The sequence below is a fragment of the Motacilla alba genome, chromosome Z (assembly GCF_015832195.1).
Source record: "Motacilla alba alba isolate MOTALB_02 chromosome Z, Motacilla_alba_V1.0_pri, whole genome shotgun sequence".
Taxonomy (NCBI): domain Eukaryota; kingdom Metazoa; phylum Chordata; class Aves; order Passeriformes; family Motacillidae; genus Motacilla; species Motacilla alba.
Genome location: NC_052046.1, coordinates 36146896 through 36291074, shown reverse-complemented (window position 1 = coordinate 36291074; position 144179 = coordinate 36146896). Strand labels below are relative to the sequence as shown.

Genomic DNA, 144179 nt, shown 5'->3' with positions numbered 1-144179 from the left:
ATCTTCCATGGCATTTCACAGAAACACCAACTTCTAGCTGCTTCTACAGAGTACCAACCCTTTTCAGAGCTGCTTTCTGTATGAACACAAAACATATGGGAATGCTTAAAACTTATCTTAAAGAAGTAGCTAAAATAAAAATATCTGCCCAGCTGACCTGAAATAGCAATGTTTGCTGACATAACATCAGAGCATGCAGCACTTGCATGCCTGGCAATTTCACAGTGTTAACTATGTTGAACTTGAGATCCACTGTTTGTGCTCACATGTTTATTGATGCTGGAGAAAAGAAACATGGGAAGCCACTTACCCCTCTTCCTCCTCTGCTACCAGCAGTGTTTTTAGGGGTGAGCTGGCACACAATCAATTAATGTGCATGAAAAAATGAACCTCTCCCAGCCTATATTTTTCAGAAAAGACAAAATAGGCATGGCTGCATTCCACTGGCAAATTATGATTTCAAAAAGGATTTCAGTGAATGTGTGTTCAGAATCATGTAAAAAAATGCAAAGCTGAGGTGCTGATGAAAAACAAGCAAGAGCTTGTCCTCTGCACCAGTTCTGCTGCTGTCTGTCTGTTTTGGGATAGCATGTATGAGATGAATGGGCAGATCTCAAGAGGGAAAGCTCAATCATCTTCTCCTTGAGAGTGTCCCTGAAAGATCAAAGCTTTCAGGGCGAGAGAGGAAGGATAATCCTTCCCATCTGGCTCAAAGCCACCTGACATTGACCTGACTAGTCCAGGATGAAAATGGAACTGATCCCTGGGGAGCATGGTGAAATCATCATCCTGGCTTGATGGTGGCAGCAATCATAGGGTTACTTACACAGACATGTATTCACAGCTCTCCAGCATCATCTGCTTCACCTGGTCCTCTCCTGAGGCTGCCACCAACCTGGGGACTTCACACTTCACACCAAAGAGCACAGCCTTGGGCCCTGCCACTCCAGATTTGCCATGTGCACTGGGCACATCAGTGACATTCACCATTTCTAGGTACAGAATTCCTAGGGTGCCTCAACTGTGTGCATCAGCTTTTCAAAATGATGCATGGGACTTATCTGGCAGATGGCTGCTGAAAAACTGTTTCTAACACCATTTGTCTGGCACATAGGTTGTTTGTGGGGTACTAAGTTGTCCATGTCTTTGCTGAAAAACATCCAAAGAGGGGGAGTTGGGGTGGGAAATAGGCAATAATTATTGGTAATCAATTCTATATAAATGTAAAATGGGAAATCTTATTAAATTAAACTATCTGATTTTCAAACACAGAAGGAGGCTTGCTCAAACAACTCTGATGTGGTATGTAGACACCACCTCAGGGCAGTAAATTAGGAAATTAGAAAATTAGATGTGTTCCCATAAGTGGAGATCCCTGTGGGTTGAACCTCCATGGGGTGGTTGTTAGGCTGCTTTGCCAAACAGCAAAATAGAAGTTTCACAAATGCACAGGAGCAATGCCACATCCCCACAAGGTTTTTGCATGACACAGTCTTCCAGACACATATTTGGGCTGTAGAGGGACCGTGGCTGGTGTTTTGAAAACCAAGCTGCAGAAGGATATAATTTTGGGGTTGAGAGCCAGCAAGCAGTGAGTTCTGGGTGAACTGTCAGGGCGCACCCATGGTGCCACTGGTTGTGTCTGCCAACCCTCAGCCCACTGTGCACTCTGTGTGGCAGGCACAGCCACATGAACAGTGATTTCTTGCAGAGAGGTCAAAGAGTTCTGGTGTATCCACAAGGATTTTAAAGGCCTCTGCTAGATTGCCTTCAGAAGAACAAACAATTTTCCATTACAAACCTGGTGGATGTGCTCTGTCGGTAATTCTTCTTCTTGGTTATTTATTTTTATTGCTGTGATTTACAAGGAGGTAGATGCTTCATGTGAGTTGAGGGCATGACTCAAAGGAAAGAGAAAAGGTGACAAAAAGATGGAGAGGCTTACAGGCTTAGCAACAGTGCCATTTTCCTGACTTATTCAGTCAGAGGTTAGCTTGCACCAGGTTTCTGATTGCAGCAGAAAATCTTTGGAGTAGCTAATGTCGTCTCATCTTTTAAGGCACACATGCTTTACAGCAACTAGTCTAAACAGGCCTAAATATTTAGAAGTCAATAACCCAGATTTTTGGCAATAACTCAGACAAGCAAATGGTTCTGCATGCAATATTTCTGGTTTTCCTATCTATATGGTTTTTCTGAGGATTGTTATGTGCCAGATTTTAACTTCCTATTTATAAGGCATGCAGTACAAGGCCAAATGTTTCAGATTATAAGGCCAAAAGTTTGAGATTTTGCTAGCCCAATAAATGTGAATTATTTTGTCGGCAGAAAAGACCTGGTCTATCTAAAATGGTTTTCTGGTTTGTACAAGGCCCCTTTTCTTGACTGAGCCCCAATTCATTATTGTGAAGAGATTTTTGAAATTGTAAGGAAATAAAAAGAAAAAAGGAAAGGACTGTGAGTGAACCAAGAGGATACACCACAGAGTTTAGCACACATTTTTCTGTCTCCTCCTCTTTCTCTTTTTGTACTTAGTTGCTTTGCTTGCTTCCCACACACACCTCCTTTCACAAACATGAGTCTCAGGATAAGTACAAGAGATTTTTTTTCATTATGTTGTGCTTGAAAACTGTGTTGGGAGGGAAATATCAGGCTTTTTCTTCATAAATACAAGCATGAAACACCTGATTTATCCTGGTGATTAGGGAAGTTGAAAGAACAAGAAGGCTTAGGAGAAAATGGGTAATAACCCTTTAGGATTACTCAACATATTTAATGTAACTATTTCTGTGCTTTCTGGAGGTCCCCGGCTTCTTCCCCATCACTTCTGTGTGTACTGCCTCCTGGATGGACACAACAGGGAGCAGAGTCTGGGTATCGTGGAAGGCTGAAATTGCTAACCTGGGAAGAAGGAAAAAGGGGAAGGTGTGGTAGAAGCAATGCCAGGTCCCTCCATCCCTTTGTACTGCCACTGGGAAGACAGCACTCCCTGGCACCCCTGCCTTGCCCCTCAGTGATGCTCCTGGGACCAAGGCAATAAAGAGGACAGTTTACAGGTGATGGAGGTGGAACACTGGATGCAGCATCTCAGAGCACACAGGTAATCTCATCATCAGTGAGGTGGGATACCCTCTCTGCCCTAGGGCATGGACTAGCCCACATATCTTAATTTTCCTTCTGAGGACACCAGTCCAGACTCTGTTGCGTGAAACAGAGGTGGTAAGTCTTGAGTGCAGCAGTTATCCGTACCAAATGTTTAGTGGCTACCAGAACAGGAGACCAAATATGACACAGGCAAAACTATGCCAGTCTGACCCCAGAGGTTCCCTACAACCAGAGCCCCCAAGGCTACCAGGAGAGAGCAGTCCTCTGTCTCTCCAGCATCTGTTCAGCTCAAGCATTTATGCAGCACAGCTGCTTTCTCAGGCAGAGATGTGGTAAACATCCTTATTGCTCTTTCTTGCCTGTAAGCAAAGTGTTGTAGGGAATTAAAAGAGCAAATACAGCTGAAAACCTTGTCCCATAGCTGTGTTCTTGAGGAGGTGCCCAGCAAGCATGGATACATGTGGTGGGGGAACATGTACCTGCCTGTTTCGGTCCCTGGACATGCTTGCTCCAAACGGCCGCTTTACCTACCTGACACATCCCTGGTGGCCATGCCTACTCACAGCAAAGCAGCTGTCCTTCCTCTGCCTTCTCTGAACACCTCTGCCTTCTCTGAACGCAGAGCACACATTTTCCCTGTCCCTGCAAGCCATCAGGTATCCTCCTGCAATGTAGGAGTCAGTCAAAGACCAAGGTCTGTCAAGGGCAATGACTTTGCAATTGGTTAGACCCATGTCAGGAAGGTCAGTTTCAGGTGGACCCCAGATCTGTGAAAAAAGCCCCACAGATTTCCACACAGCTCACCTTTTGCCAGAGATAGTACTGTACCTTTCGTGTCACTGTCAGAACAGCTTTAGCTGTATAAATCCAGACTCTGTAAACAGTAGACAACAATTTTCATCATCAGTGCTGAAAGACAACAACAAAAAAAATTAATCTGTCCCTCCTGAACCATTTTAATCAACAGGTTTTCAGCATTACTCACTTCTTCTTCTGTCTGTTGCACGCAAATTCAGGGAAACTCCAGATCTTGCCCCTTCTAAACTTTGCCTATGTAAGCAGGTTACCTTACACAGTTTTTAAAATACTTTATGCCAAATTATGTTAAGCTGAGGAAAGTAGGAGGGTGACTGAGAATTTTTGGTCCTTGCATTATTTTGAGTGGTCTTTCATACTTACAGCTGCTAATGCATGTTACATCTGTGTTGTTGCATTTGCAGCTGCTGGCCCAGCAGAAAGAAGGAATCCACTTTAGCTACAAAATTAATATGTATCACAGGAAGGGACCAAACAGTCATCTCCAAATTGGCTATGCTGCTGTGGCTGAGACCTCATTAGGAGAAACAACAATCTCTGTGCAGAGAGGTTAGGACTATTCTCTGTTTAGCAAAACAGCTAACCACAGGCTCAACATTGTTCCCATAAATTGCTCTGCTAAGCCAGCTGCCATTACCATGAGCACTCCTTCATTTAAATGTGCCAATAAACACATCTTTCACTTTGCTGTTGAAAGCCAACATTTGGAACCAACGCACTAGCCTTGCCTAGGACATTGTGAACACCAGCATGTGCTGGCCACAGTTTTCCAGTCACTGCTTTACTTCTCTGGTTTCCTCCCTAATAACTTTTCTCACTTGACTGCTTCTTTTAGTTGCTTTGTTACTGCTTTTCTGTTTCTCCAAAGGCTTTCTGCCGAGTGATCACAACAGGGAGATGTCCTGCCTGCTTCCTCTACCAGCCTACTAATACCTGGGGACACAGACACATTACACTCAGATGCTTGCAGCTAGAGCATCTACCTTCCACTAGCAGAGAAAAGTGGTTCAGCATCCAGGGGTTTGCTTGCAATCTTTTTCCACCCAATTACCCTGCACAGATGCTGCTTCTAGGATCACGTGCTTGTAATTTTGAAGTTTGGGGTGATGCATAATGACAGTGACCCACCAAATACAGCAAGTGCTTGTGAAAATATCCAGAATGCAAACTGTGGGCTCAATTCCTCTTGCCAACTAGCAAGCCTGAACAGTTTGAACAGAGGACACTCTGACCCTCAGACCTTAGTTGCAGTTATTTTTCTTTTTCTTACAACACTAAATATTTCAGGTTTTGAAGCCTACAAAGGACAATAGAGTTTATGAGAGCTGCATTACTACGCAAGTAACTTAGTGATCCTCTTGAATTCAAACTATTAAAAGATTCAGAAATGAACCCAAATGTGATGGAAGAAAAAGGTTCGGGGTTTTCTTCCCCAGCACATCTGCAGCTGGCTGATTGCTGAAAGACAGTGATGCAGGAAGGCAAGTGCAAAGTGCTTCAAGAACACAGGCCTCTTACTCCCACAGGGCTATACTCTAAGGAGACAGCTCACAACTGGGTGGTTATGGGACTGGAAGGGGACCCACAGCTCAGAGAACTGGCAATGGGCCTGTCATGTCCAGATCAGTGATTCCCATCCAGCCTAGATCAAGCCAGGTCTCAACACTGAGGTCCTCTCTGCTGAGCTGGGAAACTCATTTTTGGATGTGGCTACTGCAGCAGGCAGCTGTAACAGAGCAGCAATTACAAGTGACCCAAGGAGGCCAGCAAACCTGATTTTCCTGCAAACAACAGACCCAGCTGGGGAAGGAGCTCTGCTGATTTGTGAACCACCTTGGAGAGTTTTCTCTTCTCTTGTGGATAGTTTCAAATGCACATTTTACTTCCTGTGTTTCCTGTAGCACTTACAAGAGCACTTCTAAGAGCAGACTTTGGACAGACTCTGGACACACACCCAGATAATTCATCTGCTCCTAAAAATTTTAATGAGGAAAAAGCAAATAAACAGCAACAATTAAACACATTATCCTGACTGCTGCTCAGTGAGAACAAGCCTGACATGGGCCTGGCTCCTGACACCCCTTTGCTATGTCACTACTTTAAGCAGGGTATGAAACTCATCAAGTGATGTCTGAAAGTAGACAGGGCTCTGGAAAATCCAGATCCACTCTGACAGCATGAGCAAGGGTAGTTGTTAGCAAGTCTCTGGGGCACAAGGGCATCTGACAGAGCAGGAAATCCCCTGCAGTGAGGAATGCCTTTATGCAGTCCAGCTCTGGTTTAGCACCGACTACACAAAAAGTGTTTGTGTGACACTGGATTGCAGTGCTCCTGGAATAGGATACCACCAGGGTCACACTTGAACCTGTTTGTGCTCAGATATCAAGGAGGGGAGGAACAGTACAGCTGTGCTAGGGAGGTCTCCCTGAATTGCTGTGTGATGCTTTGATCTGCCTTTTTCAAAGAAATCTCTGTGCTGGAACATGTCATGTAACATACATTCACCTTGTGCAGCAGTGTGTGCAGTGTACCAAGTAGAGAGGAAATGGAGCAAAGGCTGAAACAGGAAAGGGGCCTTAAGGTTCAGGTTTGGCTTGCTCATTTGTCTCCTGGGAATTGGTCCACTGCTGGACAAACCTTTGGTTTACAGGGAAAGCACAAGATCTTTGCCTCCAAACCTGACCATCCTGTTGACTCAGGTCATTTATCTGTGCTGGATTGATGGGGCATAAATCATAGCTTGGCCCAACATGACAGTGGGTGTCAGACACTTGGAACACTTGGGGATGGCCAGAAAACTCCAGATGACCCTATTACCCTCATCAGAGATGTTACAAGCCCTGCTCTGAATATGGACTACTGTTTCAAGTTTGCTGCTCTCACACCAGTTGGACTTTCTACCTGTGCAGGTCACACGACGCACAGTACTTTGACTGGAATTTGTTGTAACATTAAGAGTTTGAAAATGCTTCCTGCAACCCAAGGTTTGCCTGGATTAGCTGCATTGCCTGGATTACCTCAGGCCCTGAATCCTGTCGAAACCATGAACACCTGCCCACCTGGACCAAGATAAGAGTTTGTCTTGCTCTGCTTTTGGGAAGGGAAAGCCAAAGCATGGACTTGGCCTCCACTTGCACTAGATGTACTCAGGCAGTCTGTAAAAATCCTGTGTTTTCTGCAGTTCTAAACAATATCAGAAATTACCAATTTGGCTTTATACTGCATATACATTCTCTGCTGACAGCAGCTAGAGGAGATCTGGGCAGGTCTTAGAGGGAAATGCAGAGAGGCTGTGTAGGGATTCCCTGCCTGGAAGGGTGGCTTCCAGTTCTGCAAACCCACCCACAAGTGAACTATTCATCCCCAAGGGCAGGAAGAACCAATGAGTTCAAGAATTGGACAGGGTCTGTTTTTCCATGCCCCCGCTGATCTCAGTCAGGGTATTTTGTACTCTGTGACCTATCACCACATTTTTCATCAGATGTAAAATAGATAAAAAACACAACAAAATTTGTATGAGATACAAACACGGTCAGGATGATGTCCAAGCTGCATGCTTTAGATCTGTCACTACTCTGTTTTTCCTGTTGGAAGAAAGGGTTGTGACAGCAGCCGTGCTGCAGTCACTGCAGTGTTCAGCAGTTTCACATTTCCATTCACAGGTGGCAGGTTCAACCCCATCTGGCCAGAGGAGGGGCCAGGTTAACAGCTGACTGCAGAGCCCCCATTACCCTTGCCACAGGGCTGGTGCTCTGCTAAGGTAACACCATCTCAGGTGCACATGGGCCAAAATCAGAAAACCAAAACCACTGAAGCACATGGTAGGAGCCCAGATCCACAAAACACCTATGATTCCTCCAGAGCCCAGAAATCATAGCAAGCCAATGGGTAAGACCCTCCATCTGAAAGATATTTTATTTGGATTGAGAAAAAGGAAGCAAATGAAACAACAAAGAAGGTAGAGACTACCTCTCTGGTACACTTCCAGTTTTTTGTCTGCTAATCTTCCCTCACAAGCAGCTACAGTTATCAGCCCCTTACAACAGTGTTGTGCACAGGCAGTAAATCCCAACTAGTTCCCTAGCTGCTCCACTACAGAACAAAAGCAAAAGAAACGCCATGGTGGAACCTGAATGTCTGTGCCTTTGTACATTTCTTTTGCACAAAAAAACCCCTGATATAATGCATGCACACTGTCTAATGACAAAGATCAATATTTATGTACTTGTACATTAATTTTTCTATCTTTTTGTTTTTGAGAACATTTGCAATTTAGCACCTTTTAGCTGTGTCTTGGATCAGGTTTTTTTCCAAAGGAGACCATTTTCCAAATTGCATTAAAGAAATTCTTTGACTATTTAAGGAATTAACTACTTTCAGTGTCTGAAGTAGATTCTTTCCATTCTTGATGTATGTAGAAAGATCTTTAGAAAGATTGTAGAAAGATCTTTACAGCTGGAGCAATTTTTTTAGCAGAAAGAAACTTCCAAGTAGCACTGTGGAGGTGGAAGGAAGTGATTGAGAATCATAATGAACGTAGACTGATTTGGATCTTCTTAGGCTGCATCAACAGTAAGTGAAGTCAGTATTGATTCATGCACTGATTCTATCCTTTCCTCTCTGGAAGCCAGAACACCTTGAAGATCTCTAACTCAAGGCAAAACTGGGTATCTTTTTCTGATGAAGATCTGAAGGTCCTCAGGCTCCTCACAGCCACTTCTCACAGTTTCCTTAAATGCACTAGGGAAAAGTCCAGCCCAAAAGGAAATATCATCATCATGTATGTTGTTTTATTGCAGTCAGATGTTAAAAAAAACCCCAGATTTTCATGGAGAGTGGGATGTGGTATATGTGTTGCTAATGACTCTAGGAACAGCAGGAGGTTCACACCACTGAGTAAACCTGCAAATAAGAGCATGAAAAGGAAAATTATTCCATTGGTGTCTCATGAGGAGAAAGGGAAAGAAAAATAAGAGGTTTCATTTTACTGTCCAACACAATGGTAAGGATCCATTGATGACTTTGTTATTTTGAATATATTTTGACAGTGCTGACTGCATTTGACCAAGGGGCTATGATACCAAGTAACATCAGTTCTTACCTTTTTAATTGAAACATACACTTTAATAGTGTCTTTCTTCCTCAAGCATTCTCCACTGGAAAATGTGTTTGGCCTGTATTAATCATCACAGTAGCCCAACCACTAGGCAGATTAGCAAGGCAAACCAGGCTTTGCTGATTCAACTTGCTACTTATGAAGCCAGGGAGACTTATGTCCTGCTGCCAGCTGTGCTGTTACTTGAAATCAAGAACTGGAAGGAAGGCAAAAATACAACTTAAGTAAGAATTGTACCAGGCTGTTAATTAAGTGATAGCAGGGCTATTCAAACACCATGCACACTGTTTCAGAGGCAAGATTATGGTTTAAGGATAGTTACAGCCGAAGTCAGTGGCTGTTGTTCAGTATCTGTCATTGGCACAAGCTGACACTGAGACTCCTAGTAAAGGATGATAGGTGAAAGATGCCAGGGAGCACTGGCAGTACATGTTGGCACTCTAGTTTGCTACCATCACAGCGAGCTTGTTTCCAGGGCTTTTCTTCAATCTGCATTTCCTTGCCCTTGCTTGTCCCAGAGAGAAGCCCATGCAGGTGACTCACTCTGCATACATCACTTTTGTGACTGACTGGTAAAAAAATTGTTCTGAAACTATATCTCATTCTGTGGCTCTTGAGTTTCAAAATTCTCAAAATGGGAGAAGTCCCAGACCATCCCATATTCCCTAAAATCACTGGATCTTTAATGCATGTCTTCTGTCAGGTTGGCCCAAAACAGAGAGACTTAAAGAAGGTGTGTTCCCTGTGACTCAAAATGCTTTGTTTGAAAAGCAGGGGAATAGTTAAGACAACCAGAGTAAAAGTGAGAAGGTGATTGTCTAAGCAAATAAAATTTTAGAGGTTTTCCTCCACTGAAGAAAAAACAAGCTTCTGATTGTTTCTAAACAGGCATTCCTCCCCCAGAGGTGGTCTCTTGTCCGAGCAGCTGTTTGATTTCTTCTTGCTAAGTATCCCTGGAGGAGACTAAGCTACAGGTGGGTAGTTTTCTGCATTGTAGCACAGTACATGTGCTCTGGCCACCAGAGGTAGGTGGGGAGGTAGTAGGACTTACGGGTAGGAAGTGTGGAGGGGAGGTGTCCCGCTAAAGCCCCTGCATTCACCTGCAGCTTGGGATCAACAGAGGGCTGTCACACAGATTAATCCAGGCACCAGGGATAGCTGCGCTTTTAATCTTTCTGTGTCACAACGTGCCTGACCCGCTGTCTGGGTCCGAACATGACATGTCTGAGGTCTCCTGCTGCTCATCCCTAGGAAGTGGCTAACTCCCTGGGTGAAAAGGAGCTAATGGCCTTCTGGCAGGTTTCAGGGATTGGCTGCAAGGGAAAGGCAATGGAGCGTAATGACTTTCAAAATCTGAGCTTTTGTGGTTGCTCCCAGTGCATATCTTTCAGCTCAACTGCGATTACCAGAGTCAGAGGTGTCGGTGTGTGCCACAGGAGCTGGAGGATCCAAGCTGCCTGCAATTGCTCTGGTGGGGATGGGCAGAAAGGAGCACAGAGTAGGTGAGAAAGGAACCCTCTGAACAGCTAGCAATTCCCCAGGAGTTCCCTCCTAAACTTCATTAGGTAAAAAAAGCAAAACCACACACTTCTTCAAAAAGAAGAGAGCACTGCTCTTCTTCATACAGGTTTTAATGCAATTCACAAGCACAAATCTCTCTGAAATGGGAGAAGAATTATGCCATGGGACAAAGTTAAATGCTTCCCAATTAATAATTTTTTGTGTGGTGATTTGGGACTGCAACTAGGGGCATAAAGCAGGAATGAATGGCAATGTCATGAAAGAAACACCATTTCATTTCAGAAACATCCATGTAACTTTGAACCTTCTCTGTACATGGCATCCTGTTGCTCTGAGATTCCTTTCCAGTTCACATAAGGGCATAGCTGCAGAGCTAAACCCCAGTATCACTGTTACTTCCATAAGTCAGTGTGCAGTATGATCTGGTTCTCTGAGTGACAAAAAACACATTTCTGAGACTGATTAAGCTGGGGAAACAGAGTCAGTCATATAGTGTTTTGCTCTTACAGAGTAATTGTGCAAAGGAGGAGATAAAACAAAACTGATGACTGTGAAGAAGAAGGAGAAGGGGCTAGTGATCACCATTTGGGTAGTGATATTGCATTAGTACAGAAAGAAAGAAAGAAAGAAAGAAAGAAAGAAAGAAAGAAAGAAAGAAAGAAAGAAAGAAAGAAAGAAAGAAAGAAAGAAAGAAAGAAAGAAAGAAAGAAAGAAAGAAAGAAAGAAAGAAAGAAAGAAAGAAAGAAAGAAAGAAAGAAAGAAAGAAAGAAAGAAAGAAAGAAAGAAAGAAAGAAAGAAAGAAAGAAAATAATATTTTTATGATTTTGACCTACTTAACAAGAGCAATCTCTAAGCTAGTAAAAACTTTGATTAGCAAGAAAGACTTGGCTTGGTAAAACTGTAGTAGTAGTAGGTAGTAAAACCAGAAAATATTTAGAATGTAACCACAATTTTTTTTTGCCACAGACACCAAAATAGAGTTTCGATCCTACCATGCAAGTGAAAGCAGAATGAATGGCAGAAGTTATTTTGGTGCTCATCTGTCTGCTTTTAAGGTTCATTGATCCTGCTTACACTTACAACAAAGGCAGAGCCTGCCTTGGCTACAGGAAGAGCTAGTTTTCATGGCTTATTCTGACGGCCTGCTATCATGTCTTTTATTATTGTTTTATATACATATGTGTATGTAATGTGGTTCCTAGGGCATGTGCACAGGCACAGAGCCTCTCTGCCTGTACTGCCCATGTTCTCACAGAGCAAGCTAACAGTCTCCGCTTGTCCTGGCTCCAGACTGCTGTTTCAAGAGATGCTCAAGTCCCTCACAAGCCTCCAAAGTGGCACGTGTACATGAAAACAGTTTGCCCCACTCCATCAAGGTGGGACCGCCAAGCCTCGTGTGCCTGCTGGAGAAGCAAAGCCTTTGAGCACACTCAAACTGGAGGGATTGGTCTTTCTCTTATGACAGCCTCCCCTGAAATGCTTGCCAGTCTCTGAGAACACCAAGATCTAAATGCTAAGGTCTAAAGGAAAACTCCTTCCAGATGCTCTCACAGAAAAGAAAATATCTCAGAGGAAGAAGAAATGTAGAGAAGAGATCTGACATGGAGAAAGGCAGATAGAAAGAAGTGGTCTGAAAAGAATTTTCCTTTAATTATGTATTATGTGAAAAGGGAGTAATATCATAGAGTGGAGAAAATTTTGCAATTGTGTCAGGTGCAGAAGTCTAAGCCAGCTCATTATTTGCACATGCTTGAGCATCATCTTCACTTGCAGCAGCAGACTCCAGCACTGCAGGAGAAAGGCTCGTCTCAGAGAAGATGAACAAATGCAACAATCAAATGAGAGTGGGGAAAAAAAGGTAGGAAACCTTGATGAAGAGCAATTTAAGAGAGAACAAAAGCAGTCTGAGACCCCCACGAAACTTGAGAGGCTCTGTTTATGTTACAGAGCTACATATTTGTTATCTGATAATAGATCCTGCTTGATAGCTGGCAAGGTTTGCTTGGGCAGTGGGCAGATATAGGAGCTGGGGTGTGGCAAGTGGTAGCTGGGGTTTGTAAGAAAGGAACAAGAGAAACAGGTTACTCTGCTGTACCATCCAGCACCAGGAGTCCTTGATACCCCACATGAGTTTTGCAGCTTGAAAAATGTGTGAGGGTTACATTGGAAGGGTGAAAGTCTTCCAGTGGCCATCCCAGAGGAAGAGCTTAAGAGAAGGACTTAGATTTCTTTTTATAGTTTTTATTTAAATAGTTGGATAAAACAAGTTTTCTTGTTTTAGCCATGTTTACAATTGGGAAAACTACCTCAGCAAGCATCAGGAAGCTCAGATCAAGCATCAGAGATTATTGGCAGAGGTGTTCAAGTTCAAATTTCTTGCAGTGAGCCCTGTGTACACCAAGGCTGTCAGTGAATTCATATGGTCATCTTGACATCAGTGAAGAACAGATGGAGGTGGCAGATAAGGAGAGATAAGAGAGAGAGAAACTATGAATCAGTTCTCCAAACAGCAAAAATTTTTCCAGTGTTACCATTCTCTACAGAAACCTTTCTGAATCTGTTTCAATAATGTCAACTCATGTCGGAACCCAGGACAACTCGCTGACGGTCCTGGATGATCCAAGCCCCAGCCAGCGGGTTTGAAGCCTTGGCAGGGGGGGTCAGAGACCCTGGCATGCAGCCAAAGACCCCTGCGGCTTTGAGTTCAACCCACGGAACAAATTACCAACATTGTATGAAGAACTGAAGGTCACAAAAGTCTAGATAGCATACTAGTAGAATCATAAGGTGAAAAGAAAAATTTTGGGATTTTATACATGGGGGTTTGAGGTTCCAAGATGGACGAATCAGGGTGTGCCCTGTCCTTCTTCTTTCTTCTTCCTAACGACCATTTTCTGGGTGATGTAGGCATTCTTAGATTGGTTGAGAGTAGAAAGTCACTGTCTACCATAGGTGACAGGTATTGGAACATAACTGTAAATATCGAGTATGTAGCTTATGGTATAAAAGACAACACCGGCCCCGTGGGAGGGCAGTGTGCCTTTGGCTGACCTGCTGAACAGATCGTGGCAGGCCAGACAGAAAATGTTTTAGATAACAATTAATAAACAGACTTTAGAATGGCAGCCGAAGAATTTTGACTTCTTCTTCGACAGCTGGGTTGGGAAAAAGAGACTTTTAACCCATCTCGGGGTCATCCTGACCTGAGGAGGCTCCGGCAAACTCATATTACCATTCCTCTGTGGTCAAGTCAGGAAATCAGTTATCTAATGTTGCAAAGTATTTGAAAGTGCAAACTATCAACACTGCCGAAAAGAAAACCCCACCAAAACCAAAAAAACAATAGCAATGCCCAGTAAATACAAAGTTTTTGTTTTGGGTTCTGAAATCACTAAAATATTTGAAAACAACTAAACAGTCAATTGCATAAGAAATATATCTCTAGGGGCATTTTTTCCCCTGATCTCCACTTTTATCTTGGCTGCAGCAGGAAAATGCAAATAATTAGTCAGCCTTGGGTCAGCATGAGAGTTATAATATATTCATTTTTTAAATCATAAATGTAGGAGGACAATGAATTATAATCATACCCAAACACATTCAGAGGTTCTCTGCATCCTGAAAATAAACACACAAATTTTCCATTTTCATTACTTCCTTCATTACTTCATTACTTTGGAGTTCAAGGTTCTTCTTTCCCATGGTTACTCCTACCAAGCTGCTACAAGTAACACCAGGCTTGATTTCATACCGCTGCACCATCACCCACTTCAGGAGTGGAAGTGTCCCTTCCCATGGGTGCCAGTAAGGAATGCACTCAAGTCTCATGCTTCTCATCAGAGTTGTCCGCTGAATATGAAGATCTTTTCAAGCAATAGGGGCTTTTTTCAAGACCTACTGGGAGTGTGTGCTCATGAGCATCTTAAAACAGAGATTGCATTTCCTGATGGTATCAGTCTGCCTGGTCACAGTGGCTTTAAGAAGGACCAGCTCAATTAGTTGGGCTATTGCAGACAGTGTGGGGCACCCCTTGGTGCCTTGGAGTGGCTACCTAGAACGGGCCAGACAGTGTTAAAAGAATAAAGTAGATGTTTATTAAAGGCCTTTAATAGGTACACCTTGGGTCATGCAAAATACTCACAGAGGCTACACCCAAGATGGACGGCGCTCATGAGTTTTCCAGACAGATTAAAGTTTGGTCTGGTTGCATGTTAGAGGTCAATTGTCCAATTGCAGCTTCAGGTAATGAAGTCACATATGCCCTGTTTGCTCCCCCCAATTCACTCTTGTTTATACTTTTTGGGGCCTGAGGCAGTGATAGTGACCTTGCCTCTCAGGTCTGGAAGGATTGTTTTGTTTGAGCAAACAGTGAAGAGAGCTTACTAACACTCTATATGGAGTTTGGAGTTTACACTAATGCAGTACAGGATCTGAAAAATAGAAAAGCTAAAACTTAAGTATCACCCTTCTACCAAAACTTATTGGTCCTTGAATTTCAGGCAGTGAAGAACAGTGCCTAAACCAGCACTGTACAATCTGCTTGATCTGACCTTCTGTATGCAGCTATGTACGTTGCACTTTTAAATAACAACAGCAAAAGACAAAGCTCAAGGGCGTGGTATTGCAGGTGGGAAGGCAAAACAGCTTTGTTTTCCTTTTCTGAATTGGTTTGGATAATAGTGACTGCAAACTGAAACTTAAGAATTGCTATTGCAAGTGCCAACAAATCACAGCTTCTTCTGTCTTGTTTCAGGTGAATCAAGAATTGTTTACTTATTGGACCCTCCTTTTTTACAAATTTATAAAGTTAATTTCGGTCAGCATGATGGCATGGCAGCATAAGGGCAAACTTGTTATTTTCTATTTCCTGTAAAGCTTTCAAGAAATTCTTCTCTAATCTGTAAAAGTCTCTTTTGGAATGTCTGACACAAACCATGTGATCAGCCAAGCAATAATCTTATCAGGCTGCCATTGTACTTTACACAAGCACCAGCAAAGAGGGACAGCTGGCATTTATTTTTAAACCTAAACATGACCATGAAAGCTGGAAGTGCTTGGGGACAAATTAGTCATGGTTCACAATGATAATCTTTGTTAATGAAGCTCCAAGAAGACTTCTATCCAGAAGCAGCAAGTAATGAGGTGCAGAAATGTTTACAAGTCCATAGAGAATTCATTAACCAAGCTACTGTAGCAAAAGAGCTGAAGGAGTCTGAAGGATTTGAAAGGTGATATTTTCACCTGGGAAGAAGTTAAAGTACCGAGCTGGCAGTACACACACAGGCAGGAACTGGGCTTGTTAGCAGATTGCTGACTCTGCTTGTAAAAATCTTGCATTCAGCTGCCCCCCCTTCCTGCCTGTTGAGGGAGCAGAAAGATAGACATCAAGCTTGTGTTTAAAGTTATCTGCGATTTGGAAATCTCTTTGGTGACAAAATTTCCTTGGTGACAATATAGAAATTCCGTGCCCACAGTGCCAAGTTTTTCCATGAGAGCTGCCTCCTCTCACCCCCATTGGTCAGTGATTCAGAAATCAGGCCCTCTGTGACACAGGGCCCAGCAGTTAGTTATGGAGAAGGATCATCTACAAGTGGATCGATCACCACTTGTATGTTTGAGCGGTCATTTCTGAGTAGGAGATGGCCTTACACAGACGTCAGAGAGGCTGGGTGGCTGTCCACACCCGGAAGGTTAAAGCTATTAAAAAGCTATGTGATGCCATGCCTGGGGTCAGAAGTGACAGATGGGAGATCTTGTCAGGGGGTCATGGCATAGGAGGGATAGCTCATTGCAGAGGCAAGATGTCTGAAGTCTTGGACATTCAGTTGCTGATAAACAACAGCAGATAACTAGTGACTCCTAAACCTCCCATAAGTATGGGAGTAAGGGATCCTGAAAACAAAGGTGTCTTGATACTGCTTCTGCTTGAGACTTTGAGGAAAACTCAAAATCAATGTAAAATGCATGTGAATGTATGAATTTTTGTCCTTCTTGCTACTTGAAAATCAGAGTCACTGAGCCTCGTTTGGCTGACAACAGACATACAGCACTAACAAATGCCACGTGCTGCAATTCTGTCCCAGGAACACACTCCCTCTGAAGTCAAAAGTGATACACGCTGCTCTGCCGCAGCACTGAGCTCTCCCTGCCTGCAGGGTGCTGCCTCTCATACACAGTGCGGTGCTGACACAGGAGACCAAGGAGGTGCTCACAGCAAGGAACAGGATTGCTTTGACATATGGGCATTTTCTCTATCCCTCTGAAGGGTTAGTACTGAGCAGGAGTGTAGATAGGTATTTGGAGCCAAGGTTGAACATTGCCATCTGGGCTTAGGACTGAGCTTTCCCTTGAACACTTTCTGACACTCAGGTTGCTTGAGAGTTGCACAGAGCCAGAGGATCAAGTGTAGTGATTACCATCTTCTCTGCTAACCCTAAAGGAGGATTATTAAAAAGACAGAACTATAGTCTTTTCAGCAGAGGTAACTGTAAAAAGTTTCAGTAAAGCAGGTTCTGGCTAGACACAAAGGCAAAATAATTTGCCTTGAGGATGGTGAAGTAGTGGAGCACAGTGCCAAGAAAGAAAGTGGACTTTTCCTCCTTGGGAGCTTTCAAAACCAGGCAAAATAAAGCCCTCATCAATCTGACCTGGTGCTGAAGGTAACCCGGCCGGATGTGAGGTTTCTAGTGATCCCTTTCTGCCCATACCTGTCTGTGTTTCTGCTTTTTTGCCCTCCTGAAGTTCTGGGTGGCTTTTATACTTCCTCTCAAGACATTTCTCAGACTGGGAGAAAGGCTTGTTAAGACTGACGGATTTAAACTAGAAACACCATCTTGCCACAGATTTTCATGTCTAGGAGGAGGAAGAAAATGTCCAGAATTTCACAAAGTTCTTGTGGCCATTTCTGCAGCATGTACAAATTCATCATGACCCAGCTGCCTTTAGGTTTTTTGCATGCAGAGGCATGCAAATAAAGCAGAGGCGTGGTCTCTGGGTTCAGGTTTTTTTGGCAAGATTATTTGCCTAGATTCTGTCCAAAGCACACAAAGTTTCAGATGTCTACCACCACAGTTGTCAATAGGCAGTTGGTTCTGAATTACATATTTAAGGGAGTGATTTGCTTCATCTTCTTTCTATGTCTTTTTTAAAAATTTCTTTTTTTTTTTCCCTTTCATTTCACATTTCTGAAGAAATTCCTTAGTCTTAATTGTGTCACAATAAATACTTTAAAAAAATAAAAATCACTCACTGCAAATACTGGTCACCGGCAGATGACCCCAAATAGGAACAGACCAGTCAATGTGCTCAGGGGCATGGCTGCCCTGTGGAGAGGCTGGGACAGGGTGAGAAAGGGGCCAGCTTGCATGGGGCAGCCCTGCCCCAGGCAGGCAGAGCCCAGCAGTGATGCACTGGAGCCAGGGGCAGTTCTGTGCCCTGGCATGGAGCAAGCTGAGCCAGGCCGGTGAGGCTGGAGGTAGGCATAAGATTTTTTCCCCAACGCATACAACCCAGGGAGGGGAAACCACCTCCGTCCTTGGAGATTTCCAAAACTTGGCTGGATAGAGCCATGAGTAACAACGTCTGATCTCATTTCTGACCTTGCTTGGAGCAGGAAGTTGGTCTTACAGACCTCTCAAGGTCTCTTTCCCTCCTTGCTACTTCTGTTTTATTTTGTTTTGTTTCCTTGCAAGTCTCTGGAGAGAATAATTACATAGATACAAAGGATATATAAGTTTTATATTTAGACTGGAGTAGACATTATTTTTTTTTTCAAAGACCTTGTCCTTCCAATGTTTTGCCAGATGCACACAAAGAACAGTAAATTGAGGAGATAAAACAAAACAAAATCAGAACAAAACAGAACAAGAAAACTCCAAATTTTGATGTCTTTCCCCATTCCAGAAACTTGGAAAAAATCAGCTGAGAATCAGCTGAGTTAGACAATATTACACAATGTTATGCTAAAAAAAGGAAGATTAAAGAGCACATCTGCTAGGTCTCCCCCATCAGCCAGTTCAATGAAATCAGAAATCTTGGACATTTTCCAGCTATTTACAGAGCTAAAACCTTCAGAGGTGCCCCAGAAGGTGAATTAGATACTTCACACCTTCATACTAATGCTTGGTCTGCTGACAGCTATCAGATGGTAATTTGTTAGCCTTTTTATACAAACAACACTAAAAAACCATCATGTGGAGTGCTATAGCAGAATCAGTGAATATTTTTGCTTTAAACTTCCATTGTTTCTGCAAAGGAGAAGCATTTTGTTTTACTCTGATTACTCAGTGGGTACCTAAAGGTTTTCCTATTAGGATCTCCCCATTAATCTTGATTCTTGTAAGAGAGGATGTAGATTTTAGTTTCTAAATCTAACATAGAGAGAGCAACTCTGAGAATTGGAATAGGCTCTTTGATTTTTATTGGGAGTTTTGATTCTCTACATGAGACAACATGAGCTTTATCACTAGGACTCTGGTATAAGATGATTTTTTTAATGGGACTCTTAACAGCACAGTATAAGGAGTTACTTTCTGGTTAGCAGCCACACACTGCAGGCTGACCTGAACATAAGAGGCTTTTGTTTTTCCTGAGCATATTTCTCTCCTTATCCTCACAAGACATGTGGTTGAATCATTTGACTGTTTGGAGACAGGAAAAGCTGTCCAAAATACAGTGTGATGAATTGTAAGGATGTCCCTCGAGGGAGCAAACTGCTGACCCACAGACCATTCTGTGCTGGCTGCTGTTTGGAAACCTGCTAACAAAGGCAGGCTACTTCTGGAGCAGGGGCCACTGCCTCCTGCATGACCAGCAGATTGTATATTTGTAAGCACTGTTGTGCCCAGCTTTAACCTGAGCTCAAGCTATGGTACATGAGCCAGAGCTGACTGGGAATCTGTTTGGTTTTGACTGGGGCTGCTCCCTAGACCAACAGGGAGCAAATATTCCCCGAATTTTCTAGAATTAACCACAGCAGAGAGTGTAAGTCAAGTAACTATTTTTTGTTGTTGTTGCTGTTCTGGTTATTATTAAGTTATTTAGCAAATATCTGGATATGAAATACAGAAACTTTTTCTTGGGATATTATCTGTGTCTTTGAAGTTACGAGTTTTGCTATTTTGTTAATATCTCCATGTTGGTTTTTTTTCAATTTGAGCTGCACCACCAGCAAGCATTTCAGCCCTGCACAGGGTTTTTCACTGCATCCTCTTCACTTACATGTAATTTCTGCATTTTCTGTTAAAAGGAAATATATGAACAACCTAGGGACTGAAAGAAACAAATCCACTTTGACATTCTTACAATAAGGAAAAAAATATCCATGATCTGATGAATATTAATTTAGAATCACAGAAAAATTTTAACTCCAGCTATTAAACACCTGAAAAAATAAAATAGGGTTTGTTTGTTGGAAATGCTTATTTCCAGGGTTAGTTGTCATATGTCTTCATTTGGTAAATATTTTATTTAATTTGAGGCTTTAAGAGGCTTTCCATCCTATTTAATGGAAATAGGATTTGGTGCAAGTTTCATATATCTCTGTAATTAATAATCAAAATTAATAGAATTATAGTAAACACTAGCAAATGTATAAGAGAGGATTTTTTATCCTGACAGAACTGTTGTAAGAAATTAAATTACTTAATTAAAGACTTTTTTCAAATGAGTTTTGTATATTTCTATTAACAGAATGACATACAATTTTTGCTACTTTGCAATATAACATTTTAATAATTCATATATAGTTTTGGTGAGAGACAATACAAAATAATGTTTTCTATTATCCCTCCAGAAACTAATAAAATTTGCATTTGGGCTGCATTTATTTCTTATGGTTAAGCCTTTCCACTCTAAGCAACAATAGGTTTAACAAAAAATGTAGGTAAATGACAATCCTAAAAGAAACAGTAATTCAATATTACCATTTGCCTGGAGTATACTTAGAATTATTTGGGTTTAAAATCTTTGTTAAATATTGCTTATAAATTCATCTGGAAAGAGTAGTAACCATAGAACTAGACCAGCTGATAACTGATATTCCACCTGTAGACTTTTTACCTTTCTGCTTGAATTAGTTCATCATGAGGTTGAAATACAGCTGGAATATTTATTCCTGCTCATGACAAACATTTTCAGGGGGTTTTTATGTTCAAAGTTTTTTAAGTCTTCACAGGAATGTGGGACCCTAGTGAAATCACATTTAACACATGTTTGGACACTACAAATTGTCTCATGTTGTATAAGGAAATGTAAAAGATGATTTCCAGAGGATGAAAGCTCTTATAGATGTTTCTTTCACTAGTACAGACAGCTGTTACGGCACCTTGTTAAATAGAAGTTGGTTTTTTTTTGGGTATTACTCGGAAAAATTTGTGCAATAAACCTTATTTCTCTTTCTTTAAGCAGACATATAAATTTTATTGACAGAATTACACAGTTTATCCACAGTATTGTAGAGGAAGGTAACCTGGACTGTGAAGTAGCTTTATCAGATAAACATGTTAAAATTCCTATCTCTTTCAATACTTTTCAAATTATGATTTTGCTTTATGAATGCCTCTCTTTGGTCTTTCTACTACCAGATTTCTAAGAGATGGATAATTACCATAGACAGATATTAACCCTTTTGATTTCGTAACTGGTCAAAATACTCCAGTCCTGAATAAACAGCAAAATCCAGAAGTAGCAGCTGAGATTCAGTAAGGACCTAAAATGCAATTTACCCTAGGACTCAGTCTGTTAACAGGACATCCCAATTCTCACTGCAGCTTTCTAAAATCTTTTTTAGGGATAAAATTTGTTATTTTTATTATACTAGACCTTTGAAGTTAGTAAAGAATCGCTTTATTTTAGTGTTCAACAGTTGTGTGTGAGCTTCACAGACCTCTCTGGCAAATTATGATCTTTCTTTGGAAATAATTTTAATGTCAAGGGCAACTTTGCTTTAAGATAACTCTAGCAATGACTTCTGAGGAAGTATTTTTTAAGACTAAAAGTTTAATCCATTTTTCAAAACTGTTGTGGAAGCTACTGGTACTACAACTATGATAAGAACTACTGGTTCCTTCAGATGGTTGTGGAAGTGACTGCAGAGATTTGATCTGTACTCCAGCAGGAAACTGGAAATTGCTTCTGACACTATTTTACACCTAATTTTGTAATAGGTAACTATTACAAAATTTTCAGTAGCGGTTAAATTTGGAATTCACACTCTTGGTGCATTTCTGTGGCTTATTGCTTACTAGAGGTTCTTCTATGACCTTTTTGCTTCTTTTTATCTGAAATTCTTTTTAAGTGCCACCTTCTTCCTAAGGCTTTTCAAATTTCCTTTCTGTGGCTATAGGGCACATGATGTCTACCACAGGAATTAACTGTAAAGCATTGCTTACTTCCTCTCTATAGAAAAATGTTTTCAGGAATTGAGATGGCAGAGGAATTCATCCAGGAATTTATTTTGCCTGACTTAACTGTAACTGAAGAAAGCAGAAATGTTGGGGTTTTTTTGTTTGGTTGGTTGTTTGGTTGGTTGTTTGGTTGGGGTTTTTGGTGGGTTTTTTGTTTGTTTGGTTGATTGGTTTGTTTGGTTTGGTTTGATTTTTTTAATAGTATTTCTTCTTTTGAGTTGAAAACATGACCTGCATATCTAATGAACTTCTGTCATGTTGGATCTCCAGGGGTCCAGCCAGCTGCAGCAGCAGAAACATTATAAATCCTTGCAGAAATGGGCTGGCTGATACCTCCTGCATGGTGGTCTCCAACCCATGATCCTTCCCACCCTCCATGACACCCAGCACCCAGGGCAATACAGAGGATCAGAACTATTTGCATATACCCCTCTCTGCGCTGTTTGAGACCTGTGCAGATCAGAACTGGGGAGCAAGAATCAGGAACAGCCTCAAAGGGATCTGATCCAACCTCATCTACCAGAGACAAAAGAAGCATACTTCTTTCTGTTGATTGGAAATAATAGGATTTAAGGAATCTAACCAATTTCTGTCCTTGTAAAACACATAATTGGTTTGTTGTTCTTTTGCATTTAATATTTCCATTTCTGTCAGAGTCAAGAACCTTGATACAGCTGGAGCCTGCTCTGTTCATTCTATTCACCCTTCAGGACAAAGGAAGTCTTCCACTGCAGTGGGGTATTTCTGCTTCTCTGTCTATACGTTCTCCTATAAATGAGGAGAGATCATGGTCATCAACTAAGCACAATACAGTGTTATAGGATGGAATTTGCTCAATCTCTCCAAGGCATTTCCAGATTATAATATTAACCTTTCTAAGGCACTCAATGAATTGCTACTCAGAAATGTTTAGACATTTTAAAATACACCATGTTTCAAAAGTTTACAGTTTTCTGTTTTTCTTTTCAGCATCTTTTTCCAAACCAATGCAAAATATAAATAAAAAGTCCATGACTCTGCATCTTTCTAGTCCTTCATCAAATGTAGGAAACAATTAATGCTGACAAAGCTTTGGACTGTATTTTTTTCTCTACAGGTATTACCTTGGTTTCCCTAACCCAAACACCCTGAGCCAACAGCACTGAGCTCCCATTCTGCTGCCACACCCTGAACACCTCCCCCTGCATCTGCAGAACAGCTGATGGGAGCACTCAACACACCTCAGTTTGTTCCTAGAGATCACAGGGGAAAGGTGCTGCAGGAAGAACTGGAGCAGAAGACAAACCATAGAAATGTCCGGGCAGGGATGAGTCAGGAGATGAGGATCACCCTGGCTCACACATGGCAGCAGGCTCAGGCAACCGTAACACACCCTGGAGACTATCCATACAAGAAGCAGCGAGATGTGGGCGAATTTAGTTTTAAAGGTGGGCTTCCTGGCCCAGAGGTGCTCTGCAGCTGCAATCGGGCCAGCTTCAGGCCCTGCTCCGACACAGAAAACACCTGATGGGGCACCAGCTGGCTCCCTGTGTGCTGTGGGGCTGTGAGTTCTCACTCCCAGGTGAGGACAGAGTGGCAGGTCACTTGCTGGCATGGAGGACACTGAGAGGTGCCAGCCAAGGTCCCCTGGAGCACGTCTCCCTGCTTTCACCCTTCTTTCCTTGCCCAGGACCGTTGAACTTCAAAGATGTGCTGGCCCTGGGCGCTGCTGTCCCTGAGAGAAAGAAAGGCCCCTTTGTGCAGCAGAGCTCAGGCCCCCAGCGCGGGAGCCTGGCCCGCGGCACACGGCTGCAGCAGGGCTGTGCCTGGCTGCTGGCAGCGCTCTGGGTCCATCTGCATGGCTGCCTCGCTGAATTCATACCTTCCTCATCATCAACAGGAGGGTGTGACATTCAGCCACAGAGCAGGAGAACAATGCCACAGTCAGCAGAGGGAATCACATGAGCGGGGTTTCCAGAAATTATTTTTTCTGTTTCCGGACACTAGTGAATGTGGGTTGAGTTCTAAGGAAATTAAACAAGAAGGCCCAAAAAATCCCAAAACCATACTGCATTTTGTTCTCAGATTGCTTAAAAAGAGTTAACAGTTTCTATGTGATGCTGGATGAACTGATGGAGGTAGAATATGCTCTCAATCTTGATGCTGTAGAAAGATTAGCAGCAGTTTGAAGAAGACAAAGCCTACTCTTCTTCTGATGGCTTTAGTTGAAACAGGATTAAGTAGTATGCCATTCTTTGGATTGTGTTGATTTGCTCACCCAGTGATATTTCCTGAACTAAAATAAAACTGATTTATCACAACAATAAAAAACAAAACAAAACAAAAACCGGAAGGCAGAATAGACTCAAATAATAGACATCTCAAATACAGGGATTTAAAGTTTGTGAAATATTTCATGGAGCTGGGATAAAAGTAATGGCACCCTAAGGAAGAATGGGAATTCCACTATTCCACTCAATATGGCTTCAAAACTGATTTGAACATGTTTGTTGAAGATCTGCTGCTGCTAGACCAAACCACAAAATTTTGCCTGGTCGGGGGGAGCAGATGCAGGGGGAAGGAAGAACATGCATGAGGTATGAGGGTTATGTGGAAGAACTCACCCTCTTAAGAGTAGAGCTACTTTGTAGCAAAGCTGGTGGGGGTGATCTGGCTCTACTGGCCTACACTAGCTTTTCCGGGCATTCTTACTATATGAAGAAAATATAAGGCTTTACTATGAGACTGCAGGCATGCATTTTTTGGACCTGAGCTTTCACTGGGACAGTGCTTCTGAAGGGAAAAAAATACTATTTTTGACCAAGGGGCCTGGTTAAGGGTCTGTCTTAGAAAAATTGTTTCAGAAATATTAATGTCTGCACAAGATAGCTTGTGGCTACAAATGGGCTTTTCCTGAAAATTTTGTCCTTTCTGGATGCAGAAAATTAATTCACAGATTTCTCTGTGTTTCTAAATGACAGAACATGTATCTATGCAATGAGGCTGCACATCCTAAACGAGAAGGTCTGCAGGGCTGTTTTTGACAGTTTTGTACCACATACCCTACCTCAAGCCTGCTTCCCCTTTTAGAGTTTGTCCACTGCAGCCAGTGGGCTCACCAGCTGCTTAGTGTTGCCAGACCCCCAGCACCAAAAAAATAAAGATGATGTTAGTGTCCCCAGGCTGGTATTTACACTGCGAAAAAAACCTGCATAGAAGGGAATGCCTTACCCTTGCCAAGGCCTCAATGGAAGAACAGTCATTACCAACGATATTGCACAGAGGAGAAACAGAGACAGAGAGGACATAACACTCACCGCAGGGAGGTGAAAGCTGGAGATGTGTGAAACAGCTCTATAGTGACTGTTCTGCTGGCACTGTACTCACAAATTCCTGCTTCTACCATGTGCTTTAACAGTACCTGTCCAGCTCACATCTTTTAAAGATGACTTGTAAGTCTCCCTCTAGCAAAATAACTTTATTAAGTCTACTTCCATATCATATAGAGATGCTGCAGTGAAAACATACTGTAATACTGTGTAATCAAACACATGGCAATGGAAGCTGCATAAATATTGCATGCAGAGCTAGAGCAGGACACAGATCTGTGATTATATCCACCATTCAACCCCTCTGCATGTATCAAAGGGACACTGGAGGGCTAATAACCAAGAAATATTTTTTTTAAAATCACCACTAAGCAAACATTCTGTGGCTTAGGCATTATCCACCCTATTGGAGATGAAAGGCATTGCTCTTTTTATGTGTGTGAGTTGGATTACACACTTTGGACTACTCTTTGAACCTTTCCTGCTGGAGAATAAGTAAAAAGCCATTCTTCACTTGTAATGCCAGAGTTCTAGGCCTTCTGTTTTCTGTGGGGCGCAGTAGCTGTACTCATTACTTTGTTTTCAGTTCTGTAAAAGTTACTCACATTAAACAAGAGCTGTTGCCCTTCACTCTCCTGTCCATCCAAAACATCTCCAGACACCTCTGTCCTCAGGGAACCTAGTTTGTAGGTACCCAGATGTTTATGGGTGTTTGCCTACCCCCAGAAGAACAGCTAGCACCTAAATGCCCTAGAGAACTCTATCAAAATCCCCGTGGAGCAGACCAGGCAGAGAGCCTGCCTTTGTATGTGAAGTCAATGCTCAGAGGCAGTACTACGAGATTATAAAGGAGTACCTTCCTATTTCTCCGACTCTTCCCTTACATGGGAAAACTGTGGGGAAAAAAAAAAGGGTAACTTTAAATCACTGGACTTTCATAGTTTGTACCTGAAAAAATGCTTATTTATGTATGTTTCAGCAACCCTTTTGTAAAATTTTGTTCCTCAATAGCAAAAGGAGTGGTTTTGTTACAAAATTATCATTTTTCTTGTCAAAAAATTCCAAAGCCAGTCCAAGTCCTGAGATATATAAATACCAACAACTACTTATCATCTGTGGAAAATAGTATAAGGCTGTGAAACCCAGCTGTACCAGATTTTAACAATCCAAATTTCATACTTCTCAAAGTCACAGTCTCACAGAGACCCTATGTGTAGGGAACAAGGCTGCTAACAGGTCAGCAGTGCCAAAGCAGAAGCTGGTTTTTGGGTTCACATATATCTTCCAAAAAAACAAGAAAAGAGGAGGCACTTCATTTCAACTTACCAATTTTTAAAGCCCTTTTTTTACTAAAAGAAATGTGAGTTGTCAAAGCAGAGAGCAGGCTACAGTGTGTGAAATTCTACATGGCCAGACAGCAAGACAGCAGTCCCATGAGCATCAGAGGCTGCAACTGGTCTTCCCATGCTGTGCAGCCCAGACTCAACCCAACAGCTGGTGTGCAGCTCCTGCTCAAGCTCGCATCATGGCTCTGGCTATACCTGCACACTGCTGGAGCACATGCACTGCCTTTGTGCTTCCGTATAAAAATGGTGCAAACACCCTGCTTGTTTGAAAAAAAAAAATTAAAAAGAAGAGGAGCAGAAACAGCAGAAAGCTTTTATTTCCTTAAGGGTATCACAGGGAGCTTAGCATTATTAGCATTAGAATATGATTGGCTGAGTGGATGGGGATGTGCTTTCTATAGTTACTATGAAAGTGTCTAAGATTACATTATTCAGGGTGTTCTGCATGAGGAGAGATCCAAATTGAAGCTCCTGCTCTCAGTCACAAAGAGAAAATCTGCCTTTTGATAGATGCTGAACAACCAGGTTAGAAAGGTGTGCACAAGGGCCTTCTTCCCCCTGAGCTTTGCCAAATTTAAGTCAGGGGCATTTTTTTTTTTATTTCTGGAAGGGGAAAAAAAGCCCAATTATATTTACAGGGAAAATTAACAGCTTTAACTTCAGGCTGCTTCAGCTGTCCCCACTCCTCCCTCTGCAGCATTTTTTCTCTGTAGGTAAATATTTTTCTGGAAAAATACAATTTCTCCTGCTCCTCACATGAGCACATCCAGAGTGACCATGACATTGCAATTGCCACACCTGTGTTGCCGATTTGCAAATGACCTGTCTGAATGACCTGTCTGGCTGGACTCTCAAACTGACAGCTAAACATGGCTGGCTATGAGGAACGGCAACAAGGAGGACATGGGAAAAAACCAACACAAAAAGCAGAAGTTGTGCATTCATCTCTTTCCAAATTCTATCTGCTTTCTTTTGCTTTATCTCTTGAGCAACTCATTTCCCTCCTTAATCATATTCTTGTGACAGAGTTTCTCATCAGTGGCCTCTCTCCAAAGTGATAATGGTCCTTTCCCCTCAGGAATTTCTGTATTTTCTGCAAGTCACTTGACTGTGGACCAAAAATATGATTGTCAGCCACAGTTTCTCACTGTTTTCCAGTTGTCCAGTTTCTCACAAAGCAGGAGAAATAAAAAAATATAATTTCACTAAACATGGTTGCTTTTTATTTTCCTTACTGCTCCTCAGGCCTAAAGGAATTTCAGATGTTTGCCGTGCCATAGCCACAGTATTTAGATCACAACTGTATGCTAGATTTTCTGATATTTCTCGTCCCCTCATCTGTTTCCCCATATCACACGCTAGGAGATAGAGACTATCAGAGGAAGCAGATAACGCCACTGAAATCCCACAGGAAGTGCTCTCCCTCTCTGCCTCCCAATACTGTTTTGGAGTTGTGGAAAACAGGCCACTGCTGGTGGCATGTTAAAGCAATAGAACCTGCAAAGCTCACACCAAGACTGAGGGGAGCTGTGCAGGTAACACTGCCTGCTGCAATGACGCCACGTGTACAGGAAGCAGACAGGGTGCTCTACTCTCAGTTTTTTCAGAAGAGTAGCTAAGAGATTTATAAGAGACTTATGACCTCCTCTTCTTGCTGAGAACCAGTGTCAGGCATGCAGCTACAGAGAACACATAGATAAAATACCCTTCAGAATAACATTCATACTGATAATTTTCACCATTAAAAAAAAAAAAAAAAGCATTAATTCCTACAATGGAATATTTCTATTTTCTACCTACTCTCAAAATGTATCTCTCTAATCACAAGTACAGTGGTGGGTAAAATTGCATGGGAAATGCCCCTGTATTAACAAGCACTTTGTGTAACCTTCTTATTCAGCAATGTAATGTAAAATCAGCATGGTATGAAAACCAGGCCTTGATCACAGACAGGTATGTGTGGTAGAACCAGCTTTTAAAACATAAAAAATAGTTATCAGGAAGAAAAGGAACAGCAATGTCATTGTTGAGACAGACACACGACATACACACACTCTTGTGTAGAGACAACAATGACTTTTTCGTTATTACAAGTTGTTCTCAAGTTTTATACTCTTAACAAAGTGTGATCTTAAGTCATTAGTTACATCAAAACAGTTTATTATATTCATTGGATAAAGCAATAGCTTATTGTATTTTGTTGGTATAAAACAATTAATGTCAATAATTAATTGGTAAGAGTTTATAACAAATTATTATTAAGGCACCTACACTGCTCACTAAGGCATGTATCCTCTAACTGTAAATATCTTTTATGTGTCTATCCATTTTTATGCTAATGGCCTTGTTTGTTCCTTGCTATGGATAAACTTGTATTTTATCCATTTCTTCTTGTGCTAACTCAGTTGTGTGGCCGTAGACCAGCTGCTAAGCCTATCCATAATTTCCCCTTTTTGTATTTGAGCTACAAACACAATTGTTAAGGATTTTTGTCGGGCTCTTTGTAAAAATCTAAGTAGCTAGGGGAGACACAAACCAATAATTACAATCACTAACAAAATTAGCAATCTAGTCTTCAACAATGACCTAAGCCAACTAGTGATGCTCTATTAACTAACAAAAAATTAATTGTTTTATTGTGAACAGTGGTATGTCTAATGATGTCTATATCTAGTAACCTATTTAAAGTTACAGATGTGTTATTGCTTTGTTTGGTTAGTTAACAACTGAATTTATTTAATGTGGTTACAGTGTGAGCTGTAGCTACTCAAGGTGTTAAAACAGATCTAGAAATAATAGAACTAGGCCTTTAAATGGTTACATCATCATAACACTGAGAAGTAAATTTGTGTTGGAGTGATCATGTATTTCTTTTTATTTTTTGATGTATTATTGTTATGTTGGGGGTTAGTAGGGTTAATCACTCTAAACTGTAGAGACCTCCTGTTATTTTACTTGGAATAACAACTTAAGTATGATCACTACAGGTCAAAACCACACCTTTTGGCAGCTGTAGAGGTATACTAAAAAAAAAACAACTTTTTTTCCCCATAAAATAAAAAATTTAACACATAAACTACTTTATCTAATACTACTTAATCTTGCTGTCTAAATCAGTGCTCACAGTACAAAATTGACAGCCAAATGATAACAGCTCTAGTTTAATGGTTTTTACCAATTCTGTGGCAGTCAGGACAACACCTAATCTCTCTGCTCCTCATGCTTTCTTGTGGCAAAGCGTTTTGGGTTCTCTGGGAAAGAAGATAAGCATATCTATATATGATATAAAGAACAGATAAGGACTAACAGGCATGGGTGTAAGATGATCATCTATATTCAGAACCAGACACAAGGTTTTTCATCCCAGTGAGGGACATTTGAAGACAGATAACCCCAGATAAGCAGCAGAGGAAACATTATAAGAATTTTGTTGTACAAAGGGAAGAAAGAGCATTGGGTACTGACACAGTTTGTTCCAAAGTGCAAAGGAGAAGCAGCAGTTGAAAACAAATGAAGAAGTGAATACAGGAATGCCTAAAAATACTATTTGTCCATAAAATCTACATTTCTTTTTCTGAAAAGTGAAATCAGTTTTAATAATGCTTTTTTAAACAAAGTTCTATATTTGTTTTTAAAAACCTCTGATGGTGTTTATCAGTATTTTAAGAAAAGGAAAAGAAAAAGGAATCTATAAATGATTCAAAGGGGTACCAGTGTCTCTGTTGCTCAGAGGCAAACATGCATACCCTGACCACCAACATGTAGCCAAGCTCCATATCCAAAACACTCTTTTCCTTCCCTAAAGGCACATATCCCAGATCAACCTTCCAAGAAAAAATTACCAGCATTGCCTTGGTGCAAATTCTAATGTACTTCTGCAACATCTTGGGTTCTATTTACCTTATACTTTTCCTTCTTAATCAGATTTTATTGTTTTGGTTTTGGCATGTTTTTTGGTTTTTTTTTTTTTTCCCCAAGGGAAGCATACACTTCCAAAAAGAAATCTAAAGAATTTGAGGACACTGTCTCTCTCTGAACCTGACACATCATTTTTAGAAACTGCAACAACAAAATAACAGCAGACCTTCAGCTTTCCCTCAGAAGGAGACCTATTTGTATGGAAATGGTCAGTCTTGGAATCATTGTAGTCTTTTTTAAAAAAGCTCAGCAATTACACAAAAGGTCTCAGGTCACTTCCTCATTATCCAGGTGGGTCTTTAATTGGAACTCTGGTAATGCTTCCCTAGTGACACATATAAAAATTGCAGACTTTGACAGCCTGAAGTTGCAGAGGTTCTGTCACTTGCTTTCATTTGCTGATTACTTGATTGAAAATCTATTGGCAAACATCATCTCACAATCAAGTATTGGATAACTCTTCCTGTCAGACCCACTAGACAGAGTGACTGCCATGAGTGCTGGTCTTGAGTCACAGGCAGTCTGTTAAAAGTGCCGTGGGGAAATGGGAAGGCTAGACAAGCAATGCATTCTGTGACTCCAAAATATATGTTCTGAAATATGATGTCAAGTGTTTTAAGAGCCTGTAGGGAACCATGACAAAAGGCAGATTCAATGACTGGCAGCAGAAAAAGCAATTCCTTCTCAAAATTCTGATAGCAAAAGAGCCAGTCACATTTGGGATGACGTTCTGAAGCAGTTTGGGACAATATGACCCCTCACTGCATTATTTAGAATATGAACTCTCACTGAATTTTTTTTATATCAATAATTTATTGTGAAGAATCAGCAAAGTTTTGTTGTTGTCAGATTGCAAGGTAGAGATTAAAGTTGCATTAAGAGGCACTTCTTTATATCTCTCTGATTTTCCTCTTGCTGGAGAAAGTTCCAAATTTGAAGTATATCCATGCACTTTTTCTGTCTTGATTTGAAATGTAAGTGGAACAATGCAATAGACCAAAAGTCGCAGCAAGCACATTTGAAATTGTCAGGCTGGAAGATCTTTTAATTAGAATATATTTCCTAGGCGTCTAAATGATTTTATTTTTTCCCCCACAAAAGAAAGAGCAATTCCTCTCCCTCCTTACTCCAAAGAGGAAAAAAAAAGCAATCCTATATTCCCACAGGATGTTGACTCAAGTGGGAAAAAGACAAAAGGAAATTAACATAACTTACAATGTAGGAGAAAATTAATACCAGATAAAAAAAAGCAACAAAGCAAAAGTCAAAAAATGGTACTCTTGCTCAGGGGTGTCAAAGGTAGGAATGAGAACCATTTCTAGTGGTTTTGAGAGCTCCTTTTATACTTTGAAAAACAAAGACTGATTATAGTGATTTGCATTTGGGGTGGCAGGAAAGGAAACTGCTGCTTCTGCAGTTTCAAGACCTGTATTTGTTGTCTGTGATTTCCAGCAGCTGGTAGCCAGATTTCTACAGCTGTGAGAAGGCTAAGGTTGAAGTGAAGACTTCCCCTAGATAATTAAAAATCAGCACATTTTTTGCTAAAGTCAGGCAACAGCAAATTTAGCATATAAACTACAAGCGGCAAAAACAGTAATAAATTCCTGCTAACACTCACAAGGACCTTCAATCTGCAGCTTCTCACACAGAGTGTTACAGACATAGGTTCAGACATTCATTCTCAACACAGTTACTTGAAAGAACAAGAATGGGTAAGAGCATGAATGGGGTTTGAAGAGAATAGTTTTAGTGGACATCTTGAAAAGCCCACTGTAAATATCTGAGACTCATTAGGCTTTTTCTATCTGAATATAAATGTTATCTTGAGTCACTCTTAAAACCTTCCATTCAGTTATGCACACCTGCATAAACCTGTTTATTCATATGAACACCAGTGTTTAGCTTCTCCATGCATTACATATTCCCTCGATATTGTTTGCGCTGTGTCCATGTTTCCCAGAAGATCAGAGTTGGGGAAAACCACATTCCTCAGAGAAGCCTGAGTAATTTTGCTTATGTGTCATCATTCTGGACCAGCAACTATCAGAGATGATCTGTTTATTGAAAGATTGCACTTATATGATTTTTTTTTCTCTTAAATTTGGATAGATGAGTTCAGAGAATGTCATTGTTCTTATCTGGTGAGAAACACTCCTGTGATTCTCTGTGGTAGCCACCTCCAGCTCCACTGATTTTCTGATTCTCATAACAGGTTTTAAGAATTAACAGACTGTAAATGAATAGTGAAAAAAGCCATTGCTCTATAATTCTTTAAATCGATCTGCAGAGAACAGTCTGCAGGGATGCTGAAAAAGTTTAGATAACAATTAGGTCTATGAACACTGGGTTCAATCAAGCCTAGTTTTCTTTGGATTTGCGTCTTGTTACTGACCTGAATTCTTAACATAACTTGAGTAGTGTTATTAAATGAACTCAGCTCTTAGAAGGCACAGGAGACTAATCACATACTAAGCAGTAGTGCAATAGATTCTCTGGGGTCTGACAAGTAGAAAGACTGGATTCTTGCCCTTCTCAATTGCCTGCTTTCACCAAACTCAAAGCACAATTTTAGTATTCCTATTGCTCTTGAATGTGCCTTAACACAGACAAGAGGCAAAGATATTATTGTGGGGAGACAGAGTTTGTAGCACGGTTATTTCTTTAGAAAACCTAAAACTGTGAGACAGCTACTTACAATAAGTAGTGCAGAAGCAACATTTGGACACACCAATCCCAAGCTTATGAATGAGAGCAGTGGGGGGTCAGCAGAGAGGGACATGCTGATCTCTCTCTCTTGTGACCAGCAATGGAAATGAATTAAGAAATGGAATGAAGATGCATCAAGGGAAGTTTCAGTTGAACATTAGGCACAAGGTTCTTCAGTGAAAGGGTGACCACTGGAATGGGCCCCTGGAGAATCGGTCACTGCACCACACCTGTCCAAGTTCAAGAAGCTCTTAAACGTTGTCATATTAGTTTTAGGTAGTCCTGTGAAAAGCAAGGATTTGGACTTAATGGTCTGTATGTGTCCCTTCCAACTTGAGATATTCTATGATTCTATGATTCTAATTCTTGATTCATATGCCACTCACAGGAAAATATACCTTAAAAATGGAAAGGGACATAGAAGTGAAGTTCAGTATAAGAGTTACAGGTTCTTAATGACTGCTGAGGTAAGATTTTTTAGAGGAAGTCTTAAAAAAGTTAAAAATCAACACCTGATATTTAGTGTGTTGAGGAATAGTATCTCTTTTAAATACTGTCATTTCCAGACACTGTATCAAAGTATTCAAAACCATTTTCTCCATGCCTTTATTCCTATAATGAAGCATATCATGACTGCAGCAGTTTTACCCATACAAAGAAAGCTTATAACTAAAAGGAAGGGATATGACTAAACACAGGAAGCAATTAGTCAATACCTAAAGCAGACTTGCAAGGAAAATATCTGGGAAAGTCCAAGTACCAGATAAAATGCCTGGAGGCAAAAATATTTTACTATGATACTGCTTTACTCTTGTCTACTGTGACATGTTTGCACAAAACCAAGTGACATCTAAATGGCATTACACTGGATTGCTTCTCATATTAGCTCACAAATCTTGCTTGCTGATATTCTACCAAGTGTTTTGGGTTCATCACTCCTTTGATTACAAAATCACTGTAATTTAAGTCTTACTCTGTCACCTTAAACGCAGCCCCTTTTCAATGCATGAACTCTGCTTTTTGCTTTGGAGGATGAAACTGGGTGAAGCTAGAGCTGCTGCTTGCAGTAAGCTATAAAATTGACAAAGAAATACTTGTCGCACCTTGTCAAAGATGGCATGGCTTTTCATTGCTAAATACGCAAAGCCAATACATGAAAAATGTGTTTGAAAAATTTGGTTTATTTGAAAAATATTAAACAGCATTGTGATAATTATCAGGTTGTGCAATGAAAAAAACCAAAAAACAGGAGTTCCAGCAGAAAGCAGAACAGATCAACAGGATCCTAAACTAACTCCAACAATCTTATTTCATCTCATATGCTGTTGTTGAACAGATTAAAAAAATAAATCTTTCAAGAAGGAACACACACACATAAAGTACGGAATTGTATCTTCAAACAATAAAGAGAATTGCACAAAGGCAATGTGCAGCGGGAAATTCCTATCCACCTTGCTTCACACTGACCTCCTGCGCAGACAACAATGGATAAATAATAGTACTGCTGAAGATTCTGTGGATACTGCTGTGGCTATACCAGGAAACATTCTTACATCTATTGTTTCAATCTTCTTGAAAAAATACACAATACATTCACCTCTCTGGTCTCCTCTTTCTGCCTTGAGTTAAAAGCATAACAGTAGATTCTATACTAATGTAAATATATCTCATTGCACTAAATTTAGAAAAAACAAAGTTATATGGCACAGAGTGAGAATGTGGGTGATTCCATAAATTCAAAGGAATTTAATGAAAAGCTGGGGGAGAAAAATAAATTCCTCAGTATACCTTGATCTAAGCCCGCCCAGTTTTAAGTCTGTTTTATTGTAATAAAAATGAACATCTGGCAGATTGAAGCCATGAAGTGTAACATAATTAAGGTAGTATTTAGCTGAACTGGAAGGAACCAGATATCATTAAGCCACAAACCACTCAAATTGTCATACTGAAACATGCTGCATAATCACATAATAATAATAATAATAATTTGCCAGTTAGAGATTGGCATAGTGTAAAAATGCAGAACTCCTGTTGAAGCACTCTTTCACAGAATCACATTATGCTGAGTGGAAGGGACCCTCAAAGATCATAGAGTCCAGTTCTCAGCCCCACACAACACTGTCCCCAAGAGTCACACCATAAGCCCAAGATTATTTTCCAAATTTCACTTGAACTCTGTCAAGCTTGGTGCTGTGTCCATTCCCCTGGGAAGCCCGTTCGGTGCCCAACCTCCCCTCTGGGTGAAGAACCTTTTTCTAATAGCCACCCTAAACCCTCTGACACAGCTTCAGGCCATTACTTCATGTCCTGTCACTGGTAACCATGGAGAAGACATCAGTGGCTGTCCAAGTCCTTCATGAAGCTGTGCTCATGAAGAGCACAGAGCTGAGCATGGAACCCCCCAGTGACAGGTCACCAGTCAGGTGTCACCCCATTCACTGTAACCCTTTGTGCCTGACCCCTGAGCCAGTTGCTCATCCACCACATAATGTGGTTATTCAGCTGTGAGCTGGACAGTTTTCTCCAGAAGGGCTTTTCAATACTGGATGGCCAATGTTGAAAGCTTTACTGAAATCCAAAAAGATTGCATCAACCGGCTTCCCTTGATCAGCTAGGTGGGTTATCTTGTCATGAAAGGAAATCAGGTTTGATAAGCAGGACTTTCCCCTCATGACGCCGTGCCGGCTGAGACTAGTGACTGTGTTGCTCTTCGGGTGTTTTTCAATACCTGCCAAAATAATCTTTCTATAATTTTACTGAACACTGAAGTGAAACTGACAGGCCTGTAGTTTCCATGGTCCTGATTTCCTTTTTGAAATCCAGAACAATGTTCATCAGCTCCAATCACCTGGGACATCAACTGGAGCAGCAGATCCTGCACAACTTCAGGGTCAGCTGGGAGTTGATCGTTCTCACAGTCAAGGTGAGTCATTCCAGCTCAGGGTACTGAGACCCCCTTGGTTCATTATCCACGTTGAACACAGGTAAAGAATGTGTTAAACAATCCTGCCTTGTCCCTGTGCCTCTCAGCAGATATTTACAATTGCTACTAATCTGGCATTCACAGTGATCTGATTCTGTTTTTCTCTGCATGAAGGAATACTCCAGGTTAGAAGAAAGGACTGACAAGTGAATGCATGAAAAGAATATACCCAGTATGGGTCAGAAGTCACAGGAATAAAAAACAAAATGAAACTTCCTTTTTCATCAGCTAAGAGAAAAACTGAGACAGCCATTTTACACAGTTGAAAGGGATAGCTGAGAACTGGCTTTCACCAACCCTACCCTTTGTTTTTGTTACATTAGTCTTTATTCAATGTGTTGGCACAGCTGATTTGTGGATTCCATTAGCTTGGAACATCTTCACTAGTCTGCTGCCTTTTCACTTCTTCCAGGATGGCTGCAGGAGTGACTTTTATATGAACTGTTATCAAATCAGGCTAAAAGATTCCATGCTAAAAGCTGCTCAAGAAAATCTGGGCCTTTGGAAATTACTTTCTGTTAAGAATTTGCTTTATTTCTATAATTCTTTCTCTGTTGCTTCTCATTCTACTAGTATTTTTGATAGTCTTGGGAAGGTTCTCCACTCTTGGTGGGAAATTTTGACTGTATCTTCAGTTAGTTAAGTGCAATGGAACAAACAGAAAAAAAATATACACACACACATGTATATACATATACTTGTATAATGTACAACATGGTAATCCAACAAGGACTCCAGGGAACATAAAACATGAACTGCAATTGAACTGCATAAATTTTCCTGCCTCAAGGTTGGGAAAACACTGATAAAATGTTATTGTTCCTTATTCCACTGTGAGATTGCAGGAAAAAAGGCACTATTTCTGGAAAAAAAAAAACCACAAAAAATTTGAGGAAAGAGGGGGAGGACAAAAAAGAGAACTCCAGAGCAAGTAACCCCGTTTTTCTTTTGTGACTGTAATGGTGCCATTTTGTTAACTTCAAAATGGAAATAGTTCCGTTATAGCAATACCACAAATTCAATTATTGTGCTCTGACTCCTCAGACCTCATCGCTGTCAGAAATGAAAGGACAGTGCCTGTGTTGTCCAAAGAGTCATTCTTCTGCTACTAGGAACTGCAGTACTTCTGCAACACTGACACTTAATCCCTTACATTAAAACTCAGTACTGAGATCACCAGCTAATTTCACAGATCTACTCAGTATATGATTCAAGGACACCAGTTCCCTCCTTCAAAGAATTCCAACAGTTAGATTTTTCACACACTTTCATAACTTCCTAGCAGTTCTATCACTAGGAGGAGAAATCCTCTCATCTGAGCTAGAGACCTGTGAGCCCATGCTGGATTCTAGCTGAACCATGTTGAATATGAAATAGCCTCACAAAATAGTGCAAGACCTTGGAAACAGGAGTGGTAATGGAGAATAGTTAAATCTGAGAACATACACAAGCACAAGGAGCAGACTGGCTGTCCTGGTTACAGCTGGGGTAGAATTTATTTCTTCTCAATAGCTGTTACAGTGCTGTGTTTTGGATTTAGAATAAGAATGGTGTTGATAACACACCAATGTTTTGGGTTTTGCTAAATAGTGTTTATCCTTAATCAAGGACTGCTTTTTCCCTTGTCTCTCCTGCTCTGCCAGTGGGGAGGTATGCAACAAACCCAACAAACTGGGAGGGAGCACAGCTGGACAGGTGACCTGAGCTGGCCAAAGGGATATTCCACACCACAGAATGTCATGCCCAGTGCATAAACTGGGGGGAGTTTATGTGAGCAATTGCATTGTGCATCACTTGGTTTTTTCTCTTTTCACTATTCTTCTTCTTCACATCTATTATTGTATTTTGCTTTATTTTCAATTATTAAATTGTTCTTAGCTCAACATGCAAATTTTACTTTGATTTTCCTCCCCTTTCCCTGGATTGCAGGGAGAAGGGAGGGAGGGAGGGAGTGGCTGTAAGGTGTTCCATTTCCATGGACTTGTGGGCTTAAAACCATGACACCAGCTCACTTATCTGGCTCTGTTTGTACAAATGATTGACAATATAAATAATGAAACAAACAATCCTGGCTGATTCTGTGTTTATCATGCACAAAACAAAGAAATTTCACCAAGAGGTTTAAAGGATCCATCAGTGACATGTAGTAGAAACTGTGTTTTACAATAAAACATTTCTCATTTGATATACCATCACAATTACTTGCATAAGTGCTGGATTTTTACAGTATCCTGTGTTACTTCACAATTATAAAATAAAATAGAAAAAATAGTTTCACTTAAGCTTACAAGATTTGTTCCTCCAGGACTAACAATTTCCCATTTCCTATAAAGAGGATTAAAACACTCTGCATATAGTGCACACATTGGTATGTATCTAAAGCAATGTGTTTCTCAATATAGTACATTTCAACATAGCACCATGAAGTGGTACAGATCAGCAGTAAATGCATAGTAGGTTCAGTTCAACTAACCTTACTTGGCCTGAGTGTGGAAAATCTATCCAAGGAAGCAGAGAAAAAATTGGGAAAAAAAGGACAACTTTCAGTGTTAAGTGAGGGTACTAGAAATGTCTCTAGAATTTCTGGAAACATAAGAATGTGGTTATGACATTGCAATTAGTTCAGCAGGAAAGCTTGGGAGCTGTAGAGAAAGGGTCTAACAAGAAAAACTGTTAACATTTGCACATCTATCTGAGGATGGCAAAGTTAAATTAGTTCTCTATTCTTTCTATATTTCACTGAAACAGATATAAGTGGAAGAAAGATAAGTACACATGAAGTAATAAGATAAACACGGATGAAGATATGCTCACATTCAGAGGTAGGTCTGCCAAGACTGACAAGGGAGGCAGAAGGAATGAGGGAAACTTGCAGAACTGTAGCTGGAAAAGTGAAGATGACACTGAGTCTTGCCTCATCTCTTCTCCCTTATCAGTCCATTCCTGGGTATCAAGAAGCTACACTGTGTGGAGATGTCCAAATCAATCATTAAGTATGTTATCTAACTACCAGCAGAAGTATGGATGTTTGTAAGAAAAAAACATGCTCTGAAAACGTTATGAAAAAGCAACTTAGGCAAATAAGAGGCACACATAAAAGAAGTAACCTGCTGAAGATTACACAAAGACCTCCAATTTTCCAGTTATACCCACTGACAAAATGGACTTCATAGTCCTGATCAAGTGTAGCATACTGGAACACTGGTGGTCTCAGTAAAACGTAAAAAGAAGTTTAGTTTTTTCACAGAGGATGGCACATCTGTCTCTCTAAATAATTTCCAGCCTCTCCAGCTCTCCCTTACACAGGAACAGCTGCTCATGAACTCTCTCTAAGGACCAGAGCAGCAGGAGACTGAATCAGAATGAAGTGGTGCAGTTTGTACTCTATACTTGCAATCTATTCCATTGAGAAAGGGAATTAGGCATGGAATGTGTGAGAATGAATTCCACACAAGAAACTGAAAAATTAAGGCATGGTTTCTTAGTATGAAAAGTTTAGTTATTCTTTCTCAATTAGCAACAGAAAATGCTATTGACTTTTAATCACTAATGCAGACAAAGGTGTTACTTAGCTATTAATTATTAACTTGAAGGACAGCTCTGGAAATGCTGGATAACAGAAATGGTATCTGCCCACACCTGGAAAAAGCACTCTCAGCTGAATGCAGCAATTGAAAACTCTTTTTGTCTGTGACTCCTCTTTTGGCTGTAACTTTTCTTTACTTCTAACTATGAAATCTGCTGTTGTACTTTAAATCCAAAAAGATCCTAATTACATGTTATAGAGAGACAGAACATCTAAAATTGTAAAAGCAGTAGGCATCAGAATCTTAGCAATTCAGAAACTCAACAATTCCAAAAATGCATAGCATATATTTAAAGTGGTAAAACACAAAATGTAACTTAGGGAAAAAAAATCACAAAACCAAAACTCCTGCTTTTTTATTTCACTAGTTAACATCTTTTTTGCTAACATATAACAAAGCAACTTCTGAAGAGGAGTGGAAATAATCAAAGCCACTTGATTCTTTCTTACAGAAGAGAAAAATGTATTAACTGGGAGTATGCCATAGGAAGTTGGTTAATTGTACTTTATTAAGTGACTCTAACCAGATGTTACCTACCAGCCAATTAACTAGACAATTATTTAATGGCTTTACTCAGCTGTAATTATAGAACAAGTGATTAACAAAATTGCACTTAACACAGGAAGGTCCTTCCTTAAAGTAGTTTCACATGCCATTAAAGCAAGCAGCTTTTGAGCAAACTGCAGTTTTATAGATTGGTATATTATTCGCAATTACTGCTAACTGCTATGAACAATGATTGCAATATCTCTGGAACACATCAGTTGCTGACACTACTTGAATGTGGCAACTTCATGGCTAACAAGTGTAATGTCACTGATGTATCATTATTTGTGACTGATAGAAGTGTTCTACCTTTAGAACAGGCACTTTATCTCTCGTAAGGGTAGGTGTGTACTTTTGTTCATAATAGGCCAGTTTATGTGTGCAAAGATATCTAAAGTAGCAGTTAATCCTCAAACAGTCTCAGCTGGGTCAGGGGATTATTCATGTAATCAAGTACAATACAAGCACTCATTATCAGGCACTCATGCAGCTGGAATAGCTGGAAGACTGTGACCAACACATGGGATGCATGATAACCTGCTTGTGAGGGAAGGTTTTCCTTTACACACCACACCATCTGGAATAAGGCAAGACAATAAACATCTCACTCCAGTGACAAACATATTTAAACTGTCCATGCTATATATGTGACATGCAGATATCAGACACATGCTGGCTTTGAAAGAAGAGCATGTTTTTTTCTATGCTGATTTCAGCGAATAAACCATCAGAGAAGAGAGACACTTTCAGTCTCCAGGAATGATGATGCAATCCTTGCTTGTGCCACGTCAACTGTAGTAGATAAATGTACAACCTCACAGGCTACAGCAGCAGGTGGGGGATGCACTGAGTTGTGGAGACAAGACCTGGAGAGGGAAAAAATTCGAGTTAAAAAAAAAATTCTTACAAATTATTCAAGACTCAAGCACAGATCTGACAGGGAACTTGTATCAGTCATATTGATTAGATACATGACAATGCTTCTGAAGTTTTTTGAAGACGTGTGGTGCTGCTAAAAATCCTGATCACTACAGCCAGTGTGAGATGGGTAGAAAGCATTCCCATAGGTTACCAGATGATTACCTGACCACTGTTAACCTTGGCATCAATAACATTGATGCCCAGATCTTCAGAAATCTGGAGCTCTGGCACTGTCCTTATGCACATGATGGGCATCACGTACAAAAGAAAACAAAGAACTAAGAGGAATGAAGCAAGGTGTATGAATGACAAACCACTTTAATAACAACTATGGGCTAATGCATTTTTTAAAATGAAAAATTTAATATCTAAGGACATCAGGAGTCAGACTTCACTTTGTGAATCCAGTTCCAGACTTCTACTTATGGAGGAACAGTTGGAACTGCAGTCAGCAACCACACTAGTAGTAATTCACACCCTGACCCATTGGGGAAACATAATTCCTGAGACAGCAGACACGTGGCAAGCTGGTGAGCGCTTGAATACAGTGGCTCTTTGTGACAGAAGCTTACAGGGACCCCAAGAAATAATCCAAGACCATTCACCTGACACCATGGCAAGATCAGCCATAGCTATGCCATTACTGACCGGTTTGTTTAACTTCCTCTTGCAGACCACCCAGAAGCTTTATTCACAGCAATTTGTTCCTCTGCCTCCCTCTCCTACAGCTCAGAAGCACATGGGCATGCTGTACATGTACCATTGGCACTACCAGCAGGAGAAAGTTGATCTTTATATAGTGGCATTTTATATATTTGCATATTATGCTTCTTGGCAGAATCTTCTCTGCCAGGCTAAGCAATCCACCACTAGAATGCCCTGTTTGTAGTTAGATTAAATAGATCACAGGTCTCTCTTACCGCATTCCACTCTCTTTCTCCTGCTAGGCCACATCTGTCTTGGAGTACAGTGCCTAAAACAGGACCATGGTTTTACAACTAGATAGGGCAGAAGGCTGACTTCATGTGGTTTTTTTCCAAATCACATTCTTACTCAGAAATGCTTTAAATTGATGGTTAATTATAACTAAAAGCACATTTTTTATTCAAAATATTACAGATACTTCTTTGTGAACATTGTGAAGGGTCTTATCACAACTGACATCTGGAGCTTCCCTTCTCTGCCTACTGCTGGGATGGGGCAGATTTAATTTCTGTCAGTGATTCTCTCTGATATTCCTTAGAACAGGAGAATGGATTCAAAAATTTCTCTGTACATGGGATCAAGCGCCTAGGAGATACCTGCTGACTTATTAAGTCCTTGTCCCCTACAATACACCACTGTCAAATTTACTCAATGTAATCAGATCCCTAAGGATTTCATTTTCTCTCACTCCTTTTTAAAGAAGGCTGAAGTGGAAGCTCAGTGTCTGTCTTCTCTGCACCCTCTCACAAATGGCTCATGCTCATACATGATTCTTCCGGTACTGTCTCATACCTCAAATGACTCTCCTATCACTATGCACCTAATTGACTTGACATAGTTTTGAAAAGTACTAATATCCCTCTGCCACATTTTTGCCAGGGAAACTGAAATAACTGAGAAGCTTTTCACACCATGACAGCCCAGGGAACCCCCTTCCTCCTGCAGTAAGTCCTCTGTCAGCTACTTTAGAAATCAAGACAGTAAAAGCCCCTTCTTTCTCAAATATAAAAGTAAAATATAAAATATAAAATATAAAAGACTCTGAAAACATTTTCAAAATTCCCCAAAACAACCAAGACTGCAAGCTCAAGTTTACCACTGCATTCTACTGCCTAGCAAAGCCTGAGATCTTTTTATTTAGTTGCTTAAAGAAAAAAATGAGACCATGGTGTCTTTAATTCAGAATTTTGATTACAAGAACTGATTTGAAATTTAGACAACCACAAACAATACAAATAAACCTACTTTATGACTAATTCCTTCTGTTTCAGAGTGCCAAACAAGCAGCTTAACCAATCAATGCTATATTTCATAGTCCCCATGCTGGAGGCTCCTGACCTTTCAAGGGAAATATATCAGAAGCCTATTCTTGTAGATACGCATATTGAAACAACAAAAAAGACATAGATTTTACTGAGGAGGTTTTAAATATATGTAGGCATTTACAATTACATAACTTGCATATTTGTTTTAACTTTAAAAGGAAGACAGTTATGAAGTTACTGACCCTGCTTGAAGGATCATGAAACATAAATTAATAAATCTCCTAAAATTTTTAAACTTGTTTTTATGATGGCCTTTAGGTAAAACAATTCTTTTCAGGCCTTTTGAATAAATTTGGGAAGACAAAAAATTAGCTCTATACATAAGCAAAGTGAATCAACATTCTGACAGCATATAAAGTTCATGTACCTAATTCCCATTAAATCAGAACACTTCTGTACTAAAGTCCTGGTTCTACTCACTGTCTTAAATCCTTCCTTTATTAAGACAAGCCCCACACATTTCAGATGCTTTGCCAGTAATTGCAAAGATACAGAGATCAGCTCAAGCAATGGACAGCATTAGTGGCCACTGAAAGCACCCTTGATTATAGTTTCTAACCACCCAAGATGCTAAACCAAGCATGTTGGCAAGAAAATATATCTAAAAAGAAAAAACATGTAACGGACGACTGCAAAACTGGAGGCAGTAACATCACATACCGTGCCACGGAGAATGACAGGAACAATATAAGGCAGACAGCAGCCACTGACCCTAATCCAACAGCAGTCATGTATTGCAGAGTGGGTGATAAATCTGAAATAAAGTATCAAACAATTCAAACAAACCAATCAAATAGTGCAGCACCAGCCTGCTCATAGCTGAAGTAAGCAACAAAACCCAGATGCTGGACGTACAGCTCATTTAATGAGAGTAATGGAGCTGACTACCTGGTAGTTACCATCTAGTTGAGGAATAAAGACTAATTAGAGTACTAAAAAAATTATTATTATGCTCATTTTTGGTAAAAGATATACCTGCCTTTATAGCACTATAACACCAGTTTCCATCAGCAAATTACACATCTTTAGAGAAGATGCAAGCCCTCCATAAAAGTTACAGAACTGTCTTCCCTCCATATTGTAGACTGAGTATCATGAAAAACCCTAAAATTTCATTTAGCTTCTTTGTGGCAGAAGAAAGTGTGCTTTTAATACAGTTTTCTACCATTTTTATATCAATGATCTATCACAAAATATCTAGCTAGATGACACCTGAAACATGGCCATTTGGTTTAGATTTAATTTACAGATTTGCCTTTCACAAGTTGAATTAAGAAATATTTCTCAAAGGATTCAGCAAGCCAAAAATACTCTCAGCCTCTCCAGCTGCAGAAGTACATTAGGGTAAAGGACACTTTGACTATAAGTCCATTCAATATAAAGGTAAATGGATTTACGCCAAAGGCCTGGCCTGTCCTACTCTCATCTTCCTATGCTCATTCTTTTAGCCCCAAAATCAAAACTCACCTATTTGATGATGCACTGCATGTTGATACATGACAAATTCAGAACAGAACAGTTTTCTGTCTTTCCAGAGTTATTCTACAGCTATTGCCTAAACAGTCCTATCAATGGAACCATCAAAATTAAGGAGTACTTAATCTCAGCAGAGTCTCCACAACGAACAGCTGCTTACATTATATTTTAAGTGTGGTGGTAAATGAACTAGGTCATAAGAGTAATTAAAGAAATAGCAACTAAAGAAAACTTAGACATAAAGGCAGAGTTGTCACCAGAAGATCAGTTATAGTGATAATTTGATATGAAGGAAGTGCACCTCAAGCAATCCATGCACCACATGACTTGACATCATTCCAAAGTACTGCCTCACTTTCCAGCGTTACTGCCTTTCCTAACTCAAATTTCCAAGACTTTCAACTCAAAAGCAGATTTAGGGCTCATGGGAGACTCCAGTGGTGCTGCTTTCTTTGTCAAGGGAGGCAAATGTTTGCTTTTTACTGAGACATGAGGTCGGTGAAGAGTAGTTTTAGCTATGGTGGAAAGGAAGGAAACAAGAAGATTCCAAACTCCTCTGAGGTAAACTCATTACCTGGAAATATTTTAAAGTCAAAAAGTAAATCAAAATAAAACCACACTGAGAAATTTACAGGGTTTTAAAGTTATGCCTCTTATTTACTTAAGAAACTGTACTTACCAGTACATAAATTATCCATTGCTTTCATTTTTGCACAGTATCTTCTGTTTTTTTAAGACTGTAAAATTCTTGATGGACCATCTGAACATTCTAAAGTAAAAAATATGGCCTCTAAAAGCTAAAACATATTGTGGCAATGTGTTGCTGGTCTTTGTTGTTGTTGTTGGGTTTTTAGTATTTTGTTGTTGGTTTTGGTGGGGGGATTTTTTGTTTGGTTTTTTTGTTTGTTTGTTTGGGTATTTGGGGTATTTTTTTGTATTTTTGGGGTTTTTATTTTTTATATATTTTTAGTTTTCATTTTTTGTTATTGTTGTTATTCTTTGACTGATTTTTTTAGATCTTTAAGCCAATATAAAACTATCTTAAAATATGGTTCCAAAAGTTCACGTTTTCTGTCCTTCAAATCCTTTATGCACAAAAATTGCTGTAAAGATTTTGATGTGATGGAAAGAAATAACAACAGTGAAAACCAGGGAAAAACAGGAGAGTCCATTTTAGAATGGATTGCTGAATCCATGGGAATGGAATAGTGAAAAGCATGGAAAATTTTCTGTCCCTAATCTTTTCAATCCTTGAAGTCAACAGATCATGAATGGCAAAAGAAGAAACAGCCACAGCAATTATAAGTTTATGCTGCCAAGCAAAGCCATGACAACTTAGACTTTTTTACTGAAGGAAAAATTCACTTACTTTTAATTTGTGCCCAAACAGCACAGGACTGTGTTCTTACCTAAAAAAGAAAATATGAAAATCACTGTTTCTTCTGAGAAAAATATATTGTTACTACCACCCTCTGAAAGATAAGTCATCAAAGAAAAATTACCACTTGGAATGGAGTTTGTTGTTCCCTTGGTAGCCGCCTCTATATTGTCTTAGAAGATTATAAATTATAAAAATAAGATTAGACATAGAACTTTGATGAAAGGCTGGCTCTAGCTTTTAGCTCATTATTCTTCCTTTCTTTTTACAACCTTCCATCCATGGAAGGATCTTTGACATTGCTTTGATCAGGGTTCAGAACTTATGAAATGTGAAGATAAGGATGAATATGCTGTGTTAACTCTCTCCCATGCAGAACACGTATGTTAAAACTGAGTATCTGATGGCATGTTTTACAAATACCAGATGTAGCATTTTCTTCAGTTATGATGACATGCTTGGCAATTTTTAATAACTGTGTAGAATACTTAAAGAAATACTTATCATGGGTTTGCTTTTGCAGACTTGTTAAGCAAGTTTCATTTTTTTACAGTAAGCTTTGGTCTTTGTAGAGCAAAGCTCTTCATAGTCATAAATACACAAAAAAGTTCTATTCTAGGTTCTATTATCTATTACGTAACTACTGTGAAGTATATTTTTGTAGTGCTTCCTGCTAAATGACTTTCACAGACTTTCACATAATACATACACAATATATGCCCTTTTCATATTGTAGTAAAGTGTGTATTATGTTGTTCTGAATAACAGTAGGTTTGAGAAAGAAGGCTACGTTTTGAAACATTTGGATTAAAGGATGAAGGCATATTTGTGTGATTAATCTCACTTCTGTGTGTCTGCATGCTGAATCGTGGAATCTCAATGATTCTTAAACCCATTATTTATCAGGAATTTTCTGGTTAATTAAAAAGACAAAAGACTGACAAGAAAGATCTTCTCAGAAGTGGGAAGATAAAGGGGTGGGTTTAGAAACCCAATCAAATGCCAGATTCTTGGGCAGTGGTCTGAGTGCCATCATTTTGAAATAGCTACCATAATGACACACTTTAGTGTGCAGAAAAACAGACATCTCCTGCCTATCAGGGAAGTTACAGAGGTCTCATGAGTCTCAGAGAAACAAAAAAATAAATGGAAAGTAAAAACTTCACAGCAGACACTCTTTTCAAAACCTCCAAATCTGAACAGTGGAAAAATGAACACAATAATATGTTAAGGATATGCAGTAATAATGTTAATAAAAATCAAAACCAAGCAATGATTTTGCAGCACGATGATACAAATTGTGCCATTTTTAGTATGAAAGGAGACAGAAGGGACCCTTAAGGACGCCAGAATATGAAAGAGAATAATGAGAACATTAGTTAGGAGCCTATTACATCTATTTCTAATTTGTCTGTATTCAAATGGAAATGTGCTAACAAGTAAAAGACACTTCAGAAATGCTGATTTCACAGGTATTAAGAATTGAGGGCCAAGCAACTTTTTAAAAAAGAAGACAGAGCTCTTGAATCCAAATGCAGTTACTTAAGTAATCACATTTTTAGAAAGTCTCAAAACCCACCAACCTGCAATTCATAATTCCAATTTTTTTTCAGCCTTCTAATACCAGCAATTGCACAAAATAAAAGGGCATGACAATGGAAGATAAACCAATACTTTTGAACCAGCAGTCCAAGCTCCATTTTAAAGAAGCAGAGCTGCAAACCAAAGCAGTTTGTATTTGCAATCCCAATAATGATTTGTAACCCTTGCATGTAACTTTGTGTATTTTGTCAACCAACAAAAGTCATACAGGAGAGTGTACATGATGCAGCTGATGCATTTTTAATGGCAGGAAGCAAGAGTGACCTCTACAAATAACTGTAATATTAATCCCTCAAATCAGTGGCCTAGAAAATACATCTGCAAATGTCAGCAGTGAAACATCAGGAAATAATCCATAAGAAAGAGAAAGCATAATGTAAGTTAAGAAGCACCTTCATAAATGGCTGGTAAATAGGAATCTACTTTGTTCTGCGCAGAAAAAAACTCCACAAAAGTAAAAGAAGTTAAAATCCCTCAGCATTAGGAAACAGTAAGGGTAAAGACCTAGGGAAGCCAATGCATAAAACCCCAGGATAAATAAACTAAGTTCAAAGACATATTTAGTAGTGCTTGAAGAGGCCAAACTTGTATACATTTGACTGATTAACAATCCTGCTCCACTGAGCACATTTTTCTACGAAATACAGTTCATTGTCCAAATTCCAAGATATTTTGGATGTCAGTGTTAATAACTTAACATTATTTATGAAATGAAATGCCTTCTACTGTTATTTTCCTACCTTTTCCCTCACACAATTAATTAAAAATTATGACAAACAAGACTTGTATCAGGATCAGAAACCACTTCATCTCTGCTAAAAAAATTTCTCAGACTATTGTTAAATAGTACTGCACAGATTAATAGATACCAGAATCCTGTTATCACATGCACTTGTTTTATTTCACTGACTTTGAACTCAGGCAGTTACAGGTAAAAGGTAAATCCTTTTACTCTAGAAATATATTTTGATAGTAATACACTACTATGAAAACAATACTTTGGAATGTGCATAAATGAGGATGTTACTCACTATTTCTTAACAGAAGCTTTTTTAACTTACTGAGATTTGTGTGTAGGCTTCCAAAATTGCGGAGAATTATTTATAAGTGACTCATGGATCAGTTTTTGCATGACTCCTTGCTTTGTGCTGTATGCACAAAGTCCTAAAAGCTCTTTTTTGATGGCAAGGTGAGGCACTGCTTAGGTGTTTCTTTCTTTATTGGAGGTTGCTTACTTCAGTTTTTGTATTTGACATTCAGGAAACGTATTGTACACAAGGAATTATTCCCTGGCCCATACAAGAAAAACTTTCTACTGCTGAGACTTATATTATAAAAAAAAATTAAAACTGTTGACTCCTGAAATAGATACAACTGGAAAACTAGATGATATGTACATTTTAGAAACTTTTTGTTTCTAATTAAAAATACATATTTACTTTAAAAGCGTAAAAATTAATGATAAAAATACCCTTTTTTTACAAGGCTTTCTCAGTGGAGCTGGAGCTGACATTCACTGCCTTTTAGAAGGTAACAACACATAATAAAGTATATTTTTCCATGTCATTTACAGAATTGGGATATTCTGTTAGAAAACATTTAACTAAAAATTAAAATAGGTGAATTCATCATTGCTAAGCAGTGATTTTCAAATTCTCATACTAATCTCTTTTAGTAAATTCTGGCCCAATACAGACATCTTCAATTACTGAAGGCAGGGATGGCCATTCATTTTTAATTATTTTCCATTGTTTGACTTATGGCATTCAGAGTTGCTTCAACATTACAAGTACCATTAAGGAATTTCAAGAGATATTTAAAGAGCTTCAGATTTAATCTAATTCTGTCAACTAGGAGATCCTTGAAGTGTCATAAAAATTTAATACCCAGCCAACATTTTCGTCTTTTCCCCCAGCAACATTTCATTCAAGAGGTGTAAAGAAGAGGTTTTAAAACATCCATTACCTTATTCCACTCACTTATTATTTTCAAAAAAACACAATACTCTTCTCCCGGCTTTAAAGGAGCATTATAAAACTTCCCATAATAATGTCTGTCTCCAAGAGCAATTGACATATTATCAGCAACATCCTTTGCCCGAAATTCAGCGGCCACATATCCTTTAATGTCAGTGGTGTTACTAAAGAAAGATGTAGCAGCAAAGGAGTCACAAATAAAAGTGCTTTGCAAATCCAGAGGAAGCACAATCACTTGATAAAGACTAGAGTGAAACAAAAAAGAAAAGTCAATATTAGCCCTCATTTCAATGAAATAAGCATCAGATACTAATTAATTGGTTTTTCTATTTGTAGCCCCTTAATTGTTTTTTTATTAACAATGTCCAATACAAACACTTCTTAAACTAAAATATTTCTCTCTCTGCGTGTTCCACTTCAATTTTAACCAAATGCACTGCATGCACAGCTTAGAGCTGGTTCTTCTCATCACATTCATGCTATTGCTACATGCTTATTGATGTTCAGAAAACATAAAACTGACATACTTCAGACTGTCTCCTCTTCCTCACACTGAAGTTCACCTATGAAATAATATACAATTTTCTCCAAAAATTACTTGTAAGTTCAAAAAAACAAGATTTCTGTTGAAAGGAGGAGAGGACAGGTACCATTCAAAAAAATGTAATCAAATCTGTCTTCGTACCTCTCAAAACAATATTTAGTCTATCGTATTCAACCATAGAAAGACTATTCATTAAGGTTGTTACACCAGCCATTCCATGAGATCTTCCTAGCTTTCAAGTATTTTCTGCTTCGGTGTAATATTGAGTAACATTTTGATACTAATACACTACTATGAAAACAGTACTTCAGAATATGCAAAAACGAGGACATAATTCACTACTTCATCTGGCTCTGGGGGGAAAAATTTACTGTCTGCATGAGTTCATTGGGAAAGAAAAATCACATCAGTAGAGGTGTGTTTGTATCCATCTACTGCAACCACATTGTGGATAAAGGGAAAAGAAAAACAAAATCAAACCACAAAGCCAGTGGTGAAGACTCACAATTATCCAAACTAGGATTTTGTTCCAGAAAACAGCAAAAAAGCCTGAAGCTAAATATTACTCTGCTAAGGGTAGAGAAACTGGGAGGTACAGTTCAAGTTTTTTTCCCATTGCTAAAAAACTATCTTGTCACCCAAAACAGTTCTAATCTGTACATAACATGAATCTGCAAAATGTTATTTGAAAGGGTGAATAGCACAAAGACAAACCTGATTGGTCCATTTTGATCGTCTGCTTTTCGGAGTCTGAGCAAAGGTGCAGAACCTTTAAGTGCGACAAATTCTACTTCTGGGAAAGGCGGATCTGAAAAGCGAACAAACACCTGTGGTTCAGAAAGGTTTTTAGAAATATTTCAGGCATCAGTTCCGAGCAACTTTTCACTTCCTTTTTTCAATTGCTAGCTAGTTTTTCTGCCAAAACATCCTCAACTGAGCCTTGAACCCCAAACAGCTAAAGCCTGCAGACAACATAAATTGGCCAAGAAAAACACAGAGCAAATATGATCATGATGGTCTGGCAGCCCCTGTATTTCTGTTAGCTGGGAAAAAGAGAGATGCCCAAAAATGGTGGCTGACTACAGAGAAATGAGCCACGAAAGCTTTGTTGGAGGAAGCAGTATTATTTAGTAGACTAATTTAAATGGTCAGGGAGAAGAAAAATGTGAAACTGTGCACAGAGGCCATTGCAAGAAATACAATGGTATGAATAAAGGAGAATTTAGTAGTGCCAAAAGTACTTTCAAGAAGGCAACTTCATTAGATACTGCTCATAGTCAGGTAGCAATCTCCAGGCCCTTAAATTGGATTTCAATGTGGATACAGAACTCTGATCTGTTTTAGTGGGAATTTGCATCAAGGCCAAGGCTGAACAAATAGTTCTTCCTCTAATTTCAGTGGTAATGATGACAGCTGCACACTGAAAAGTAAACTACCACTACCAGCCTGGAAGCAAAAATGAAAATGGATTCAGTGTGTACAGCCAAGGGGGCAGAGTGTGAAGCATAGACACCATCCAGCCCAGAAGTCTGAAAGAACTTGCACAGGTAAATACAGGTACAGCTAGGCTTTTTTCAACAGCAGGGTATCAGGCTGCTGATGTGATATCTGACTGAAGAGGAACAAATGCAGTGCTTATGTACAGAACACCAAGGCTTCAAAGCTAGAAAGAATAATCAATATCACGAAGAGAAACAAAAGAAAATCAATGCAGATTTCCCAAAGTTAAGTGACATCAGGAAAAATATTGCTGAGATGCATGGATTTTTCAAAGAGCTGGAGTACAAATAGCAGCACATATCTTTTGAAGTATAGAAAAATCTTTAGTTTTGCAGGAGAAAATGAGGTTTGTTAGAGAAACTGTCAAGAGGGTAAGTAACTGCTAAAAAGGGAGCTAGAAAATCATGCTGAAAGCAGAAGTACTGGGGTGCAGGAAGGTTATGAGAGGTTAGTACCACTAGCATTTTGTTAACAATCATTGTGCAAAATCCCAGTATATACAAATGAATTTTGCTGCTCAATGTTAGAAACAAAGAGATTTTATAAAAGGAGAATTGAACCACCCTAACAGCTGTTGCTGTTCGAACCTGGGATTAAATTCACCAGTACAAAATACGAGGTGATACAGCTGGGCTTCTAAGAAGAATTTATGCTAAATATTCTAACTGCCTTTGAGTAGTAGAAATGGCATATTAGTATATCTCAGAATGAGTGTTAGGCACCAAAATGACAACAAAAAGAGAAAATCCAGAAGGCCTCTCTCAAAGGTGTAAGAATCAGGCTTACATAACACTAGAATGGTAGCGCCCAAGATATACAAAGCCCATGTGTGACCATTTCATGGTGCCTGAAGTTCCAGTCATCAATGTGACAGAGCTGTGTGAAACCAGCTAAAAGGATTCAAGGAAGAGATGGATAAAGAAATCATCCTATATGAGGGGAAAAAAAATTCGTTTTTGTAACATATGAAGAGGAAATCTGAAAGCTTATATGACCTCTGCTTTAAACACAGATGAAACTTATGAGGGGATACAACTTTAGCACAGTGTGCCCAAAATAAAGGTAACAGGCCATACAAGCATCCCTAGTAAGAAAAACCTCTACCCCTTGACAAAAATCATCCTTAGGAGAACCTCCTGAAAGCTTACCTACCAAATAAATTGCTTTGGTAGTTCCCTTTACAAGGTTATCTTCAACATCAGGCTATGGGTGAACTGCCAGTAAAGAAACCAGCTATCAATGTTTAGGATTGAAATGAGAGTAAGATTTATATAGTGGTCTACAGCTTCCTCCCCAGAAAGATGCTAAGGTCATAACAATTGATTTTTCTATTTTCTATAATTTGACAGGAAAATACAAATAATGAAAATAAGTAGCCATCCAGAACTGACAGCCCTAGTAAGTGAGTAAAAGAGAGAAGAATCTGAAGAAACTTGTAGTGCTGTTAAAGGATGGAGTCTTTTGCTATGTTTCATTTCTGGTAAAAAATACTAGTTATTAAAAACATCAAGCACACAGAAGATAATCTACCTGTTTTAATAAAAAGAGTGAACAGTTTGTAGCAATGTGAAGGAGTAATAATAATACTAATAATAACATAACTGAAAGGAGTAGTTTAATTTTTGCATTGGTGATCAGAAAATAAACTCTGAAGGAGTTGCTCCATATGCAGTATTTTCCCACTCCGACATTTTTAATAAAGTAAGAATTTTGCCAGAAATTAAACACCTAAAAATATAATTTAAAAAAAAAGAAGTCTGCTGGGAGGTCAACATTATTACCAGATTTAAAAATTCACATGTTAAAAACACTGACTTAACACCACAGAGAACAGTTGGAGGGAAAGGGGAATACTACAGAGAAGTAAGGACTTGCACTAGGTGAAGAAATGAAGATCCTCCAGTCTGTTCAGGTTCTGTTAGCACCTTGCCTTTCTTAAAGAATTAATTTTTTTTTTTAAGTCTTCCCAAGCAGAACAGACTAACATATCTGTAGCAACACGAGGAAAACAGAGAAAGGTATAGCAAGAAATCAAAGTATATGCATAGATTTAGGCTAAGATTATCCCACTCTAAGCACTTCCTTGTCGTAGTAGTCTTATGGTTAGCAGCACTAGAACATTTAATATAAAGGCTAATTTTCTACAATAAGAAATCCATCTACTGATGGATTTTCTCTCCACCTGAAGGCAAGCTACAGGGAAGAAAGTATGTGCCAGGAAGTGCTTCCTGCTGCAACAACACTGAGAATCATCCCAGGCCTCAATGCTGGAGCCAAAGCCTGCTTGGTGTTAAACTGTAAGGGCAATAACATAGCTTTAAAAATAATAACGGAATTGAACAACAAAGTTTAAAATCATACAGCAATTCTTCACCAAACTTGACATTTCAAAGAATCCAAATCAAAGACTCTTCTTAAGGCCGGGTCTTAAATAAAACAACCTGTTAGTAAAACAAGACCATTTGCATGATCCTAATTCCCTGCACACAAGGGATTTTTTTCATGTGATGCCTATATAACTAAGGTCAAAATTACAAGGTGCTTCTACAGCTTGAGTTATAAGACATCAATATAACATGATATACCTATAAAACCTGATTGCAGTATAACCTGAATCATAACTTTCTATATGTAAATAACCTGAATCACAGCCTTTTATACCTATATAACCTGAATCACAACTTTTTATACCTATATAACCTGGTAAAAAATAACTTCCTATACAATGTAATGGCTAGTATATGGTTAACTAGCTGCTTAATGCTGAACAGACAAAAAAGAAGATAAACACTCCAGGTGAATAGCTTTAGAGACAGATAAGTATAGTACTAATGAGAAATTGGCAAATGTAAAGACAATTAGCTGTGAAACAAAGAATTTAGGCAGGTTAGGTCCAGACAGACCAAGGAACACCGTAACTGCACATGCTCCAATCACAAAGCTGAAAAGTTCAGATGTGAAGATGACTTTGGAAGCCTTCATCAAAGACCCCTGACGACCCCTAAACTGGGGAGGCACAAGCGCAGTGCAGAAGAGCTTTTTATAACCATGAGATCATACCATGTAAATTAGTTCTGGCACGTGTGTGATGATGTTGTAGTGACATAGTGGCACGAAGAAATACTTACTCTACAAATATACCACAGTACTTGACAAAGGTGGGGGAGTTAGGTAGAGATATCTCCTCACCACTAGCGCTGCAATAAATAAATACCTGCTCTACAGACACAGGCCTATGGGTTTTATTTCCAGCCTGTTTTGGGCATCATATTGTTATTTGAGGGCTTTATGTCCAAAAGGTTTTTGCTGAATTTTAATACAAGGAAGTAAAAAATACTGCTGTAAAAGTAAAACTAAAATAGGGTAGAGATATTAATACAATAGAAAACATTGTTTACTGTTTGTATTACAGTTGGAAGAGTAATTAACTTTACTGCACATATTTAAATATAATAGTTCTAGTACAGAGTGAGAAGAGATTTTTCAGTTAGAGAGGAAATTATGTAAAAGAAGGAAGGAGGGAGAATAAATAAATCAAGATCACATCTACAGAAAAAATCATTTAGATCTTCTTTAAAGACTGATAATTTCTGGAAACCCCGCTCATGTGATTCCCTCTGCTGACTGTGGCATTGTTCTCCTGCTCTGTGGCTGAATGTCACACCATCCTGTTGATGATGAGGAAGGTATGAATTCAGCGAGGCAGCCATGCAGATGGACCCAGAGCGCTGCCAGCAGCCAGGCACAGCCCTGCTGCAGCCGTGTGCCGCGGGCCAGGCTCCCGCGCTGGGGGCCTGAGCTCTGCTGCACAAAGGGGCCTTTCTTTCTCTCAGGGACAGCAGCGCCCAGGGCCAGCACATCTTTGAAGTTCAACGGTCCTGGGCAAGGAAAGAAGGGTGAAAGCAGGGAGACGTGCTCCAGGGGACCTTGGCTGGCACCTCTCAGTGTCCTCCATGCCAGCAAGTGACCTGCCACTCTGCCCTCACCTGGGAGTGAGAACTCACAGCCCCACAGCACACAGGGAGCCAGCTGGTGCCCCATCAGGTGTTTTCTGTGTCGGAGCAGGGCCTGAAGCTGGCCCGATTCCAGCTGCAGAGCACCTCTGGGCCAGGAAGCCCACCTTTAAAACTAAATTCGCCCACATCTCGCTGCTTCTTGTATGGATAGTCTCCAGGGTGTGTTAAGGTTGCCTGAGCCTGCTGCCATGTGTGAGCCAGGGTGATCCTCATCTCCTGACTCATCCCTGCCCGGACATTTCTATGGTTTGTCTTCTGCTCCAGTTCTTCCTGCAGCACCTTTCCCCTGTGATCTCTAGGAACAAACTGAGGTGTGTTGAGCGCTCCCATCGGCTGTTCTGCAGATGCAGGGGGAGGTGTTCAGGGTGTGGCAGCAGAATGGGAGCTCAGTGCTGTTGGCTCAGGGTGTTTGGGTTAGGGGCCTGCCTGGTCCTTTCACAAGAGGGGACCTGGTATGACAGTCTCCAAGTCCCAGTGAAAGTGGTCTGGTCTGGGACCCTGCACACAGCAATCACTGCTCTCACCCCACTTCCTAGGCTGAGGACAGGACCTTGCCTGGGTAAGCAGAGGGGTGCAGCACTGTGCTGGACTCTCAGCGTGAGCACCCAGGCTTACAGCGCCAGCCACTTCCTATATCCCCTGCCTTTGCTCAGCACTCTGTAGCTCTCCCTTCCTCCTGGACCTTGGCCAAGTGTCGTGGTCCTTTGCACAACTTGGAACTGCTTTAATGCAATGTGTGGCACAGGAGACTGGCCAATATGCGTATGTTCATACGCACCAAGATGAAGGCACTTCACAGTACCTGGCCATGGGAGAGAAGGAAAATTTGGTCCGGGAAAACTCAGCAAGGTGCTTTTGGTGCTTTCAACTAGAAAGCCTGACAGAAGACACCATGTTTAGTTTTCATTGTTTCTCTTCTCTGAGCAGCTCATCCAAAGCATAGTTTGGAAATCAGAGTTCTACTCCTCTTGCAAAGCACTGGCTGTAAAGCATAGACTGTGTCACTGATATCAATTGCTTTGTAAACAGAATAAGAGAAATTATCTGAATGTTCATGACTTCACAGAGACTCATGAAAAATTCTTACTATGGAGGAGTTCAGAAAAATGATAGTGAAGTGGTGTTCATATGAATTTAATTATCATGCATTTAAATATCTCTGCACAAAAATTCAAAGTGTATGCATGTGTATGGAGTTATTTAAATGACTGGCAGCTAATTTCCCCCTACATTAAAAAAAAAGTAATCATGCTCATGTTTTCATCACCTATCTTCCCTCATTACATAAATCGGAAACTCCCTTCTTGACAATTCTTGTGTTCTGATGCTGCACATTTTATTGGATAGTTTCTCTGGAGGTACATGATGCTTCTGCTCTCAGAATAAGAGCTGTGAGATCACCACACCTCCAACAGTCTTTCACTTCCTCACTGGAAAGCAGATTTTGGGTTCTCCCTTCTTTTCCAGACCTTAAAGAACTCCCTTTATGAGAGAATGAGTATAAATGTTTTCCATGCTACATCAGATCAGAACAATGTGTGTGTGTGCATCCATAGGCAGATGAACAAATCAGACATCACAATCTGATCTGTAATGTCATACATTTTCCACACACCAAGACAAAGGGCTCTAGAAGATTATACTTAATATATGATGGAATACATCCCCCTTATTCAAGTAACCCCCTTATTCAAGTAACTTTCCAGACTCTTTGCTTGTGAGTCTACTCTTTCACTCATGTGTTCATATGAAGACAGAGATGAGACACACATGAGTACATGGCCTGCTGGTAAATCTTGGGCTGAACCAAAAAGAATAGCAGCTGAGAAATACAGGAAGTACTACAGTTATCTGAGGGACACAGACTCAAGGTCAAGCCTACTCAAACCCCCTGGAAAGTACATGTACAAATATATAAAGAATTGCAGCATGTGTGAATAGTATTCCTTGAGCAAACTCAAAATACAGCTTGATTCTAAGCAGGAAATCAAGATGAGGAAAAGCAATCATAATGAGAAATCATAATTTAACTTAATAAGAATTGTTTTACAAGAAGAAAATGTAATCAATTACTCAGGCACAAAAGATCCATTTCTAGTGTCCAGAAACACTTTTGGTCTTACTATGTCTTAAGTCATAGTGGTCTGTTCTAAACACAAAAAAAGCTAACCAGATTCTGTAAACTTACAGGCATTCATGAACCCCCAAAACCCCAGAGTTTTCATGAAGAATCTACCCAAAGCAAAGCTCAAAACCAGATTCAAATATCAATAGAATTTTAATGTAGCTGTACAGAAAAAATTACTCTTATTCAGAACATTAGCTATGAAAGTAAAATAGACCTAGCTCCTTGTTTATTATTCTGTTTTTCAAACACTTGAAAAAATAGTTACAAAATTGTTCAATCATCTTCATTTCATATGTAAAAACAGGTAGTGAAATTAAGAACAATGCCTCCCCTAAGCGTGCTTTAATAAAGGATACTCCAAAAGGAAAATTACCAGAGCCATGTGTAAGTAATATAATCACAAGTATGCCCACAAGACACTCCTTTCCTTCTCTGGAAAGGGACACTAGATTCCTTGCTTAAAAGGCTATCTTGCTACCATCCTTTTACAGCTACAATATAACCACTGCCTAATAATTTTTGATAATTGACTCAATTTCCTATTTTCAGTAGACAAATGGTGAGAGTTTCTTTAAAATAAGTTAAGACAACATAAAAGACTCTGCAAGATGCCTGTTACAATGGTCCATGAAGCATTTGCAAGACTTCATTTACCATCCACAAGCTGACAGGCAAAACCAACTTCATGCTCAGCACCAAACTATTTTTTAGAGGATGCTTTTTATCAGGGAGAAAAACAGGCTTTTAGGTCCAAGTTCTTGGCTTTTTTTTTTCTTTAGAAATAACACAGATATAATGTATCCTCATTCAGGATGAATATGAGCATAGATATAGATATTCAGGATATAGAAATAACTTTCATTGCAGGCATTTACAAATCTTGTTTTTTTGAAAAAATACCCTAACTTATTGCTAGCATTTACATAATTATTGTATTCTGCAACAATCTAAAAATTTACACAATCACTATCCTTGTCAGGAAATCAGGTCTGTAAGGCAGTGATCATCCAATTGTCTGGCACATGTCTCTTTACACTATTCATAACTCCACAGTTAAGATTTCCCAAACTCTCAAAATATAGAAGGTTTGTAAAAGTCAAGGAGACACAACTTCTGGGTTTGCTCCCAGCTGTGGCTACAGACTAAGCAATCATGTACCTCTTCAAGGATGGCATATGAAATTTCAAACAACCCATGAAAACATAATCAGCAAAACACTTTTGCATGTCTCAGTTTCCCTAGAGCTTCTGTGCTTAAGATATATCTTGCATTTTTACAATACCATTTAGTTGGAAAAGCATCAGAACTCATAAAGCCACTTTTCAGAATTAATTTGGCAGATAAGTTGAGATCATTCCATCCACCATGGAAAATGCATACATGATTACAAAATAACTGAGCAAATTAAGATGAAAATAATAGTTGAAATAGCTTAAATAATAGTTTAAATAATAGTTTTTATATAAATTAAGCTGCTTGCATAGGCAATACAATTCCAAGACATAGGATACAGAAGTCAAAGCAGCACTGCCAGAAGAATTATTTCAGCTGGATCCTTTTAATCTTAGATGAAATAACAAGACAACTAATCTTATTTAAATTCCATTATTTGGCAAGTTTTGCCTCAAGATCATTACTGGCTTTTTAATTTTCTGCAATTTCTGCAAAAACTTCAAAAATACATATTGTTATGTTTTTTTCAGTGGAAGTCAGAAAATAAGAAATGTTTTCACACACCAAGTTTTTGATGAAGACTCCTAATATGACAGAGCAACATCTATCTTTTATTGCTTATTGAGTAAGATAACTACCAGGTATAAATTGGCTTGTGTAGTAAAATCTCCTTTCAAAATGGAAATAACCGAACTTTTATGCAAGGACTTTTCCTGGGACTATGCATATACATTTGTTAAACACTAACTCAGCAGAGGAAAATATGCCAGCTGCCAAGACAAAAATAGCATTTTACACATCACCTGCTGCAAAGTGTTCTCCAGAGCTCTGCTGAGTAAGTGACCTGATGCAATCCTGCAGAATTGAGGAAATACCACAGGATGACATAGAAAAAAGCTTTTCCTTTTCTCTGAGTATGTATTCAAAAATTACAACTACCAACAAAATTCTGAGATATCTTACTAGCTTTTTAAACAAAGACACATGTACCCATGAACTCATGGGCACTATTTTTGAGTGACAATTAGGAAACTAGTGAAAAGGAGTTACCAAATCATTACTGTAATTTCATTAAAATAAAAAAAGAAACAAACAGGTCATTGCATATATTAAACAGCAGCTTGAAGAAACAAGAGATGTTTTACCTTTCATGAAGCTTAAAACCATCAGATTTACTACTGAAAATACAGCAATACGATCAATTTCAAAACACGAATCTCCAGCTCTTCCTAAGCAGTCAGAAGAGAACTGATACCATCTAGTGGCTGAACAGAGTTACAGACGCTCAGAGAGATTTCCTGATCCTTACCTATCATAATTTGTGTCCCTGACAGGAAGAGAGATACCATCCTCAAACATTGCACTGCACTTCACCTAATACAGTGATTCTGACAGTACAGAGATGGTGAAAACTGTCCTAAACAAATCAAGACCCATAAGATGTTTCTCATCATGACATTTTAGTGACCTACATCTTGCTAAATTGTGTACCCAAGGCTCTTCCTTCAGAAGTTAATTTGCTCAAATGTCTTCTATGTTTTGTACTCTGCCAATTAGAGGCAAAAGTATCTGTATGAGGTACTTGCAGATTCCTGTACTCTACTTTGGATTCTTGCAGACTTTAGTGGTATCTGTTTCTGTCGTCACAAATACCGATACAAAGTGCAGTTGAGCTATTAACTCCACTGTGGGGAGAAGTTTTCTTTAAAAAAAGCCTTAGCCTCTAACAGGGTGGGGAATTTAACTCAGCTGTCCTAGATACTACTCTTGTGTCCAACCCACCAAACCATCATTTCCCTGATGTCCCAAAATGACACATTAACACTCTGCACCTCAATTTTTCTCCCCCTTCTGTCTCTGAACTCTACAAAACCCATGAAAACAAACAATGGACAGTTTTGAGCATGGAAAGAATACTTTGGAAACCCACCACACAACACTGAGATCAACAATGCAGATTCACTTGAGTCTCTTACACTCACTAGGTGCTTTTGTAGATATATAAAATAAATGGCAAGACCTACCTGTAATTTGTGTTGTCACAGAAACAAGCAGTGAAAAATTCAAAGCCACCATGGAAATATTAATAGAGTAATTGGTGCCTGGATGCAAATCTAAACAAACTTCAGGAGCTTGCTCATGTGTGGAAAGTTCAAAGGTCATTTCATGAAAGAAGTTCTTCTGATACCAACGCCAGCCTTGCACATGAAACTGTAACCAAACAATCACAGCATGAAAACTGAAATGTTATAATACAATACTTGCATTCAGCCATCTCATGCTCTTAATTAGAAGAAACAGCAGAAGAGAACACTGCTTATGATGTGTCCAAACTGTAGGCTTTGACAGTTACTCAAATTCCAATCCTTCCAAAAACTGATTTGTCTCAATCAGATCTGATATTTTCCTGGTTCTTTCACTTCTCCTCCTAGTCTATCCTCTTTTTTATTAATTTCCCCTAGACCATATTTCCTGCTAACATATAGGCTTCCAGTAACAGTTCACCTTTATTGAAGTATACCCTCCTGGTGAATTATAAAAGTAAGCTCATGCAAACACCTCTCCAGTTTCACCCTGAGGATCAATACAAAATCAAGTTATTTTCACCTATGTCAAAATGCCAACTACGCTCTAGGATCACACTACAGACACCTATATTCCCAAGGAAATTTGCAGGCTCATGGGTTTGGTTTTTTTTTCAGTAGGATTGTTTGATTGTTGATGGCTGAAATGATCGTGAAGTCAGTAACTTAAGGCCTCTCCTGATCAAATAATTTCTCTGTTAATGAAAACAAAAATTCTTCCTGGATATGAATTGTGCAATTGTGCAATCTCCTAATGTCTCCCGGCAAAGAGAAACTTGAGACAACAGCAGGTGGTCAAGAGTCCTGGCAGAAGTAGTTCATGTACAAATTCCCCACTGGAATAAGGGCAGACTGAAGGCATACCACAAGGCAAAGAGAACTGACTCAGTGAAACTGGAATAGAGCTGTGAGTTGTTTGCCTGAACATGGCAAACTTGAAAATACATATAAGGATAGCAAATTAAGAGTTAAGTATGGGAAAAATAAGCAAGAAACAGGGGACTACAAGAGAGCATGGTCTTTCTTTGGCTGCTATGCAAGAGTATTCTTGGGGTTTTATGAGACATTATTATAATAAAGAACACTGCTAGCAGTGAGTGTTTGAAAAATTAGGTTTTTTATTGATAAAAATTGCTTCCTAGATTCAAAATACAGATTGTCACTTACTGAGTATTTGTCTTCTACATCAGTTCCCCTGACATTTCTCCTCCATTTCAAGCAGGTATCATTAAAAATTAATACATTATTGAAAGCTTCTTTTACTGTAGAGACAATTTAAAAAGAGATCAACTTACTTAAAAAACTCTACCTCCTTCAACTTAATTGACTATGAGTAGTCAAGAATAATTTTTTTTAAAGTTTTAAATTTCATTCTCCTCTGAGACAGAGAGGTAGGCTATCATTTCTTTTTGAATGAACAAACAGGATAAGTAAAGCATGACCATTTTCCAGAGAAATCGTATTTTGGAAAAACCCAAGCATGCTATTAAGGAAATCTAACACATGATTTACTTGTCCAGGCCTAGAAGGTTATAATGACAGAAAGATCAAGGGTTCAGGCCTCCTGATTTAAATAAAATTATCACAGAACAATTTGTCATAGTTGATGCCCTTTAGGAAAAAGCATGTGAGCAAAAGCATTTTTGTGGATTCCAGAAGCAATTACTTTTCAAGATCTGTCTCACAAGAATTAGTATGTCAGAAGATAAGCCTAAAGTCTCCATGACTAAAATACTACAGAAATCCACTGTTAGAACATGACTTCTGTACAGTTACTGATAACTGCCAGAACCCTGTTAATCACTGGTAAATACAGAAGCATTGTCTGTAATCCTAATACCACTTAGATTACTATCACACAGCCAAGCAACACGGAATTCTCCTACAGTCAGAGAATCATACTTCAAGGCAAAAAATAGAAACCAGTAGGCACTGTACCATGGACCAAAATTGTGTACCAATCCTGCCTCAGCCAGAAGGCAAGTCCTGAAAAAGTAAATGCCAAATTTTGCCAAATCTTTCTGAAGGGCACTTTCTGCCACTGCTGTCCTTGCTCATAGAGTCAATGGCCAAGTGAGCAGAAAGAAAAACATCTTACAGAAAAAGAGGATGCTGACAGTGGCTACATGCGCGTAGCCAGAATAAAGAATTATGAAGTCTAGGAAACAGCCCCTTTTCCTGTCTGTTAGACTCAAATCAGCAAACTCTGCAGCACAGTAAGTTCTTTTATAAGCACATAGAATACAAAACACAACCTACCTTTTGTTTGAATTGCTACTGTAACTGAGACAGTGATGTTTGTAGAAGAAACGGTAGTTATATTCACCACGTAGTTACTTCCAGAGTCCAGATCTAAACACACTTTTGGATTATCTTCACTTGTACTGATGTTGAATATCACATCTTCTGAGAATATCTTCTCATCCAATCTTTGGCCCAGTATATGAAACTATTGAAACAAAGACAATAGAGCAATTTGTTGTGGCTCTCCAAAATTCAGAGTACTAGTTTATTTAATCCTATTGGTTCTTAAAGGGAACACAGGATTACATCTGGTTTAGAAATCAGTTCAAGGAAAATACACAGGTTTTTGACTAGCTACGGGATGTCTTAATAACTGCAAAAATTATTCATATAATTTCATATATTTCTACAACAGATAGAAGGAATCTATTATGGAATCTAATCCAATCTATTAGGAACCTAATCCACTGTGGACTCTACAAAGATCTCCAACTCAAATAGTAATGTGTAAGCAAATATTGTTTCTTGTTTACAGCACACAGATAGAAAGTACATCTACTTGTTACTTTCTTTCCCTTTTGGTTGGTTTTCCCCCTTGCCCTTCAGAAGCAGTAGACAAGCCAAACAACAGTAGACAAGCTTGTCTAAGATTGTCCCAGGGTAGTGAAAAAGAAATCTGTTGCTTGTATTACATGAAGAGGCAGACAAAGCTCACCTTCTCTGGCTATTTTGAAGTGTCTTTCAGACGACAGAACTCAGGAAAAGCATGTGAAAAGAGCACATTATACCAGAGATCGACAACTTGCCAGTTACCATTGGCTACATAAAAAGCAGTTTTGACCTGTTAGTGGAACTGGGAAGCTGTGTTTTCCATCTCAGCAGTGCTCAATAAAAGTACACAAACTAAAAGTACTTCAGTTATAACATAGGAGAAGAAAGATGGGCTGTTTTCCAAAATTATTACCCAACCTTGAAAAGTTTTCCACATTAATGTACTTACCCTGGACACCCTAAATAATGACTTTTATTTTTTTCCATAATTGTACATAGTAAAAAAAAGGAAAAAAACCAAAATCACACACACCCAAACAAAATCCCTTTTCTTAGGATGTTGTTGTGAAAATATGGAAATTCTTATCATATTGTTTTGGCCCTCAATAACACTGACCAAACTTTTGTTTCTGAGAATTTATGCCTTAAGTTTTATTCTTATGCTCATGTAAATTAAAAAAAAAAAAAAAAAAAAAAAAAAAAAGTCCTTACAAAGCTTGTTTTCAATTTCCAAGAAAAATGGTTCTAAAATGAGCAGAAATACATTAGTTGAAACTTTTGAGCAAGGCACACTATTTTGATATACCTTGCATTTTTAAAATATGTTATATCCAGTATCTGCAAGTGAGACAAAGTTCAGTTGAAATGCTTGTCAAAGACAGGGACAGAGTCCACGTTCTGCAGTGTTTTCTGTGGCAATGTGAGCTTGAGCTCTTCAGTGAAACTTCACTAAAACACACACTTATGCTGTAACATCTTACAGATTCAAGCAGGCATTTAGGTGATTTACTGGAATGAGACACTGAACCCTGAGTTTTTCACCTACCTTTAGGACAGGAATTTTCTTCTTTCCTAACACAGCCAGTCACCTCCAGGTGTTCCACTGGGAAGATCGAGACAAACTGCCATACCAATAAAACCCACAATACAAATATCCACAGCTGAATCAGCAGATATAACCAGGACAAAATTACTCCCAATCTCAAATACTTCCATTATTACTTACCGTGTATGTTTCCTGCACTCCCAGTCTTCTGCTTTTCCTTTGCCACCTCACACATGTTTCATTGAAAATGGATAAATTACTTAATAATTCCTCCTCTGTGACCAAAAGCATGAACACAAAAGAAAATCATTAATTCTCATGCATATCTTATGTTTGGAGCAATTGCTTATTTCTTACTTTTTCTGTGGTTTGCTTTGCTTTTTTGTCCAAACAGGAAAAAACCAAAGAAGGTAAGCACATGTTAGGTAGAAGGCTTTCTCTTAACTGTGTTGGCTCCTAAACTTAAAATAACAGGCTAATTGAAGAAGCATGTCCTGAGCTAAAGACTGTGACTCTTTAAACATACAGCCAGCATTACACAAACTGACCCAAGGAACTTTTAAGAAAGCTTCTGTGTTAGACTGAAAAAGAGTTTGTTTGTAGCTGAATCAAAGTTTTGGTTCATTATTTATAGTGGATATTTTTGGTCCCGATGAAGGGGAGAGAATGATGCATCTAAGTCCGTTGATATCAGAAGGCTAATTAATTACTTTATTACACTATATTATTCTATACATCTAAAACTGAACCTGCCAAGCACTCAACTCTGCAAACACCTGCACACACTGCTCAGAATCTCATGACTGTCAGGTGACAGTCACAACACACACACATACACACACACTTAGTCCTGATAGGCCAAGGAAGCAAAACATCCTCACTTTGGATGGTAAATAATCTCCATATTGCATTCTACTTTTGCACAAACACAGGCACAGCAAATGATAAGAATTGTGTTTTCCCTTTCTCTGAGGTTCAGAGAATGTGAATCTCAGAAATCCTTGGGAAGAATTGTGCCTTGCTTTTCTCTTTGAGGACAAATGTGGCTACAATTATTCACTTGAGTTGCTTTTTAAAAGGTGTTGGCATTTTTTCTTGCTGTAGAATAAATAAAATTAAATAACACAGCAGAACACTTTTCAAAACTAACACTAGATTAAAACAATGGAGCCCACAGAACTAAGCATGTAGGAAGTATAGCTCTAGCAACCAGAGATGCATCCCTCAACACACATCTCTTAATTTATACCCTTAGAAGAGCAGGCTTTCTCAGAGACAAGGCACAGCTAAGAAGGTCAGCTCATCCATGCTTTTTTTCAGCAGCTCTCTCACTGCTGTCATTAGACACAGTTCAGTTGCTCTCACATGACAAGATAACATTCTCACATAGCTAAGAACAAAGCTCCTTCTGGTCACAACTCAGATCGACAGCAAGCATACCTACTCCTTTCCTTCACCAGCCTTCAAATTGTCATTCCTTTGTCCTACAACCATATTTTCTTATTAAATTCACTATATGACCAAGGTCATACAAACCCAACCTGATATAGAATCTAAGCTGAAAAACACTTACTATCTGCCGAAAAATTGAAAAGTATTTATAGGACAGCGCTGGTAAATACTTCAGGGAATAGTCACAAAATAGTTAGTGTATCATTCTGATGTTAAAGCAAGCACAGGTCAGGGCACTCTTCCTCTGTATATAAACTTCATTACCATCTCACAGGGGCCCTCTTGTAGTACGTGGGTATCAAGCTGGCACTAAAATAAATCAGTACATTAAGAGTTTCTAGCATTTGTAGCATTTCATACTTAGACACCTATTTAGAACTACAATGTAACTGTTAATGTATTTTGCAGCACTTTTTTTTTTTTTTTTTATTATTAGAACTGCCATAAAACTGTTTTCTAACATTATCTCCCTCTCCATATATTCAACAAATACATCCCTCACTCACTAGACCAGTTCATATCCCAACTAATTTTAACTCCCCCATTCCACATTCATTGTATATGGAAATGCTGTTGAAAGCTTCCACGTTTCCAGGACAGAAGAGATTAACCTACATGTCCTCTAACACAAATTTCTTACAAATAGCTGTGCGATTAACTGCACTTAAGGGCTGCCTATTGCTATCTGTTTTGCAGTACTGCCCCAAACTCTGCAGTCTAAGGCTTCTGTACCAACACAAAGCAAAAGATTATGTTCAGTTGTTGTATTCTTTAAATCAGACACGGTTTTATTAAAAGAGTGGATAGCAAGAAGGACTCACAGACACAGGGAAAATGTTTCCATATCCATGAGATCTGAATTAAAATGCATAACAAGGAGGTGGCTGGGGGGGGAACGGGGAGACAAGAGAGGGAGTAATCTGCAAGACTTCTTAGCAAGAAATTCTGCAACTTGAGTTAGGAGTTTATATAATATAGCTAAAAAAAAGGAAAACAAAGCAGCAAACAACAAAAGGGATTGCACTGGGTATTTAGGCAAGGAAAGAAATCTTTACAGTGGCCTCCTTGGAAGGAAGAAGGCAGAATTAGTAGCATTTTTTTCCTGTAAATACATCCATTTTTTTTTGTTATGCTTTCTGAACTTTGAGGACAAGGCCACCTGGCAATGACCATAAATTCACAGAACAGCTGGCGGATCTTTTCTCAAAAGTTTCCACTATAAATGGATGTGAGTGAAAGAGCATGAAAACCTGTACAGAGCAATTACCACAACAAAGTCTTCAGCTTTGCGAGGAGACTGCTTTTTCTCCTTTACTCTTACTGATCACACAATCTTTGTTTGGACAACCAAATATACAGAAAGAGCTTGGTTTAACATTAATCCCAGCAAGTAGCTAGAAGAGAATCTACACATGCAAGTTCATTTACAGAGCTCTTGCTACCTATCCCCAGGCATACAAGCAATTTAGTGGAAAGAAAAAACCCAGGTATTAGATTTCTTTGTATATTCTTGCCTGTTCAATTCTGTAAGTGGTGAACAATGCTGCAAATGCCATCTACTACTAATCAAACCACATTTTTGCAAATAAATAAATAAAAATATCTCACAGACAAGTGCCAAGACGATGGTGCCAGACTCTTCAGTGGTGCCTAGGGACAAAATGAGGAGCAATGGCCATAAACTAAAATACATGATGTTCCACCTGAACATGAGGAAAAACTTCTTAACATTGAGGGTGGCAGAGCACTGGAACAGGCTGCTCAGAGAAGCATGAAGACATTCCAAACCCACTTGGATGTGTTCCTGTGTCACCTGCTCTAGGTGACCCTGCCTTGGCAGGGAGATTAGACTGGATAATATCCAGAGGTCCTTCCAACACTAATGGTTCTGAGATTCTAGGAAACCAAGCACCTCTACTCCGCAGGGAAAGAAGTTCTGTGAGGATCAGTCACAAAAGATGTCCAGGCTCGCATGCTGAGCACACTAGACAGCAAGCATTTTAATTGCTGGTCTGTTCTCTGCACTTCAATCACCTCATTTTATGTGTATAAATCAGAGGTTGGTAAAAACTGTAATCCAGTTTAACACTGCCTTACCTTACTGATGGCTTAATCCAATTGGCATCACAAGTAAAATTAACTTTGTAATTAAAAAGTTAAATGTAAAATTAACATCTTTTCATATTTTAACTAGCTAATTGGAAAAGTACTTGTATACACACGCACATATATATATTTACCATATATCCAAACAGACAATGCACCAAACAATGCAAACAAAAGGCATCCATAGCAATCACTTTTTAAGAAATTAAGAAACTAATTGTCAAAGAGGATTTCCTGCAGGCACTCTTTTAAGTGCCTCATTTCTAATGGAATTTTTCAGGCAGGATAAAAAGACAATTGGTTTTCCAACACCTATCATGAATTAGTTTGGAATGGTACATAATTTTCTCTCATTTTAATGGGTGTTACTGTTATATGCCATTTAGAGCATGTAAATGTCAAAGGCATCCCTGCACAAGCAGAAATTTCATTTAATTTTAAAGCAATTTGTTAACTCTAGTGAATATGAAAAATGTAGAAGTCAAGAAGATGCAAGATTTTGTAACAATTTCCTGTTGATGATTAATTGTTTTTAAAGAAGTCTGGACTAGTTAGGCAATTTTTCTAACTCTTCTTTACCATTCTATTTGATGACAACTGACTTTTTTGGCTTTCTGATCCAGCAGCTAGAGCTGGAATCTGGCAAAGCTCTCACTGAAATCCATGGTAATCCTGTGAGTGCAGTCTGCAGGTTCTGGCCCTTCAAAACTTCACAGTGCTCAAGACAACTCTTGGCCCTTCAAAGACTGACAGACCTGACTAACTTAGTCACTTTACACAATGCTGGCTTCAAAATCAATTCACAAAATACTGTCACATGAGTTTCCTGAATGAAATATGAATCATGGCTTCTAACAACAGCAGTTCCATTTTCACTTGGACACTTTAACAGCTGAGAGAACTGCTTTTCTGCATACTCATTTTACTTTATGTCGCATGTTTTACATTCACCATAGATGCTCAAGAGATCAAGTGAGGGAAGAGAGGCCTCATGCCTGAGGCCTGCATGAAGTTAAGTGGCAGCAGTCAAAGACAAATTTCTAGTCATTTTGAAAACCATGAAGATGTTTCAAAGCTAAATGAACACTATCTTCTGCAAAAGACAGCACTGCTACTAGAGATAGACAGTGATAGACAACTCCTTTTTAGGACACAGAAGAACATCAATGAGCACAACAGTAATAGTCCAAAACATCTTCTTGTTGTTGCTGTTAATAATATGTCAGTACATCCTGTTTCCAAGCACACAGTATGACAACACCATTATTACACATCTCCCTTCTCAGAACTCATTCTTTATTAAGAAAATAATTCTGGAATGAAATTCAGACAACTAGATGTAGGCTGGAAAGGCAATCATTAACAATTTTTGCTTTCGTCATTATGAGAAAACAAAAAACAAAACAATGAGAGAGAGAGAGAGAGATAAAGGGTTTAAAATGAACTGCCACTATTTTCACTGGAGTGCAGTATTAGAGTAACAAGAAAATATTGTTAAATGCCTAATTGCCCTCTGGTAACACTCCATGGGCTTCTAAAGCTGAAGGCCCTCAGTGAAGCAATAAAGCTCCAGTAGCATTAGTCTCTTCCTGTTTGAGACAAAAAGCAAGACAGCTACAGAAAGATCTGTGGCATCCAGTAGAAACTGCTGTATTATTAACACTCTCTTCTGTGACCTCTCCATCCAAAAGTACCACCATATTCCCTGCATTGTAAATTAGAAGGGGATTTCTTTCCTTCATTCTTCCTCTTGCTCCTAACTTCAGAACAGGAATGACAAACTAATTAAATTGCAATTTAAATTGCAACTTTGTATGGTAACACTTACCTTCGCACACGTATGTAATATTTTCCCATGACTGATCCATTGTGCATTCTGAAAAATTCCTGTCTCCATTGAAATAATATCCCTCTTTACAGTGGTAGTAGACTCTGCTCCACAAAGTGGTAGAGTTGTCCCAGGTCATTGTCGTGTGTGGAATCAGCAAAGGTTTGCCACAGTCTATTTCTAGAACAGAGAAAAACAGGAAAACAAAACCTTGAAATGAAAACAGGCAAGACAGATCAAAGTGTTAAAGATGGAGGGATGAACTGTCCCAGCAAGTTACACTTTCTTTTTTCCTCTTCTTAGAGATTCCTAGAAGTCAGGGAGTTCATCAGAACCCAGAATTTTGTGGCTGGAGACCTTCTAGCAGGGTGAGACATTTCTCCGAGATGACCCATAAAATAAAAGAAAGTGTTCTGATTAGAAATGGAGAGCAAGGATCTTTAAGCAAATTTTTGTGAATAGGTCTATCTTCCCACAACACTCTCTTATCCTCCACATGCTATTTATTCCTTTGTTTTACCTACCATTAGTAACAGTAGATATTAAAAAAGACACATGGTCTGAGGATTGTTATGAAAGAACAGCTTCAAGAGGTTATTTTCCTTTGTCAGTAGATTTAATTCAAGTTTTGAAAAAAGATGCTGCTACAGACAAGATGAGCAATTCTGAGGGAAAATCTGATAGATTATGCAAACCACTTTACAGATAATTAGAAAGCTGGGATAATGAACTAATAATTCAATTCATTTGCTCAGATTTTGAGGGCTGACAACAAGCCATGGAATAGCTATTGCACATGGAAGCATGTGCTTAACTCCTAGAAGGACAGTATGTGATGAGACACAAAAATTCCTCCTGTTCCAGCTACCTGCCCATGGCCATTCTGTAAGCAGACTGAAATGCAGAAGCACATTCTTGTGTAACATCTCAAAGCTTCTACTTAGAATCATGACACAGAATAAGAACATTAAAGGTCATTCTAAAAGTGGAGAGTGGTTATAACATACACATGGAACATTCAAAAAATTTACATTTGATTGCAATAAACTGAAAGCTTGATCCTGGATCAAGCTGAAAATATATTGCTTACCCAAGTGGAAAAGTGAAGCTGTGAAAACTGACTAAAGAGTGTAATTATTCTAAGGTCTCTTAATTAAGAATATGAGCCCAGATTAAAAAAAACAAACACCCCCCCCCCAAACCTATAAACAACAACAACAACAACAACCAAAAAAAAAAAAAACCCACAAAAAAAAAGACGTGGTTTTTTTTTTTTAATGTACTTCTGTGTTCCGTCTTACTGAGGAACTCCTTAGGCTACATTCCTCCAAATCATAGCACTGTAAGAGACTTGACTCTTCTCAAATAGCAACAGCATGTATGAGCAATCATAATTTGCAACTGGAAACTGTACAAATACAGGAATTTTGAAGGCATGTTAATAACTAATAGCAGTTTGATTTCTGATAGTGGTTTCAACTGCTGTCAGAAAAGTGATATTGAACTAGAAAAAAGGTCAGCAATTTAGGCTCTATTTTCATCTCATGGTAATCCCAATGCCTGACACGCATTGGGATTATGTTCTTGGAATGTTAACTTTTAACAATTTATGCAACTTCATTTGCAACACAGATTAAAAAAAACACCCTGTTCAATATATGGTTTTTGTTTTGTGACAACTTTCTATGCCAGAAGACTGTATAAACTGAATGCCCAAAGAGGATGACTGATATTTATTACAGTGACTTAAAGAGTATTGATGCTAAACAAATCAGAAGGCAGGCTTTATTTACCTTTGCACACCAAATCAGGGCCATCCCACTGTCCTTTGGCATTGCAGACTGCAGTGCCACTGCCGCCTACCATCAGGTATCCATGAACACAATCGTAAGTAACTTCACTTCTGTATGTGGTCCCACTCACAGAGGTTGGATGTGCATTCAAAACAAAAGGTGGAGCCCCACAGTCCACACCTGAGGAGATGAAGGAAGAGGAAGACAGACCTGTAAGTCAACCAGCAGGAGCAATGACAGGTGAACTCACGTAATTATTTCTTCATTTTTACCAGCTAGCCCTCTTCTCCTGTAGTAATGCAACATTTCCTCAGGTCCTCTGCAATATTCCCACTATGACTGACAGTGCTGTAGCTACTCCAAACATCTACTTCCAAATAAAAGGACGCTTTTCTGTCTTTCTCTCAGAATAGCACGCTAAATCTGTGACTCCCTCCTCAGCCTAGCTGATAGTATACAGAAAAGTCCTGGTTTTCTTCTGAATCTCTAGACTCTCCTGCTTTTACAAACCTGATTACATTGGGTAAGGTGGTTCTATACCATTTGCAACGAGCAATACTCAAAGGAAGGCCAACGAGCAGAAACTGTCTTTAGAAAACAAAACTTTTAGAAGTATACAAAAACTGTAAAAATGCAAAAGCATAGAAGCTACAAAATACTATATAAAAGTTTCCTGTTAAGGCAAAAGTCTACATAATGCCTAAACAAAGAAGTCAAGTAGCATGCACACACACACACACTCACACATACACAGAGAATTTGTTAAAGGTACATTTACTAGTATAAAAAAAATCAGACTTGCTGGTTTTAGAAAGAGAAGTCCTAATTGAAAAAGGCTTACAATACAAGGAGGAAATAAGTGTGACATTTCAGACTTTTGGCTGTTTCTTGGTGTATCATGTATGTTATTTCAATTAACCATAAGATAGATGCTGAGAAAAAAATTTTAAAAGTCACATGAAAAAGCAACTTCTGAAAAACATTAGCAAAAAAAAAAATCAACAACTCACAGAATTACATTCCACAATCTTTCTCTAGGGACCACTTGAGACTCTGGGCACTCCCTTTTTGTTTTCAAATTCATTGTCCTTTATTTTTTTGGGAGGAAAAGTGTTACTTGCATTGTTTTAAAGATGCTTTATCTTTTCTTTCTTACGGATTTCTAGTGATAGTCAATATTTTGCTTTTCCCAGCCACACTGTTTTAGCACCCTTATTTTAATTTGTTCACTTCCCATAAATGTTACATTTCCATCCATTCTTGGAGAAAAAAAAAAAAAAGAGACAGAGAAAGAGAAGACTGTTTCAGAGAAAGAATGAACTCTCCTCCCTAAGTGACAATTCCTGGATGACAATTCTTGCCTACAGAATTGCTATACGCAGGGTGACTTCTGTTAGCTAGCACTTCAAGTATCACGTAACTAATATAAAGGTTTTCTAACTACTCAGGGGAGCACAAAAAGAATCCTGCACCCTGCACTCATAAGCAGTAATATTGCCAGAGAATGGATGATTAAAACACCAAAGCAAGTACATGTTTTAAAGACAGTCATAGGAAACTTAACTCTTCCGGAATGTGGAAGTGTCTGTTCATGCACAAATGTTCTTAAAACTATGAAGACTACCCAGAGATGGAGTGCCATGATGCCCTCTTTTGCATCTACAGCAAACCTTCAGACAAAAGTTCACAAGGTGTCAGGAAAATTGATGTTTTCATGAGAGGTCAGTGATGCCTTTCAACTCAGTAACCTTTCCCATGCAATGTTAAAGAAATCTAGTTGTTTTCTAGGCCTCAGCTCACAGGCAGGAGGACACAGTGCAGTGTCTATAAAAATGCAGGGACCAGCATAAAAATATCACTACACTAAAAAAAAAGGTAAACAATAACATGTCCTTTAATTTTCTTCTTTTTCTGCAAATAATCAGATCTTAAAAAAACATTTCTTTCAGATTGTGGAAACAGTCTATTATCTTTACAAACACACTCCCCATGCATGAACCCCCTCAATGAAGAATTTAAGAAAGATGTAAAAAGCTTTTCACCTTTACAGCTTAAAGTGGCAGGTTCCCAAGTTTCATTTGCAGTGCAGTATGAGGACTTTCCTTCATTGCTGTAAAACCCTTCTTGACATTCATAATGAACTGCACTTCCTGGTAGCAAGCTGTAGTTCCCCACAATGTAGCCATGTGTCATTTCAGGAGGGGAACCACATCCGATTTCTGCAAAGAGACTGGGTTGAAAGATCTCAGAGTACATAAATCACAACAATTGACAGCTTTAAAATCAGCTGAACTAGATGGTCACATCCCAAAATACACCTGATCTGATGAATCTGAGGGCTTACCAAAGAGGTAGAATAATAGATTTGAAGAATTGTCCTGGCCACAGTTGGAGGAACACTGGGAAGCAGTTACTGAACTACACTTTTACTAACATACAGCTGGAGCCATTCACAACACCAAAGATGAGACACTGCAACGTGATGGTGCTTTGAGTGGGCCAGTCACGTTGCAGCCATGGCTGAATGATACTTCAACATCACAGGAAAATTTCAGGCCCCAACACACAGCTTTATTTCCCTGTGCATGGGAAAAGTGAAGCCCTCTGCAGCAGATAAATTGAAATTAAATGTTCTGCCCCTCAAATCCTTCATCTCATTGAAACAGCCTGCGTACAAAAGCTCCACTCCTTCAGCACATCTGCTTGGACAAGGCTCCCTTGTGCAATTCTGCAAGAAACACAATTGGTACAGACACTCTACTTCATCACAGAATATGGAGAGGCCAGTCAGTGAGATAAGAAGCAGGGTTATCAGCAATTCTGGCAAACAAAGCGGAGCACTCCAGCCAGAAAAACTGAGCAATTACAGGCTGTGATGTACTGTACTGATGGTTCTGGCAATAATTCAGAAATAAAAGCTGAATATAATCTAGGCAGCTCCTTCCACCTGGGATGCCTGTGTTCATTATATACTCTGATAGCCACAGCTTACACTGCTAGCAGTTTGCATCTGTGAAAACTGACACTAAAGATGGATTTTCAAATTGGAAACTTGGTTCTGGTTGTTTGGTTTTTTTTGTTATGGCAACATAAATGGAACTGTTTATTTATGCAGGAGGCACACTATGGAATAAATAGCTAAACTGTTATTTTATTATTCCTGTCTCCTGGGCTTTTTTCATTCATCTAACCTCTCTTATCAGCTATTTAGTCTCTCTTCTCTTCCCCTTTATGTGATGTGATTATATAAACAACTGGATTACAACACACTTCCTTTCTACTCAGAAACTAACTACATTACTTTCACAACATTATCAAGCTTCTCTGACCCTGCACATCTGAAGCACTACTAAGAACCTGTAGAAATATCTGGTGTTGACTCCGGGATCCTGACATCACTGGAACAAACTGAATACAAGAAGAGAAAAAAAAAAACAAAAAAACAAAAAACAAAAAACAAAAAACCAACAACATACAGCAAGGAAAGTCCAGAGAAAGAGTTTCCACCTGGGAGAAGCACAAGCCAGAACAGGCACTACACTATGGTGCAACATGTGATTTTATCTGCTAGCAAAAACAGTGTTGGAAGACTCTCACCTTTGCATGAAACTATGTTTCCATCTTGGCGAAAAGAACGCTCTCCAGTTTCTAATTTATAACCATCATTGCAGTAACACATGTAGCTTCCTTCAGTATTCACACATCTTGCATTGTGACCACACAGCCCAGACTCCTCACATTCATCAATATCTAAAAATTCAGAGAAAAGTAGATGCACTTCCTAATAGGGGGTTTTGTTTTAATTAATTAATAAAGGGCCCAAGCTTAACTCTCCCTTGAAGAGTTCTACATAGGTTCTCACAGCTCTTCTAGGAAAACAAAGGAGCTTATCCTTGTCCCACCTTCAAGCATGTGGAAAGAGGACTGTTGCAATTTTTCACTAGCTGTCTTTAGAATTACTGCTGGTTTACTTGACAAATAGTTTCCAATGTTAAGTGCTGTTCAAACAATTCCAGAAAAATCCTGTATCTCAACACCTCTTAAATGGTTACAACAGTTCATCACTAACAAGAAACTGGCTAATATTCTACACTAAACACAAAAATTACAATCTGAGGAATTTTAAGTATCATCTTATTTCATTAATCTAGCTGCTGCTGGTTCTCCTGAAAAAAAAATCATTGTTTGAATGAGATTGTGAAGCAATAATTTGTAACAGCAGAGTTCAAAATGGAACTAATTCATAGCTGTTAGGAATCTGGATGTCAAACAAGCACATAAACAACAGTGGTTCTCTGACATAGCGTCAGAAAATAATTTCTTCAGTGATAGGAAAAAAATATTTGTGCAGTTCTGGATTTGTCATGCTCAGGATTCTTTGTGATGTCTACCTGTACAGTTCGTGCCATCATTGGGAATAAATGTCTTGTTGTTGTTGGAGGCTCGGTATCCATCAAGGCAAACACAGTAAAAACTTCCATGTGTATTGTGACACAGGGTATGATTTCCACAGATCTTGCTGGCTCCAATCTGGCATTCATCTTTATCTGTCAGTACATTTAAAAAACATCAGAGAGAGATTAAGAAAAATGGGGTGTCCTCCCTTCCTCACTCATGCTCAAGAAACCAGACTTCTCCTAACTGATTTCCTTTATAAAGTATTTGAGATGTAAACACTGCTGGTAAGCTGGAGAACAACAGAAACTTTTGTACCTGGATGAAAATGTGAATACAGTTTTGTGACACAGCTCAAGTTATCTAAGAGCCTAAGAGCTGCTGAAACCAGAGGGCCCTGCTCTATCCTTCCACTCTTCCTTGCGGTGTACACGGACTATAGCACCTCGTGGAACACCTGCGTGGGGGCGATCCCAAGCCCAGCTACAGTCTGGGTAGAGAATGGATCAGGAGCAGCCCTGCTGAGAAGGATTTGGGGGTGTTAGTGGATGAGAGGCTGGACATGACCTGGCCATAAGCACTCACAGCCCAGAAAGCCAAACATGTCCTGGGCTGCATGCAAAGCAGCGTGGGCAGCAGGGGAGGAAGAAGATTCTGCTCCTCTGCTCTGCTCTGCTCTGCTCTGGTGAGAGCCCACCCGTAACCCTGCATCCTGCTCTGAGGTCCCCAACATAAGACAGACATTGCCCAGATGGGGCAAGTCCAATGGAGGCCACGAAGATAACCATGGGCTGGAGCACCTCTCCCACAAAAAAAGGCTGAAGGGTTTGGGGGTTGCTCAGTCTAGAACAGAGAAGGTCTGAGAAGCCCTTATTATGGCCTTCCAGTACCTAAAGAGTACTTTCAAGAAAGCTGGAGAGGCACTTTGGACAACATCCTGTAGTTCTAGGACAAGGGGGAATGGCTTTAAACTGAAAGAGGATGGATTTAGATTTGGCACTATGAAGGAATTCGTTAATGTAATGGTAGTGAGGCACTGAAACAGGTGCCACAGAGAAGTTGTGGATGCCCCAGTGCCCCATCCCTGAAAGTGTTCAAGGCCAGCTAGAACAGAGCTCTGAGCAACTTAGTTTTGCGGAAGCTGTTCCTGGCCACGGCAAAGGGGTTGGAACTGTGTAATTTTTAAGATCCCTTCCAACTTGAAGCAGTCTATAGTTCTATGGTTTTCCAACAGCGGGATACCTGAACTCTCTACAGGATCCAGCAGCTGCCAGTGCTTTGTGAAAGAAGGGTAAGAGACAGGGAAGAAGGTATCACTGGTGAAGGACCACCCCCTTTAAGCACTGGTAAGCTGTTACAGACACTAAAACACAGTGTTTGACATTGTCTTTTGATTCACATATCGATATGAGATAGTCTTAGAAGGACATTATCAGCCACAGTAACAAAACATTAAAATCAGCCACAGTAACAAAACATTAAACAGTGCTTCTGAATATGTACAAGCCTTTTGGTGAGGAAAAAGAATCCAAATATATTCTATGGGAGATTCTTCCAGGAAATGACAAAGTTTTTAGCACACTTCGAATAATTCATTACAATTACTTGAGAATGAGCATTTTAGGAATTTACAGAGTTTCTTTCCAGAGTTTCTTTACAGAGTTTCTTCTAAAATGAAGCAGGCAGCTTACCTTGACAATGAGTTCTTCCATTGCCTACAAATCCGTAATTGCAGATACAAACACTTTTTCCTCCACTTTGCTGACATGTTGCATGAATGTGGCAAGTTGCACAGACATCAGGAATGGATCTGTTCACAATTACTTTAAGGACAAAAACCCACAATTACCTTTCTTAAAATACCCTACAAGTAGCATGGTAGGATAATCAGCACAGAATTGAAAGTGGAGATAAAATTCAGATTAAAACACATAGAATAGACTACTACCACCTCCCACTTCATTTTGAAACTTTTAGGAAAATCATAGGTATTGTATTAAAAGCCTGAAGATTAAAAACAAACAGAAAAGATTAAACAAATAACTACATTGACAATTTTTGTCCATCCTTCTCTTCTCTGACAACAAGAAAAGAGTTTTTCAAGTTTCAGAAAGGTTTGGAAGGTATATAGTAAGTAATTCTGTCCAATATTATTAATCTTTTCTCCATATGCATTTGTTTCTCTTTTGTCTTTAGATCTGCTTCCTCTGTTTTGTTGTGCTTTTTTCTATTATTTACACATAGACATTTGGGATAGTTAGCAATCTGTTTGTATGATGTGTCAATATGGTAAAAATGTTATTCATAAAAATGTTTCTAATGTTGCCAGAAGTAAAATTACTTACACTAATTTTAGAAATTAATTTATCTTAAAAGTGGTTGAGAAGCACACAACATAATCTACTATAATTTGACAGGGCTGTAAATATACATGAAATTAGAATAAAATAATTTCTTTTCTTTGCATTCATACTTTCAGGGCATTATGTTCATTTTCCTCCACTTTTTAATAAGCTCTTTTTGTTATCACACACATACCCTCACTTTCAAAGTGACAAATGTGAGAAAGGATGGACTAAATGTAGACAACGCATGTTTATGCCAATGCCTTTCTACATTTTAAAATAATGAACTAATACTGCACAAGCTGATGGCTGATGTTGCTTGACACAGAAGTATGGAATTTTTTCTAAGATAGCTGAAATTGATAATACAAACATCACTGTATATTTAGCATCTCTGACAAATTTTGACTGCTCTACAATGGCTAAATACACAACCAGAACTGGAAGGAGAAACTGAACTCTCTAGTATTTTTTTTTATGCATCAAATTTATAATCTGTGATAAAACTGCCTTTCCACATGCACAGGGTTTCAGGTTTTTTCAGGGTTTTTATGAGTGCCTCAAAGCTGTGGGAAGCGTCATAGATTCCTAGTCCTAATTATCCATGTTTTTATATACTTGAGTATGTGTGTGTGTTTCTGATAAGAGCAGAAAACAAAAACTGTCAGCATGCAATGGCAGCCAACACAGATCAGAAAATTAAATTTACAAACAGCCACAGGGAGAACTTTCTCATGATACCTCAACCTTCTGATAAGACATGGGAGTATCCTCCTCAGATTGCCACTTCAGGAGATATAAAAACGTGTCTCCATCCCCCGCCTCCCCTTACTACTTACTACAGCTGAAATTTTATTACTTATTTGTCCTTCACAACATACAGTTTATCATGCCAGCACTACAGTCCCCTCACTGTTTTCGTCCTACCCATGCGCACCCTCAGGCGCGGCTCCCGCCGCGGCAAGGCCCTCTCAGCCCGCCAGGACACGAGGTCGCTGCCACCTCCGCCGTCCGCAGGTGTCGAGGAGAAACCCCAGCCAGCGCACAGGACAGCACCCACCACGGCCAGCTCCGCCACCAACGCCACGGGTACCATCGGCACCACCGTGAGCTGCCACCAGCACTGTCACCACGTGCTGCTCCGCCACCATCACCACGGGATACCCGAGCATGCACACCAGCATGGGCTGTCCCCAACACCGCCGCCAAGGAATGCTCCGCCACCACCACGGGCTGCCTCTGCCACCACCACCAAGGGCACCCGTCAAGCCGGGCCCACGAGGTCGGGGCAGGGCTGGCGCCCCGCTCCAGCTCAGAGTCGCCCTGCCCGGCCGCACTCACCCCGCCCCGCGCAGCGCGGCAGCGCCGGCGGCAGCAGCAGCAGCAGCAGCAGCGGCCCCGGGGCCCGGCCGCCCCCCCAGCTCATGTCCCCGCCGCCGCCGCGGCCCTCGGTGCTGCACGGCCCCGGAGCCTCCGCATCGCCCCGGGGGGCGGAGGGCGGGAGGGGAGCGAGGGCAGGGCAGAGCCCGTGGGCAGGGCCCGCGGCCCTGGGCGGAGGGCGGCTGGCGCTGCCTCCCGGCGGTCGGGATGCCCTTATCGGCGCCGCTGCGCCCTCGGCCCCCCCGGGCCTTTCACACTCAGCGAGGCCCCTTTCCTCCCCCGCCCCACTGCCCGCAAAACCCTCTCTTTTCTTCCCTTTTTCTCTTATTTTCCTTTTTTTTTTTCCCCCTCTCTTCCCTGGCACAACCCCTTTCCTTCCCCAGGACACCGCCTCTGCCCCGGCCAGGCAGGTGGCAAGGCTGATAAGGGCTGCTGCTGTCCACAGCCCGGAGGCAGGAGGAGGAACGGATGGTAGGATTATTTACGATTCCCGGGAAGGGCGGCTGCACAGACACACCTGTTTGTACGTGGGAGCTGTGCCGCCTCCCGCCAGCCGCCAGCAAACGGGAGCGAGCAGCGCCTCGGGCGGGGCCCGGGGCCGGGAGCGCTCGGTGTGCCTCCGAGGCGGGAGTGTCGCAGCTGCCTCCCCGCACGGCGCCGCCGCGCCCCGGCACGAATTTGGCGCATCAGTCCTACGATGTACGAAGCTAGTGCATCCGTACACGGCCGGCCCATTACTGCTTGAAATAAAGTAAAACTTTCTCACTGCAGGCCTTAGACGCCGCTCAGGTTAATCCCCGAACCTCGTGTTTAGGCAGGACCAGTAGTGCTGCCTGAAGAATTTTCTGCTGTAGAAGAGTAGTAATAGCCCTAGCTCTCAGAGTCGTCATTCATGTCCATTCGTTTCTAAATTTTGCATTTTAGAAAGCTGCATAAACTTCATCTACAGATACAGTTGCCCAGTTACCACAATAGAGGAGTGCCAAGGTGAGGAATCGGAGAAGCCTAACACAAAAGTAGAATTTGGTGTATTTGGTAACTCTAACGAGATTCCTGAAGAAGTTGTGCTCATGTGCTATGGTGGCTTTTCATTAATGTCTTTGAATGCTAATGCAGCCGAGTTCTCCATCACCACGGCATTTAAGTGACATAACCTGATCTTTTCCTGCTGTGTTATAACGAACACCAAATTACCGCTGTCTGAGTTCAAGGGTTTCAAAACCCAGTTTCATTGAATTACCGACTTTCTTGATTTATTTACGTAAGTTGCCCTCTTCCAGTTTTTGGGGTTTTGGTTTGTTGTTTTTTGGGGTTTTTTCTGTTTTTTTGTTTTGGGTTTTTTAAATTACTGTTCTGCCTACTTAAGCATGTGTACACTTTAAATCAGCTTCTGCTATGCTTATTCATCTTGACCAGATTCTTCAGCAGCTGCCAGTTACATACAAGTGATCCTGCTTTTGGAAGAACACACTACAGATGTCACTACTGCATATTTCTCCCTTAAATTTACTGAAATTGGAAGCATGCATTCTCAGTGGTGGTAAGTAGCTTATCATTATAAGGAATGGTTCAGAGAGCAATTGTTCTGCAGAACATATTAAAATGGTTTGGAAATTACAATTTTCCACTTCCTTGGCAGCCCACTGTGTAGCAGACCTACTAATCACTGCAATTTCTACTATTCCTTTCATAAAAAGTAGTGGAAGCAACTTTGTATAATTATAAACAAACACCTCATGCAGCAAACAGGAAAATATTTTTGGCACAAAGAAGAAATGTTTCTTTATAAATATTTTCTTTATAAATATGAAGAAATACATCATATTTATAAAGAGAACAAATAAAAAAATTTAATATAAATATTCTTTAAAGAAAGTAACAAAGATGTGTATCAGCTGAAAAAAGTACAGTACCTGGACTGGAACTGACCTTCTCGTTATGTTCCTGTCTATTGTGTCTCAAACACACAGTTAATTGCTGTTTAAGACATACTTCAGAACCAAATAATTAAACTACATACAAAGGCTACTTTAAATTCAATGCATGGTAATAAGGGTCAAAAGATGTTTAGAGGTCATTCGTTCTGTTTTCTGCTCTACAAGAAGGTCTATTCTATGATTCCTGACTTGTTTAACTTGCTCTTTATGCTGACAGTGATGTAGAATTCATAGCATTCCCAAACAATCTCTTCCACTACTTCAGGTTTGAATCCACCAGTGAGATTCATCACAGATCACTTCTGCCCTGAGGTCACCTGCCCAAACCCTAGCTAATTGGTACAGAAAGATAATTAAAGATTCAGGAGGGTAAGACAGACTAGTGTCCGAACATGCTCCTCCTTAAAATCTTCAGCAAATCTTGCTTGTTTCATGTAAACATCTCTGTAATGAAAACACAGACTAATATCTACCTATATTTTCTGTTTTGGATAGGATAAAAATTTTAATCTTTTCCTTGTCCAACCTAAACAAAGCCTTGTTTATAATCACAGTGTTTCCTTCATCCCTAACATTAAATTACCCAGAAGGTGTATGTACCAGTACTTGCTTCAATTGTTCTTCTTTGTGAAAAGAAAAGAGTCGTGACTGTCAAAGTAATTCAGTTCATCCAGAGATGCCTGGAAGTTTCCTGTGCATTTTTAGCTTGAAAGTGTCTAAATGCAGGTAATTGAAAATCAGAAGGGCAAGCTGGATTAAACATATCCTCGGCCATCTGTATTTCTTCTGCCTCCTTTGTAGACAATGAATATTACCATGTAATCTAAATCTCTTTATTTTTTCTCCTAAGGATTTTTGGCATAGACTACACTGCTTATTTTGACACATGAAGACAAAATATTTTATATTAACAGCTCTTTCAGCAAACACATTTTTAAAAACACAGCAAACATCTTCAGCCAGAGTGAATAAATGTATTTCATCCTTGTTAACAGATCACTCAGCTATTCATTGTGCAGTTGCATGCTTGAACAGCTTTCTATCAAGTGCTTCTTTCCAAATGGCAATGAAAAGAGTAACTACAGCTTGATGGAAGATTCTCTCTATCTGAATTCTCTCTCTCTTGCTTATTTAAAATTAATCAAATTAATAACTGGTTTCTGGTTACCCACTTAGCTCCCAGAATAAGAAACACCAATTGTTGAAAATAACTCAAAATATTCAGAAATAACTGAAAAGATTGGCTGACCCTCTTCAGTTTCTGTTGAACATGCTTCAGTAAATACTGTGTAGAAGTAAACCAATATCTTGTTTGATTTTATTTTTTTAAGGAAATATTATCACTCAAGTTGTTTGCAGTATTTGTGTCTGTACTCTCAGGGCGCCTATGCCACAGGGTGCCTATGTCTCAACTCCTAGCAGATGAAGTTAAGATGAAAACATAAATGAGATTTCTGCAAAAGCATCGGATACCTGAATTTGAACCTTAAATATTGAATGTTACAATTGCATGAACAGCTTGCCTAGAGGATAGGCCTTGGATGTGACATATCAGAGCATGCCCTGTACATCTCATAACAAGGCACAGTAGGTGATAAAGCCTGCTGACAGTTACTGCTAATCAGAAAAGCAGCTCTCCAGAGCAAAGGGCTGCTATCTGTGGGTTTTAGCATAGGAGACCAAACTAGGCTTTGCCACAAACTCACTGGGAGCTTTGATAAGATAACCCCTCTCTCCCTCTCTTCAATTCTCCCTCCCACTTAGATGTGTAACTGGGAAGGTATTCCTACATAAGTGTGTATGGTGCAACATAACCTCTGGTAGAAAATTTCATGCCACAGCACCCTGCCCGAGTTTTTAGAAGTTTTTAAGCCACAAGGACTTAGTGTATATTGGTTTATGGGGAGGTGTTCTGGTGTTGTCAGATCTTGGAATGTCATCCAAGAACACTGCCAATAGCCATTGTTTCTGATTGTTTCATGCTGTGTCATTATTTTGAGGGTTGTGCTGACTGAAGACCATAGTTAGGAGGAAAGAGGCAGAGAGGCACAAAGGAAAAGTTTCAGAAAGGAACAGTTAACGGCACTTCCTTCATACATTTTAAAAATAATAACTAAACAAATAAAATAAATAAATAAAAAGTAATGTTGTGATTTTTTCAGCTCCAAGTAGATGAACAGACATATTTTCCTTTCAGAGCCTAAAATATCTGCTAGAATCTGAAGAGAAATAACTTGGCAAAAAGATTCATGCTTTCTTTTCAACCAGGAGGCTCCCAAGCTCACCCACAGGGGTGTTGGCCTTTCTATTGAAGCTGCATAGAACTTAATAACAGCTTGTCAATAAAGCAAAAATTAATGACAATATCTTTGATAGGTACAGGAAAAAAACCCAAATCCCACTGACTACACAATTATCCTTGTATTTTCCTTCTCTTACCATCAGCTTTGCTGTATTTATGGGCAAGATGAGTCTTAAAGTGAGTCTAAAAACTTTACATGGGAAATATGGCAACTCGTCAAATTATATTATCTATGAAGATAAATTCCATATTTTTGTCGTGTGAGTTCCTGGCTGTCCTGCCTGAACATGTTCCTGTGAACCTGCTTTAGCAGGGAAGTTGAACCAGATGATCTCGAGAGAGCCCTCCAACCCCAACCATTCTGTGGTTCTGTGACCAGAGAAAATAAACCAAACCATCCTGAAGCTGCTCAGGCAGTTGGGGATTCTTTTGCCATGGCTTCTTTCTCCATGGACCAATTGTATTTTGTCACCAGGCAATCTCAGATTTGCATCAACACTGTGTAGTGGGAAAGAAAAGGCAATCTAGTAACCAACCTTTCACAGTAAATACCGCAACCTTTACTCTCTGAGTTGTTGTGTAAGCAATTAAACTTTTACATGCTGTTCATCAAGTTTAAAGTAGCTGGTTTTATATCCATTAGAAAGTACCTTAAATTACTGTATATTTAGATCCTGGGAATACAAAACTAGCAGAATTATTTGGATTTTAGATTCATAAAATTATGCATTCATTGGCATTAAAAAAGAGAGTGCTTTTGTTTTGTTACAAAACCAGCAGAAGCCCTGCCTTTGATCTTGGAATATTAAATTAGGTGTAACTATGTTATTTCTACATTTACTGGCAATCAGAGGAGAAATACGTCCTGGGTGATGGCATTTCTGTGTTGTTATAAATTGTAATAAAAACTTAACATTAGCATTTCTGTGGCCACCTAGTCTTTTTATTTTCTTTTTCATTCAAATTGCAAAGCTGAAAGCCCTATTTATCTTCAAATAATACCTGCAAGAAATCAAGTTTTTCTTACAATCACAGAACCACAGAAAGGGAAAGATTAGAAGGGAGCACTGGAGGACCCTGGGCCAACCTCCCTGCTCGTACAGGGTTATCTGAGAGCACATGGCGCAGGATTCCATCCAGATGGTTCTTGAATGTCTCAATTGAGGGAAACTCCATGAACTCTCTGGGCAACCTGTTCCAGTGCACTGTGACTCACACTGTAAAGAAATTTTTCCTTATGTTCAGGTGGAACTTCTGTACATCAGTTTCTGCCTTTTGTTCTATTGCTTGGCATCACTGAGCAGAGCCTTGCTCCATCCTCTCAACACCCTCCCTTCAGACACTCATAGACAGTGATGGGGTCCCCTCTCAGCTGTCCCTTCTCAAGGCTGAAGATGCCCAACTCTCTCAGCCCTTCCTTGTAAGAGAGATGCTCCAGTCCTTTCATCATCTTTGTTGTCCTTCACTGAATCCACTCCAAGAGCTCCATGTCTCTCTTGTACTGAGGAGCCCAGAACTGGACACAGCATTCCAGGTGAGGCCTCGCCAGGGCTGAGCAGAGGGGCAGGATCACCTCTCTGGATTTGCTGGCAACGCTCCTTCCCATGTAACCTAGAATACCATGGGCCTGCTTGGCCATAAGGGCACCACTGGCTCATGAACTTTCCATATAGCAGAAAAACTTGACATTCAAATAATGTAAGCCTGTGAGAACTAAATAATGACTGACTATTTAGGCCTGCATTAGGCTGAGAATTTTTTTCATGCTATGTGCTACATGGATCCACTGTCTAATTACAATTACAGATTTTTTTTATACTCATTTGATACAAAACCAGATGTACCCCAGAGGGTGTTTTAAAGGTACAGACCCATCATTTGGAGAGTAAGAAGTTATGTGTATGTCAGTTTAGAGTGTGGTTGTTTGGACTGGATCCCAGTCTTTGAAAGGGACAGAATCAAGATTAGTCAGCAGGATTCCCAAAGTTACATTCAGCATCTTAATCAAGCCCAGGTGTTTCTAGGCAATCTGCAAAGTTATCAGCAATTTTCCTGTTAGATTTCATGAGACAGTAAGTGAGCAAGATATCCCAGGCAAGACAGGATGCTGCTGCTAACATCTTATGGTCAGGCCCTTCAAAAGTAACCTCTTCCTTATCTATTTTCCTGTTGATGAGTGACAACAATGTCCTAAAAATATTTTTGAAGGGCCTTGATTAAAATCACATGCATTAAAAAAAACCTAAATGAAAAATGCATTCTTCCCATAATATAAAATTGGGAGAATCTAAGACCTGCAGAATAAGCAGTTTGTGTAAAAGCTAGAGGTACACAGTTATTGAACGACTTCCTTAAAGAAAAACTGTTCACACAAGTAGCAATAGTTCTGCACTGAGTGGTGAGTAAAGAGCTCCACAAAGTGTTTCCAGTCAGTTCTTTGGGAATCTTACAAGCACATATAGCACGCCTTGAAGGAGAAATTAACTCGGGCCATCTTGTGTCAGGCAAGTTGTAACCATCAGAGTCAAACCAGAGCAGAAAAAGAGAAAAAGACATTTATAGCATAACAAGTCTTAGCATCAAAAAGTGTGGTGTTGTTTATTAATGTTCAGGTCTCTGTGGCTGAATCAACATTGAAAGATCTAATCCTCAAAGAGCATAATGCACAGTTATTTATTGTTGAAACAAACACACTCAACAATGATGGAGTTGATTGGGAGAGGTCTGCTATCAGTTCAGTATCTGATAGACCACTGAAGGCTCTGAGAAAGAAGATAAACATGTTGAAACACAAAGGGCAACAGTATAAACCCTGTATGCTTTTAAAAAGATAATTAAATCCTCAGCAAGACAGAAATTTAAGCTGTTGAGTCATAATGAGAACATACACACAAAAAGGAAAAGAGCATGTCACCCAACCAAACATCACATATGAAGAAAAGTACAGAAACCACTTTCAGTTAATAGATGTGATAGGAGAGACTACTTGGGTAGCAAACTGGTTTTAGAAATTCATTGTGACCTTAAATAGAAAAACTACTTTCAGAGCTTTTCACAATGGGGAACCTTAGTTACACAATTCACAAAATACTCGAAATCTGAATACCAGGTGACTTGAATTCTGCATATACAGAAATGACATTTTGCTGAAGGTACTTTATTGCTGCTATTAAATCTTACACTGCTTTTGGATAATTTGGCCATGGGAGAGAATTGGAAGAGGGAAGAAAAGGAAAGAAAGAGGGAAGGTCTGTAATGCTGAAAAGTCAGCCAGTAACAGTCCCCTGTGTTTTGGGACGAACTAAACCTGACAACTTCAGGTTTTTGTTGAAAGTTTTTAGTTAGAAAAGAACCAACAATCCTTGTTTCCAGCACCCACCCACATTGCACTGAGTAAAATAGACCATGGAGCTACAGACAGTTCATCCTAGATCATCAACAGAATTCATAGTACAGAATAGCAGGGTTATCTTTATTTCTTTAGCCTTTGTAATTTTTTTTTTGTGTTGGGATCATATTTGTTTTAAAAGGAGCTTTAATTTTATTTTTACAGGCAGTGATACTCACTGAATATTTTCTCTAAGTATGTGCTAGGCAGCACCATGGCAAGGTAGAAATGGAACCTGTATCCAACCACAGAGCTGCAAGCCTGCAGCATTATACAATATCCCTCAGTCCACCCTCCTTTAAAAAAAATTTCCAACCATTGAGCAGTGTGGCTTTGCAGATCAAGATGGGCTCTGTAAGGAAAAAAGAAACACAGAAAACCCTCAATAAAAATCCTTACAGACCCTGCATTGTACAAACAATATGCACACACAAGAGAAACAGTTCATACAATCACACAGTGATTCTTCTCACTTGGAAGCAACCTTAAAGATTATATAGTCTGACCTGCCTGCCATGGGCAGTAACACCTTCCACCAGACCAGGTTGCTCAAAGCCCCATCCAACCTGGCCTTGAATACTTCCAAGGATGGGAAGTCCACAACTTCTCTAGCCACCCTGTTCCAGTGTCTCACCATCCCCACAGTAAAGAAGTTCTTCCTAGTATCTAATCCAAACCTACTGTTATTAATCTTGAGGCTATTTGCTCACGTCTTACTGTTTTGCGAAAAATCCCTCTCAAGCCTTCTTGTATCTCCCTAAGCTGCACAGCTAGAAAAACACTTACATAGTAGATTAATTGGAGGAATTACAGAAGGTATACTTTGCTTCCATTAAAAGCTCTGATTCTCATAGAAGGACAGAGGAGCTGTACTTGAAGCAGATTGGAAATAAAACACAGGATCTGAAAGTGTTACCCTGATGAACTGTCTTAGACAAAGCAGCAAATACTATGGAATAAGAATGATCACTAACTTGAGAGTAAAGTATTACTCTCATTTTAAGAGATTTTTTTTTTGGAGCTGGACAACCCATACTGCTACATTAGCACTACCTTAAAGACATTTGTTCTCATTGTCACTGGACTGTTTCTCTCTGGGTTTTTTTGCAGCATGTGAGATGAGTTAATGTTCAACAGCAAAGGCATCAGTCTGGAAATGGTCTCTGGGATGACTCACTTTTCTGAGGTCTCTTCTTCCCTCTGCCTCTACCCCCCACACCTTCTCTCACCTACATATTCTACCACAACTTTTACTTTCATTATATTTTGTTTAGACATCCTTATACTCACCTGCTACATGCCAAAGAACTCAAGTACAAATATCTCAGCACAGTTAAGAAAACGCAAGTGAGAATTCTTATTGTATTTTCAAAGCATACAAGAATCTTCTTTCCACCTCTGTAAATGGGTGAGCCCCAGGGCTATAAAGAAATCTTTTGGGACTGATCCAAACCATATGAGAAACTAGATGCTGGCAAATTCACTAGTTACTGCCCTTTATCTTTCAGCTTGCAAGTAACAGAACAAATTCTGGTATCAAAATTTTATATCTATGCTATTTAAAAGCTGTATTTAATTTTTCATTTTCCAAGATGGACATTTACATAAACTGCTTAAGGGAAAAAATAACTGTGATTGAATTGCAAGGTTAACAACAGGAGACAAGAATTCAAGATGGGATTTACTTTTTGGTTAAGGAGTAATGGGAGAAGACAACAGTTGGGAATTTCATTTCCTCACACATTCTCAGGCAGACTTGGTCAAAAAATAAGAAGCCAGATTATGGCCACCAAAAGCTAGCATTTTCCCCAGAATGCACATCAAATATTTAAGTATCAAGGACAAAATCAAGAGTTACATATGGGAGAATAACCTTTGGAGAATAATTTGCTGAAACCTGCAATTCAGTCTCAACTGAGTCAGATTTTTCTCCCCACAAAAGCATCAACACTCAGAGACTGGCAATTACATAATTTACTGGGTGGCAGACAATTAAATCCCTGCTAGACTGGCTGAAAATTTTAGTTCAGAAAGAGGCACTGCACTCCCTCGTATTTGAATCTATGGCCTTAGACTACTATCTGTTTACCATCAATCCTGAATTTTGCATGCAAGAATAAGAGGGTCTAAATTAGCGTTGTGCAACATGGAGAAGGGCAACCAAAGGAGTATGAAGGAAAAGCAATCAACAAGACAGTTGAGAAACAGGAAAAAAGCAGATTATCTTTTAAAGCTGCTATTTACATTTTTTAAATCTTTGTGCAAAGGATATGAACTTCAATCCTAGGACTAGAAAAGAGTACAGCGTAGTTAAAGGAATTCTCAATGATAGGGCCCCAAGTCTCTCATCACTGAAGCCTCTCATCCCTGTCTCAAATAACAGAATAGTCACCAACTACTGTATTGGTTTAGATTTGTAGAATAAATTTCCATCCTACTGAAAATAAGAATTTCTGCACTACTCAGGAAAAACTTTAGGTGCTGCTGACCTTCACTTCTTGCTTAAGATGTGCATTAATCCTCTCAAAATACTTGTGATATGAAAAGCTTTTCTTTAGATGCCCATGTATGCTGAAGGAAAAAAACCCAGAAAATTAGATGTTCTTAGCTGCACAACTGTTGGACCAAAAAAAACCCCGAAGGAATAGACAAGAACACAGGAAAATTCAAGACAGTATAGCCATAATTACATTTATTAAAAGACATGCTACAACAACTAGAGTTAGGAATTTAGTTAGGTATAGATATAATGTAATCAGAGAACACACTAACCTAAAAACCAAATATATTACAGCACAGCACAAACAAAATCAAATTCACCATGCACTACACAGTCACAAAATAGGTTTCTTTAATACATCTTAACATCTTTTCAGTTTTAAGTAATCTCTACAGATATAAAATACTTTTCATGCAATGCCACAAGATGCTTTACAAATGAAAGCTTTTGCTTATTAAAATATACAGACAATCTTTTTATATAAAAACATTTTACATTTCTATTTGTTTCCCCAAGCACTCTTTTGCCAGATTTAAAAACAAAACAAAACAAAAACAAAACAAAACATGATGCTACAAATATTTACAGTATTTTCTTGTGTTAGATGAACATTTTTATTAACTAAAAAGGAATTTTTATGAACAGATCATGTGAAATGAGGGAATGACAGCAATTCTTAGAGATGTTTACTGTGTCTTGAGTACAGTACTAAAAGCAATATATTAACTTTTTGCCTTCTCTCACACCATTTGGTTCACATTACTATTTCCATTTTCCACATTTTTACCACCAGAAACAGTCTCAAATAGAGGCCACTTTGTATTGAGTCTTCCCATCAGAAAGGAGTGTGAGAGAAAACAGGTTTTCATATATCTCAGTAAAAACAGAACAGTCTTTGGTCAGAGAATGAAGTGATATTCTGTTGCAAGAATCTGCTTGGTTAGCAACTTTCTTCTTGTGCTGCTGCAGTTCTACAGTGAACTTCCGCAGAAAGTGAGTAAGATATTCAAAAAGAATTGGAAACTGCTTGAAATCAAGTTTATGTGTGGTACCTTCCCACTCATAAATAAAGCAGTTTCCAAGAACTGAAAAACTGCTTACAGAGATGACATTAATCTGCTAAAGCAAAAGCTTTCTTCATTTATCAAGGACCTTCAATTATGTAAGCATTCAATTTCTTTGGGACTGCTCCAAGCACAACATGTCATTATTATCTGAAGTAGGAAATGAAGTGAGTTATGCTTGGATTCCTACATATTGCAGTTAAAAAAAAAAAAAAAAGCCTGTAATGGGAAAGACAGTAGAATAATTAAATCTGTATTGAAACAGCTGTAGTTCACTTCTTGTATAGTCAGTAGACAATATTAATTTTTCACAATATAAATATACATTTTCCAGAGGGGAAAAATGTATTTATTATACTTAAGACACCTACAGATATGAAAACCCCTACATATAAAACTACTAAAGGCACAAAAACTTTGGTCCATTTTTGTTCCTATATCACATCCCCCATCAATAAAACCCTGAAGTTAAATACTTCAGAAATTTTAAATTCTGTTAGGATTTGCTTTGAAAAGAGCAGGCAAAAAATCTTGTATATAGCAAACCAAACTTCAGAAGACAGAAGATAAAGTTAATGTAAAGAAAAAATTCTGTGCAATCTGACTAGTATCGTTTCAGCACAACAGTAACAAGACTAAGTCTGGTAGTTGTGCTCTAGCTAACAACGTATCGGGCCAAAGGTTAAGGCAAAACAATGCTTTTTGTAGGCAGCTGACCTCTCATTTGAAGAACAGAAATATAAGCTAACAGCATAAAATGGCAAGCAGTAGGTCTACATCTCTTATAAAAAACCCCAACAATACCACTTTCCTACTGACATGAATCAGAGGAGGGCAAGATAATTAATCAGACAGACTTCACTGGCACTACTATCCACAAAGACTAACAGTTTTCTTGGCACACAAAGACAGGTTTGCTGCCTCTAATCAGAAAAATGTCACAAATAGGCAAGTTTCCACAGGTATGTGGAATATCTTCTGAATAAAAAGGATCTCAATTTATCAGTACACAATTCCAGTGCAACTTACAGGACCAGCAGACAAGGCAACTGAGTCAAATTATAAGTCAAAGTTTCAGAAATTGGTTCTGATGCTTTAAGAGTTCTGCAGAAATGAAAAGAAGCAGAAGTTTTACCATTATATAACAAATCAAGGATCATTTGAAAAGGCACTTAGCTGCCCCTGGGTTGTTAAGAAGGCCTTATTATACTTTGAACCAAGCATGCATCCATCAAAAAAAATGGACTAGGAGGTAACTCAGAGTTGATTCAAGGACATGACATACAGAGGCATTACCTTACAATCACAGAATGTGTGTAAAATGGAAGGGACCCACAAGGATCATTGAGTCCAACTCCTGGTCCTGCACAGGCAGGAGCCAAGACAGCCCCAAAGAATCCCACCACGTGCCCAAATTCCAGCTTAAACTGTGCACATTACCAGATACTTCACAAATAGAAATTAATAACATATGTTAAAGAAATTATAAACGTATCATTAACAGCTTAAGGCCACAGTATAGAGAAGATGAAGCCAGAATCCTCTTCAGAGTTACACAAGCAACAGGGAAAAAAGCAAAAGACATAGAATGTAGTATGTTTAAAGCCTAGTTACATATTAAAGAAGCAAATTCACAGTGAGGACCACCAAACAGAACAGCAAAGAACAGAGAATTTGTTCCATTTGATTTTGTTTTTAAATTACATGATGATTCTTTAAGTAACTGCTTGAAGCTATCTATAGTCTGACTGAAAGGTAGGACTAAGGCCTTTGGAGGTCCCATTCCATCCACATCACCATGAGACTGTAGAATATCATTCTTTCCCAAATCTTGCTCTTTTCACAGATATCAAAAGCTTTAGAGAATCAAGAACTGAGATGCAGCTGTGTTTCTGCACCAGCCACTACTGAGTCAAGCACAAAGTATAAAATGTAATCCTTCTGCCATGATTCTTCCCTAACAATGCATTGTAATAACTAAGGTGTTATGTTTATGCTTTCAATTATTCAAGGTGGAACACTAAAAGGGAAAAAGTAGCCTTAACTAGTGCCTTCACACTGCTAAGCAAATGTTAAGGTGTACTGTCAAGTTTGAAAGCTTATCTGCATATCTTGTAAAAGCAGATTTCCCTAAGAGGCAGCATCTTTCAGACACACACAAATCTAAAAGTATGTTGGCAAGAATAATTTGGTTGCAAAAACAGAACAATAAATGTGAATCAAAAAAGATACACTTGTATCACAAAACCAGAAAGTGAACATAATAAATACCAACATTCAGATTTTTCTAGGTTAAAATTTTTTTAATATTCCACAGGCAGTCTTTTCATCAATGCTCACAGCCAAAGGAAAGGTGTTTTAAAGGGCCAGTCAAATCTGGTGAATCAACAAATGCTTCTGGGGCTGTGTCTCAGCCACGGTTTGGCTGCTTTGACCATGGGACTTGCTTTCAGAAACTGTGTCTACTGAGGGCTGACAGGGTCCATCTGTCAGAAGAGGGGAAGAGCATCTTCTACCACCAGCTTGCCAAGCTGGTGAGAAGTGCTTTAAACTAACGATGCCAGGGGAAAAGGAACTTCAGTCCATCCCTGTGGGAGGACGCATTGTAGGAGAATAGAGATATACTGAAGGCAATCTCACCCCTGAGGAGTTGCAGCTGTACTAATTACCAAAGAGTAGGAACAGCCCTGCCCTTAATAGGGCACAGCTATGTCCAATAAGAATGGGTGTTACAAAAGAATGAGTTAGCTGCTTGAGAGGAGAGCTGGAGTCTGTTGGCTGTGCTGAGCAGTAAGGGTCAGGCAGTCATGCAGAAGGAAGAGGAAAGGAGTCAGTGTTGTGAGAAGCTGCCCATGGGAACACACAGAGAGGAGGTATGAAAATTTTACAGTAAGATAACAAACTGGCAATGACAGTCAGTTTCCATCCACCATCAATTGGTGCCAAGCACCAACGCCAACAATTGGTGGCCATACGGGGATGGGTCCTGACACATTCCACTCCTATCAATTTGGTGCCAGTACCAGCAATAGATGTCCAGAGCCTGAAGAGGGGTCACAGGTCAGCAGAAAAGCACCAGAAGAACAACACAAAGGAATTCCACCTACTCCAGCCAGTAAATCACCTTCATTAGGGTCTCAACTCCAAAGCATCTATGCAAGAGGACATAAGAAGGGGAATAAACAAGCAGAGTTAGACCTGTGGGCATGCCTATGACCTCATTGGTATGTCATGGACTCATAGTGAGATGGCTCCAAAGAGTAGATGGCTGGAATGGAAGGCTATAGGCTCTTCAGGAAAGACTGGAAGGGTAGACAAGGAGGTGGTGTTGCCCTCTATGTTAATGACCAGCTGGAGATCATGGAGCCTCACCTGGGGATGGATGAGGAGCTGACTGAGAGTTATTGGGTCAGGATAAAAGGCAGGCAAGGGAAGGTGGCTTTACAGTAGGGGTCTGCTACAGATTGTCTGACCAGGAAGACAGAGAAGATGAGGCCCCTTACAGAGAAGAGCAGCCTCACACACACAAACCTTGTTTCTTACAGAGAACTTCAACCACCCTAATATCTGTCAACACAGCAGCACATAAACAATTGAAAAGCTTCCTGGAATGCATTGATGATACCTTCCTTCCTCAATTGATGGAGGAGCCAAGGAGAGGAGGTGCTATGCTGGATCTTTTTTTCCTAACAAGGAGGGGCTGGTGGGAAATGTGAAGCTCGAGGGCAGCCTTGACTGCAAGGACCACGAAAAGGAGTTTGAGATCCTTAGGTCAGCAAGGAAGGTGCACAGAAAGCTCACTACCCTGGACTTCAGCAGACAGCCTTTGGTGTCCTCATGGATCTGCCTCATATAGTATCATGGGATAAAGCCCTGGAGGAAAGAGGGACCCAGGAAAGCTAGATGGTATTAGAGGATCACCTTCTCCAAGCTCAGGAGTGATTATCCCAACAAAGAGGAAGTCAGGCAAAAATGTCAAAATGGTGTTAGATGAACAAGGAACTACTGGATGAACTCAAACACTAAAAGAAAGGCTACAGAGAATGGAAGTAACATGTAGCCTGTGAGGAAAAGAGGTTTTCTGAGCAGCCCATGTCTATGAAACTGTGAAAGCTAAAGCTTTTCTTGGAAAGGGGAAATACAGCCCACATTTGTAAAAAGGGAAATAAGAAAGACCCAAGGAACTATAAGTCTGGAAGTGCCACCTTGCTTCCCAGTAAGATTATGAAGTAGATGGATTCACTGAAGCCAAATCATGCCTGACAGATTTAATGGCCTTTTACAATGGAGTTACAGCAATAGTAGGTAAGAAAAGAGCAACTGATGTCATCTACCAGGACTTCTGCAAAGCATGATACTGTCTCACAAAACTTCCTTGTTTCTAAACTGGAGACATGTATTTGATGAGTGGACCTCTAGCTGGAAAAGGAAATGGCTGGATGGCCGCATTCAAAGAGTTGTGGTCAACAGCTTGAAGTCCAAGTGGAGACCAATAATGAGCAGTGTTCTGTAAGGATAAGCACGGGTACCAGAGCTGGTAAAGAGCCTTGTTGGTGACATGGACAGTGGAATCAATTGCACCCTCTGCAAGTCTGCTGACAACATCAAGCTGTGTGGTGCAGTCAGCACACCTGGAAAGAAAAGACACCACCCAGAAGGATCTGGAAAGACTGAGCAGCGAGACAGTGAGAACTTCATGAAGATCAACCCACACTATTCTGTGATTCTGTGAAATCCAAAAGATAACATCTCTTAGGGGAATATTTTTCCTAAGCCAATTGAACTTTCCAGTACATAGTACATTCTGCATATTTATACAGTTGTGTTGTAAAGATAGCTACATCTGGGCAGTCAGATTGGCTGCGATTGTTGAGGAACACGGTCACTGAGGTATCTCGGGGTGCAGCTGCAGTGGGAGCTGCAGGTTGAGCTCAGGCTGGGGGAGCCCAGGCAAAGAGGCCTTGAAGAGCTGACCCTGGGCACACAAGGGCCCGGGGACCTGTGGCCCAGCCAGGGACCGGACACTGGGACACGGCAGGAGCCGATGATCCCAGACCTTCCCAGGCTTAGACTGGTGAGGGGATAAAAGCCCAGGGCTTCCTTTGTTCTGGGTCCCTCCTCAGAGATGCCAGCCTGAGCTGTTAGTTTGTTATTGTGCTGTGATGAAATTATTTTAATGGCTGGGATGCCTGAGACTGCTATGGGAAACCTGGGGTCAGCCCAGTAAGGAAACCTGTTCTGACTGTGGGAATGTGGGGGCTGTAACTGGGAAGAGCCTTAGTTCCAGCTCAAGTGGTGCAAGAGTGACTGCCAGAATGGCTCCCCGATGGTTGGGCAGGGAGGTTTCCTTAATACACCTGTAATCAATTTACACAGATCAAGGTGGTATCTGGCAAGCTACTATAAGGCTGATTTTGCAAAAATAATTCAAAGAGAAAAATTAGAAAAGCTCACTACAGAATACTCAGCTCGTACTCTGAATATAGTAGAAACATACTCTTTCTTCAAAGATAAAGTCATATAATTCAGATGAACAAAACCAATTATGAGTGGCAAAACATTACAGCAGAAACAGATTCTGCAATAGTTAGAAGTAAATGAATGCCATGTTTGAAAGAAATAGGTCATTAAAATGTGATAAGTAAAATTAAATGAATTTTTAATTAATTTATGTGAAAGAAAATACTAGGAGGAAAAAAAAGCTCTTAAGATGAAATTTAGCTTTTTAAAATACAATCAAAAGTCATTAGTATTCATCTGTACACTCATGGCAAAACCTAACTGCATCTCAGCTCATTCCCCAAAGAGGAATCAAGATTCAGTATCAAACATTTTTTCATACTTACAAAGGAAAGAATGATAGTATTCTATTACTTTAATACTGTAAAGTATTAAAAATAAAAGAAATGCAGAAACCTGCAAGAATATTCTGATACAGTCAGTATCTCTCAAAAAGTCAGATGAAGTCCAGAAAACTAACTGGATTTGCTGTCTGGCCCTCCTATATAGGTTTGTTTGGTTTTTAGTGTATTTTTTCTGGGTATGAATTTTTTATCAGTGAAGAACTACCATCAGAGAAGTGCAACTAGGTAAATTTAGAGAATCCCTGTGTAATTTCACAACAAATGAAACCTCATTCCCATCTACATCCAATCTCCATAAGAAAACACAAGAAACTAGAATTCAAAATATTAATTAATGAAAAAATATATCTTGAATTATCTTGGAAAACATTTACAAAAAGACCAAGAGGAGAATTTTCACAAAGCCCACAATATTTTTTGCAAGATACTTCAGGTAACACTCTAATCTATTCATACACATATAGTAAGGCACAAAATAAGAAATTAGGCAAATACAAGTATTAGACTGTAGAGTGGTAAAAAACCTCAAGGTTTAATTTTTCTGCCCTGAAAGATGACCTTATAGCAAAAATAACATCTTAAAAACTTGAGAAACCATCACAGACCTGAATATTTTCCATAAGATTGCAAACATTTAATTATTTAGAGAAATGTAAAAAAAAAAGTATTTTAAATCAAGACCATTTTCTTGTTTTATTTTCTCCAAGGTACACATTCCTTCATAGTAGAAATAGGACATCAAACTTCCAACCCACAATCAAGTCAAACTAATTCTCCAATACCACACCTTGAAGAAACTTGTCAACTACTTTTATTCTACAGAGAGAAGGCACTGCCTTTTCTCTAATAATTTAATCTATAAGAACAGCACAGACTTTTTATTTTTATAAACAAGTTATTTGTAAATATTTGCCAAAGTATGAACACACACCTTGGTAACATAAATACTATTTAGAGGATACTCACAGTTACTGTTTGCTTTTCTTCAAGAAACCCAGGCACTATTTCACATTCAAATAAGTGTTTAGTCTGCACAGAGTAGGTTTACCTTTTCATTAAACATACTCATTTGATACATTGTAAAAGCACTTTAAATTGTTTTGTAAGGCTGATTTCAAACAAAAGCTGAAAGGATGGTCTCAAAACATAAAACAAGTAGGAAATTTGATGATAAATATTGTTGCTAGAATGATTTCACAGAAGAATCTTTCTATGGATGACATAATTGCAACTAGAATCAGAGAAAATCATCACTTAATTCTTTGTGTATGAATGAGGTTTTTCTTTTAAGAGACAGAGCTGGTCACAGCTGTCTCAGTCTCTATTTGAAGATGTTACTAAAACTATTATGCAGCCCTAAAGGGAAAATTCACAGAAAAATCAGATTGAAGATTTTGAGAAGGAAACTCTCAGATGTTGATTTTCTCCAAAGTCATGATTGTGAAGCTCAATGAGAGCATGAACTGCTTCTTCCACAGAGCCCAGCTGGATAAGAGCCATTTTGCAATCTTTCCTGAAGAACAATAAAAATTATTATTAATCCTAACCAGATTTTCACTTGCCACAGAAAAGTGGCATAAGTAGGGTTTTTTTTGTCAGCTACATCACCCACACTTGTACAGCAAAAGAATCAGAGCTATTTATGCATCTGCTAAAATGCAAAGATAAAAAAACTACATAAATTTTGTGAATCTATGGCTTAAAGACATGTCATTCTTTCATTACACTAGACCTCAAAAAGCTAGATCAAAATAAGGCTTGAAGACCTCTAAGAAATACTTGCATTGTCCATCTAGATGGGATTATTCTAGCAAGTATGATTATGCTAAAATAATACTGCCAACTAACCTTAATTAATGTAGACACATTGTCATGACTGTCACTTTTATATGGCATTTTACACACACGAAGCTTGTATTTTTTCAAGAGGTGAGCATTTGCTTTCCTTATGCACATGGAATTTGTCAAAAGGCTGCATATTTTCAGTTTAGTTATGCTAGCCCAATATTGCATTTAAAATTTTAAGACAAAGTATCATAAAAATTGTGATAGGTGCACCACTTTTGCCTATAGCTATATATACATAGAATTTTGCCTGTAGTTGTATACACATACAAAGTCACAAAAAAGCAATTAGCTATTTTCTAGGATGAAAGCTTGCTTAGCAATTTTACAAGAGAACTTACTGGAAAAATTTGAAGCCTTTCACAGTAGATCCTTTACTTGTAAAAAGGTTCTTCAAATCATCAACAGTAACAGAGGGCCTAATTGAAAACAACAAAAAACAAACAAAACAAAAACAAACTCCCCTCAACTTGTAGAAGAGCACAGAGTTGTGTAAGAATATCAAGATCTCAATTTTGGCTTCTAAACTAGTTTTTGCTGTTTAAATTTATCTCCATCAACTCAAACTTCAGCTCAAAACACTTGCATTTACTCTACATCTTAGTATCACATTGTGCTACAAAAATATTTTAGATACTCTATTGTTTCTCATCCAACCTTGTTTCTTTGTCAGTAAAATTCAGATTGCACAAAAATCTCCTAAAATCTTAAGGAATATATTTAACCTTGCAATTTGTGCAAGTGCACATCACATATGTTCAATTTTGAAAGATTTTCGTTTTACTCAAAAAGCTTTTTCAAAGTGTCTTAATAATTTACTTTCTTACTGTGGCAAAATTCTATAGTTTCCTTTTTTCCTCCCTGCACAGCTGCCAAACAAGAGAAGCCTGTAAAACCTACGTCTGGCTGTTACTCCACACAGTACTGATAATATTCTAGACATAAAAAAGATTATTTCAGTCTTAAAGAGCACACTAAATACTTTTTACTTCAGTGTAAAAAGTAAAGTTGCAACAACTTGCCCTCCACATAAGAGATCTGAATTCTGTAGAAACTGTACTTTAAAAAGTGTTAGAATATTAAACATCATATCTATATTAAATAACAATGCCGACAATGAATTTGTTACCATGTACATTACCTCAATAAAACACATCTTTAACCTTTGTGAAAATTTGTGACATGATTTAAAATATGTCATAACCTAAAACCATATAAAATATATGAAAAGAAAATATAAATTAGTGAAAACTCAAAGAAGATCATTCCTTCAGTTATCCTCTTTGCTAATGATAAAAATGGGACAGTTAAAGGCTTCACTTATGGTTAATAACATACCAGAACAACCCACAGCAGAATGAATTGTACAAGGCCAAGGAAAGATAACCAAAACTTATGTTAGATTTTTTAATTTGACAACACTACCTAAAAAATATCTTTCCAAGAAGATGACACACATAGATACTCACGGGATGTTGGACAGATGCAAGGTTGCAGATGGAGGAAAGATATTTTGGAAATTCTTAGAGCAGGGATTCTTAAAGCGATGTAAAGGGCTATTGCTATAGTCCTTTGTCAGACCTTTGTCCTCTTGTCCCTCACGAGGAAGTTGAATTGTCTGATATTTTGAAAGAGTAGCATGCATGACCCTTCCATAAAGCCTCTGTCCGTTCAAGTAGTTGATAGCTAACCAGTGGAAATATAATTTGAACAGGAATTAATGGAGGAAGAAAAGACAATTCTTTGAATACTAATACTGTTTTCTACTTAGTGTCAGATTTCACTTTCTAAGTTTAAACTGCCACTTCCACATCTACTAGGTGAGCTATGTCACAACATGACATTTTAAAAAGGTATAAGGATATAATATAATCTCCAGTTCAAATGCCAAAAAAATGCAAAACAGCATTTCAATACAGATCAGTTGATCATTTTTAAAACCACTAAGAGTATTATCAAAGTTTGCACATAGTAATGCAGCACAATGATGAATTTTATTTGTTTATGCTTGTCACTGACAGATGAAAAATTCCTCCTTTATATTAAACTCATGTTAGCTTGAAGCATAACTGTGCATTAAAAATCAATACCTAATTGAGCTTGGGTTGCATCTGCCATCTGAACCAAAGCAATTCCTCTTTTCTTAAACATGATTTTCACACGATGCACATCACCATACACACCTGTGGAAATCCAGAAAGGAAATTTTTTTCAGAGCACTACTAACTAAAGCACAAGGCCAAGTCTGTTTCTTCTGACTAACATCAGTGTTACAAAGAATAATACCTCTTTAAACAGGTTGGTTAAAATAATAGTATAAGGAGAGTTTTAAAGTTTGTTTATTATATTCTGGGGCTCACAAGTGGAGGAAAATTCCCCAGATCCCAGTCATATTACTGCATATTTATATTCAGTTTTTAAATAGTGCAATAGTTGTCAAAGTCCTCTTAACTGAGGCATATTAAAATACTACTCTACTCAACACTGTCCCCTGCAACTAATGTATGAGCCAATTCTGTACAGCATTTCCTCTGATGCAACCTCTGTTTTTTCATCTTACTTTGCTTTCTCGTTTTTTGTAGTAAACAAATTGGATCACTCATTACAATTCTTCTGACCCTAAGTGTTTTGCCATTTTGGTATCTGTGGCTTTTAAGTAATGACTCAACTTACTGCCATTTTAAAACCAGTGCACTTCCTGGACGTGCACAGAGCAATGGAGTTTGAATTAACCAGCATGGGTCAGATAAAAAAAAAGAACCACTATCCCTGTGGTTTGTCAAGGTATATTTGATGTATCTTACCAAACAGGATGAAAAGTCCATAAGGTGTGATGGCCTGTTTAAATGATAAAATGAGTACATTATTTCTACAGCCATGCAAATGAAGACATCTATTCTATAAGTGCACGGTAAACAAAAAGAATGGAAGAGATGCTGCATACTAATACATAAACCTGTCTCTCCAAAAGCCATTCCCTGCAATAATAACAGTGTATGGCACTCTCGTTAATACATATTTGCTATGCACATGTAAAATATGTAAACAAGCAAACACTTCAGCTCATGCATTTTCATCACTCAAGACTCATTCTGTCATGCTGCAGAAGCTATTAATTTTTTTAAGTAGCTTCATTATTTGACCTTATCCTTTCTAAACTACCTGCTCATTCCATGAAAAGAATTAAAGACATTGGTTAAATTAGAAATAAAGCATTAAAGAACTCCTTTTTATTTTGTAAACAACAGACAATACCAACAAAACTAAACCCAGTTGCTTCAAAATGTGTTTGCTTTGTCTTCAATTTTTTCCCCATCCCGCTACATGGCCATGACATTCTAAAGGGAGACATAGAGAATTTGTTTATGTATTAAGCATATAGAAAGTGGTATTTAAATTGTATTCAATTAGAAGCTGTGAATAAAAAGGTAAATATTGAAAGAAATTTCTCTTTAGTGATTCTCAATACAAATCTTGTATGACAAGTACCAAAGAAGACAATTTACAATCTAATGCAGCCAAATTTTTTTCAGCTGAGGCAAAGGTTTTGTCAGAAATAAGTTCTAAAAACACCTGCATATCAGAGGCACTGCTCTCTAGCCCTATTCCTTCTCAACTCAACTTCTCAAATGTGTAACAAACATACCTAAATTATTCAAAAAAGAAGGTATTGCAGCCTAAACGTAAGGCCATACCCATTTATCTTCAGCATTTAGTGGTAGAAAACAATTACTATCAATGTAAAATCTAAATTCATCAAGAGTTTATTCTTCTGGCCCAAATATTTAAATTCAGGATGGAGACTTCTGTTTTAAAATAGAACTTTTTTTACTAAAATGAGACTGAAATATTTCTACTTAAAAAAAAAGGGGGGGAAAGAGAATGGAAGACAAAAACAGATAATTTAAAAGTCATGGAGTAATGTTAAAATACACACCCAAACCCTGCAACAGGAGAGAAATATGAACTGAAATAAGGTCAACCAGATTTTCTATACAGAGAAAAAGGAGTGACAGGGGTCAGACAACCAATACTGATGAACAAGTGCTACAGAACTGACAATAAATATATTTTCAACAATTAATGCCATAGTACATTATTTTTATCCTTCTAAGAAGCTGGGCACTACTTAATACATTGATATCGTATCATGGATTACAGCACTAAGTTCTACATGAATTCTTAGCTATGATTCATTCTACGTAAAGCATCAATGTCCTAAAAAGAGCTCTGTCCTATGCTTCGCATATGCTTATTTTTAAGAGGCGTGCTCCTTTTAGATTCAGAAAATAAATAGTCAGTTGCAGAAAACACATCTGCAGCCATCATCAGAAACTCACTGATATATTGTAAAATCAAAGAAAAAGTGACTTGTCTTACAGCCCTGTGTACAGCTGGGTTTTTGATGCTTACTGTGAATTTGGCTGTTAGTACGAAACAGAAACAGAACAATTACTTAAAGAAACAGTGAACAGATTTTTAAACCTCAGAATATGAAGGGAACTTCAATTTTGCCAACAACTCCTAACAGTTTTACAGTTAAAGAAATGTATGGAGTGTGTGCAACAAGAATTTTACATTGCTGCAATATGACTGCTTACCAATAGTCAAAAAGAATCATGTTTTAAGTCAGGGCACTGGTAAAGCTTGTTTAATTTTTTAAGAAGATGTACATTGCTTTTAATTAAGAACTGATCAGTGTTCGAATAACATGAGGAAGATTATAGACCAGCCTATGTCATTTCCACTACAAAAATAACTTTCCAAGTTGTCCTTGGTAATTTTACTGCCACCATATGAAAAAGCATCTGTGGGGTACTATGAGAAGTGAACATAGGTACTTATTAACTTTTAAAAATAAATGTAGAGTGATGTCAATAACATAATGTACCAGAGTTCTTTTTCTTCAATCTCAAAAGAGTTGCAAAGCTAGAAAGAACCTACACATGTTTAGAAAGGTACTTGATTTGTATGCTTTTATTTCCTTTTCTATTTCCTCCTTTGCATTTAATTCCTTGTTTTTCAACCAACGTAAGGAAAAATCCTTTGCCTTCTTTACAGATAAAAAAAGCACTTAAAGAAGTCATGCTAACAGAGATATCAGTAAATTATCATATGTATGTTCTTTACATCTTCAAACATTTCTTACAGTTGACCGTAGACTTCTCTCTAATTACTAGCTACACTGCTAAAATAAGGTTCCTAAAGTAAATCATGTTAGGAAGATTTTCACTGATGGCAGGAGTTTTTAAACCTCAGCAATATTGCTAACTATCTGCAACAAGTATAGATGTATCCTGGTTTTTACATATCAGCATAGAGAATTTCTCTTATTCTTTCAGCTAATGTCAGTTTTCAAGGATTCTGGCAGTTGGTACAAGGTGACACATCAGTTCCACCAATCAAACTTACTTCAGGGTTGAGGTTGCTGACTAGTAAAACAGAGTTTCCTGGAATACCAGGAATAGTCATGTGTCCAGGCGCTGCTGATGTGGTGACCGTGAGAGGACCAAGTGCTCCAGGAACAGGCAGAACAGAAGGACCTGGAAAGGTATAAATAGGATCACGTGACGTCTCAAAGTGGATAAAGAAGAATACACAGGCAGGTTATATTTGGCAAAAACATCACTATCAAATTTAAAAATTATTTTAAGGAATTTAGTTATTACTAGTATCTGACCAATAAAGCAGGAAGCACCTCTCTTTCAGAGAAAAAAGAAATATTCAGCTACGCAAACAGACCCAAACAAAAGGGGACATAAATTGCAGCCCAAGAAAGAAGAAAAATAATTCAGCACACAAATTTATCCTGCACTAGAAAGGGAAAGATCACAGTCTAAAAAACTATTTCTCGCTCGATAGCCAGAAAAGCAGAGACTTCCCTCAATTTGCATTGAATGTCATAGCAGTTTTATGATTCTGATAAAAAAACAAACGCTTAATTTCTTCTCTTGCAGGCAATCTCTACCATGGCATTTAGGTCCTTTGCTTATTGAATGACAAACTACATCAGGATATGGCTTTTATTACAGAAACTTATTTTATTGAGTATATATATGAGAAAGAGTTACAATTACTTGAATTAATACTGTGTTCTTATTGATATATTCTGAAACAAATGGCTCTGAATGCATGCATTCAGATAGGCTACTAACCATAACTACAAACACCACATTCTTAGAAAACAAACTTACCTGCTCCCTGAGGAAAGCCCAAGGCTGGGGCAAACCCAGGAGGCCCTGTATATGATGGAAATACGGTATTTTGGGTGGCTAGAGAGAACAGATAGATTTTTTAAAGCAGATTTTAAAAGTTTTAGAAAACAGAAGAGATTTTGGCAATCATAATCAGCTACCAGTATTGCTACTTTGACTTTATATGTGATTCCAGATGTTTATAAAACTTTTGGGTTAAAACTCTCATTGAAATCCAAGATTCTATGCTGTACAAAGACAATTTTCAGCCACTTTTGAAAGCAAATATTCTGGTCAGCCTCAGCATTCCTCTCTAAAATGAAGTCCGGGCAAAATGTGAATTAGAGAAGTTTGAATAGGAAAGCACAGTGGAGACTAGTATCCATTAAAGCCTGCGTTCAGTGGTTTCTATTCACACAATGGATACGTATTCTAGAAATTTTCTGCAAGTAAATACAGTCAAAGATATTTTGCAATGATACAACTCCTGAATACTAAGATCAGTATAAAATAACTATACAAACTTCTGCAACTAATCTGAGGTTCTAAATTTTACTAGCTGCTGAAATGCAAAAAGCATATATATTCTGCTTTTTAAGGAGATGTACTTTCCCAGTTTGTGTAACTTTATAAATAACGAGTGTTTTTTTATATTGCCCTGGAAATCACAAGCATTAACCAGATTTGGAATAGAAACATATGGAGAGTCCCAGCATCAAAGATAGCTCAGTGACTTCCACATCAGTATCAAGTGCTACCCAGGGTAACTCACAAAGCTGTGTTCTAAGCAGTTAGACACAAGCTTGAGCTGTGGATTCATTCATATGTAAGGACACACCAGATTTTAATTTTTTCAAATGGGGCATGTATAATTAGAAAACATTCTACCACCTTGGTAGTATGTCTGTTTTACTACTCAAACCTTCACACTGACTAAAATAGAACTGCTAACAAATGGTTATCAATAGGGATAATACCAAAAAAAGTATCTATTATGAATTCCAAGAAGAAATGTAACAGACACCACAGATCAAGTATCCATGAATTCTGCATCATATTACACCTCCTCTTATCTGAGACAAAAAAGTATCTTTCATACAAAAAACTGAGCACAGTTATCACATCAAAGCAAGTAAATACATTTTTGAAATTATACTGACAAGTTCTGGCAATATAGTTATTAATCACTTATTCACAGTCCAAGAATGGCAATGGAAACATTAATGAATAAATAGATCAAGAACTTTTATTCTGCCAAATAAAACCTGCATGTTGACAGGTCTTACTGACACCAAAATCAGGAATGCAAAAATTGTCAAACTAAGCTAATGCAGGAAGATCTAGAATTCTTTGTTGCTTTTTAAATTCATTTGCTTCATGGCTATCAGCCTAGCTTGCTAAGCAAGCCAATTCAGGTATTTCTGCTCACTGGATACAAGAACTCTTTAAATGCAAAATATACACAAAACCTTGTTTGTTTATAGTGCAGTATCTTTTCCACAGAAAGCAGAAGAAAACTAAAGAGAAAGAAGAAAAACAATAGCAAAACTAAACTGTTCTTGAAACTTAAGATAACTTCCAGTCTACAATAAAAACCAGATATATTATTCTGACAGTTACTAGGTTTGTCTTATCATTCTACATCAAAACTACATCCACTAGTAATAAGAAGTAGTGAAGGTAGTCACATGACAGAACATCTTTTCCTCATGTTCTGTAAGTAAGCGTCTCAGAACATGTCAATGACAATAAGTGCATGTTGTCATCACTGACAGAAAGCCTAGGAAGCACACTTCTCCCCATCTACAGCTATTTTTTATTGTTTTGGTTTTTTTTAATAAATGTGCAGCTGCTTCACTATGAATGTACCACAGACAAATTTTGGTACAGACATCAGACTATTCCAGCACTTCTGACTCTTACAGTAAAAGAAAACAAGCTCCTAGCAATGAGAATCTTGGGAGAGTGAGGGGGAAGATAAGGAGAAGTGTTCGTGTGTTATTCTCCAAAAGCATAGTTATTTCTGCCCTACAAGCAAGTGCAGGAATAAACTACTCTAATTGTACCTTTCCCTTCCACTGACACTTCAAACAGTGCAAGTCTACTTAATTAGAATACATTAGACTTGTAAAAGCATATTTCTATAATGCTGGATGGGAAATTCCACCATCCTCCTCAGCTCCACACTGCAATGACATTTGTCCATCACATAAAGATCCAAGGCCAGTGTTTAAGGGGAGCAGTAAAGACAAAAATCAAGACAGTAGTGACTGCAACTCACTTTCTAATTCTAATCTAAGCTAACTCAACTATCCAAAAAATCAAACCAAACCCAGTATTTGTCCTAGCTGCCACAGAAAAGTAAAGGAAAATAGTGAATTATTCTCCCCCACTTTTCACTGTGATAATCCATTGGACAGCACTTAGATACCTATTCAACAGCTAAGACAGTTCTTAGCTGTGTATTATTGCTAATAGTTGTCAATAGAGAGTAAAATAGCTAAAATGGCTCAAATTGTGTTGTGAGCATTTCTCCAGTGTCACTTCAAGCAGGCACTGTCTCCTCTATGCCAAAATGACTTCTAAAATTTAAGAACATTTCTTAAGTTTTGTATTTTAAAAAATGAGTATAGATATATATAAATAAGTATAGAATTTTGGATTTTCTTACAGTTTTGTTTCTTGCAGCACTCAATTATCCTAAAATATCAACAAATAAGAGCTAATACCCTTAAAACACTTATTTTCAAGAAGCTTTATGCAGCCAGTGTCAATTTGTGAAGATTTCCATTCTGATATGCAATATTCACTACATTACCTCTACCAATGACACAATTTCGCAGAATTTCAGTAGTACTTTGTAGCTTTTTTACAACACTTTAAAATTTGCTCACTAGTATTCCTCATGCCATTGTTTCAGATATTCATTTATCATTACTTCGACTTCATGCTTTCCATATGAATTTTACTGGATGTAGCACGCAAAAATGTACATAAAATGGACCCCCCTATGAACCTGATATGAAGCCAAAGCATAAATGCAGCATAAAAATTATGATCTTGGTGTGTATTTAGCCCTAGAAGTGAAGGTTTCTTACCAAAGGGAGTAGATAAGGATGTCTCCATGGTTCGTTGGCCATCACCAAAAGGAAGGTCAATGCGAGTGAAATCTCTACTTTTGTCATTGTTGTACTTCACCGTCAGGTTAGTTAGCTTGGAGAAATCAATATGCAGAGTGCAGCAGCCAGTGTAGATACAATGACCATCCAGAGACTGAAGAAAAATAATTACATTTTCAGAGATAGGACACATCACTATAAGTTTATATTATTATTGCAGCCTTTCAGGACTTGAAGGTGGTCTATAAGAAAGAATAGGACAGACCTTTTTGTAGGGCAGGTTGCTATAGGACAAAGGGTAATGGTTTTAAACTGGGAGGGTTGATTTGGATTAGCTATATGGAAGAAGTTTTTTTACAATGAGTGTAATGAAACATTGGCACAGGTTGCCCTGAGAGGAGGCTGATGCCCATTGGACAGGGCTCTGAGCAACCTGATCTAGTTGAAGGTGACCATGCTCACTCCAGGGGATTGGACTGGATGACCTGTAAAGGTTGCTTTCTGTTGGGGAGGATGAAAGTTTGACAAGAAAGTCTCACAGATATGTATGCTTAGCAGAAAGATTTTTAAATGTAGCTTCTGAAGAAGGAATAGAGATGGAAGCAAGTTTTGATATAGAAGAAAAGAATTGCTGAGCCAGTCTTACTAGGTAACCAAGGAGGCAAAGGGTGTGCTAGTTAGAAGGGGTTTTTATGACTTAGAGCAAAGGATAAACCCACCTCAAACAAGAAGATGTTTTTACCAAGCAGAAAAATAGCACAGGCAAACAAGTCAGCAAATGTTGTAAGTAGAAAAAAGGTCTCAGAATTTTCCACTGAAAGGAAACTGAAAAACAACTTCTAGCTTAAACTGTACTAACTAAAAAGTACTAACTGTACTAACTTTTAGTGATTGGAGAATAGTAACGTGAATATGGTAATTATAGTAGTTGTGATAGGCTATAGATTAGGCTCTAAAAGTTAAGGCATAGATTGGTTCTGCTGTGTTAAGATGCTCAGCAAAGAAAAGTATATAATGCATTGTAACCAAAACCAAGGGATCTCCAGGCCTGCCTGCAGCTGGAGCTGACAGCTGTAGGCACAGGCTCTGTCGCCCACGACCCTGGACTGCTGTAATGTCTTGCATGGAATAAACTGCATCTTGAAGAGCCACTTGGAGTCCCGCATCTCCCATTCAGGCTCTTAGCTTTCCATCCAAACCACTCCACCATTATAAAGTTTTCACCTTGCAATTGAATCCAAACAGTAATTCACCTTCCGGTATTAAGCCCTCTCTTTAAATGTCAAGTAGACAATTATGCTGCAACTGTCCTTACCTAAACCTCTAGTGTAGTCTACTAGTTAGTATTATATCACCTTGTGCTAACTGGACAAAACATAGCTTTAAGCATGACTTGACTTCTTATGTCTCTAATCTTACTTCTCTCCCACTCAACACACAATATCAGATGGTAATAGGAATACTAATTTGGAAACTTTACCTGCATGAACTGACCCTTACATGATGGACTCTAATGTAGGATCTGAAGCACAAGTCCCATGAGGAGTGCTGAAGGGAGCTGGGGTTGCCTGCCCTGAGGAAAAGGAGGCTCAGAAGAGACCTTACTGCTATCTACAATTGCCTGAAAGGAAGCTGTAGCAAGGTAGGAGTCAGTCTCTTCTCCCATGAAACAAGTGACATGACAAGAGGAAATGGGCTCAAGTTCTGCAAGGGGAGTTTAGACTGGATGTTATGAAAAACTTCTTCATTACAAGCGTTATCAGGCATCGGAACAGACAAGTGGTGGAGTCACCATCCCTGGAGGTATTTAAAAGATGTGCATTGTGCTTCAGGACATGATTTAGAAGTGAACTTGGCAGCATTAGGTTTATCATTGGACTCAATGACCTTAAGGGTCTTTTCCAATTTAAGTCCCAGACCTAGGCATGACTTCAAGTGAAACAACAGAGCAGACAGATCCTGTGCCCAAGAACACCCAGAAATGGTGAATAATTGTTGCAGGTGATGCCCTTCCACAGCAGAGGCACCCACCTGCTGACCTGACCATTGGTCTAAAAAGATCTTCAGTCTGCCTCTCTGGGACTTGAATCACAGGTGTCATGAAAGGATTACTAAAGCTTTTCTACACATCTGACTATTTATTATCTCCTGCTCCCTTTATATGAGAACTAAAGATGACTTGGATGAAGAGGCAGATGTCATCTTAGCCATTTCACTGGCAACACAAAGCTGGGAGGAGTGGCCAATAGCCCAGAGGGCTGTGCAGCCCTTCAGGAGGACCTCAGCACCCTGGAGAGATGGGCACAGAGGAACCTTCTGAAACTCGGCAAAGGCAAATGCAAAGCACAGACTAGGGCCTGATCTGCTGGAAAACAGCTCTACAAAGAATGGGTACCTTTGTGGACCACAAGATGCCTGTGAGCCAGCAATCTGTCCTTGTGGCCAAGAAGGCCAATAGCATTCTGGGGTGCATTATAAAGAGTACTGCCAGCAGATCAAAGGAGGTTATCCTGCCCCTCTACTCAGCACTGGTGAGGCCACACTTGGACTGCTGTGCTCAGTTGTTGGCTCCTCAGCCCAAAAGAGACATGGAGCTCTTGGAATGGGTTCAGTGTAGACTTACAAAGATGATTAAGCAATTGGAGCATCTCTTTCACAAGTAAAAATAGAGGGAACTAGGCCCGTTCAGCCTCAAGAAGACTGAGAGAGAATATTATCAATGATTTTCATTTTGACAGACTAATGCAGGTCCTGGAGTATATGCTGTAGATTTGTTTGCAGTTGATGATAGAGTACTGTCCTCTTAAATAAAGAGAGATGTCAAAGTTATTCATGTGCAACAAGATTGTTAGAATGGTGAGAAATCACAAAGTTAACAGTCAAAATATTCCTAATGCTTCCCCTGTCCCTTAGCAAGGAAAACCCCCCAAAAAACAAACAAAATCAAGCTGAATATGCTATACTTACCATTTTGGCATAATATGCATTCATTGCATCAGCATATTGGAGCAGAGCTTGAAATTGATTGTTTTTATGGAACATGACAATCTTCAGGACAAAGCCAAATTTAGAGAAAATCTGTTAGGGAAAAAACATGGGCTTTAAGAAGCAGTGAGTAATTCATGCACACTAAAAACTAACATTTAATATTCCAAATAAATTTCTGAAAAATATTCCTATTGTGAGAGCTGAACAAAAATTATGTGAACTCAGAATTTTGTTTCAGGTAAAAAAAAATAATTAAAGAAAGGCTACAAAAGACAGGAAAGAAGGATAAAATTTCCTTAAAGAATTAGCAATGTCTAATGAACTAAACAGGAAAGTCCAAACAGGCATTTCTCAAGCGTCTGCAGATAAACTGTGAATCAGAGTTGAGGTTTGAGAAATGAACTTCACAAGTCATAGAATCACAGAACACATTGAGTTGGAAGGGATCCACGAGGATCATTAACTGAGTCCAGTTCCCAGCTCTGCACAGAGCACCCCAAGAGTCACACCATGTGCCTGAGAGCATTGTCCAAAGGCTTCCGGAACTCTGTCAGGGTTGGTGCTTGATCACTTCCCTGAAGAGCCTGTTCCAGAGCCCAACACCCTCTGGGTGAAAAACCTTTTCCAATCCAACTTAAACATTCTCCAACTCAGTTTCATGCCATTTCCTCAAGTCCCGTCACTGGTCACAACACTGAAGAGATCAGTGCCTGCTCCTCCCGCTTCCCCTCTGAGGAAGCTGTAACTGCAAGGAGGTCTCCCCTCAGTCTCCTGCAGGCTGAACAGACCTAGTGCCTTCAGCCACTCCCCATAAGGCTTCCCCTCCAGATCTTGTACACTGCTGATTCATATGCAACTTGCCATTGACCAGGATGTGCAGGTCCCTTTCCACAGGGCTGCTCTCCAGCCTCTTGTTCTCTAGCTTATACATATTACCCTTTCCTATTCCAAGCTGGTTTAAAGCTGTCAACAAGCCCCACTACCTCCTACACTAGAACCCTTTTTCCCCTCTGAGAAAGGTACGTCAGGCATCAGTGGAATAGGTGTTGAATAGATTATCCCATGGTCAAAAACCCCAAAGTTTATTCAAGTACACAACAGAGGCACCTGTTGACCTGATGGATCTGTCTATTTCTATCAATATAATTCCTTGTTTCTGGAAGTCAGTTGAGATAGGAACTGCAAACTGCATTTCAAGGTACCCACCTTTATGTTCTGTACATTAGACAAATTCTGCATATCTGTTGAATAAAACACCACTTAAATAATTGATGTGCTTATTAAGACCCACTGCCTAAACTAGAAAACGAGGAAAGAAGCAAGACAAAGACCTAGATTTGAACCTACCCCTATACTTTATAATTAAATGGTATTTGATTTATTGCAAACATAAGCATTGCAGCATTGCAGTATTTAAATATATATACATTCAAAATGAGAGTGGGCATTACATGAAGGTGTTTAAATAAAACCAATGCCACAAAGAGCGAGGACCAAAGTAAAGCTAGGACATATCATGCAAGTGCAGGAAAAAAATGTCCAGTCAAAGAGGAAAGGTGAGTTTGAGAAATACTATTAGTTTTCAAACAAATGGTTAGAATCAACGCAAAGTCAGGAAAGCAGAAACCCCTGAGAAATATTACACCTGCAATGGAAAGAAAGGCCTTGGATAAGTTTAAGTATCTCTCTTAGGCCTGGAATCAGCGATACAAGACTACTGTCCCAACCATTTGGGCCCAGTTTCTCCATCTCTCAGAAACAAGATTTTAATGCTGAAGTCATCATTTTGTCATAGAAAATGGAACAAAAACCTTTTCACAGCAATTTTTGAGTTCCTGTTCATTAAGCACTTCCTCTTAAGAAATGCCTAAATACAGCTTCTCAACACATGCTTTTCCATGTTTATCCAGAAAACTTAATAGACCTCTTTAGGGTAATGAAATTTAATGTACTCCTTCCTGTTTTATTTTAAACCTGAACACACTGTATATATCAACTTTGTTTCTGCAAAGATAACACTGAATTTTCAGTTTCTTATGATAAATATTTTAAGACTAATTGTGATTTTACAAAGTTAATTTTTTGACAGGCAAGACAACTTCCAAAATACAATCCGAGCATGGGATGACAGCTTGCCTACTAATGTTCCATAAGATGCTATACATTCAGTGAAAATACTCATTTTCATTAACCTTACCACACTAAGTAAAAGTTAGATTGCACCTATTGGGCACAAAGTGCCGCTTTAATTAGAGGAGACTGTCTCCTGTTAAGAACTCCAAATAAGATCCCTCTTCAAATATTGCTAAATTTTCAAGACATATTGGAAAAGTAGTTGAGAGCAATTCAAATACTGAAAATATAGTTGTGCTCCACTGAAGTAGACTAAAATCAAATGAAAGTAAATTAATAAGAATTTCTTCTTTACGTTTGCATTCTTAGAACTCATACAGCTCCCATAACCACAGGAGCTTGTTCTGAGCTTATTCTGAATGCAGTAATAATCCTAAGCAGCTGACATTGTGTTTGTACAGGTTCAGTAATGAGTGAGCAACACTCAAAGACACATACAAAGGTTTAGATCCAAGTGGCAACTCATATGTACCCTAGTTAATGAGTATCATGGTGAGGAGATACAGAGAAACAGAAAATTTTAAGAGGTAAGAGGAAAAACAGGGTGTCACTAAAAACAAATATTGCTTGAGATCTTAGCAGTGCAGGAAAAGAATCTTCCAGGAGTGCAGGTTCCTACAAAATCATCCCAGTTATTCTAAATTGCATTACTTAAGAAACCCATATGTGGGGCATGGTTTTTACTGCTTAAATTACTGCTAATTACAAAAGTTTCAAGTATGAAAAACTTTGCAATATTTGTAAAGCATCAACAAATCTTTTGGACGCAAAGAAGTGATCTTAAAGTTATTATTTTTAAACTTAGAGCTTTCAACTGCATAGCCCAAACACCTAGCAGAAGATATAGTAATATCTTCCATAACTACAGCCTATCATTATTCTAAGCTTAGAGGTAGTCAAATGCCATTCTAAGATGAAGACCCAAACACATTTGATTTGAACAAGCAATTTGCATATCACATCACTTGCACTGAGGTATAAAAGTGAACATAAAACCCTAAATATAAAGCAAACTACAAAGGTTACTCAGCAGAAAGAGTACTAAAACATGGATTCACAAGTTCATAACATTCAGTATTTCTCTAGCTCATCAAGAAAGCAGAATTAACAGTTCAAGCTTGTTGCTGCTTCCACAGCTTGGAACTAAATGAGACAAGATGAAAATCTGAGTACTGAAGCCCTGTTTACTTGAATTTCATTTACGTACAACTATTTCAAACCTAGATCCCTGAATTCAGGAACTTATTTTAGGACTGTGAGAGACAGTCCTCACTCAGAAGATTCAGGAACCACAGGTATTAAAAAAATTAATTAATGGATTTACAGTAACAACATTGGAACAGATTGTGACTTTTTTTTAAGCAGTCCTCATTACCTGATACAGTATGTCTAAAGTGACAGGGCAAAAAACATTTTCAACAACGATTCGAAGAACAGAACCATGACTTGGAAGGACCCCACCTTCAGCAGCAAGAGGACTTGTAATACCCAGGTTTCCATGCTGCACAGCATTCGCACATTGCGGTGCAGGTTGGGGTCTCTGAAATTAAGTCATAGCAGAGAGCGCAGTTATTTTACACACAAATTATTCATACCGAAACAAAGTTCTCCTAAATGAAAAGGACATTAAAATAACTTCATAAAACCATATTTCCTTCATATTATTGATTCAAATCCCACATTAATAAATAAATCATAACTCTTACTTTCTGTGTTCCTCCCTTACAACTAGTCAGTGTAATTAACAGAATTATAAATATTTTTTGTTAAACTGCTACTACTTTGTAACTATTTTTCTTTGATTCAGTAAGCTATTGTCATTCTAGACATTTTTCCAGCAATATTATAGATGACAATATTATAATATTGTGATAGACAAACAACCAGTCAGCATACCAAAAACTGTCTGCTCTGCTTTACTAGGATTTATTTCTCTTCAGGAACTAAGATTTGGTTGGAATAAGCTTAAACCTGTACACCCTACTCTTCTTTCAGAGCAAAACCATCAACCACAAAAAATAGGTTCAAATCTCACTCATAGAATTCTGTGATTACACAAGTCTCTTCTCTTGTTTTTCATGGGTTTTCCCTAAAGAGGTCTTCATACCTCCTGTGAGTAGCAGGACTATGGAGAGATGTTCCTTTCCAGATGCAGTATTGTGACTTAAAGTCATGTCTCAGCTATACTATTTCTTTGGAAGACATATTAAACAGAGCACATGGTACATGTTACCTAGTTTCAGAAAAATATAACACTGCAAAATAATCTGTACTTCAGGGCTCAGCCTAGGGACTAGGAGAGTAACAGCATTCAGCTGCTCTGCTCTTTAAAATTTATATAAAACTCAAATATAAGTGCCAAACAGCTTATTTTCAAAAGCAGACAATGCTGTTATAGAAGAAAGCAAGTGCCAAGGACCAAGTTGAAAATACTCAGAAAGAGACCCAAGGAGTCTTATTTGCAAATATACATATAGTTTTCCAAAGGCTGTTATTCAAACCACATCCTTAAAACAAAAATCTTGTCATTTGTTTGGTTTTGCAGATAACAAACCGATACAGCAATCTTAGATGAAGAAAGACACAAATAATATTTACCAGACTGACAAGCTTGCAAGACTTCTTTGTGTCAGCACAAATAAACGATTTATGCCCAAATCACTACTGTCAACATTCTTACAAAGAAAAAAAAAATCATGATATACACATCACAGTATATAACTTATGTATCTAAATGGGAGGTCAATTAAAATTCATCCAGGAATCCAAAATCTAGTATTAACCCCTGGGATACTCTGCCAGTGACTGGACCCCAGCTTTATGCCATTGGTCACAACCATTTCAGCCTTTCAAATCACTTCACAGCTCACTTAACTCGACTTCATTAATCAGTTCATCTATTCGGATGTTATTGGAAACAAAACCGGAAGTCTTGCCCAAGTCAAGATAAACAATATCCCCTTGTCTTGTCCACCAATCCAGTCATCTCACCATAAAAGGCCATCATATTGGTCAGGCATAACGTCCTTTTAAAAAAAGTCCTTGACTTCCCTAACCATATCCTTGCATGTTTAGATAATGCTCTATAATATTCCTGAGGCACCTGTTCATGATTCCAACTTTCCTATGCCTCTCTTTTATGTTTAAGCCCAATCAGGAGTTCCTTGTTCATACAAGCTGTCCTTCTGCCGCCTTCACTTGATTTCATGGTCATTATGATGAACTACTTTTGAACTTGAGCTCGTTCACAATAATTTTACAGAGAAGACCCTGTCTTGTAAAAAGTTACTGAAAATGTATGTATCAGAATTTGTCTACTGGTATAGTGAAGAGCAGCCTGTTTATTTACTAATGTTGTGGTTTAACCCTGGTATGCAGCAAAGTGCCACACAACTGCTCAGTCACTTTCCCTTAGCACAACGGGAGAGGGAATTGGAAGCATAGTAGTGAGAAAACTCATGGGTTCCTTTACAGACAGTTGAACAAGCAAAGCAATAGCTGCATGTGCAAGTAAGGCAAAACAAGGTGTACGAACAGCTCCCCCATTGGCAGAGAGGTGTTTAAACATTTCCAAAAAAGCAGGAACTTCATTGAGTGTAACAATTACTTGGAAAGAAAAAAGCCACAACTCTGAACATCCCTCCTTCCTTGTCCTTCCCCCAGCTTTCAATGCTGAGCCCAACATCATACAGTGTGGGACATCCCTTGAGTCAGCTGGGATCAACTGTCCTAGTTGAGACTCTTTCCATCTTCTTGGGCACTATCACTGGCAGGGCAACGTGAGAAGCAGAAAACACCTTTATACTTTCTGTATTAACACATGCATTCACAACTCGTGCAATATATCCTGTTAAATGGAAACATTGTACTTACAACCTGATTATGTTGATTGTCAGTCCTAAGTTCCTTGTAATTGGAATACTGAATATAAACTGGCTGATTGTGGAGGTGAGGTGTAGCAGGAGTGTAGTAGTTCACCATAGAAACAGCAGCATCTACGGAAGCCATTTCCAAAAATGCCTGCAACCAATACATAGCTGATTTCAATGCTGTTTTTGTTAACATGAGAGAAGAAACCCTAATTTTTTCCCAATTTCACTCTCACTTGAAAAAGATTATGTGAAAGTACAATACTGATTTACTCAGCATTAGCATGCATTTGTGTGTGCATGTTTTTGGGGCTGTTTTATTCAATTTGTGGGTGTTCTTAGAAAGTTTTATATTTTAAGTACACTATGTCATTTAAGAAGAGGCGGAATATGTATGACATATGGGAAGTAATGCTGCTAAAAGTACTACATTGCTAATCAATTTGTTAAATTCCTGAAATCAAGCACTATTACTTAGGTAGCTGATATGCATACTGATTGAAAAAGCTTGAACATTAAACATCCATTAGCTTATGCACTGTATTAATCCAGCTCAGTACCCCAGACAATTTTTGAATGAATGTTTATTATTTTTAGGATTTCTGTGCTTCTTCATGACACAAACACTACTCTGCCACATCTAATAGGATAAAACAGATGTCAAAAAATTACATGCATGTTAGTAACTTAAGCAGACAGGCTCTTTGAAGACATGTGTCATCAACAGCGACAATGCAGTTCTTTATCACCTATATATTCTCACATAAAGTGGATATAATGTTTAGCAATATTATTAACAAATTTCTAGTTCATTACGTAATCCAAAAGCATTTTAAAAACTTAAAATTAATTCCAAAACATCCTTTCACATTTACAAATATGAAAATCTTCTGCTATCAATGAAATACTTAGACACTGTTGCAATCATTTCATTCAAGGTCAAGATCAAAATTATAGTAACATGAACCACATCTTCAGTCTTGCTCTTGTTATTGAAACATTGAAAACTACATACCTGACCTTTTCCTCTTAGCATCAAGAGATTGGTTACTTTGCCAAAAGGGAGACCTAATGAAACAACTTCTGCTCCAGTAACATCATTTGGAATTTGACGAATATGAAGGACACGTGAAGGGGAACATGGCGATCTTTTTCCTTTACTTTTTTTCTTCTCATTATCTAAAATATTTTAGGGAGGGAGACAGACAAGTAAACAAGACAAACTCATTGCACAGTGTACATATCAAAACCTAAAGGAGAGAAACTGCTGCCTCAGCACTGACATTGACTTAGGTACTTAGTTCTTCGAACCCTAAGAAAGGATATTTCATATCTAACAAAGGAAAAGCATAACAAGATGTCATCAGCTATTCCAAATCTTGATAGCAAGGGGAGGGTGGGGTATGTCTGGCTTTGCTCTGGACTTGTTTATTTTCTGAAGAATTGGTTTTGGTTTACTGTTGTTTTGGGTTTTTTTAATGGGAGGTCAGAAACTTCTCCCCAAATACCCACATAAGATATCTACAAAATATTAGTTGCACAAAAGAGGGGAAAGTCCCAACTGGGAGGTAATATGTTAATTTTACTTTTATCACCAACTTGTCTTTCTGTGACTGAATTGGTAATTTGAGGTTTTGGGTTTGTTTTTACTTTATTAAAGAAAGCCTGCTGTTCCAAAGTATTTTAATTTTTAAAAAGTCTTTGAAAAAGACAGCATGAAATCCATACAAACTCTTACAACTTCCACTTTGACATACAGCCAGAAGTGGGGTTTTTTGAACATATGCCTGTTTGGATCCTGTAAGGGACCGATTTGGATTGGTAAGTGACCAATGACTGCATTTCAGGAACATTACTCAGTATCCTTGAGAGCACTTTAAAGCAGAACACCTTATCTGGAACAAGCATATTGTTCTAGAAGCAGTTGCAATGGAGGCAAGAGAGATAGCCTTAATATCTAATCTGTTGCATTTAGCCTTCCAAGGAGAAACACAAAAGATTGAGAAGAAATTTCTGTATGAGCTTTATAAGAAACTTCAGATTTTGCCGCAGGTTTTGCATACAGTCTAAGGCTGAGAACTGGTTCACACAAGTCATTCTGCATAAGGATGTTTACAGAGGGTACTTTTATTACTGGAAGCCTGTAAAATTTCAAGTTGAATGATCAAAGCCCCAGCCATACCACACTTAACAATTCTCCACCCATAAGTCTGTAATGCATTGATTTTTCCATCAAGAAATTGTAAATGGCTTCATGTGCTCTGTATGCATTCTGAAAAATATGAACTTTAAGACAAACATGGCCATATTAAACACAAACTCTAACAACCTATTTTGTTACTTTTCAGGTTCAAAATGGACAAAATGTCCCTGACTTAATACTAAGGAATGTTTGAGCAAAGAAAGCAGGAAATGAAGCCTAGTATGAATTTTGCCTTTAGTTTTATATGAGAGACTCTTGCAGAAGCAGTATCTTCTGAGTTCTGATACACTGTCAGAGGTGACAAAATGGCGCTAAGTGGCTAACTGTTGAAGTGTTTCTTTTCTTGTTAAACTTTAGCTAAGTTACTGAATTGGCAATAAAAGCTCGCACATCTCAAATATAAATCCTCATAGTTTTTTAAATCATGCTTCTTTCTCCAGCTGTGGTTCAATACTAATTTTGATGCAGAGTGATAACCATCTGTATCTTCCAACATCCAAATTTCAAAATTGATTCAACATTTCTTTAAAGCATGCCAAAGGTGATCACCTTTCTGAATTGTACTCTCAATCGAGTGAAAGTAAAAAATGCTCTCAGACAGACCAAAAGAAGCCCTATGAACAAAGTGAAAATTGGTTCCTGATGTACAAAGGGAAGTTCATTACAATCACAATTCATGACTGGTACAAATGTATTCCCTGAGCGGCCTGAGGTAGAGAGGTACACATTTTAGATATGTGACCCACCAGACCAAAAAGCCCCAAAACCCCAAACATAACAAAAGAAAACAAGTCCTGCAGCTGAAGCAGCTGTATTGGGTAAAAAGATGCATTTCAATAGTGATCATATTTTATTTTAGATTTATATGATTATTAATGAGAGCACCTAGTAATATATCCCAAAAACCTCTATATCATTTAGACATCTTGGATACCACTGCGAAGGATCAGTCATTGAAATGTTAATTAATAATATATATCTCAGCTATTACATTGCTATAAGCTAATGCTATTTCAAGCCAAGCAGAAACATTTGGACATCACATTGATTTGATCAGCAGAAGTATAAACAACCTGACATGTGCAAGAAATCAGAAAGAAAAATTTTCAAGTTAGCTCCTCAGACTCCTCCTTCTTCCCCACCAAAAATATAGTAAGTTTTAAGACACTTATCAAAAGGTGATCTGCTCTGTCCTTTGCCCTGATATAAAATAAACTATTTGGAAACCACTGCTGACAGGCAATTGTCTATGTCATGATTTAGTTAATTTATTTGACATAAAGTTACTTCATGCAACCTTTAGTCATTAACACTCCAAGTACACCTAATGCTAGAAATATTATTTTATATATATATTAACAAAAGCAGTATCAGCTTTCTCTCACTTTCAACTTCCTGTCTGATCTAAAACTACAGGTAAACGAACACATACATTTACTGCATCTTCCTCAACATACACACACAAAACAAGAAAAAAAAAAACAACACAGAGAAAGAACAGTTGAAGAATTTTGAGTTTGTTGTTGTTTTGGGTTTTTTTTATGTATACCTGTAGCTGAAGTAGAATTGCTCATGGTAGAAGGTCTGTTACTGACACCAGAAGCAGCTTGTCAGGACCACACTAAAGAAATTAAAAACAAGATTACTAGTAAAAGCTGTTACAGAGAAAGGTCAATATAAAAGTGCAAAAACTCCCTTTACTTATTCTTCCCAAGAACACCCCCTTCCTGTACACAATACTCACAACTGCCAGGAACTTGTTTTTCAGGGGAAAAAATGCCAACAACATAAGTTTTTCCCATGTCTCAATAAATCAGCAAATTCAGCCATGCTACACTATTGATTTAAATCAATATGTTACACTGATTTAAATCTATCCCACTACAGTTCACTTTTTAAAATACCAAGAATAACAAATGCTTAAGAAAAGAAATGAGTTGGCTGCAGGCTTTATGTCTGCAATAAAACATTACTTCCATAAATGCACAGCCACACAGGTAAAATCTGCATTTGCAACAGGACACAGGGGACCTTGAGCAAAACTAATTTGAGACATATTTAAACACACCCATGGCACATTAAAAAAAAAAAACCAAAAAAAAAAAACCAAAACAAAACCAAAATGAAGACAAACTGGTTTCAGTACTTTTTTTAAAAATACATGTGACCTACCATCAAATTCTTAGGACAAAGAGGAAAGTATTTGCTTTAAGAAAGTTAACAATTTCAGGCTCTAACTACTGACAGAAATGAGTTTGAGTACTACATGTCCTTCATTAAAAAATCAGCATCTAGCTCCAGTTACATCTGTTTACTCATTCAGACTGCTGTAATATCCCAGCCAAGCATCACCTTCAAAACGCCACCAAGAAACAAGGTACACCTTGAACAAACAAAACACATCTGAAAGGCAGTTGCATTTCACCTTTCACCACCCACTTCCATAAACTTTCACCACCCTCTTCCATAAAAGCATTTTAATGAAAAAAAGAGACCAAATGAATGATTCTACAAGATGGAATAAGTTGATCCAAACAGCTTCTCATCACTTTGGTGGAAAGAGAACTGCCCTTGGTCCAATATTCCAACTGTTTATCTTGCATCAAGTCCAGTGCCCAAGAGTTTTCCTATGAGATGAATCAATTCTCCAGCCTACCAGCATTCTGAGCTGAGCTACATTAGTTATTCAGATGAAGGAGACATTGAGAAGTGGCACGATCCACTGCAAAGAAAGGGGTAAGGATAAGCCATCATGTTGGTTTGCATCGGCTGCAAAAACACTGCTTTGGAGTACTGGCTTATATGGGGTCTGTGCTAAAAGGAGCAATTAGGTTGTCCTCATCCTTGTTAATCATGCATTCCTGCTGCTTCCATAGTGCGGGAAAGTCATTCACAACAGAAGACTGTGACTAGGCAAGGGTGCTTAAAAACCTTTTCAGCCAGATTTAGCTGCTCCTGAAGGAGCACAGGTGTTAGTGTGGATGGAAGAAAACATGAGTGTGTTCATTCCTCTCCAGCAACAGGAGAAACTTATTTTTAACCATGAAACTGCATCTTAACAGGATATTTAAATACAACATCTAATTGTAACAAATAGCAAAATAATTTTTACATTAAGAAAACTAAAAAATACAAACCCTGTATTTTAAAGAAATGTCAATTAATTGGTTACTAGATATCATACATATCACACTGCACCTGCACAGATACTAGAATGTAATTAATATGCAATACCGATATTAATTTTCTCATATTAGCACCACATTTAGTATACCAGCACTCAGGTATTGTACCTAAATACCATATTTCGATTGTAAAATGCATATCATGCTAATTAAACAAAAGCTGTATGTGCAGATGTAGTAGAAAGTATTAATGATGGTCCTTCATTACACCAAACCTTCCTTTTATTTACTGGAGGGCAGGAAGAAAAACCACTACTGACACAACTACTGTTGTGGAGGCTTTAATTTGGTTTTTAACTTAGCATTTATTCAACAGAAGAAACCTCTGCATATTTCCAGAAGGCTGTGAAAAAACATGGTGGATTACCATGTCCAACATGCATTTTTACAATCTCATATTTAATTGCATATACACTGGTATTAAAAAAAAAACCTCAGACATTTTCAGAAGAAAATATTTTCTAACCTCTTCCATTTTTAGCACACACACAAAGAAACACAATGCAGATGGCTGCAGTGACCTGTTATACAACTCTCCGTGTAACTGGCCTGTATCTGTAAAACTGAAGCTGTAGCTCACTGCAGCACACAATGAACTGCTGCTCCAGGATGGTGGACTAAACCAGCTTTGACACGAGAAAAATTATACCAAAATTACAACTCTCATCCATGACATGTGCCTGTGCTTCAAACTGACACAAAATTCAGTCACTATATCCTAAGACAGTCTCTTAGATTTTGCCATTACACTGACAACCATTAACCTACTACAGCAGTGAAAACACAAAGGAACTATTTAAACCCCAAGCTCATCAGCTATGCAACTGTTTTATTTGGTTTAAAAGAAGATCAACAAAGCTTTGAGCTTCTTACAATACAGGGAACCATCATAATTTCAAATGTCTGTCTTCATATCTTCAAACTGATACAAGGAGTATTTTTAAATTTACATACTTTTAACTATGTTTGCATTAAAAAACAAAACAAAACATTTAAACATTAAATCAAGACACTGTAGAATAACTGGCCTGGCCTAGGCTTGCTAATTCTAGAGCCCTGATCAAAAAATTTAGTTTCTTACAAAAGAATTTAGAATTTTACCTGAAGATTTTGGTTATACTTTTTGCTATTGCCTGAATGCTCCACTAAAACACTCCTCCAATCTTTAACTTTTTGTATCAATACTAAGTTATGTACTCACCCAAACAATTACAGCACATTTATTAACTACAGCATTCCCCTTGGAAGGATGTAGTATATGAAAACCGCTAGGAATGCCACTGTTTTTTCAGGTGGCTGATCAAGGTATTTCTCAAGTACAAGAATACTAAAAAGATGCTTTTCATCATCTCCTTGTTTAGCCATCTTATAAATGATAAACCTTCTCATTCACTGACTGAAAGCAAAACCAAACCAAATGCAAAAATGTTCTAGAAGATTCAAAGATAAACTGACACCATGGCAGTTGTGCAAGTTGAAGTACAAAATGCGTATGTTTAAGATATTCTGGATTAATGAAAAAGATGGCATTTACGTCTTCAGTGTTTTCACAACCCTGTTCATATAGAATACACAAATAAATTACAAAACTTCAGTCTGTAAAGACCGTTTGCTCAATCTCTTTCTTTCCCACATAGAGGGAAAGAGATATTTTTAAAGTACTTTGTAACATGAAACATTTAATGTGGTGACAAATGCTCTGGGTTTGCGAGGCCTTTAGTGCTGAAAAACTCCACACAATAGGGTAGTGTGCCTTAGATATTGTCTTAGAGGATTCTAACTGAATCTTTCTACAGAGGCTAGACAGAGTACCACCATGCCCCTAATCTCTCTCTCTGTACACGAGTTTTCCATTGGTTACTTCTTAGTTATCCAGTACTTAAGTCCAGCTGAAAAACTGTAAAAAGAGCAGACAAATCCTTCTTAAAAAACTACCTTGACATCCTTCCTTGTCCACAGTTCATAGACACTTGACAAGCACTTCTTTAAGCAGAGACAGGAGCTCACACTGCCCTTGTGCCACCAAATCCATTTCAGTTTTCACAGCACAACCGTGTGGGGTAAGAGAGCTGCTTAGCCTCAGCAAGCTGCTTGCACCAGTTCTTCATGAGGCCACACAGTGAAAGTTAACAGGCAGGCAGGACAGGTAACCATGCTGCCCAACCCTTCCCTGGTGTACACTTCTTCCAGCACAAAGCCTACCTCACAGAAAGCAGCACCTGCCTACCTGACTGTACCAATTACATGGTGAATATTCCTTCTTTCACACTGTGGTAAATGAGGTAAATGGAATAGCTCAAAACAAGGACAGCTACCAAACCAAGGCTGCAACAGCCTCCTCTACTCCTGCACTCATTCCAAACACATTAATCATCTCCTAAGATCTTAAGACTCCCTTTTTTACACCATAAGACTTTCCACCTCTCCTACTTCAAGGCAGAATTTTTACATTTTTTGGGGATTATTACTTGGCGACAGGTAAGGCAAGAGCAATAGAACAGCTACAGCTAAATTAAGTTTATTCTTTCTTAGTATTATTCAGTAGGAACTAGAAACCAGTTGCTTAGAAAGCTCAGTTTTATTTTGGACATTTCTTTAAAAACAGGTAATCTACAGTGCTGAGTAAACAGTCAAATAAGAGGCCACCACAAAGTGTGGCACTCAATGATAGGTTAGTGAAACAAAGTATTCTTCTGTACCTACCAGATCAATTTCCCTGACTAAATAAGGCATATTACACAACCGACTACAGCAACAGGTGCCTGTCCTGAAACTACTTCAGCTGTTCTACGATTTTTTTAAATTCTCATAATAAGTTATGCTAATGATTCTGCAATTCCAGGATAAAACCCACTGCATTCATAGCAAAAAACATAAACATCTGAAAGTCAGCAACTCTTAAGTTTCTAAAATCTTTGTGAGTCACAGATAGTTGGAAACAGAAGGATAAGTCTAGTACCGCAAAATCCTTTTTTTAGAACATGCCCATGTGTTAAAACTATGGCAGGTATTTAGTATTTAGCACTACTTCTGGAGTCACTGAATCCTATAAACAATCTTTTAATTTCTAAAAAAGCTGTAAGTAACTCCCTTATTACCTTCTCCTGAGCATTCAGCTGCAGTATTTTCTTCCCCTCTCATTTTCTAGAAGTCACAAATTCTTCAGTACAGTTCAATTAATCAGAAATGGGATAGTTCCAGAGAAACTTACATTTGTATTGATGGTTTTCCTAGAATTTAGCTATTCATCTTTCTATGGTATTATTTTTAAATCAACAGTAAGAAAGAATATGATCATAGGTTTCATTAAGAAAAAGACCATGGGCAATTTTAATGGAAAATAATTCTTTCAAAAAGGACCTCTCTCCATGCATGTAAATTAAAACTATACATTTTTCTACAAGATTCTACATGGCAGAACAAATTAACTACTTGAAATTTGTCCCAAAAGAGAAAATTTCAAAACACGACAATTTCAAGCTATACCAGTGATAACCATAGTTATATTTAAACTAACTGTTCTATTGCATACTTCATTAATTTTTATAGAATCTGACTGTGAAAACAAAAGCTAAGGGTCATGAGAAGAAGGAAAACTTCTACTTATCTTCTACTTCTGCAGCATGTCTCTAGATAATTACCATATTCATTTACTCTTTCTTCCTCTTTCATGCTTGCAAAAGAGATGCAGCTCCTACATCCAAAATGGGGATTTAATATGAAGTACAATGCTGTTGGTGCCAAAATAACGATTTCAAAGAAAGTGGAGTCAAACTATAAGAAAATTCAAAACCATGTATATATACTAAAAATAAACTGACCTTACATAGATAAAGCCTACCATTACAGTAAGCTGAAGAAGAAAGAAATTACAGGCAGTGATCACAAATAAGAAAGCCTCTTTTCCTCTGCTGTAAAGACGCCTCCCAAACACAAGCTCAAGGTGCTGATCACCAGTCACCCTAGAAGCACTGTCTTAGCATTGATGGCTGCTCTTCTGTAGGCCTGAGTGTTCACTGGCTCTGCCAGAACACATCTTACTCCACTGCCTCAGTTGTCAACTACTGAATCTCGCTCCTGTACTGGTAACAAGGTACTGCACACCTTAAAAGAGTTATGTAACAGTAATTAAAATGTGAAGAGAAAAACATTATGTACTTTGCATTTATGCTAGATACAGGGCAAGAACATAAGGAAATAACATTTTCCTCCTGAAGATGCAAAATATGCAAAAGCAACCTTGAGCATGTGATTATCAAGAGCTGTAAAATTAAGAATGACAAGTGTAGTTTTTTTAATTAATATAAAATACACATTTCATTCTTAAAGTCAGAAATACCTCGACTTAGTGTGAAAGCCTTAAACTCATCCAAAAGGACAATAATAAGAAAAGGACATTTTGAATATTCCAGAAATCCAGCAGGCATCATGATGCAGAGGCAGAGCTTTCTTTGAAACTGTCATCAAAGATGGCTGCTTTTCTTTGTGATATGTCACTAATTCACAATTTCCACAAATACTGTTTTCTGATGGTATAAATACAAACTAGACTGAAAACAAAGACTGATGTCCATGCTACCTAGGCAGCTTAAGCCTTCTATATGTGAAGATTAAGTTTTCCTTAAAGAGTTAACACAGTTTTTCTTGTGAAGATAATTTACTTAAGTTACTGCAATATACTCCTTTCACATATATATTTTTTTCAAATTATCAATAGAACACTCAACACAATCCTTACTAACAGTCTTCATTCTTATTCTTAATAAGCAAGTGAATATGGGAACATATCTATAAATAAACACTATACAGAATGAAGTGTACAGATGTACAGATGAAGATACTAGACCTTAAATTAAAGGTTTTATACTCCAAGTCACAAATGTATCTATACAATGCCACACTATGTAGGGTTTTGGATCATTTTATACCTCACTATGCACAAGTCACGCCATAAACATCCAGGATCCCAAATAAACCACCAGTAATCCATCTCTCTTGACTTTGGTCAGAAGAAAATTTACATAGCCTTATAAAGTACCATAACTTGACAATCTGGTTTATAATTTATAAACCAGATGTTTATAAAGGTTAAAATCAAGATGAAGAAGAGCTGAAAGAAACCATTCCACCAATGCCAAACAATATGGTAGCAGCAAAACCCAAGAGGGGTTTTAACAAAAGAACTAGTATGTCAAAGGCTGTAAAAGAGATTCTTCCATTTAAATCAACTGCTAAGAGATCTATAACAACACTTATGCTACGTAATAACACGTATTAAAAAAATTGAAAAGAAGACTGAAAGATGCTAGCAAATTATGCAAAGGTGATGGTAAACAGATTAAAGGAAAAAAACCCCACTGTGACAAAAGTAAAAATGTGATGAACTGTGGATTATTTTCTTTCCTCTTGCAAAGGAAATAGTTTAACTTGCATAGCATGAAGAAAGAGAAAGAAAACTAGCTGGATCACAATAGCAATCAAAATTTCTGCAAAACTGCTATCTAAAGCATCCCTTTTAGCATTCATTTTAACTCTAGTTCACAGATTCAGAGGAAGATGGAGTCAAAAAGATTTGACTCTTAACTGATCAATCATTTAACTTAAAAGCATGAAACTACTTTATCTAACTTACAAATTTTCAGAGCCCAACAAATAGTTTAAAAAAAATCTTCTCAGTCTCAACTTAGCTGTGACACTCAAAAGACACATGTTCTTGACTGTATGGTTTTTGCCTATTGAATTTTCTGCTTCACAATTAAAGATTTCATCCAAAAGAGAAGAATTTTTACTTCTTTTTTAAAAGGAAATTCATATGCACAAACACTCATTTAAATCTAGGACTAAAAGCTCTAAGAATTGCACACTTAAAGTAAAGAGGCTGGAAGGAAATAAAAGTCTGTTTGATTATGTCTACCACATAAATTATGAGTTGAATAATTGTTCTAGCACGTGAAAGATTAGTCTCAAGATCAACACTAGATTCGATATTTTTATTTGCAAGTTGATTTTTAATTACTCCTTAATGCTTTCTAGGAGAGTAGTTTGCATGCAAGGAAAACATGGTCCCAGCTATGAACCCCACAGTTCTTGTCCTTTCTGTCATGTGTATTTAGTTTCCTCTCTGCTTCGCAATGTTTCTTATCAGTTTCTCACTCTAAGAAATTCTCTCATGCAGTGGTCTGTGCTTCTCAGGCCCACCTTCACTTCTTCTTCTGGAAAAATTACTTCACAGTGATATATCCTCTAACAGTCTTAATTTCTTCCACTTCTCAATGGAACACACAAGTTAGTTGGTAAAAGTTTATTCTTCCCTGATTAAAATATACTGTGAAGTGATTTAACAGTAAAACATACAACCAGCTATGCAAGAAACATGATTTTGAGAAGAAAACCTATGAAGCAAATACAACTCCTGAATTTTATCAATAATTAAATCCATGCACCCTATTAATACTCTGTGCTTTATAAAATACTGGTTATTAAACAAGTAATCACCTTTGGAAAGTCTACAGTTTTAATTTGTCCATTTGGTTGATGACTAACTCTTTTCAGTCTAGGACAGTTCAAATCTAGTCTTTGGATTGCACACTTAGAGAACTCTGGATTCTGCTGAGACACTACTTTGTGTGTGTGTGTGTGTGTGTGTGTGTGTGTGTGTGCGTGCGTTCTGAGCTGCTCTCCTTATATTTAAAGGTACACACTGAAACAGCAACCAGTACCATGATAAACAGCTCCTCTGGGAGAGCATAACATTCTTCACAACACACTAGGCTACACACATGCACTAAAAATACCAATTTTGTACATAAAAGAGCTGAATCCTACGTGTCCAAAATAAAGTTCACAAAAATAAAAAAATTCTAATGAATTATAATGTTGTTACTTCAGGATTCTACACCAAAGACTGCATTTATTGTCCAATCCTCAGTGCTACAGCCAGCAACCATTATATGCCAAAAACAAGCTACACAGAGCAGATGCTACAGAGGACCAGTACAGACAGAGTGACCTTTTCATATATCTAGAAGTCCCATTACTGTACATACATACAAATATACACACGTGCAGTTGAAACTTGTGATGGCAAGACAAAAATTAACATGAGCAAACTGATCTCCCTACAGATAGTATATTATGGAGCACTGCAGGAAAGATTCACCAATGAAGAGTCATTTTCAAGTTTCTTTCACACTTTTAAAGCACTCCATTTTACTTCCATACATTTGTTTTCTATTTTAGAAAACTGTTGAACATTTACAAGCAGGGTTGTACACAGCAGAAGAAAATTATATAGAAAGAGAATCTTGTATGACAGAATTTCAAATTAATGACAACTAAGACAACTCAGTTTCTCTACCAGGTTTTATTAAACAGAAAAAAGTTTCTAAAACTGACAGAAATCAAATTAAAAACAAGCATATCACCTACTTTTGAGTTCAAGTAGCTTCCTCCACAGAAACTACTTTTTGCAGTACAGTTTCCACCATACTCAAGGTCATATACTGTGCACTGAATAACTTCACATTAATTACTTCAACATTGATTGTGTTTTAGGAAAGGACAGATAACTGAGATGAAGGGGAAGGAACAGACATGAAGCTAGAGTAGTTTTCCTGGTAACACAAGACCAGAACAAACAGCTTGTCTGCATACATGCAGCAAGAAAGACAAATTAGAGACTAGAAAATAGAAACAGATGAACTGACAAATCAGAAGAGTAAGAAAATGAATTCAGTATTATGTATAATAAAATGAGGAAGTGAACAGGCAAAAAACCTACAGAAATGGGAAAAAAAAGAGAAAAAATCCTAATTAAGCTGAGCACAATCAGAAAGACAAAGAAGGCCTAAAAATACCAAGGGGGACTACATGCAATTTATTAATTAAACTACATCACCTCTTAATGTTACAGGTCAATAAAATACTTGGATGCTATATTCTTTTCATTTTCAGTGCTCTTTGGGATCATGGCACCATCATGCATTTCATGCTGACTCTCAAACAGTACTTGTGTTTAGCCTAGAAAACACTATGTTTAAAAGCCTGAAGACATACAGAATCATAGAATCATTTAGGATGGAAAAGACCTTTAAGACAGGGGAGTCCGTATCTCAAAGTGTTGAAGCATAATTTATACATTCAAATGAAGTATGAAGTATTTTATCATGCTGGAAGTGTAAAAATGTGCCTTGAATTCTTGCTTTAAAAATGTTTATTATCTTTTCCAAAGTAGTGCAGTCTTGGAATCCCCTAGTAAGACGGATCAAAAGCTGGAGCAATACTCTAAAATTTTGTCACATCCTTCTCATGTGCCACTTCAGTTGTAGCTACCATGCAACCTACAGACAAGGAAAGAGTTACCATTCCCTGATTTTACCATATGGTCTGGTCCCACCCAAAGCAGATGACATGGTAAGATTTGATTTCTGCCTATATGTGAACTGGTTTTGGACAATCTTATTCCCGTGACTAATGCAATCCACCTTCCAAGAAAATAGTAACATCTCATTTAAATGGTAAAATCCTAATAGAGAGCACTGAGCCTACCATACACCTCTGCAGCTGTGTAAAGTATGCACACTTTCACAGAGTGCACACATGCAAACACAACTCTGATTCCTTTGCTTCTACTACTCACTGCGTAGAAAGAATAATCTATCTTCTTGACTTTAAATGCTCTTGCAATAGACCAGGTCTTTTAATGAGTAAGAATGGCAACAAGTTAAATTACTAGTAGTTCAGTGTGAATAAGGAAGTCAATTGCAAAGATAATGGTTGGTTTATTGAATCATATGAGCATTCATTCTATTGGCTTTCACAAGAAATTCAGGGTGTGGTTTCCTGGTCAGTTTAAGTTGATCTATGGCTAGAGCAAAGGCAGTCATCTCATTCCTCACCCTTGTGTTTTCACAGCCCTCACCACAGTGACTAACAACTGCAAGGCAGCATGGTACCAGAATAATTTATTTTACCATGCAGTTCACATATGACAGTTGCTGCACTGTAAGGGAGGTGAAGAAATGCACTGCTGAGGATGGTGCTGCTCTTTTGGCAGCAGACCTGAGTTTCAACAACTTCAGCCAAGAGGGAAACAGCAAGAACAGGGAAGAATGGTATCAACGGCAGTAGACCAAATACTTTTTCACCTACCCACTCTGCAAAGAGGGTCAAAAATGCTGCCTCTAACTCCAATGTAAAGCTCACATCCACAGACCTGAAGAAACAGGAACAACTTTCACATGCTGAAATGAGAAAAGAAAAAGGGGAAAAAGTCTCTTAAATATAGTCTTTCATTAAAAATATGCAGCACCAAATGAAACCGTAAGTACAAAACATATACAATGGTCAAAAGCAGGAAAACCAAAAACAAAAGTGCAGTTACATGCAACAGCTAATGAGTGCAAAAGAATTAAGAACTGCAACTTGAAATAACAGCTGTAGGCATTATTTTATGATATAACTAACCCATCCTCATGTTTTGACACAAGATTTTGTTTAATCAGGATATTCTCTAAGAGAAAGTTTACAAACACACACTTGTGCTTATCACTTAACACAGGATTAGTTCAGCAGAAAACCTGATAAATACTCCCTGGTAGAACCCAAATCAACTCCTTATCTCCCCAGACAGGGTACACAAAGCAGATTAATTGTCTTGACTACAGACCAAATCAAATGAACAGCAATTTGACAATTGCTAGGGAAACTAGGAGATTTATTCATATTTTGCTATTTTCATGTTTTTGATTGTGATAGACTGTTTCCATTTCTGATTATATCAGACAGTAGTAGTAAACAAGATTTGGGAGTGAATAGCAAGCTCAGAAGAAGAGATAACTTCATTCATACCAGGCTATAACACATGTTTTCCACAAGCACATAACTCAAAGTGGGTTAAAAACAGGTATTTATGAAGCAACTATAGGAAAAAAACTAGGGAATTCTATGTAAAATACAAATTTTTTAAAAAGGCTTCTGAGCCAGAAATCTATGGATAACAAGAAGTGGTTAATAACTCTTTAAAAGCTTGAGCATAATCTTCCAGAATTCCAAAGTCTTGTTACCTGAAGATTTGGTACCAGAATGACCAAATTTAATTTGAAAAGGAAATACTGCTGCTGTTTGTATAGTGTTGTTCCTGAGTTTCCCTCTTACTAACCCCAACTATAAACTTAGGCCACTAACCTCAACTATAAACACCCATAGGTTTAGGTACATATCTGTCTGCTTTTGATAGCCAACAAAAAATTACAGTTAACGCCACTCTGGTTTCTTTGACTTTTTTAAGTTTGAGTCACATATTCCTGCTAACAAAATAACTTTAAATAAAGAATCAATTTCTTTGCCATAAAACTGAAATTCTCACAGCTTTTTACAGAATTTTTCTGATCCAAATAAAAATTATTTATCTGTGTTTACTTTTACATATTCTCACCTTTATTAAATATAAGGTTTGGATCTAAATTAGCCTCAGCATTCCACAGAAAGAAATTGATGCCTCTGTTTCATTTCTGTATTAAAGCAGCATGGAAATGTAATTTTTCTTCTTTTACTTTTTTTTTTTTAATTAAATGCCCTTGAAAATAAAAAGTCACAAGACAGCTTATGAAAATTTTGTTTTACTTTAGGTTTACTAGGGCAGTTTTAACCAACACTTCAATAGCTTGCTTTAACCAATGACACTCAATTCTCAGAAGGTATTTAGCATCTTCCAACAAAAAAATAACTCAAATCACTCAAAAACCCCAGGTCATCCTGAAGGGTCACAGGCAGCACTTAGCATCTCGGAGCATACTCAAACTTGCAGTTATCACCAGCCACCTGCATCTTCACTGAAACACATAAAGGCTCTACTTCAGAAAATTTCTGTAAAAACACTCAGTTTATGTTTACACCTTTAATATGTCTATAGTCTTTGTTTCACTGTCTCAAAAGCAAGTTTATTAGGGAGGTTCTACTTTGCAATGTTAGATTTGTACAATTTACAAACTACATTTATTTTACCTGCATCATTTCTACCCAAACCAGAAACAAGGCCAAAATTACCTATATTAGTATTTCAGGGCAGTACACAAACTGAGACATGACTCTTCTTCCCTCCTTTCTGAACTGAAATAATAAAACCTTTATGAAAATTTTTAAAAAATACTTGGGATAAGAGGTCATCATACTAGTTGTATGACAGCATAGGAATAGACCCACATTAGATAGCAATTCCACAACTTAAGAGAAAAAAAACAAAATAAAACCCTGTATTCTCAAATAGAACACAAGAAAAACAAAATTACAAGTTCCTCCACAAGCACATTTGACTAATTAAAAAAAAATATTCTCCCTCCAGTGAGAACTTTCTTAGTCTTCTCTCAAAATTTTGCAACACGCACTTTTAAAGCAAATTGGAAAAAATGCTGATCATAGCAGAATTACTCAGTATAATTTTTAATTTTTTCAAAAAAGCTACCTCTTAAGACTGTTTGCTGTTTGAATAATCAGCATTTATAAAAGACTGTTCTCATCAACAGGTCTCCCTACAAAGGCTTCTACTACCACAGTGTGTTAAAAGATGCCAGGAAGTTTTTTGAATCACTAGGGAAAAAGAAGCCTTAACTTCTGTATCAGAATACCTAGATTTTAAGAACAGCAAAGGTCTTATATGTCACCGACACGCAGGACACAAGTTTAAGTTAGCGTAACGTGTACACCTTTGCGTGAAGTTGGAAGTGCTGACTTCTATGAACATTTCTATTTTCACCTCTGCATATGGCTACAATGAAAAAAATAAACACTAGGCATGGTTAGTTTCCTGGCGCAGCTGAATTTCCCGCCATGGCCAAGCTACCCAGACTTTGGATTTTGAAACATCAAGAGGTAAAGGAAAAATATCAGCAATCAAATTTTCACTTAAAAAGCAGCCAGGGAAGTTAGCAGTACACACGATGAACTTGGGTTTATTACTTAGTTTCAAGTTGAGAAACTTTATCAAGACATACAGCTGTCATCACACTATCCCAGCAGCGGGAGCACAGTAATTCAGACTTGTTTAAAATATTTTAATCTTCTGAGGACTACAATGCTGTAGAAACTTCATCCCTGTAACAATCTGCTGCACAGTCAAGGCTTTCAGTAAGGTCTATAAAAACGCATTACATGAATAACCATTCTGATTATTGATTAACTCCACAGAATAGATGTCAATCAGCTCCCTTCCACATATCCACTTCCAACAGGCACCAGCGACAAGGCGAATAGCAGCGGCTTCACGTTTTCCCTGCTAAAGACACGCACCCCCCAGACTCGGGGTACTAAACTTCAACTACCACGTGAAACCGCAAATACCCAAAAACTCATCGCGATCCACCGCTAAGAAACCCGAGCGCCAAAGGATTCTTTTGCCACCTTAGCAGGGGTAACTCCGTAATAAAGTTTAAAACCCGGGCAACCACAGGCCCCGAGCGGCGGCCGACACCTCCGCCCGGCGAAGGGACGGCAGCGCGTCCAGCCCCGCGGAACGGCGCTTCCCGGCGCATCCCGGCCCGCAGCCGCGGCCCCCGCGGGGCAGGAAACCGGCCCTGGCCACGGCCGTGCGGAAAACGCGACGCCGGCCGCCCTGGGAGAAAAACAGAGAAAAAGAAAGAGGAAGGGAACGGAAGCGAGACCCGCACGCCCTGAGTACCACAAAGTTCCCCGCGGCAGCGCCCGGCCGCTCAGCTCCAGCTCGGCGACGGCCGCCGGCTTCCTCCTTCCACAAGTACCTGGCGGAGCAGCCCTCGGGAATATCCCCACCCCAAGCCCGGCCCCTCCGAAACCCGGCCCCTCTCCGACACCCACCTTTCCCCTCTCTCCGCTCCCTCTGACGGGGGCGGAGAGAACCTCCCCCAGCCCCTCTCTCTCTCTCTCTCTCCACCCCCGCTGCTCCGAGGAAGAAGGAGCCGGGATGTGCTGGTCACCGCCCCGCCGCAGGCGGCACCAGGTGGAACCCTGGGGGCGCTCCCCGCGGCCAGCGGCCGCCACCCGCCCCCCAGCGCGGTGCCGGCGCGGCGGCGGAGCGGGACCCCGTGCACGGCCCGGCGGGCGGGCGGGGAGCGCCCGCGGGCGGGGCCGCCCCGGAGCGGAGCGCGGCGCAGGCGCACCGAGGGCCCCCGCCCCCCCCGGCCTCTCCTCCGCGGCGCCTGCGCAGTGCGGCAGTCCCGCCACTGTGGGGCGCGGTCGGGCTGCGCCGGGGCCTCGACCGCCCGCCCCGGGGCCCGGGAACGGGGCATCGGTCGCTCAGCATCACTTACGCTGGAAAAGACGCCGAGGTCATCGAGTCCAATCTGTGACCGGACACCATGTTCACTAGACCATGGTACTACGTCCACTCCTTCGTTAAACACCTCCAGTGACTGTGACTTTACTACTTCCCTGGGCAGCCCCATTCCAAACCTTAATCACCTCTTCTGAGAAAACGTTCCTCCTAATGTCTTCCCCTGGCACAGCTCGAGGCCATTTCCTTTCGTGTCTCTGGCTGCCTGGAAGAAGAGACCGACCCCGACCTGGCTACACCTTCCTTTCGCTGGTAGAAAGAGTGGTAAGGTCTCCCCTGAGCCTCCTTTTCTCCAGGCTAAACATCTCGGCTCCCTCAGCTGCTCTTCGGAAGACTTGGGCTCCAAACCTTTCCTCAGTTATGTTTTCCTTCCCCGGGGTTCCCTCCAGAACCCCAGTGTCTTTCCTGCTCAGAACTGAAAGCGGGACTTGAGGCGCGGTCTCACCAGTGCCCTGTGACGGTCAGGGGATGCTCACTGTCCTGATTCTCTTGGCCGTGCTATTGCTGGTACAAGCCAAGACAACACTGTCCTTTTTGACCAGCTAGGCACACTACTACCTCATGTTCCATCATCTGTCAACTAGCACCAGCGCCCCAGGTCCTTTTCTGCCAGGCAGCTTCCTATCCACTCCTCCCCCAGCCGGTAGTGCTGCAAGTAGTTCTGCAGGGCAGTAGCCACAGGTCATGGAGCAGCCACAGCTCAGGGGCTTTGCCATCCCTTGAGGGCCCCGGTGTCCTCCTGCCCTTTGGGTCCCACAGAGCACCCATGATAGCCAGGACAGAGGGAGAAAGTTGGCCACTCACCTGGCACCACCAGATGAGATTCAGGTGCTGTCCCTGACCTGGAAGCTGGTTGTGCCGTCCCTCCATGTGGTACAGGACTGGCTATTGAGCTGTTAAAAGGCGGTCAGCCCCTGTCCATGTAAAAGCTGGACGTGTGGGTTTGTGAATTCACTGAGCCATATCTTAAGGAAACTTAGGGAAGTTTGAAAAAACTTGGAAAACTTGAATGGGAAACTTGACCAGGAGACACTCTGGCAGTCAATCTTGCACAACCTGAGCTGGGATCAGGGCCCCTTCACAGCTACACTCCCCTACTCACGCCATAACACCAGATTTCCACACCATCTCCACCCCAGGTTTCCCAGAGCAGAGTTTCAGAAGTCCACATCACCTGGGTGCAGGGGACAGATGTCTAGTCCCCTGACTGAAGAGTAGAGCAGGAAACTGGGTGATGCCAGGCAAGGTCTGGTGACATACTCATGGCTGTGTGCAGTTCAGGTGAGCTGCGTCTATGTCCTGCCCCCTAGAAGTGGGTGCCCAAGGGCAAGAGGTGCCCTGGAGATACCGGATAGAGATATCTGTGTTTCATGTAACTGCAAGGCATTGCATTCCTCTGGTTATGTCCTGTGTAGGGTGGGATTCCCTGAGCTAACTCTTTTTCTGGGCTGTGTTGTTAAAGAAAAGTGTAGCCTCAATCAAATGGATTACAGTCACAGGACAATTCTTGAGTGTCCTGTGAGTCTGATAGACTTCACTCCTAAGAATACAGGAGCATCTAGAAATTCGCTTTTCTGTTCCCCCACAAACTACAGGAACAAGACAAGTCACCATGATCAAAGGAGTACTTTGAGGAGTAGTTGTTTGAAAAAAATGGATTTTAGTCTTAAGGGTCAAAAATAAATTTTATGCATAACAGCAGACTCAGAAATTATTATGTTTGAATCAGTTATTGAGAAAAAGAAGTGACAATATCAATGTATCTATTTTAGATAGGCTATTACGAGAACATACATACACATATATGAGTATATACTAATATATTCAATATTTCCAATGTATTGGAATATATTTTATATATGTTAGTAATTAAATTTTATATGTATATAAATTTAAAAATTAAGGATTTTTGAGTCCTTTGAAAGAACTTTTCTTTAGAGGTCAGATTGTGAAAAATGACATACAGTTTCATCCCTCAGCACACATGTTTCTTGTTACAAGTTAAATATACAACGTAATTTAAAAATACTATAAGGGTTCTCCTGTAATTGCTCTGTACACTATAAAATAGAAAGAAGTGTGTTTTGCCAGTAATCTCAACTTTGCTGCCATTGAAGAATGCTTTTAAATTAGCTTTCAACTGCAATTCACAAAGCCAATAGAAATTTTGATAGATTGTTATAATAGAAAAAGAAAATAAATCCTTTGCGATAGGGCCTGTGAGCTGGTTGCTAACACAAGCAGGGAACAACAGAAAGGAAGAAAACTTTGATCATTCCCTTCCTGGGAGGCAACGAGTGAAGGGGAGAGAGAGAGATAAAGATAATGTGAGGGAAAACACTTCTAGGAAGCAAACTTGGGTTTTGGGAGTTCTATTTCTACTTCACCTGTCACACTTTTAGTGATTTTTTTTTGTTTGTTTTCGGTTTGGAGGTTTTGTTCATTTGTGGTTTTGTTTGTTTGTTTTTAATTGGTCCCCTTATTCTATTTATTAATTTCAGCTTGCTTCTCTAATTGGTTATGTCTGTAGCTTCTTCTCTTTTTTTCATTAATTTAAACTGTATTCTTCCTGACCTATGTCAAATTCATGTTTCTTGCAACTTTAGGGAAGTCCATGGAGTTATGCTGTCTGTAAATTAGATGTGTGTGATTGTGTTGAACGGATGTGTTGCTTCCAGCTGCCTCTTTTATACAGACATATAAACTGAATGATAGTCTTGTTTACTTTAAAGAGGTATATACTGTGATTTAATTAGATAGAACTTCGAGGAAGAACAGATATCTGTATGCACAGATCCAATTATAGCATCAGGGCCTGGGTACACGATATTTTGTCTGCTCAGCATATGAATATGAGTAGACAGATGCAATTAGTCAACCTGATCTATTTTAAACAAAGTATGGTTATCTGGTTTTAGCAACATCATATTTTACTAAAAATTACTTGTCTTTGATGTTATTCCATCAATTTTAAAGAAACTAACACCTATTTTTCTCTTATTGAGATTGTTGTTGTCCATATTGCTAACACTTGCTTGCACCATGAAAATAAACCAAAACCAAGTTTCCTGGTTTTGTGTTTTGGAGTTCTAATTGTAATTCCGTGGTTTTGAGTGTTTATGACATGAATTAATACTTGGCAGCTAAAAGGTCTTCTAAGCTACTCTCTATTCAATGAGGACCTATTATCCATTTTATGTAGCTTCTATTTACTCAGAATAATTGGATACATTGTTGTTTTTTCAGGTAACTTTTCTACTAAAAGTCGAGTCCTTTGTAATATGTCATGTTTATGCAACCAGATACATTATATTTCTGAGAATACTATACAGTACCACTTCTATGAGGAACTTCTTTGTGTAGTTTCCTGGAAAAAAAAAAACCTAAGAGATTTCTTAGCAGGGTAGTCATTGACTAGGTCATTTGACTTGCTCCAGGCTGACAACACAAGGCTTTCAACTAGAGACTGTTGCTCAAGAAATAAGAGTCCTGATTAAACCTTGCAATTCATTGCAATTTTACCAGCTCCTCAGCTGTTGTGGTGCAACTAAACTGCAAAGTCACTCCACAAACTGCATTAATAAAGGTAATTTCCTCCACCTTTTTGGTTTTAGGATTACTACAGTAGTGTAGGAGAGCAGACATCTGGAAGCAGCCATGGACTTCCATGATCCTATCCCTCTCAGGTTTACTGTGCATTGTACAGGCTGGCAACTCCTGGTAGGGTATGGCTACTCCACCAAACTGCTCACTGCGCTGAGTCAGAAATACAAGCTGCATCTTTGACTCTGCTGATCTCTTCTGGAGAGAAACAAAAGTAGATGCTTTCTCTGACTAAACCAGTTCCTTTAAGGGAAACACTCAACGTGACTATCATATTGTGATTTACCATTCTGTGTGTCCCACTAAGGAGCCTGATGCATAAACTGGGTGCAAATTGTAGCAGAATTTTACTGGCAGTGAAGAAAAAGGAGAAATTGTTTTGCTAAGCCACTAAAAGCTGTATTTATCAAAAACCTGAGTTTTGATCAGACTGAAATCACTGTGTGGCTGTGGTTCAGCAGCAGCTACCTTTTTTTTTCCTTCTTTTTTTTTTCTTTTTCTTTTTCTTTTTTTTTTTTTTTTTTTTTTTGGGGGGGGGGTTGGGGTTGGGTGATGGGACAGGGAGAGCAGGGAGAGGTCGGTTGTTTTTCTTTCCTGGGATAAACTTGGGAAATTTCTTTTCAGGTAAGTTTAAGAATATATTAAAATATATGTGCTCTTGCCATAGTCATGCATTAAGTTACCATTAAAGAATTTAGCTGCACTGTTTTACTCTAAAGTCTGTCATAACCTCACATGAGGAAAATGGTTTTTTAGTTAGGATTCACGCACCATTTGAGACCATGTTTTATCTCCTGATTTCAATGCAGAATCATTCTAAGATCACAGTAAACCTAAATAGCATTTATTGGCAAATAGCAACAAATTAATATATGTCTGCCTCGTGGAATGTACTAACTAAATTACCAGTGCTGGAAACAACTTAGCTAATCTGATAACTATAGCCTATTCAAATTAGTCCAGAGCTGGCAAGCTCTTTGGATGCTTTAGAAGGTGGCAAAAGATCAGGTGAGAACAACAAAAGGCTTTAGCAGAGTTTGGGTTTCAAGAGCCTTGAAACAGTGTGTAATATTTAAGAATGGCAGAAATTGAAAGATATTATGACTGATATAATGTTGTTGATATAAAAATTTAGATTGTTCCTAGACCTTAAAGGAAAATGCTGATGCAAAATGTAGCAAATTTGGGATGTGAAATTATGCTCCAAAATCAGTATTTTTGCACAGAACTGACAGAATCTGTAAAATTTGGAACATACAGCCCCTACTCCCAGTGAAGTAAATGCATTTTGCTTTTGAAATAAATATATGACATTGGCTAGTTCAGAGCAAACCCAGAAGATCACCTCAAATCCATGTTTAAGCTCAAAAGTAGCCATTTGAATCACAGAGCAGAGGACCAGGAGACAAAAGACAGGCATAGAGAAAGAGGAGTACTTACTGTTTAAACTCTCAGGATAACAATTTTTCAATGCTGATAAGACAGTACCAAACACTTCCTGTTGTATCTGACTGTTTCGAGACACCCTTTGTCCTTGAGACAAAAAAAGTTGAAAAATTTAATAGGAGTCCATGCAGTGAGTATGGCAGCAAAGATCTAATTCTTAGTCCTTTTCATTGCCCTTCTCCCAGGATCCAGTCAGTATGGGTATGTATGTAATGCATCACTAATGAAGGGTATGTTTTGAGCGTGCATCAAAAATTTTCCTATGTTCTCCCTCTAATTCCTAATATATACTTGGAGATGGTCAGGGTATATTATATCTTGTTTCCCATTGCATTTTTTTATGATGAATTGAGTTACTCTCTGCCACCATTTACAAACCTATTAGATGTTACTGGATGTGATAGATCGGAGAAGCATTTAAGGACTGTTATTAAGGAGGGCTTCCAGAGGCAGAAGTTACTAACCTATTTGTAAGGACAAGTGGGGCTCTTTTAGGAAGGCAAGTGTCTTTTCGTCATGGAAAGGTCAGGTAGCAGCAAGATGACGCTGTTTCCCAAAAGAAGGTTTGAGGACAGCAGCCACAAAGCAGACCAGGCAGTGACCTTGGCAATACAGTGCGGTCCCCTGGCACCAGAGGCCGGCGAATCCAACCAATGATTCAGGCACAGCAGGGGCAAGTGCACCTATGATGCAGCTAAGCAGAGACTGAGGGCACAGACATGAGGTTAAATGGAGACTCCAGTCAGAAGGTGTAGATGTAGGCTCTGGGAGAGGCTTGTCAGGGCAACCAAAAGCTACTTGTCATCAAAGTTTCTGACAGTGTCGTACTGGGTGTGGACTCTCCTGTTGAATCTGTTTATTTCAAAGGCAGAAAGAAGATGGGATATCAAGATAAAGAGAAGCCAGAAGAAAGTTTTTCATCTTGTCTAGTGGTGAAGGGATGTTTGGAAGAAAACTAATGGTCAGAGTTTCCTTGGAGCATAATGTTTGTTGGAAAAGTAGACATTGCTTTTGGATGAAGAAATATTCCGACTTTTTTTCCCCTGATGGAACACAGAGTAGTGATATCATCTTCTATTGAAAGAGATTCCTCCCCCAAGCCTTCTGGATAACATCAAAACACTCTGTCTCATGTTTTTCTCACTCCATTTTTTTCCCCAGATGGAAGTGGCTTGTTTGCATTAGTTGCTTTGTATTTTAAGAGTACTTACAGTTATGATGTAGCTAATGAGAATATTTTCAGGATGTAACAATTTTGATAATGAAACTGTGAATGTTGGAGATCATTTGGCCTAGAGTTTCTTAGCTGACTTGGTTGTTGACAGAAGAGAAACATCTATCTTGCCTGTTTTAAGTGTCTACTTTTTAGGTCACAGACTAATTTATTATACTTACATCTTGACATTCTGTGATGTGGATTTCTACAGCCTATCTTCTGTAAAACTCTATCAGTTTTCTGAATTTTTATTCAACTGAGGCTACTGCTGTGCCTAATAATGGAGAAATGATCACATCTTTTCTGTAAAGCAGCCTTTATATTTCATTATGTGAACAGCACCACATGGGTATAACAGGTTTGTTGCCTCCTTCATGTGCCTTCCTGTTACCTCTTGACATAACACCTGTGTAATCAATTTGTTAGCACCTCCAGGTGCCTTTCTTCTACAGCTTGGCATAACAATACCCTCCAGTGGTAAGCTTTGTTTGTTTGTAGCATATTTGGAAGTGTCAGGGAAACAGCAGAGCTTCCAAGATGGCCAATTAGCTGATAACTGTTATAAAGAACATCATTATTACACAGCACATTTTTTTCTCCTTTTTCTTGCAGAAGAATTGTCTTGATATTCTTCCAGTGTTTATAGTAGCAAGTTTCATTAATGGACCAAATTTCCTATCAGTGCGTGGCTCTAACAATTGAAACAGATCTTTATTTTATGTATCTAGCATACTTATATTACTTTTTTTTCTTTCCAAATATTCAAATAATCTGGTTTTGGTAGGTAACTGACAGTTAAAATTTTCTTAGTATTCATATTGTCCCTTACAGACTTTAATTAATTTGAAAGAGTATCATGTTCACGACTTATTATTTCCATACATCTGTCATTACTTTGCTGTCCCTTGGGATGCTCCAGTGTAATTTTAGAGTTCATTCCCACATTATACTTAGCAAATTACTATTTCTAGCTCTATAGGCTTTCTTTCACAGATACAAGAGCACTATCTCACATGAACTTTGTAAAAAGCTACGTGTACCAGCATACACATGACTGGGTGAGGAGTTTAGGCCAGGGAAACAGCTGCTATATGTTTAATTTCTGGACATCTGGAATAAGGATCATTTGTAACTGCACAGTGTTACTTGTATGTATTTTTTTGACCACTGTCAACAATTCTGTTCCACAACTCTTTGGAATTACTTGGTACCAAAGTTGGTACCACAGAGTTGCAGAGTTTGGACTCAAATTTGCTGGTGAGTTTTGGCCATACATGGTCACAAACAGGTCAGGGCATACGGATGATTTTTGAAGATTAATCTCTCTACTTGCAGTCCTATGGATCTAAGTAATACATAATTTCTAAACTCAGCCATTTATGCCAAAAATTCTTAGGCTGTAGCATAGTGTCTGTTTGTGTCTTTTATCAGGTCATGGTCTAAATGCCTAGAAAAGTGCACAAGGACTGAGACCAAATCTGGTAATTTTGGTTTTGGTCGTATGCCTCCTCCATTGGAAGAGCTTTTAATTGCTGCTGGTTAACAGTGTGTACTGTAGACTTAAACCTAGGCTTTCTTTTATGTACCAAATTGTTCATAGACTCTTCTGAATGATATTTTGATAAACGCTGTCCTGTCTGCTCAGGAAGCCATCCATATTCCTGCCAGATTTACAAGGCTAAATCTGCCTATGTG

General features: G+C 38.8%; 2 protein-coding genes across 18 annotated transcripts; both read right to left on the bottom strand.

Annotated features, from left to right (window-relative positions):
- Window positions 1-38024: 38024 nt before the first annotated feature.
- Window positions 38025-80599, bottom strand: SUSD1 (sushi domain containing 1). 4 transcript variants are annotated; one of them, XM_038125348.1, is made up of 16 exons: window positions 80110-80599; window positions 78292-78410; window positions 76597-76752; window positions 75803-75955; window positions 74248-74424; window positions 72206-72385; window positions 70413-70592; window positions 65207-65301; window positions 63445-63634; window positions 62353-62447; window positions 61126-61312; window positions 50999-51092; window positions 49730-49985; window positions 46154-46193; window positions 43969-44062; window positions 38025-41223 (listed from the first exon to the last, which is right to left on the bottom strand). In XM_038125348.1, exons 1-16 carry the CDS (start codon window positions 80127-80129, stop codon window positions 41085-41087), a joined length of 2175 nt encoding a protein of 724 aa, XP_037981276.1. In that variant the 5' UTR covers window positions 80130-80599; the 3' UTR covers window positions 38025-41084. The 4 variants fall into 4 exon arrangements, 3 of the variants coding, with proteins under 3 accessions (XP_037981276.1, XP_037981275.1, XP_037981273.1); XM_038125347.1 differs by having other exon boundaries at window positions 78292-78423; window positions 80287-80598; XM_038125345.1 differs by lacking the exon at window positions 80110-80599 and adding an exon at window positions 79873-80088 and having other exon boundaries at window positions 78292-78423.
- A 12302-nt stretch (window positions 80600-92901) lies between these two features.
- On the bottom strand, window positions 92902-136024 carry PTBP3 (polypyrimidine tract binding protein 3). Of its 14 annotated transcripts, XM_038124226.1 has the most exons (17): window positions 135745-136024; window positions 133963-134025; window positions 133352-133492; window positions 132067-132158; window positions 121281-121352; window positions 118544-118707; window positions 117533-117679; window positions 115035-115199; window positions 111506-111616; window positions 108518-108692; window positions 105420-105497; window positions 104638-104768; window positions 102030-102063; window positions 101316-101408; window positions 100695-100911; window positions 99567-99644; window positions 92902-98893 (listed from the first exon to the last, which is right to left on the bottom strand). In XM_038124226.1, the coding sequence occupies exons 5-17, from the start codon at window positions 121303-121305 to the stop codon at window positions 98761-98763; spliced, it is 1551 nt and encodes a 516-aa protein (XP_037980154.1). In that variant the 5' UTR covers window positions 121306-121352; window positions 132067-132158; window positions 133352-133492; window positions 133963-134025; window positions 135745-136024; the 3' UTR covers window positions 92902-98760. The 14 variants fall into 14 exon arrangements, with proteins under 14 accessions (XP_037980154.1, XP_037980150.1, XP_037980151.1 ...); XM_038124222.1 differs by lacking the exon at window positions 133352-133492 and having other exon boundaries at window positions 133963-134680; XM_038124223.1 differs by lacking the exon at window positions 133352-133492.
- Between the last annotated feature and the right edge of the window lie 8155 nt (window positions 136025-144179).

Excerpts from the sequence above, each read along its gene's own strand:
- SUSD1 (XM_038125345.1), bottom strand. The coding sequence starts at position 80,041 with ATGGTACCCGTGGCGTTGGTGGCGGAGCTGGCCGTGGTGGGTGCTGTC. Across the intron at positions 62,448-63,444 it reads AGTAGCAATTCAAACAAAAG|TAAAAGAAGCTTTCAATAAT; the intron begins GTAGGTTGTGTT and ends TTGTCTCTACAG. Across the intron at positions 44,063-46,153 it reads TGTTTGGGCACAAATTAAAA|ATTTATCACCCACTCTGCAA; the intron begins GTAAGTGAATTT and ends ACTTTATTTCAG.
- PTBP3 (XM_038124222.1), bottom strand. The coding sequence starts at position 121,305 with ATGAGCAATTCTACTTCAGCTACAG. Across the intron at positions 104,769-105,419 it reads GGGCTTTCCTCAGGGAGCAG|GTCCTTCTGTTCTGCCTGTT; the intron begins GTAAGTTTGTTT and ends ATACCTTTCCAG. Across the intron at positions 101,409-102,029 it reads TGGACTTTTCATCCTGTTTG|GTGTGTATGGTGATGTGCAT; the intron begins GTAAGATACATC and ends GGATTTCCACAG.